Source organism: Bacillus rossius, chromosome 1, assembly GCF_032445375.1.
Source record: "Bacillus rossius redtenbacheri isolate Brsri chromosome 1, Brsri_v3, whole genome shotgun sequence".
Lineage (NCBI taxonomy): Eukaryota > Metazoa > Arthropoda > Insecta > Phasmatodea > Bacillidae > Bacillus > Bacillus rossius.
This window is the reverse complement of record NC_086330.1, coordinates 261,493,720-261,619,222: the sequence shown is the minus strand read 5'-3', so window position 1 is coordinate 261,619,222 and position 125,503 is coordinate 261,493,720. Positions and strand designations below refer to the sequence as shown.

The 125,503-nt window shown below is 38.2% G+C and overlaps 1 protein-coding gene and 2 long non-coding RNA genes across 3 annotated transcripts; all 3 read right to left on the bottom strand.

Annotated features, from left to right (window-relative positions):
• Positions 1–19,166: 19,166 nt before the first annotated feature.
• LOC134530047 (uncharacterized) lies at positions 19,167–23,257 on the bottom strand. Its single transcript, XR_010074765.1, has 4 exons — positions 22,969–23,257; positions 22,581–22,806; positions 21,189–21,282; positions 19,167–19,728 (listed from the first exon to the last, which is right to left on the bottom strand). It is a non-coding gene; the product is annotated as an uncharacterized LOC134530047 (long non-coding RNA).
• A 16,192-nt stretch (positions 23,258–39,449) lies between these two features.
• On the bottom strand, positions 39,450–99,107 carry LOC134530041 (CLIP domain-containing serine protease B4-like). The gene is made up of 7 exons (XM_063364578.1): positions 99,038–99,107; positions 83,037–83,162; positions 64,659–64,865; positions 50,331–50,439; positions 48,046–48,221; positions 42,804–42,902; positions 39,450–39,838 (listed from the first exon to the last, which is right to left on the bottom strand). Exons 2-7 carry the CDS (start codon positions 83,143–83,145, stop codon positions 39,543–39,545), a joined length of 996 nt encoding a protein of 331 aa, XP_063220648.1. The 5' UTR covers positions 83,146–83,162; positions 99,038–99,107; the 3' UTR covers positions 39,450–39,542.
• Positions 99,108–119,268: 20,161 nt separating this feature from the next.
• Positions 119,269–122,903, bottom strand: LOC134530038 (uncharacterized). The gene is made up of 4 exons (XR_010074763.1): positions 122,621–122,903; positions 122,233–122,458; positions 120,841–120,934; positions 119,269–119,392 (listed from the first exon to the last, which is right to left on the bottom strand). It is a non-coding gene; the product is annotated as an uncharacterized LOC134530038 (long non-coding RNA).
• Between the last annotated feature and the right edge of the window lie 2,600 nt (positions 122,904–125,503).

Genomic DNA, 125,503 nt, shown 5'->3' with positions numbered 1-125,503 from the left:
CTTGTAAACGACGAGTGATCAAGTACTTGAAAAAATAACAGAAGACATACCGGTATACAAATTTATTTAACACTAAGGTTAGATTTTAACATTGAAAACAAATATTTAAAAAGATGATGACAATAATTACTTATTGCACTTTTCCTTAAAAAGCATGGGGCACGAGCACGCGGGTAATCTGAGAACGCATGATATATATATATACTTATATATATATATATATATATATATATATATACTCTTAAAAACCTTTTTAAAAATATAATTGTTTAATAAAAAAAGGAAATACACGGGCTATTATTTCAAATTACTGTGTCGCTGTTAGTCGCAAAACAGAAACCACTAGTATATAAAATTGCATTTAAATATTACGGTTCTGAAATAATTATTGAATAAATAAATTATACCACTAAACGCGAAAGGCCGTAACAAATCCAAGCTCGCCCATGAAATGTATCAACATTTAAAAATAACCTCCAGAAAAGGTACCTAACCTTAAAGAAACCTTGAAAGAAATTGAAAAATATGACTAACACAAATATTGAGAGAATGTGAATGCTCTTGCGAAGATTACAGTTGTCACCTCGCGACGACAGTAGGTAACAACAGGCCTGACTGGAAGGACCGCCGCTGCCGGCGAGTGGTCGCTGCCTCTGCAGCAGGCGGTACCCGCGTGGCACGAGGCAACAGCTTCACGCCTCGGCCACTAGTAACAACCTGCAGCTCAGCGACCAGTTCCAACTTTCATCATACTCATTACAGCAGCAAACTATAATTAATACATGACATGTGGACACGTGGACAATCAAGTACATTCGTTGAACCGTGCCAGCCTACCCCGTCTCACCCCTGCCACGCCTTGCCTCGTAGCTGCCCCAAAGACAAACAAGAGTAAAACAACTATATTTCCATTCGTAATTCATACCAAGTATATCGCTGAGCAAGTATCAGTTGCCAACTCGTGCACCAACTCGTTCCTTCAAAGAAAAACAAATCTAAACTGTGTTCCACACCAACCATAACTATGACATCGGAGTGCAGGCGGGCGCCAGCAACTTGGGTAGCGGCAGCATCAGGGGTAAAGACAGAGCACAGACACTGACGTCACAAGTTCGTTGGGCAATAGCCGCCGGCGTGGTTAAGTAAAAACAATAACGTTACCTGTGACAATTATCTACCGGTAACAATACATATCGTATACAGTAACCACAATAATGTACAAAAATAAACTATGTACTTACATACACACAGAAATACAAGTAAAATGTTACCTGACATCTGAAGTCAAACTCAAGAACAGTACAGGTGTTGCCGTGGAAGAAAAAATTAAGAAAAAATTCACAGCACAGACGGACACAATGGACGGACAACAAGACAGTTGAAACAAATTACAGTAATTATAGACGAACAACAACCTTGTACAACATAGCGATTGATTTGTAGCGATTTTAGTAGGGGAGGCTTTGTTTTGTCTTCAATCAGTTTGATAAGATTACTGCGTTATGTTATATCTACATATAAAATAAATCTACTACCCCTTCCCACATAACTAGTGAAGATATCTCCATTCATTCGACTGAGTTCACCCCTCACTTGGTGTTGTTGAGTAGTCAGACAACTTGCCTACCATCAAATTGGGTGGATTCCAGGCAAGGTTAAACATAGGTTATTTTCTAGAGGAAAACATGGCGGATGTTTCTGTGTCCTTTAGGTTTTCCCTAGTCACTACTTTTTCCCCATCTAGTCATTCCAATAATGCTCTATAAGCATCTCTTAATGTTTAGTCGTCAATAATGGCCTCAACGTGGATGAGACGTTAAGCTCAATCCTTGTGATTTCCAAGAGCTCACGCCTTCATTCCTATTTTATAATATACTATCCGAACCCGCCCGCTTCGCTGGACGTGAAATAAGGTAACTGCATTGAAGGCAAATAATTAAGTAATGACTGCTATACGCAAGACCCCATTAAAATTCGTATAGTAGTTGTGTAGAACACCGCGTTAAAACAGACAGACAGACAGAAAAAGAACTACTGTTTTACTATAGTAAGATAGATTATTCTTACATGTTCGCATCCATGCAGTATATGAAAAATCAGCATGAATAGCCCTATACCTATAACTAAACTTAGCTGCTGCCCACGCTTTTTCCGCATGGAATTTTGTATTATCTTGCACCATTTAGAAATTTAAACATTATAAGATAACAATTGATACAGTTGTAGTAGTTTTCTTATGTTCACAAATGATAATTTTTCTCACCTCTATTTCAGTCTTTGCAATAAAAATATGTTACTACCTAAATTTTGGGTAAATAAGTAGTATAGGATTGCCGGTCCTGAAACAGGGTCCAGGGTGAAGATTGAAGATCGTCGGTCAGCCATATTGGATTGTGACGTCACGGCGGCCATCTTGGAAGAGCGTAACGGGACACCGCGTAACGGGAAAAGTAGGACATTGACCTTTGACCCTCAAAATTCGCCAAAATTGGGCAAAAATTGCCCAAAATTCCTCAAAATTCGCCAAAATTTCCATTTCTGTGAAAAAAAATTCCGCCAAAAAATCTCAAAAAATTCCTCAATTCAAAAATTAGGATTTCGAAAATCCTCAAAAGTCGTTTTGCCCTAGAAAGAACCCTTATTCCTAAAAGAGGCTTAAGCATCCATGTCTAAAGCCTCCGATAAGCCTCTGACGTCATCTAGGATTATGACCGCCATCTTGGATGATGACGTCTACGTTGCAATTTCCGTTACGGTCGCCATCTTTAAAATCTTTATTTATTATCCGATTTTAACGAAATTTTTTTTAAAATTCTAAAAAAATTCAAATAATAAAATTTAATAAAGTTTTAATAAAAAATTGTACTTTTACGACACGGAGCTCGGAGTCCTCAGTTCGAACCCGACACAGGCAAAAAAATTAAAAAATGGCGACTGATCCTTCCCCCGCGGTGGCTGCTGGCATACTGACTCCCACCACTTTTTTTCAAAGCATATATATCGCCAGTGAGCATGACGTCATGTCCGCCATCTTGAAAATCCGTAATTTTAATGCTAGAGATTCGGTAAAAAATGTAAAAATCATTAAAAAATTAATCAACCTAATTAAATAATAAAAAAATCCTTAAAACCACCGTTGCAATTTTCGTGACGGCTGCCATCTTGAAACACCTGCTGGAGGTCACCATCTTGTTTTCGTCCGCTAGAGTGTGCTGATACCATGTTAGTATAATTATCTGGCCACCACCCCTTTGACCTTGAACTTTGACCTTGACATTGAAATTTGACCTTGACCTTGAAATTTGACTTTGTCCTTGAAATTTGACTTTGTCCTTGTCGACCATCATGGATCCGACATTTTATGTTCAGTACATGCTAATAGGAGCTAACACCTGCTGGAGTACGCCATCTTGTGTGTGTACTTGTATTATAGAGTACATTTCCATCTGGATAATTTTATTATAACCCGCTACAGTGCAGTAATAATTTATTACGGAGGTGCCCCCGCCATCTTGAAATTCGGCCGCCATCTTGAAATCATGTAATAATGTAGCTAGAAAAGCGGGAAAAAATCCAAAATTCATTAAATAAATCACTCATTAACTTACATATCGATTCGATCCGCTCCAGTCCTTGGTTCGATCCTCGATCGATGCAATAATGTTTAGTTTTATGAAAAAAATAATAATTCCAATAAACCATGTTCAACATTCTTAAAGAGACTTTAAATCCTCTACTACCATCATCCTATCAGACATCAAGACCACCATATTGGAAATTCGTAATTGTAATGCTAGAGATTCGGGAAAAAGTTCAAAATTCATTAAATAAATTTGTAATCTATATACTGATTGATTAGATCGACTAAGGTCCTTGGTTCGATCCCTGGCCGATAAAAAACAACTTTAATTTTAAAAAAGTATCAGAAATGTGTAAGTTCGAGAAATAAAACACCACAAAGTCTTTTACAAACATAATATTTATTACACAATTTCTATCCTACTACAGAATCACTTGCGAAAGCCAGCAATCTTATAAACATTTAGCCCTGCATAGACGTGCAACGACTACTTCTTAGCTCCAACAGCTCCAAACGCTTCAAATGGCTCCAAATGCTCCAAACGGCCTCCAAATGGCTCCAACAGCTCCAACAGCCTCCAAATGCGTAACACAGCTCCAAATGGCTCCAAATGCTCCAAACGGCCTCCAAATTCTTGATAGCTCCAAATGTCTCCAGCAGCTCCAAATGCTCCAAATGCTCCAAACGACCTCCAAATGGCTCCAACAGCTCCAACAGCTTTCAAATGCGTAACACAGCTCCAAATGGCTCCAAATGCTCCAAACAGCCTCCAAATGCTTGACAGCTCCAAATGTCTCCAGCAGCTCCAAATGCTCCAAATGCTTGACAGCTCCAAATGCTTCAACAGGCTAGAAATGCTCCAAATGACTCCAAAAGCCTCCAAATGCTTCAAAAGGCTCCAAATGCTCCAACAGCCTCCAAATGCGTAACACAGCTCCAAATGCCTCCAAATGCTCCAAATGGCTCCAACAGCTCTAAATGCTTCAATTGACCATTAGCTTCAAGTGTTCCAACAGCTCCATCAGCTCCATCAGCTCCAACACGTAATGTACGCAATGTACGCGCAATACATGCAATTTACGTGCAATAAATGTAATGATCACACACAGTACACACAGGAAACGGAACGTACACACAGTACACACAGGAAACGGAACGTACACACAGTACACACACAGGAAACGGAACGTACACACAGTACACACAGGAAACGGAACGTACACACAGAAAACGGAACGTACACACAGTACACACAGGAAACGGAATGTACACACAGAAAACGGAACGTACACACAGTACACACAGGAAACGGAACGAACACGTAATATTCACACAATTGACACACAGTACACGCAAAGTACACGCAATTTACGCAAAGTACACCCAATGTACGCAATATATATGCAATGTACACACAATGACTACGCTTCGTTCGCGCAGGACAAGCATTTAATGAAAACGAAGCACGTTTGGACGGAAATTCTATAAAACGAAAGCTCATTTAACGAAAAGGAGGCGCATTCTCTCGTTCATTCAACTTGGTAGGATGCGATCGTCAATGATAAGTTAGGATATAATCTCTCCAACAGTCTATGAATCCAACAGTTTATATTTCCATTAGTCATCGACGCCAACAGTCATTGGCTCCAACAGTCATTGACTCCAACAATCATTGCCTCCAACAGTCATTGGCTCCAACGGCCTTTTGGTTCATCAGCTCCAATGATATTTGGTTAGAATGCTACTACTCTAAGAGACTATGAGACTGCAATTCTACGAGTGTACAAGACTCCTCCAACTACCTTCAAGTGTACAAAGCTCCAACTACTTCAGCAGCATTATGTTATCAGATTACATGACTGCTTGTTTACATAGCTATAAGTCTACATAGCTCCAATTGCGGCATCTGTCTTCGTCTGAATTTTCTCTTTGACTCCAACTCCGCCCGCCAGCATCTCTTCGATCTGCTCCTCGATTATGTTATGATAGTACAAGGCTACTTGACTACGAAGCTACAAGTCTACATGGCTCCAATTGCGGCATCTGTCTTCGGCTGAATTTTCTCTTTGGCTCCAACTGCTACAGCAGCATTATGTTATAATAGTACAAGGCTACTTGACTACGAAGCTACACATCTACAAGGCTCCAATTATCGCATCTGTCTTCGTCAGCATTTTCTCTTTTGCTCCCACTGCTCCAACAGCATTATGTTATATGATTCCATGGATACTTTGTTACGTAGCTACAGGTCTACGAGGTTCCAATGCATCATGTTTACGAAGCTTCCAGAACACAAGGTTACGAGACTGCGAGGCTACAGGACTACAAAGCTTCCAGGACACGAGGCTACATGGCTACGAGACTACATGACTCTAAGTGATTACAATAGCACCGCTCAGTGGTGAGAGTTAGGTTATCTAATGCAAAGCAAAATGATGCAAGTAGTTCTGGCTGTCATCAACAGATGTAGCCACGTGTTGCTTGCAGGTAAATATTAATTAGTTATTTTATGTGGGATGCGGGATGCTCACTAACGGTCGCAAAAGAAGGAGGGCTTCGCTAGACACCAAGGAGAAGGAAGTTCGTCTTACATGTTAATGCTTCGCTGATGTCTCATGGCATATTATTTGACTGAGTAATGGTTGTTTATTTCTTTAATTCCACCTGGTAAAATTATTGCAAGTGTCAATTTATTAGCAGAAATTCACTAATTAAATGTAACTCTGAATAAAATGACATGACTCATTAGGTAAATATCCTTCATGCAGAGATCGATTTCACACAAATAATCAGCAGCACTCGGAGAAAATCATTAGATGTCTAGCCAGGAATAACCAGAAGCACTTGGAGAAAACCATCAAATTATTAACAGGAATAATCAGGAGCACACGGAGAAAACGTAATGACAAGAATAATTGGGAGCACACGGAGAAAACCATACACATATTGAAAAGAATATTCATGAGCAAACATAATAACAAGAATAATCGGGAGCACACGGAGAAAACCACCACACGTTTTCTTTGATATCATAAAATTACAGGGAAAAAATATTTAATAAATAACAAATAAATAATAAAAATTTAAAAAAAAATACAAAAATACATAAACAGATTCTGCTAGCTTGTGATCTTCTCATTGTTGAGCAAAGATATAGTTCTAGTACAACGAAAAGTGCAACGGTGGTTTTAAGGATTTTTTTATTATTTAATTAGGTTGATTAATTTTTTTAATAATTTTTACATTTTTTCACGAATCTCTAGCATTAAAATTACGGATTTTCAAGATGGCGGACATGACGTCATGCTCACTGGCGATATATATGCTTTGAAAAAAAGTGGTGGGAGTCAGTATGCCAGCAGCCACTGCAGGGGAAGGATCGGTCGCCATTTTTTAATTTTTTTGCCTTTGTCGGGTTCGAACCGAGGACTCCGAGCTCCGTGTCGTAAAAGTACAATTTTTTATAAAAACTTTATTGAATTTTATTATTTGAATTTTTTTATAATTTAAAAAAAAATTCGTTAAAATCGGATAATAAATAAAGATTTTAAAGATGGCGACCGTAACGGAAATTTCAACGGTGACGTCATCATCCAAGATGGCGGTCATAATCCTAGATGACGTCAGAGGCTTATCGGAGGCTTTAGACATGGATGCTTAAGCCTCTTTTAGGAATAAGGGTTCTTTCTAGGGCAAAACGACTTTTGAGGATTTTCGAAATCCTAATTTTTGAATTGAGGAATTTTTTGAGATTTTTTGGTGGAATTCTTTTTCACAGAAATGGAAATTTTGGCGAATTTTGAGGAATTTTGGGCAATTTTTGCCCAATTTTGGCGAATTTTGAGGGTCAAAGGTCAATGTCCTACTTTTCCCGTTACGCGGTGTCCCGTTACGCTCTTCCAAGATGGCCGCCGTGACGTCACAATCCAATATGGCTGACCGACAATCTTCAATCGTCACCCTGGACCCTGTTTCAGGACCGGCTATCCTATACTACTTAAATATGTTTCTTCTTTCAAATGTAATGTCGGGAAGACACTTCATAAAATTTCTTTGTGTACCACATTGACTGTTTTCCCGTTTGGAGCTAGAATGTAAAGATTGTCTGCATTACTGACCCGCGAGAAAGCCACATACATCTGGCCGTGGGAAAAACAATCAGACTTTAAGTCGACACCAGCTGTCTTAAGGCTCTGACCCTGAGACTTATTTATTGTCATCGCGAAACAAACTGCTATTGGAAACTGTGCGCTTGAACCCGAACGGGAAGTTATTCGGGATGATCGGTATGCGTGGTATGAAAACAGTTTCACCTGAGCCACATCCAGTTAGAATCTCAGCTTCGATTATATTTCGTTGTAGAGCAGTTACTTTAAGTCGGGTTTCATTGCACAATTTTGGGGGAGTAAGGTTCCTATGAAGCATTATTGGAACACCGACTTTGAGAACAATTTTGTGAACAGGAAGACCACTTGCAGTGAGAGAACTCAAAAACTCAACTGGATAATTAGTGGCGTCGTTTGATTAAGGACGCTGCTAAACGATGTATAAACCACTTCAGCCCCATTCAATTAGTTAAAAAAAATTTCATTGATTGCAGCAGCTTGGTCATTTCTTGGAGTGAGTATGGCACGTTCACATAACCACGTATGTTCCTGATGTTGTATGTTTGACAGATCCCCGAATACCAAACGTATGAGTTCGTCTTCCGAAGATAAGACTCTGCCAAGTATTTCTGGAAGCGTCACCTGACCGTGTTGCTCAGGGAGGGCACCTTCTCCAACTTTTAATAGAACACCAGAAAATTATTGCGCATGAGAATTACCACCCAGCTGTTCTCTCATGTTAATTGTTAATTGCAGTTTTTTTTTTATTTGAGGCCAGAGGTAAGAATTCTTCAGTGAAGCTTTGATTTCATCGGCTTTAGTCCCTCGACTTACAACTGGAAGAGTTTGCCGAAAATCTCCTGATAAGAGTAGTGTGACATTCCCCATTGGCCTTTCATCGCGCCTAATGTCCCGTAGTGTCCTGTCCACAGCTTCAACTGCTTTTTTATTCGCCATCGTGCATTCATCCCAAACGATACTGAGCAATCTTGTAACACTTTCACCATATCACAATTTATTGTTATCGAACATGTTGGTGATTCATTAGTGTCTTTATGAGAGCAAATTTTCATGAAATAAATCATGCAACGATAAAAGCTGTTTATTTTATTTAATTAAGCGGACGGGTTCGCCCCAAGGAGAAAATTTAAGCGGCGAGACCTCGTGGACATTGAGAAATGACACACACTCACTATTTATGTGTCTATGAAACATGATTTTTTTCTGTAATTTAAATTTTAATATACAAAAAGGGTATTGAAAATTGAAACAAATATGGCGACACTACAAACTGTCAGGAACTTTATTTTTTTCTTACTCTCTACTTAGTTCCTTACAACTGCAAAACTTAATGGCTTCTTATATTTATTATATTGTATGTCATAAAATTAAGATTTCTCTTCTTTCCTTGAGCCGATTTTGATGAAATAAAGCTTATATTTCTTTCTCTGGTACGCTCAAGTTAACTTGAAAACCCCATTAAAATTCGTATAGTAGTTTTGTAGAACACCGCGTACAAACAGACAGACAGAAAAAAACTACTGTTTTATTATAGTATAGATAGATAGTTTTGCAAAATTCTTCATTGGAGTTTACTTAAATTTGCACTTATCTGTGTGCAAAAAACTCTCAAACAAATACTAAAAAAAATTTTTTTATTCGAATCTACAATATTTAAAAATTATATTATAAAAATGCTTATTAAAAAAATTGGTTGTCTGTAAAGTCGGTTTACGGACGATAGTTTAACGTGACAACGTCATAACAAAACATTGATGAAATGATTGCATTCTTTTATGAATAAAATTGAATCATTTTTACTTTAATAATAAAATAATAAATACTTGAAATTATAATAGTAATCAGATTTTTAAAATGCAAGAAAAATTAACCATTTTGCCGAAATTGTTGTTGTAATGAGCAATGAGAACCACATTAACTTTTCGTTAAAACATAATTATGAACAAGTTTTCATATAAATAAGCTATAATCAATATCTAACATAAACTATTATTACTGCACTCGCCAACAGATGCTACTTTTTTTAATAATAAAATAATAAATATCTACTTGAAATTATACTAGTAAACAGATTTATAAAATGCAAGAATAATTAACCTTTATTGCCGAAATTGTTGTTGCAATAAACAATGAAAACCACATTAACTTTTCACTTCACTTTATAAACAGTCGACGAAACAGTTCACATGTAGATGTAAGTTGTGTGCTGCCGCTGTCTTTCTTCTCCTCGGACGCATAGGTCAATAGAGTGGAAGAGAGATAGATGCGGCGCAAGCCTACAATGAGCGTAATGGGACACAGCGTAACGGAACAATGAGCGTAACGGGAAACAGCGTAACGGAACAATGTGCGTAACGGGACACTTTTTCGTGCGTGCAGCCGGCGTTCATCGATTTATTAGACGTTGTCACGTCAAAAATTATCTTGTTTAAGAAATATTGAAAAGTTATTACATTAATTAAGTTAATAATTTTTATATGAAAAACTTAATACTACACTGTTTGCCACAACGCAAACTAAATTGAGTAAGCGTTATTAATATCAAATTATTAAACCTCATACTTTAAACACTGTGCTGCATCACACTGCCAATTTGCAGATACCTAAATGCTAAGTTCACCAGTGGCATGCCAGGAGAATGGACTAGTCCTTCCCAACGTTAATACATATTATTTTGCTAATATTTACAATTATTATTTTTAAAATAATTTTATTCCACAATTTCCCTCTTAAAAATTATGAATATTTTTATTCTGTATTAAATTGCTGTGATTTTAAAATTATGTTCAACATTGATTAACGTTTACTTTAATTACTGTTTTGCTCTCTAGAGATAATGTGCTAATATCTAAAGAAGACTTCAGCATGGATATGCATTTATTTTGCACAAAATACCCTAATAATATAATTCTGAATCCGGGATATTAATAGTAACTGCAAGTTTTTTTCAGTAATAAATATTATTATATCATATATTGTTGATCTAAAAACCTCTTTACAAAATCAAAATAAAAAAATATTAATATTGGCCATAAGAGATAAAAAACGATGATACTATCTTAATGCTATTCTTATGTGACTACTTTTTTGTGGTGGATTCTTGTATTGGATTATTAGTCGTCAGGATTCGGTCAATTTGGGGATTTCCGCCGCTCGTTCATTTAAATTAGGAGGTCGATGGTCATTTTAGATGACACCAAATCCGTCATTTTAGATTCCAATTTTTTTAAAATCTATAATTATTTAGCAATAATTTCGGAAAAAAATTCCAAAAACCATTAAAAATTATTTTATTAAAATAATTATAGATTCCATTAATTCTGTCTTTAGTTCGATCCTTGTCGATGCAAAAATTGTAATTTCATGTAAAAAATAATTATTCCATAATATATGGTGAAAAAATCATAAAATAGGTATAAATGCTTCATATACCATTAACCAATTGACTTGATGGATTCTTCTCCTTGGTTCAATCCTTACTTGATAAAAAAACACTTATGTAAAAAAAATTGTGAAAAATCCTAAAAGTGGCTTAAATTGACCATCCACCGGCCGCTAATATGCTATCGATGCTATCTTGGCCGCCATCTTGTATTCATTAATCGATACAAGGAGTGATAGCATCATAAAATATGCACAGCAATTGATACAGTGCATTGTCGCCATAGCAGTTTAATTTTTATCCACTACAGTGCAGTAGAATTTATTACCTGGAGTCCGCCATATTGTCAGCCATCGTGGCCACTATCTTGAAAATATGTAGTTCTTGTGCTTGGAATTCGGGAAAATAACTGAAAAGACATTTAAATATTGTAAAGGGCTCGCTTTACTTCGTGATTAGCAGATAGAAAAATCCAGATATGCTCAAGACTTTAGTCATTTGCTTGTGTTTTTTGTACTTTTAGTAGGGTAGAATTTATGTCATTAAATTTATTTTGTAGAAGAACTTGTGGTGTCTTTTTATCTAACATGTCACTTTTGATGTATTATTAATTAATATACTTTTTTTGCACTGAGCAATGTTCTAACCAAGAACAGGATTCAATCGATACAATCAGTGATTAATGAGCGATTATTTTTATGATTTTTGGAATTCTTCCCTTAATTTATAAAATAATTATTACAAAATTTTAATAGGCGGTAAATATGTCATCAGCATACTAGAGACTAGTAGTGTACGAGGAACTTCACATGCTTTTAGGACATTCCACCATATTTATTAAAATTATTATTTTTTACATAAAATTAAAATATTTTCATCGGCCATGTATCGAAGCGAGGACAGGAACTTATCAAATCAATCAGGATATTAATTGCAGATTTTTTAATGAATTTTGGAATTCTTCCCAAATTTCTAGCAAAATATCTACCAATTTCCAATATGGGGCCCTAATGTAAAGATGGTGGGTTCTACAGTAATAATAAATTATTACTGCACTCTAGCAAGTAAAAATTAAACTAACATCATTACAGTGCACTCTAGCAGACTAAAACAAGATGGCGGACGTGACTGCGAGGACTGTTGCTAAGCGACCCACGCCTCCGAAACCGCCTCCTGCGACTCCGAGACCACCGGTTTCTAGATCCTTGTAGTTCTCGAGCCTGTATATAAAAAGGCTTTATGCTATATGGTGGTCTTCAGTCATGTCTGCCGAGCCAAACTCTTTATATCATGTCATACGAAAAATACGTGCCAAATATATTTTGGCTAAGCCAGCGCGAATGGAGAGGGATGCGATTAATCACAAAATGTTCAAGTCTGTTAATTCGCGTTTGGATTAGCTTGGACAATCCTCGTCGTTCTTGCAGTCTCTCCCACAACATCATGAGTCTTCAGAAGTGAAACCGGTTCTGGTAATGGGTGATAGTGATGATTCTGGCACTACTGTACATTGTGGTGTAATGAGCGATTCTTTGGGTGAAGTACAGACTTACTTACGGAGCTATAACCTTCGCTCGGGTGACAGGACCTATGATCTCCATAAACGGAACAACCGTTGGTTCTTAGGGGATACGGAAGTGTTTTTTCGCGATAGTAATTTAATTCGCATCAACCATGAATTGATACAGCCTGCTCCTGGCTTATTCGAATTATTGTTCCGCCGAGAGCCGCACACCTACTCAGAGTTCGCCTTAAAACAATACGTACATTTACTAGATATTACAAATGCTTACTATAAAAGAAATGATCCTAGGATGAAACATTATAAAAGCGAAACGCATGCAATGTTTGATATCATTAAGGGATTATTTCCGAATATTGGCTCACCTCAGCGAGGAAGTGGTTTGTTGCAGAAAACATTGGATTTGAAACGCACAAAGCAATTTGTTTATTGGGATAATCCGAACCAGATTGTAGCTCGCCTCAGATTACTAATAACCTCGCAAGCTGCTGGACATAACGGACATAGCAACGAGGTTATATCTATTCTTGAAGAGTTGAAGGAAGCGGGATATATTGCGAAATGAGTGTCGCACAACATGGGATTGCTAATGAACTGCATCGCGGAGTTCGTAGTATTTTTCCTCGTAGACCTGTGTTGACCTATGGGCTTCGTGAGTTATTACAGGTTGATTTAGTGGAGATGATACCGTACAGTAAGATAAATAGTGGTTTCAAGTACATCCTTACTGGTATAGATGTTTATAGCAAACGTGGTTATGCGGTTCCAGTTAAATGAAGGACAGGAATGTTAGTCACTGCAGCCATGGAACGTATTTTAAAAGAGTCGGGAAGTTATAAGAATATTAAAAGCGACGTTGTAGTGGGGTTTTACTATAGACCTTTTCAAGCCTTAATGCCTAAGTATGTAATTAATCATTACTCCAGTTGTAGCGAAGTCAAGGTGTCTGTTGTAGAACGTTTTAATAGAACATTAAAGGATATGCTTTACCTTGAGTTCTCGGCACAAGGAAGCTATATGTGGCTTACACTTTTATCGAAAATACTTTGTGTCTACAATAATAGATTCCAACGCACAATAGGCATTGCTCCAAACGATGTGAGGGATAACTCTTTGCTACAAACAGTTTACAGATATATTAAGAAAGTGAATCCTAGGGTGCTAAAGACTCGCGTGGGTTCCTACGTACGTATTTCAAAACACAAGACGATGTTTGAGAAAGGTTTTAAACCGAGGTGGTCACGTGAGGTTTTCAGAGTAGTCAGAGTTATGCATAGTTTTCCTTGTGTGTTTCATTTGAGTGATTTGAATGGTAATGAAATTAAAGGCGGCTTTTATGGTCCTGAGATTCAAATAACTGCATACCCTGACACTTATTTAGTGAATAAAATTCACAGAAAGTGAGGCGGATGTTTCTTAGGGCCGCTTGCAAAGTCCCGCCTCAAAACTCCGAGAATTCTCTGAGTGCGAGTGGAGTGTGAGTGGAGTTCGAGATAGAATTGAATGATATTACTCGAGATTTCTCCGTGCGTTGCAGAGTCGTCAAATGGAGGTTCCTCGCAGCCGAGTGGAATTGTTACCACACGCCCACGGGGAAAAATATTTCTCTCGATGTTCACCGCCTTGTAAATGTAATTTTTGTCTTTTTTATGTTGGTGATTTAATCCGAAACATCGATAGAGTTTTCCCGCTTTCTTTGAATTTTGAAAAATGGACCCGATGGGTATGAGAAAGTTTAGTACTGAAGAAAAGGATATATTGTACAAGCTAGTACATAATCATAAATGCCTTGAAAACAAGCGAAGCGATGTCACATCAGTGACAGCAAAAAAGAAAGCCTGGGAGCAAGTTTCGATGGAATTCAATGCGCAAGAATTCGTGCAAAAGGAAAGGTTTAGGTTCAATAAAGATGCATGATAAAATATCGCCAGGTTTGTACGCAATTTTAATCAATAGTTTTATCGGTGGTTAGAACTAAAGTACCTATCTGAAATAATTTTCGTTTAATGGCCTAACTTCACACTACAGAAAGGTATGTTTGTAAATTAATACTGCTTTTTTTCAAACAACATGTGTATGCTACTTGCTACTGGCGTTAAAACGTACACTCCTACATGTATGCCAGTTGAAATTATAAAAATCGTTAGATAATTCATCATTTTACCAATCATTATGTATGACCCCAAGCTGTGACCAATTATTTTGCTAGTACACAACTGAATTGAATTAAACATGTGTCGGGGTAATTATTCCATATCACATATCCAAGTTTACTCCTTGATCTTGATGGCATGATCATGTGTTACACGATGCTTGTGTGTGTTGAGAAGCTAATAAAAACCTGGGTGCCACACACAAACAATCTCGGGGTCTTGTGGGAATAATTTTCTTGATGTGCATTTTACTATTATCATTATAATGCTACAAGTTTGTTTTGTCCAGGTTCCTTCAGTGTACTAAATTAAAACAAGCATCATGTACCACAGATACAATATATACGGTACAAGATCATTCCATCTGGATGAAAGAATAAACTTTGATATTACACTGAACGTTTACTCAATAAACTTTTATTTATTTTTTATTATTTCAGCTTTAACTTTTAACAATTAAGTATTAAGAAAGTTGGACACACTAAAATATCTAGTGCATATTTAACTTTAGTCACTATTTTAGGAATTTATGCTTGTTATTTTTTTATAGCGCACTTCGTTGCACTAAAAATATGCAGGGAAAATATGAAGATGAGGAGGAAGGAGCTGGCTGCAGAATCCCGGTACAGAATGGGAACAGGGGGTGGACATTTCATCCTCAGCAATCCTGCACTTGATGCAGCAGTGCCTCACTTAACGGAAAATCTTGGTTTTCTCTGGGACAGTGATGCTGTTGCGGTGGAAGAGGCAGCTGCTGCAAAGATCACTGTCCCAGAGGAGACTGCTGTGGAAGATGTGCCTCATGATCCAGCTCCTGCTACTTCAACTGCACCAGTCCCTCAGACTTCTGCCCAAGGCAACTATTTGAATATTGTATTGTGTCTGTTCTCATACTTCATTCAAAAGTAGCAAAATGTCCAGTGTACTGACTGAAAACATTTGAGAAATTAGAAAATGGTGGTTTGAGTACTAATGATGCTTGATTGTTCTGCAGAACACAATTTTCATTCCAAAAGTAAATGGTTAGGATAAATACATTAAAATGCCACATATATTATTTATTTTATTTATTTAATATTTGTTGCGTGCCTACCTACAGCTTATGGCCTTGGGTGGTAGGCACGATACAAACACAGATACATACAGACAGAACAAAACAATACAAAATACAAGACAACAAAACAAAAACAATACACACAACATGCAACATTTAACAATTAGTAAATAATTTCTTTACAAATATAATTCAGGAAAAAAGAAAACTAACATGAAACAATATAATAATTAACCACAAAAAAAATCAAGTTATGTATAGTTGTATTTTTTTTTTAATTTTATTGTGCTATCTAATACAGGAAAGAAACTTGCATATTTATTGTAATTTTTAGTGATTCTGAATAATAGATCATTTGTTTTACTTAATGTACAAATTAAAGATTGCTTACGACTATTGAAAGTAGGTATTATAATTCCAGTATTGTGAAGAAAATAATTACAATTAATTGTATTTTTGTAACAATTGTGTACAAATAATGCATCATATCATCATCATGTTCCCCGAAGAACTAACACATTGCTAAGGGTAGATGGCAAAATAGTTTGTGTTGGTTGATTGTGCAAAAGCCACTTATTGTAAGTGATAACAAACAGAATATTGTACAAGTAATGGGGAAAAAGAGGCATAGTACATAATGTAGTAGTTATCAACATCAGGAATGACTGACACCATCAATCTGAAGTCTGGTTACAAAATTACACTTTATAATGCATGTTTCAATCATATTTGATTATTACTACACCCAATTCAGACTGAACATTTATATGCATTAGTTGAATTCTATCTCATTCGTGCACTTAGAAATTATAGGCTGATGTTGTATAATTTTAAATAATTAACATTTATGTGATAGAATCTTCAAACCCAAACCATAAAGGTGAATACTAATTGGCATATCTCAATAAACTTCTTAATTTAGAGGCAAATTTGTTAAACATTAATCTCACAGCAGATGATTATATTTTGTTTCTCATCCTCACAAAACATATTTGCATTTTTTGTATATTTCAGAAGACCCAGCTTCAGACAGTTCTTGTGAGGATGTTGCTCCTACTCTTCAGCCTCGATGCTCTACTACAGCTGCTAATTCACACAAAACCTTTATTTTGTATTTGGGTGTATAATTTTCAAGAGTCAATTGCATGCAAAATAACGTAGGTATATTATTATGAAGTAATATATTACATACAAAGCAGACAATTGCATTGTTGCTTTAAGAATTTCATGTTTGTATTAACTATGGCAATTAAAACCCAACAACTTATTCGTAGCAGATGTAGTATTTTTCATATATTATTTTTCATCACACACTCATGAGTCATCAACTTACCTACCCAGTGGCAATAATGATGTTTCACTTTACGTAAAGTTGGTGAATGGAGCATTGTTAAATACATGCAACAATGTTAACACCATTAAGAGAAAATTGAGACGAATAAGTCAATCTTCACTTGGGAAACATAATTAACTTTTCCATCCATTTGTACATTTATGTATTTTGTTTTCGTTAAATGTATCTACTGATATTTTAGTGTTATCAAATTTCAAAGTGAAATCTCGTTCCTAGTTATTTCAGTGATTAATCCCAATTGTACAATATTCTCTGATACCACACATCAAATATGAGCATAGTGTATATCTAAAATTTGTAGCCCTGGTGTTTACTTAAACCACCACTTACATTTACTTCATAGGTTCAAAGTTAGACGGCAAAATGTGCCATTTTGAATTTAAAGGTCAACAAAATGAACAATGAATTGGACAGTTATGTTATACATAAAAGTTTTTCACTTGGACCACAGCACTTATGAAAATCAAAGGACTTTGAAGTGGCCCTTAATAAGAGACAAAAGTATTTACTATTTATGTACACACACACACACACATATATATATATATATATATATATATATATATATATATATATTTAAAAAAATAAAACAGGGTGTGCTGAATCACAAAACGTATGAGCCAGAATGAGTTACAATAACATTACAGGTTTACTCAAAGGGGTACAAAGCACATGACGAGGTTTCTTCCAAAGTCATGTCAAGAAACACACATTAATACCACATCCCGTAATTCAAAATCCAAAAACACCAACTCACAGAAATTGAACATTTTCAGATGCATCCTGAAAGTAATAAACATAAAGTAGCGGTATGTGAAATATGTATGTAATGTACATGAAATGTTTTAGCTGATGGAAATTACATACGGCATGCAATATAAATTAATGTGTGTGGCAGAGCATTTAAATAAAAGTAACAATTTAAATAAATAATAACATGCAAAGGTGACCATAAAGTATTTTTTATTTTGTAACCATATTATAAATACATGAAATACATACATAGTAGCAGTCAATATCAGATCTTAAACAGATATGGCTAAAGGTCTCCAGAGAAACATCAGACAGAAATGTACAAGAATTATGAAGGGCTTTTAACACTGTGTACTATGTTTTGATTTGTGTTAATAGTATTGAAATACTAAGATCGTGAATAAAATTAACAACTTAAAAATTGTTGCCACAAGAAATAACATACACTACACAATCAATTATATATATACATTAAAATGTTATAGTTCAATAGGTTCCATAACAATATTTCTTGATATTATCTTGTTATGTATTAATGCATGATTATTAAACAATTAAAACAACTGTAACAAGGAAAATTTTAAAATGTAAAATCTTTGCTTTTGGCAATGCATTTATAAGTTCATAACTTTACCCTTCTTGTCAAAAATAAAAAACATTGTAGAAGAATATTGTTATTTTTTTTAAACAAACAAGGGTAGTTCAGTGGTAAACCACATGAGTGCTTAATACAAGCCTAGGCAAAGTTTGCTCACAATTTCCCTGAAATGTGTTTGTCTAAATAACATGCAAAATCATTAAATAATAAATTATCTTCAATATGATGTAATTCCTGAATGTATGAATGTTCCTGGTCATGCCCACCGAGGATGCAAGCCCACTGACTGCTCTGCACACACAGCTGGCACACGAGGGGCTGGAACTCGCAGCACCGAGCACTTGAGTGGAGCCACGACTGGCGGCAGCAACAGGAACTGCAAAACAATCAACTAATTTTCAATGTTTTATTTGGAAACATTCTTACCCAACACATTGAGAGTATTTCAATCATGAAACCAGTTTTTACCCACTGATTCCCAATGTTTTTGCATAATACATAGTTGAATTCACAGTTTCCTACCTATTTTCACCACACCTGTATATCTACATGTTTTTAAACAAATATATTTGATATTACTTTTCTTTCTTAAGATATAAACCATTTTGACTAAACAAAAGTAAAATGAAATAAGATCCTGCAATACAATCCTATATCATAGGTAAGTGAACAAAATGAAACTTGAGACAACATAAATATGTTTGCACAATAATACTTTTAACAAAACATTACCTATTTCATCAAGTTAAAATACAAAAGAATCAAAAAGCAAAAATATAAACAAATGTACTTCTTTACTCAGACATTTGTAAAAGGCTGCATTATTAGAAAGTTCATGTAAAATTTCTTAATTTAATTGAAATTTGTTTACAAGTTGGAAACAAAATGCCAGGGCCTGTAGGTATGTGAAGGATTAAAGGAAATGCAATGGAATGGCTTAGCAACAAATGAAGATATATCATTGAATTATTCATAAGTAGCCATAACAATGAGTGCAAAAATCATAAAATATTCATTCCAGCCAAACAAACCTAATATTAAACGGTACGATCATGGTCACTGAATTAAAAAACCCACGTAAAACAATGTGTGTAAAAATCATTTCAATACAGCTAATTGAAATGCCGGATGATGAACTCGTTCCTGATGGCCATGGCGCGCCCAGGTCGAAGAGGAACTGGTGGGATTGGCACATCATTGTTGGCCTGTAACAAACCAATCAATATATTACAATGCAGGCAATAATTGTTTATAGGTACATTATCATTACTATAGTGTATTTGGTCTCTACCTTAGCTTTGTTTCCATTATAAAACATACTTCTTTTACACGCACGCACTCTCTCACACACATATACACACGCAAGTTGTGTACAAACAACAGAAGACACCATCAGAAAAATACAGCAAAAAGCTTTTCATCTGGCATGCTATGGTTTGCCTTCTGTAATGTAGCACCAGTCGAGCCCCTCATTTGCAGATTTCTTCAGGTGGATTTCGCCAGTAGACCTTGGCTGCCAAGATGTCTAGTAGGCTTCAATGTTTATTGCCATTGCCTGTTTAAATATTTGTGCAGTGTTCCTATTTTATAGCTGTTTATATATCACATTATAGGTACAAAAGCATTTGTATTTTCAAAGAGGAAGTAATATGTAATAAACATCATTGCAATTCACAAACTGAACAAGTATTTGTTTTATGCACTTCATTTGCAAATAATACACTAAGTTACAGGGAAGAAATCCCAGGTGTCGCCAATACTAATTAATAATATATAACAAAACACTTCTCACTTGCAGCTCAGCTTCTTCCACATAATCATTGTGCCTGATACCAATGTTGTGACAAATGGCACAGGCAACAATGATAGCTGCTGTTGTCTGCAGCTTGTTTCGTAAAACAAGCTGCAAGCAGGGAAAGCGCTGCTTCCAAACACTGAACATCCTTTCCACCAGATTCCTCGTCCGAACATGAGCCATGAGTACCTGTGTGATTACCTTAATTTGTATCATTACTACACATAATATGTACATTATACACATGTAAAACATGCTGGTTCACACTGTAATCAATAGAGAGAACCTTAATATCACAGTTGAAACCAGCAATGGCGAATGTCACAAAAGTTTTAAATTAATCTTCCCTAGTGCAAATAACTTTCAAAGAATGTATTAATACAATATATATATATATATATATATATATATATATATATATATATATATATATATATTTATATGTGTGTGTGTGTGTAAACATATATTTGTATGTATAGATTAACTATCTAATATAATTTCCAAAATGTAACATTAAATTAACAATAATTGAAAATATGTTCATAACAATAACGATCTGGCTGTAGAAGAAAATGTTTCTCCCTTGCTTGGTGGTTTTAAAATAATAGATGTTTGCACTACAAAACTTTGCTGGAGTCTATTTGCACCATATTTTACTTTGCCAAAACAATTACGTTGAAGTTTAGAAATGAGTAAAGCTAAGGTGTTGGAGCAACAAATTTTGTTGCGAGCTTTAAGAGTTAGTATATGGAGATTAGTCCAGTTATGACTCAATTGAAAACAATATATTATATGTATTTCACATTATTTAATTTAATCACACTTGCAGCTATAAAAATGCTGTTAGTGTTGTTATGAAATATGTCATACCTCTGCTCTGCATCTGTACGTGAACAGGTATGGCAACTGTGGGTAACCACTGTCTCCCAGCAGCAGTCCCTGCACACGCCCATCTTCGAATAAGCTAGAGAACATTTCAAGAATATCATAAACACAAATTGTTTCAAACTAACCATGTTTTTCTAGTTACTAGTAGTACATACAATTGTGACAGCTATTTATATATGTGTATAAAGTCTAAACATATACCAGAAAGTGCCACTCCCACTACTGGAATAATTTGGGTAAGGCACATTATGCTTCCCTGAGCAAAGATTGGAGCGAATGTCACACCTGTCCACCAACAATTTGATGTTATTCTGAAGAACAGTCTGTTTTCAGTAAAAAAAACTTACAATTCCACTTTTTTTTTTTAAATATTTCCTCACATTTACATTTTCTTAAAATCATACTTTTAGAACATACTATTACACCTTATGTACCTACACAAATATTAGTGTAAATGGTGAGATCAGTTGGTTACATTGGCCATGTCAACAAATCATGAATACAAGTGAACAGTTGGTTAGCTATGTTAACAATGCTATACATTAGAAAGAATGGATAGTATGAGGTTTAAGTTCTGTATCACATATCCAAGTTTTTACTTTGATCCTGATGGCAGGATCCTGTATACATTGATCCTTAGATAATTGAAGTTTGCTGTTTTTAATTACTATGTCACTAGGTAATGGACAAAAAAAAACACTTGTCATGTAACAATTAATTATGATCTAATATATATATATGTGTGTGTGTGTATCAACACACACAAAAAAGGCATTTCCACAAGACCAGAGACATAATTTGTTTGTATAGCAAAATTCTAGATTTAATGTCAAGGATCTTTTGACATAGTAATTTAAAACAGCATTATGTACCAAATGATGAATTCAAAGCCAAGGAATGAACTTGGTAAGGTGATATGGAATAATTACCATGTAGGTGACTTAACCAATAACACTATTTCCAGGTTATTTACATGAACCTAACCTTGCAAAACAGACCTTTTTCTTAATATCATACACACATCCTTACAACTTGTAAAAGCTATAAAATACTCAAAGCTACGTAAGGTATCAATTTAATTTGATAATAAAATATGTCAGGAAATTGACACAATAATTTGAGGATTTTAATTTTACATAATAAAGGGTGGCTTTTAGAATTACCAGATTCAAGAAAATGCTCTTGACAAATTGAAATACTTTACAATCAAGCTACCTACATGAAAGAACTATGTGCTAACATGAATATTGTATTAAATATTGAAATAAATACAAACTAGACAAATTATTTCAATTTATCTCACAGTTCACATTTCATATTAAGGTCTGTCACGAAACATGTTTCAACATGCCTTAACAATGTTTACCTACCTACCTGTATACTTCCCCCCGAGCACCACCGGGGCTTTTGATTTTTATGTGGGTGCAGTCACTCCTGTAACACCGGGAAAGTGTTAAAATCGTAGCTTGTTCAATCGAAATTCATCGCCAGTGGGAAACCGTATCAGATGTAGAGTATGTTGCGCTAAACCGACAGAGATACGTCTGATAATTCGGGAAACTGTGGACTCGCTAACGCCTGTTAACTCGCCTGCCACCATCTGTAAATAGTATTTCACATTGCACCGATATGTGCCTATGCAAACCACAAATTAAACACCACATACTGAAGTGCACAATCGGCTAACCTAGGCAAAGAGTGAGAGATGGTATTATTGTAAACGAAAGGTATTGGTTAGTAACTATGATTTCTGACTGCTTACCTGGAAAGTGCCTGTTGCGTAAAATCGCAAGGCAATTAGCAGCTGCAGGACAGGCGGTAGCGGTAATCCTCGACGACTCCGTGGTTCTTCAAACACTAGCAAAGGCAGAATGTGATGCCGAACAAGATCCTTGGTAAAACGATATCGTCGTCTGAACAGCACGTCACTAAACCACTCCAGTGGATTTTTAAAATCCCTCAAATACCGACGTGGGTCCCTGGCAACGTTTCTTTCTTCATTTTCTAGAAATACTTCATCAATTAAATCAAGAAATTCCACAACAATTGGTTCTAATAATGCAGCCATCTTGAATTTTTTTCCATATTTCACTCCGAGGGCCCTCGGAGTGTGGTTGCGCGTATACTCCAACTATCCTTCGTTTTTACTCGGTTTCATTCGGATATTACTTCGTTTTTACTCCGTTCTCGACTGTGCAATGAAAATTCCTCCACTCAAACTCCACTCGCACTCGGAGAATTCTCGGAACGACTCTGCAAGCCGCCCTTAGTGTCGTGGAAGGGGTTTCCTGTTGTAACACCCCTCGTGCCTCAAAATTGAATTGTTTTGAATTAATTAAAAAGAGCCTTGGAAACTTGCTGGATACAAAAAATAAGTTAAATAAATAAATTTACCAGAGGCGGCACGAGGTGGGGAACAAACAAAATTTAGGAACTTCCTGTAACAAGCAAGGAGGAAGTTGGTGTGGATCGTTAAAATCAATAAATAAGAACTACACGATTAACTTGATCTATAGTTTCCCTGTTTTATTTGCCCTGATGAATTATTTTGTTTCCATTACTTTACATACAAAAGGTTTTAACAAGTTTCAAAGATTAACAAAAAGAAAAACGAAAATGGGCCGGCCCGCGATTATTTAAAACAATTTACATTCTTAGTTTGAAATATAAACATTTGCATTATGAGTTTCACACCCAAAATTGGATGGATCCGATGATTACATTGATAATTAGTTCTATTCGTTCTACATTTTCTTGAGGAAGACACTGGTCGCTGGTGGGTTGGTCATCCGCTTAAGATAGTTCGTAGCTAGGTAAGGGGGAAATGTTGAATTTACATTACCACCCGGGGTCTTCAAACGATCACGTCGGGTAGTAGAAACGTTTCTTCTAATGTGACCCACGGAACAGGAGGGGGGGGGGGGCCACGAGATGGGAGCAATCAGTCTCTCCCTGTCATCGACCCTGTCAAAACAGGGGAGTTGCCCAGCACGCTGCAGTCGTGGAGTCAGCCAGGGTCTGGATCTCGCGAATTGCGCGGCAGGACGCGGATGATTTCTTCATGATAACATTTAAAGAGAAAAAATTTCGAAGGCAAATAATTAAACTATGCAGACAGACTAATCTACTAGGATTGACTTGAGGGATAGCATCCCTTATACCAAGCGACTACATAGTCGTTAGCGGTCGGATGAAGTCTTGCAGAGTCTGCCGATTCGCCGATACTCGCTGGAGATCTGTCTGCAGACGCGACGCGAGTAGATCTGTGTCGCGGCAAACCGTGTCTCGTAATTAAAAGTGCCCGCCGGCTCTTACAGGTGGAGGGAGGTCTGGGCCGCCGAAAGATTCCGAACTTGCCCGAAAGCGGGCGGAAAAAAAAAACTCTGGCAGGAGATTTGAAGTTGGCATCACTGGGCGACAGTAGAGAACTCTGTCGGAGGGGTCTGAGTTAAAAACAATCGACTCGCGCCTGGCGTCCATATAACTCAAGGGAAAGCAGGTGCTGCTCTCTGGCACCCTAGAGGGTAGGCTAGCGGAGAAGTTCGCGACTTGGTCGCTAGGTAGCGCTTGTGATCAGTTTTAGCGCACTCGTTTTTGCGAGTAGACCTTGAGGAGGGTCACTGTTGCCCAGGGGGTTACGACCGGTCATTGGTCTTACTTGGAACTGAGAAGGGGGGGGGGAGGGTAAAATGCAACGCTGCTGGGAATCTACGCCCCGTCGTGGCTGCAGAGGGGCGAACATAACACTAATACGTGATGAAAGAGGCCAATCTCAACTCGTCTCTGAGAACTGGTCGCTTGCAAGCTACAGGCTTGTCTATGCAGTTAGGGTCACGAAGAGAAATGATATTACAGGCTTGAGGCGTGACTGAAGCGGGGGAAATGGTAAGCTGTCTGCCAGTCAGGGATTAGGCCAGCAAAATATCCGATACGCCGATGGGAAAGGGGCTTCAGAGCACTGAGACAAAGTTTAACTCAGAGGAGTACACCAGACTAACAAAGTAAAATCACACTATAGTAGAGCAAATAAAATTTCCACACAAAAAAAAATTAAAATCATAATAAAAATTTAAAATATATCGTGTCGAAATTACTAATTAATGGCACATACTTCCCCCCTGAAAGACGGAGTCAGGGTGGCCCACTTGAGCCACCAAAAACCTGGGTTCCAAAAACTTACCCTGTACCAGGATCTACTGTAGTAAACTACTTACAATGGCTAACAATTCTTACGTGTTTAAATAAAGTCTAAAACTTACAGATAACTTATTGAATTAGGGGCGCCCCTTTAAACTAGACAACTTAGTGTAACACTTCTTAACCTAAATTTCTTATAAACTAGTACCATGGATTTTTATTTTACTTATGATTATGACCTAGGTTTTTTTTTTTTTATATCAACACGTTGGTTGAGTATGGCATGCCGTAGTAGGAACGCTGTTCCTTGTATAAAGAAACACAGTGAAGAGTGCCCTCATTTTAGGTTGGGGTGTACTTTCTTCAACTGAGAAATGTGTGAGCGCGCGCGATATTCGCCAGAGCTGGGGTCCGCTAACGCGACCGTGACTGGCGTGAGGTATCGCTGGATCTGCCAGGGGCCATTCCAATGATATGAAAGCTTGGCTGACCTCTTGTCGATCGCCTTGCTGAGTGTGTGTGCTCTGCACAACACTAAATCTCCTACTCTGTAGGGATTGGGATAGCGTTTTTTGTTATATTTTTGCCTGCTTGCCTCGTGGGCCAAGTTCAGGTTTTTACGAGCTCTACTCCAGACTTCCTTAATGTTCCTGGGGTCGTATGGCAGTAACTCTTTTAACGTCCATTGATTAGAGAGTGGGGTGTTAGGCTGGTATGTAAACATGAGTTCAAACGGTGTTGTTTTGTGACTTTCATGTCTGGCGGAATTGAAAGCCATTTGCAACCACACGAGATTGGAATCCCACCTATCCTGCGAGTTCGCATGGAATGCTATTAAGGCAGACCGGAGGTTTCGGTTGAAATGCTCCGCATGCGAAGGCTGGGGGTAGTAGGGAGTCGTGGTCACATGCTGAATCCCGTGTGAAAAACACATTATTTTGAACTGAGTCGATTTAAAGTTTGTGGCATTATCGGAAACAATAATGGAAGGTACCCCGGATATTTTGAAAATATAATTTTGGAGGGCTCGAATGGTGATTTCGGCCGTGGCTCTTCTAACAGGGATTAGCCACACAAATTTTGAGAATGCATCTACGCATACTAGAAGCATTGAATTTCCGTCTTTTGACCTTGGGAAGGGTCCCACAAAATCAATTAAAAGTTTTTGCATGGGCCTTTCGGCCACATCGGAACTCAAAAATCCGAATTGTGTTTTCTGGGCAGGTTTGCTCAAATTGCACAACTTGCATAATTTGACCCTCTGGGTTATGTCTTTATGCATTCCGTCCCAGATGAAATGCTTGCGGATGTTTTCAATAGTTTTGAAAATGCCTAAATGTGCGCCTAAAGGTGATGAGTGATAATATTGAAAAATCATGTCCCTGAGATTTTGAGGTAAGGCTATTTTAAAATTCTTACATTGCTGAGTTCTTCGATAAAGAATTCCCTTAGATAGTTTGTGGTATTTTGGGGGTGAACCTGAGTTTATTTGCGCAATTATGTCAGACAGTTGCGGGTCGTAAATCCGAAAAGGCTAGCGGAGAATCTGTGAGCAATGCGTGGCAGGCCATAGGATTGTTTTCCTGAATCTCGGAGTTGGAAGGATTCTCGAACATTCGAGAAAGAGTATCTGCCACGATGTTCTGTGAACCACGAATATGTTGGATGCTGAATTTGAGAGAAGCAATTTTTACAATCCACCGACCTAATTTACCTAGTTGCTTCGGATGGGCTAGAAGCCAAGCAAGGGCCTGGTTGTCGGTTTCTAGTAGGAATTCTTTGTGTTCCAAATAGGGCCGGAACTTATCTATGCCGAAAACTACGGCAAGGCACTCAAGTTCGTATACCGAGGAGGCTTTCCTCTCCTGGTGTGTTAGGGTGCGGGAGGCGAAAGCTATAGGTTGCCTGCAGCCATCGAATTCTTGTGACAACACGGCCCCAATGGCCACACTGGATGCATCGGTTTGCAAAATAAAAGGTTTACTGAAATCAGCCATTCTAAGTACTGGAGGGCTAGCTATTGCATGTTTTAGAAAATCAAAAGCTTTGTCCTGTTCTGGACCCCAATTGAAAACGGAATTTTTTTTACGTAGAGCATTCAGTGGTGCTGCATGCTCAGCAAAATTAGGTATGAATTTGGCGTAAAAGTTTGCCATGCAATAAACCTCGAAATGCCCTTAGCATCTTTAGGGGGTTGGAAATCCTTTATCGCTTGTGTGCGATTAGGGTCAATGGTCACTCCTCGACTTGAAATCAGGTGTCCGAGGAAAGAAATTTCCTGCACTGCAAATTTCACCTTCTTTGTATTAACAGTGAGGCCGGATTTACGTAGTCGCTTAAGGACTTCTTGCAAATGAGCCATATGCTCTTCAAAAGATTCTGAATAAACAACGACATCATCAAGATAATTAAAAACAAATTTGAATTTCAGGTCGCCGAAAATTTGGTCTAGAAGGCGTGTTAACACTTGGGCGCCTGTGGCTAGGCCAAAGGGTACTACCTTGTATTGATACAGATTCCACGGAACGCAGAAACTTGTGACGTGTTTTGACTCTGGTGTTAGTGGTATTTGATGATAGGCCGAATTTAGGTCAAACACACTGAAAAATTTGGCTTTACTAAACCAGTGACATGCCGAATTTAGGTCTGGTAATGGCGTCATCTCTACTTCAATTTGCCGATTCACGCGGCGGAAATCGACCACCATGCGGTGACCTTGGCCTTAGTCCTTGGGTACTAAAAATGCCGGGGAGGCGAAACTGGAAGTGGAAGGTTCGATAACATCTTTGTCCAATAAATTTTGTATGTGATCCCGCATTATCTGCATTTTAGGTCCTAATAATTGGTAAGGGTGACACCTAACTAGGGTTTTGTCCAAAAGCTTAATTTCATATTGGGTGAGATGGGTGCGCCCTAATTTTTCACTCAAAACGTCGGGAAAGTTACTGCATAACTTCTCTATTTCTCGTTTCTGTTCAAAGTTAAGATGGGTTAGTGAAATGTTATTATCACCTTTAGCCTCTGTGTGAATGGCATTTACTTTGCTCTGACATTTTGCGTCAGGTGACACAAAAGAAACAAAAACTTGGTTGTTAAATTTAAAGTGAATTCTTCGTGCTTTCAAATCAATTATCATGCCTGTTTTTGCAATAAAATCGGAACCAAAAATTAAATCTGTGGCCAAATCATCTGCTACTAAGAATGGGAAAGACCAAGAAAACAAATCGATTTTTACTTTAACAAAAACAATATGATTTACCTTCAAAGGCTTTTCAGCAGCTGTAAAACACTTTATTTTTATTGGCTCTACCTTTTGAGTCAAACGGTCTTGTTGTAATTTCCTGAATAGCTGGCCTGACACGAATGATCGCACGGATCCAGTATCTATTAGGCCTGGAACTTCTTGTTTTCCAATTATTGTGTTGACGTAGGGCAAAACTGTGGGTATATTAGCTAGAATATTATGACATGTTCTTTTGTCCGTGGTTCGCGGATAATTACATTGTCTGCACATAGGCCTAAACGTGTTACAGTTTTCCGTTGGCTTGTCTTGACGAGCTTTGTCTTTCTTAGCTCGCCTTTGTTTTTGTTTTCTTAGTTTATTTTTTTTTTCTGTGTGGGGAAGCTGTGTTTTGTTGTAGTTTTTGGTCGAATTTGGCATTAGGGCCGGTATGAAGGGAAAAATTTCTAACTGTTGTTTGGGCGGCTGGCTCAGAAAGAATTTTTTCTGGCCAGCGATTTACACGTTTTTTGAATCACGCGAATTTTGATAGTTTGGGCGATAGTTTTTTGCGCGACACTGTTCAATGTAGTGCCCGGGTTTTTTGCAGTACCTGCAGACAGGTATCCGTTCATCTTTATTTTGAGGCTTAGCGACTTGTTCATTGCTGTTTTTGTGTTGCGAATTTTTGTTATAATACTGCTGCTTATTTTCTGTTATTCTGGTATTGTTGTGGGCGTAGACATTAGCTTCTCGATTTCGCTGGTGGTCTGCGTATTCTACATTTGTGTTGGAGATGCACAAGCGATCAAGCTCGGCAAAATTTTGTGGTCGGGCCTGAAAAACTGCCCGCGATCTTTCTTGAAGGTTAATTCCATCAAGTATGTTAGAAACTATCTCACTCTCAGACAGTCGCAACCGAAGAATTTGAGCGGCTAGTTTGATGTCTGCTATGTAATTAGGTAAGGCTTCATTTCTTTGTTGTAGCCTGTTGTACCATTCCAACCTGATGTTGGTCATCAAACGGGCTGGAATAAAATAATTTAGAATATCTTCGTGAAATTGGTCAAAAGAATAATTTTGCTCAATGGCGAGCGTCACTCGCTCGCTCAAGGGTGGTTGTGTAAAGGGGAAAATAACTTCTAGGAGTTCCCTGTCTGGAAGGTTTGCCTTTTATTTGATTTTGAACAAATTCTTTAGGAAGTCGATTAGGCTCCTGGGCTCCAACCCTGTGGTTTCCTTCAAATTAGCCAGCAGTCTTTCAACGGGATTTGGTATCTTAGCGTAAAAACTACCTCCAGTTGTCTGATTGAAGGTAGGAACCACAGGTACTGGGTTCGGTGCTAGATTAGAGGCGTGAGGTGTGACTGGTGGGGGTTGAGTTTGGTTTTGAAGTTGGTATACCTGCGGGCCCAATGGCAGGTATGTGGTGGCGGGGCTGGGGTAAGGAAGTTGTGATTCTATCCTGCCACCAGGGTGCACAGGGGCTGGTTGTGGTAGCGTAGCTGCCAGGGTGGAAGGAAAGGCTATCAGTGGCGAAACTGACCTTCCACTGGCCGAGGAGGTGGGAAGGGCTTCCGGAGAGGTATGGAGGGATGAGAAGGCTGACCGGAATTCATGATAGGGGTTGAAAATGGCGGGTGAGGTGGAGGGTAGGTATATGGGTTGGGGCATGTAAACAGGATGAGCTGAGAGCGAATGCATAGGATAGGCGAAGGTGACAATGGTGCTCGGGTGAGTACCAGTCGCCATGACAGTCGCAGATGGAAAATGAGATGGTGTGAATGTCGAAGTCAATGCCCGGCGACGTGATGTCACTGGGGGTGAGGGTGGTGGGGAGGGTAAAGGAGGTGGGGTAGGGACTGGGCTGTCTCCAGGGTGCATTTGTTTTGGGGGTTCCTGTACTTGACTGTCAGTTACTCCTCCTGCCACTGCCTCTACGGGTTCAAGTATTCTTTGGTCGATTAGGCTAGTTTGCTCCGCAATTGGAAATTTAGACCAGGAATCTGTTGCCTACATTTTTCGATCTCCTTTTGGTAGATCCCATTTAATTTTTTGGTGGCTACTATTGTGAGGTTGGTAAATCTCGTGCCAATATGACTCAAGCGAATTAGCGCACGTAAGATGTTGTTTCTATTTGTCTCGTCTCGTACAGAATTAGTCTAACTGTGGAGTTCCTGAAATTTACTACAAACACAGTTAAATTCCTCCAAAGAGTCCAAGTCAGCGAGATTAGTGACTTGTGGTTGAATTTCTTCGGCACACGCAGCTCGGAATCTTCTCCGGAGCATGCCCATGTTACCGAGGATTGACAAACCTCGAAATCGGAGTTCGTACTCCAGCTCGTCACGGAGGAGATTCTCCGGCGTGAGCATTGTGTCCCTTTCGTAGGTGGAGCTTGGTCCAGTCTTACGAGGACAGCAAAACATATACAAAAATTTACGTTGATTGGTCAATCAACAAAGGCTTAAAACTATGGTTGAAACAGTACCTTAAATTCTACACAAGACACTCTTAATTTAACTTAGCTTAATAATATCGTAGTTGCTCCGACGGGTCGGAAGTATGTGCCCAGAATACAAAAAGTTAACTATTGCTGCCGGCAGACGAATAAGTTGGTACGTCTGTTGGCGTCTCTCTCAGAGGTAAGCGACCTCCGGGACTTGCGGGAACAAGGGGTGTGTGTGTGTGTGTGTGTGTGTCCGCGCGAGCCTCAGACACGAACGAGATATGATAACACCGCCGGTCGCCCGGTGTGCAGGGGAGGGGGGGATGTCTACGGCCTTGTCAACAGTACGTTCGGGAACGCGCGGTGGGGGAGGGACAGCTGGCTGGCTGAAGGACGTCTCGCGCACTACGCGCTAGCCTAAGTCCACACGGGAATTTAACTCAAGATAAATTTTAAAATTATAACTCAACATAACTACGGGGTGTACCAGCGATCAGTTTACAATATTATTACAATATTGCTATTATCAAAAATTAATTTTAAAAAATTTTTTTGTACTTTTCTTTTTAGTTTAGATATGCTTATATTATTCAGGTATGCCTATAGACCAAGGAAACCACGCTCTGCTACCAAGTTGTAACACCCCTCGTGCCTCAAAATTGAATTGTTTTGAATTAATTAAAAAGAGCCTTGGAAACTTGCTGGATACAAAAAATAAGTTAAATAAATAAATTTACCAGAGGCGGCACGAGGTGGGGAACAAACAAAATTTAGGAACTTCTTGTAACAAGCAAGGAGGAAGTTGGTGTGGATCGTTAAAATCAATAAATAAGAACTACACGATTAACTTGATCTATAGTTTCCCTGTTTTATTTGCCCTGATGAATTATTTTGTTTCCATTACTTTACATACAAAAGGTTTTAACAAGTTTCAAAGATTAACAAAAAGAAAAACGAAAATGGGCCGGCCCGCGATTATTTAAAACAATTTACATTCTTAGTTTGAAATATAAACATTTGCATTATGAGTTTCACACCCAAAATTGGATGGATCCGATGATTACATTGATAATTAGTTCTATTCGTTCTACATTTTCTTGAGGAAGACACTGGTCGCTGGTGGGTTGGTCATCCGCTTAAGATAGTTCGTAGCTAGGTAAGGGGGAAATGTTGAATTTACATTACCACCCGGGGTCTTCAAACGATCACGTCGGGTAGTAGAAACGTTTCTTCTAATGTGACCCACGGACCAGGAGGGGGGGGGGCCACGAGATGGGAGCAATCAGTCTCTCCCTGTCATCGACCCTGTCAAAACAGGGGAGTTGCCCAGCACGCTGCAGTCGTGGAGTCAGCCAGGGTCTGGAGCTCGCGAATTGCGCGGCAGGACGCGGATGATTTCTTCATGTTAACATTTAAAGAGAAAAAATTTCGAAGGCAAATAATTAAACTATGCAGACAGACTAATCTACTAGGATTGACTTGAGGGATAGCATCCCTTATACCAAGCGACTACATAGTCGTTAGCGGTCGGATGAAGTCTTGCAGAGTCTGCCGATTCGCCGATACTCGCTGGAGATCTGTCTGCAGACGCGACGCGAGTAGATCTGTGTCGCGGCAAACCGTGTCTCGTAATTAAAAGTGCCCGCCGGCTCTTACAGGTGGAGGGAGGTCTGGGCCGCCGAAAGATTCCGAACTTGCCCGAAAGCGGGCGGAAAAAAAAACTCAAAACTCTGGCAGGAGATTTGAAGTTGGCATCACTGGGCGACAGTAGAGAACTCTGTCAGAGGGGTCTGAGTTGAAAACAATCGACTCGCGCCTGGCGTCCATATAACTCAAGGGAAAGCAGGTGCTGCTCTCTGGCGCCCTAGAGGGTAGGCTAGCGGAGAAGTTCGCGACTTGGTCGCTAGGTAGCGCTTGTGATCAGTTTTAGCGCACTCGTTTTTGCGAGTAGACCTTGAGGAGGGTCACTGTTGCCCAGGGGGTTACGACCGGTCATTGGTCTTACTTGGAACTGTGAAGGGGGGGGGGGGGAGGGTAAAATGCAACGCTGCTGGGAATCTACGCCCCGTCGTGGCTGCAGAGGGGCGAACATAACACTAATACGTGATGAAAGAGGCCAATCTCAACTCGTCTCTGAGAACTGGTCGCTTGCAAGCTACAGGCTTGTCTATGCAGTTAGGGTCACGAAGAGAAATGATATTACAGGCTTGAGGCGTGACTGAAGCGGGGGAAATGGTAAGCTGTCTGCCAGTCAGGGATTAGGCCAGCAAAATATCCGATACGCCTATGGGAAAGGGACTTCAGAGCACCGAGACAAAGTTTAACTCAGAGGAGTACACCAGACTAACAAAGTAAAATCACACTATAGTAGAGCAAATAAAATTTCCACACAAAAAAAATTTAAAATCATAATAAAAATTTAAAATATATCGTGTCGAAATTACTAATTAACGGCACACTGTGTCGGTAAAGACGTGGATTAATTCCGGTGATATTCAACACTAATTCCAACACTCGTGTGGCGTCTCTTCTGCCTTGCTGACGACCGTGTGGTAGCCGGTGACAATAACAGATCTCTCCTCCTATCCCTCGGGCGACGCCCGGCCTTGCACTAGCGTCGGATAACACTTCCCTGCCACCCACTGACCCGGTCTCGCAGCAGGCTGACGTCAACAAGCCTGCAGCCGCGGCGCGCGAGCAGGCTTCCAGCTCAAAGACTTTCCTACACAGTGTTTGTATAATGCTTATTTAAAATGATGTTTACTGTATATATGCTTATTTAACTTGACGTAGTGGAAGAAAATTTATTAGTTTTTTAACATAACAATTACTATTTTTAATTATATTATTACTTAGCTAATTAAAGACATGGTTATGCTATTTTTTGTATTGGTATTATATAAATTATGATGCGGGGAATTATTATTGCGCACTGTGTGCGTGGAGTCTCAGCAAAAGACACCTGGATGGTGCTCTCCTCTGAGGGGCGCTCTGGTGGTGGTTGTTGGCATTAAAGATGGCGGCGGGAGTATGTAGTGCTCCCTGGGAGCTGTATTTAGACATAGCAGTATGTAGGTGTCTTTTTTTTTTTGAGAATTTAAGCTGATATTCCTTATATTTTTTTTGACTCCTCAACAGGTCTTGTGGTCTGGTTAGTAAGGTATCTGCTTTCTAATCTCGACGTTGTCACGTCCCCGGATCAAATCCCAGCCGCCCAGCTTTACTGCTTTCTTCGGAGCGACGGTGGAGCGCTCTGGCAGTGAAAGGTAGAACTAAGATGGTGGACGAAAACAAGATGGCAACCCCAAGAAAACGATATTGGGTTTCAATATTACGTAATCAATGTTAACACACTGTCTCAGACGGACAAGATGGCGGCCTCCAGCAGACGACGACTTCTGGGGGCTGCCATCATTGCATAATCAATGTTTACAGTGTCCAAAAATCCCTTCGTTTCTCCTACTAACCAGAGCACACTATCACAAACTAGTACATACTGTATAACTTAGTTAATAAGAGGGAAACATCCCTCAGCTGATTGACTACATCTCACGATGCAGTCTGTTGTCCGGCTCGCAAGAGACGCAGTAGCGCGCTCAAGTGTATGCGGCGGTCTAACACACTACCAAGACACAGGTTGCCCGGCAAAATCGCGCGTGGGGCCGATGAGTAGCTTAGTTGAAGTCCCTTTTGGAGGCCTCAAAAGGAGGGAGGCGAGATAAAATAAAGAGAACAGAGCTACATGGAAGTTGGGTGGAGCAAAAGATTCCTGAGTGGTCAGTGGTCCTTCGTGGTAGGGGAACGAGCTGTACCAGCCAATAGATTCGTGAGAGCCATTCGATAGCGTGCCGAGCGGCGGTGTTAGTATATGGAGTCTAGAGCAAGGAGTTAGTGAGGGTTCGCTCTCTGGCGGGAAGCACAGGAGATAATAAGTACTTAGTATTAAAGGTGACCGAGGGATTACGCATGCGGGTGGGGCACTGGGCGCAAGCATGTGTTTGAGGTGCCCCCTTGGATAGGGGAGAAAGTTGAAGAGAAGGTGGTCTCAGAGAGACCGCGAGAAACAGTGTGGGTGCGGGGTGCGCGGAAACATGCGAGCGCTGTTCAAGCGCAGTTAGACACGCTACATTATTGGTGCTCTGCAGCACAGAAACAGGAGCTGCGCACCTCTCCAAAGTTGCGGAAACCCGCCGATTAGGTGTGCTGAGGTTTGCTGTAGCCTCGAGAGGGTGTCAATTCTGATAAACTTTAGTCGCGGTAAATAACACGCTAGTTCGTGCAAGGAAGCGGGGGAAACAGAAATCGATCAGCTAAAGTTGCATTTGACCGGTAGCGCGTCCGATTGAAGCGCTGGGACACAGTCTGAAACCGACTTAGTAATGTATAAGTCGAGCGAGCCCTGGAATAGTCCAGTAACCTTGACGCATGCAAAAGGGAGGAGGGTTCTTGCGTCAGATCCGGTAGTTATGATATTTTGCTGAGTTGTTTATAAAGTGGGCCAATTAAATAATCCGAATTTTCGACCTTGAAAACAGAATGCAAATTGTCAATAATCTACAAAAAAAGGCAAAAAAAAATCTTTTTACCTTTCTGTTTTAGACGATTTTAGCACTGAATGAATAGTTTCTGATTATAAATATGCAAAAAGTTTTAAGAGACTACTAAATTTGCTACAATTTGAGCCCAGTAGAGTTTATGTAAACACAATAGTTTCCAAAGTACAGCTTTTCAATATTTATCAATTTTTGAACTCGGTATTTTTTTTTAGCAATATTTGGTTTTCCTGTGATAATTTCGAATTTGTAGGCTTATTTTCTTCAGGAAACACCCCCCACTCCCTTTTTCACTTCCCCTATTTAAGTGGATTCTGAAGAGGATTGAGGAGACCTACAGATGATAAATCTCTACATTTGTCATATCTCTCATTACTAGCAATGATCTTTGTGTTACATTAACAAAACCTTGTCTGAAAGTTTCACGATAATAAACCTCTTCTCTTCGAAACACTTTAATTTATTCTAAAAATAATATATATATATCAGGTAATATTGTTTTGTTCCTTTGACACATTATTTAGAGAACTATTACAAATATTATAATTATGATTATTATTTTAATTCCAATTTTAAAAAAAAATGTAATCAAAACTATCGTACAATTTGTTTAAATTCGATCAAGGCCAGATTTACAAAAACCTATCTGCCCAAAATCGTCGCAGAAGAATATTGTCTGATTTATTTTACATAGTATAATAACAAATTAACAGTATTAAAACAATATTTATAAAAATCTTCTTATAGCTTCTAAACATAAGAAGTTCATATAAAAAATTAAAATTTTCAAAAAAAAGTAAACCAAAGAAGATTTAAAGCATTGATTATAAAATATTTTTTTCAATATTAATTATTGGAAATAATTAATTAAAGTAAATGAAATAATGATCAATAAGTTTAATTTCTGGAATTCAAAGTACATTTTTCTCTCTCTGAAGGGCCCGTATGAACATTCGTCGGTTTCTCCACTGGAAACGCTGCAGCAGGGTGGTCGATGTCTTCTGTGAGAACTAGCCATAGGACATCCTCCAGCATCTCGATATCTGGCAGATCGTCGCTGACTCGGGAGTGGGAATACAGCTCAAGTGCGATGTCTGGCACATTGTCGCATGAGCCCCGCTGCAGTGGCCGCAGACTACAGAGCACTGCAACCCTGTCTTCCTGCAGCTGAACGCTTTCCCACAACTCTTCTCACCTTTAAATTACAATTCGCAAAATCTGGTGTACAATTTGGATTTTTTTATAATAAATGTGTATTTTTTCACTAATGTTGTCATTTGTTATTCAATTCAGTCCATGGGTATAGTGCTATTAAAATTCAACCAGGAATCAACCTGTGTATGTCTGAAACTTCGGAGCCAGTCAGTACTGCTTTTACCTTCCACAGCAGCTGTTATTCTTTGCAGAAGGTGTATTAAATACTACTAAGTTCACATTTCACCCTATGCTTTCAATTGTTTGATGATAACTGCGGAGAGATATACCCAAAAGCCCCAAGTTAGAGCTGACTGGAATCTTCGAGTTATCTGTACTAATATTATAAAGCTGAAGAGTTTGTTTGTTTGTTTGAACGCGCTAATCTTAGGAATCACTGGTCCGATTTGAAAAATTATTTCAGTGTTGGATAGTACATTAACGAGGAAGGCTATAGACTATATTATATTATCAATAACATTAGGGATCCATACTAACAGTCAAATTTAGAATCAAATACGTTGGAGGGGGTTAGATACAACATGCAGTACACATATGAAGTGTGTGTTGACAATACCGCAGGCGCTAGAAGTTTATTTCCTATTGCCTATTAACATTGTTGCCACGCTCTAGATGCCTTATCATTCTTAATTTCCCCATACAAGTAAAAAACACCCGTGTGATATTAACAACGAAGCAATCAGTACCCTCATAAGAGTGCAATTAGTAATTAAATACTTTTTATCACGTTAAATCGCAAACATAAACTATTGTTTTTTTTCCCTCTCACTGTGTTTAATTTGTTTTTTTGTTGCCTTTTTTTTCAAGTATATATATTTTACAGACTTGAAACTTCACAGTAATGTTCCTTATGTTACGCAGGATGACATTTTCCGAAAATTAGATCCCATGGGTGGTTAAAATCAGGCAACAGTGGGTACTTTGTCTGCATGAGAACAGGATTTTGTATTGTTCATGCCTTCTGCGTCTTCATGGCAACAGGCATCGCGCGGCAGTGGCGTACCCACAAGGAGGGGCATGTATAATGAGCGGCGCAAGAGTGATCTGCCTGTAGACTGCCGTAGCGAAGTACGGGTACATCAGTTGTACGTTGCGTGCACGAGTCGGGAAACCATCGGTGCTATTCATTTTGTCTCCGGTACATTATACAACATTGTAATAAATTTTCACTGAATTTTTTTATTTACTATTTGTGTAAATAAGAGATGTGGCTTAATTTTTTTCCATTAGTATAGCCGTGTGAAGCCGGGTCGGGCAGCTAGTTTTTATATATATTTGAAACAAAATTTAATTTAATTTCCTTTCGCTTAATTTATTAACATCTCTCCGTAGACAATTTTTAATATACAATTTTATTAATTTTTAAAGTTCAAAAATAATTTAAATACAAGTATTACATCTTTTATATCATAAGAAGCCATTTTGAAGGAAAAAAAGAAAATTATGTGTTCCAAGAGAAATATATTTTTATGTGAGTTCCAAATACTCTCTTAGGGCGGTACACCCAGACATTCGGGTAAGGGACAGAGCATGAGCACTTTTTTGGTGAAATACAACCGTAACCTAACACGCAGACCATATTCCAGAACGTGACCAAACACAATCATTGGTAGGTAACGAAAAAGCAAACCGTTTAAATAAACTGCGCTTTGCCCGAGGCTAGAAACTGATTTCAGTGCATTCTAAGGGACATTTGGCAACCATCGATAATTTTTCTATGCAAAATATTATACAGATAGCAACATTATTGCGCGAATAAAATGGTGTGATTTCAATGGTTTAAGTTAAAGTTAAGATTATTTGTTTTTATGACCATTAAAGTGTACAAAATGTATTCCAGGATGTATCACTGTCATAAAGTTTCATTCGCAACACCAATACGTTTGGTATGTCCCATTATTATTATTAGAAAAAAACTATATACCAGATGCGGTTCAGCCATCTGGGAGAAATCAACGAAAAAGTGAGCTCTACCGCATGCGCGTAAATAGATCAACATGATGGAAACGAGTAGGGATTTAAAATTTTTGCCTAAAAATATGGCACTGGCCATGTCTTATCGTGCACTAGAAATATAGTTAGGAAAGCATATTCAACGCCAAAACCCTTATTTTTTTGTCTTGGAATACCAGCCTTACCTAATCTCTTTACAATTCATTGAGATATACAGAAATAAATATATAGCTGTATAGTTTTTGGAAATATCGGTTTCGTTTAATTTTCCCAGTCAAGAAGTTGTGGCTCTTATTTTACAAGTTTCAATGTAAAATTGGCTTGAAAGTCATTCTACGAGCCATAAAAACCATTATAACAAAGTATTACCATCCATGGGATCGTGGTATTTGTTTGTTTTACTTTGTTTAAATGACACCTTATTATTTCTTACCTCCTGTGCTGCACATACGAATAAAAAAATTTAATAAACCACGAAAGAGTATTTTAAAAATTTTCAGAATTAAAATTTATTAGACTTGTGGAAAACAAAAATGTAAATTCATTTCAATAAACATTAACACACCTCTTGAAAGCATTTTAATCAAATACTTCTCGAAAGTATGGTTAGTTTGCGAACATTCAAGTGCTAAAAATTGCAAGGTTTATAAAAACAATTATAAGTGACTATAATAATGTAAATACATTATATTGAATACATAATTTAGAGATTGTGAAGAATGTGTTATTCTTTATTATTGAAAGTTTGCATTCGTTAAAGGAGAGGACCCCAACAAATGGCATGGCCATGCTGCAAGCTGGAGGAGGTGTCACGGATGCATGTGCTCCATGATCCACTGCATGAAGGCCGAGGCGCGCGTGTAGACGCCGGGCTTGCCGGAGGAGCCGCAGCGACTGGAGCTCAGTGACTGCACGCCCACGAGGAAGTAGCGGCTGCCGTCGAGCAGCATGAGCGGTCCCCCGGAGTCGCCCACGCAGACGGTGCCGCCCGCGCACATCTGCGTGTCGTCGAGTCGGACGAGCCGCCGGTACGTGGGCTCGCACTGCCCGCTCTCCACCACCTGCAGCCGTGACTTCTGCATGCGCACGCTCCGCTCCGGTTTGTCTGCCAACATGTGCACCCAAGCTGCATTCACATGCACGTGGCCGTCAAGACCATGTGTAGGGGTGGCGTGGGGACTAAATCCGTGCTATACATCCTTGTTTCTATCCATATCTATAGTCCAACTTAACTTATTTCTAAAGTGATTGTAAAATTCTGTTATGTACTAATATAGTTGAAGTAGAGTAACCACCAATTTTGAAGTCTTAACGTAAATTCGTCAATTACAAGTCAGTTTAAAAATCAGCACAACTAAGTTTTTCCTCTTTGCCCAGCCCTACTTTATGTGTTTAAACTGATAAGACGAAAATTACATGTCTTTTGCTAACGAAATTCATTATAAATCTTATAATTTATGAGATACGTGTATATCACCTTTACAGTTATGGTGTTGGTAATGTTTAGTATTTTTTTAAGTTTAGATTTAAAATTTTGCACTTTAAGTAATAGGGAGATGCCCTAGAAAATAATTTCCCCCCAGGCCCTCAGTCTCTCTGGACGGTCCTGCCTAGCAAAGGTTACACTCAGGGACTAAACAGAAAAAGCGTGGATTGCAGTCAGGTAGGAAACATTCGCTACCAACTAATTGCTTACAAACGAATGAAACATTTTAATCGGTCTTAAAAGGTTTCCATTAGTGGAATACTTTGGAAATTGACTACAGTTAATTCGTGCTACAATACTGATTTAAACACACATTATTTTATCCTAGTACCTATACTCGCATTTTGTCAATACATGCCACCAGCTTCAATAAATCATTGACATATAGTTAAGGGTTTTTTATTTTTAAATTTTCCACACTATCAATCCATCAAGGTGTTTTCTACAGGTTGATTTATATCGAGACATGAAGCGGAGAAGCCAATGTTCTAACCATTCTTGAAAATACCTTCTATATTAACAGCCATTGATAGGCTATAATTCATTTAATATTCATAATATTTTTAACAATCAAATACTTCATATGTATGTGTTTTTAATCTAGGTGGCTGCAGTAAAAGGTATTCAATCTGGCACTATTAATTTTCGCTGTTATGAAGTCCGGCAGCTATCGAACCAGTCGCGTTCAGGTTTTCGCTTGTGGATCCCGGCTGTTAATGTCGCCCCTGGCCGCATTCCTGCTTCACCGGTGTTTTGACGTGAAAACGTGTATTCGCTCGTACAGTGACAGTCGGATTTCTGGTGTGACAAAATACCGTCAGATTTGAAACGCAATAGATAGATCATGTCTGTACCGTACGTGTTTGTGGGGAAAATTGTTTTTTTTTGCCTGTGGCGTCATCGCACCAGTGTAGGCGCATGCGCGTGTCTGTCACGAATCATCTCTGTGTAAAGTTATAAACTGGTGCAGCGCGTAAACGCGTGTAGCTGAAGACATTGGTGCGGGGTCACTGTGAGGAGCTTTTTTTTTTACTCATAGGACTTGTAAATATATTTGAAATTACAGAAAACGTTAGTCAGAGGAAAGCTCGTGTCAAAACGAATCCAAAAAGTACAGTGCCGAGCGAATGTGAGAGCTACGGAAGTGTCGAAAAGGAAATTTAAAAAAAACTGCGTTTGTGATTACTTAGCTGAGCTATGGGGCATACAGTGGCCAGCGTTAGTCCAAACAGAATACAGTGATTAAATACGAAACATTTATGATTTCAGCCTAACATTTCCACGATAAATCTACGGTGCGAACCTGACCTGCGGCTTTTTTTTTTTTTTTTTTTTTAATTCTTTCAACGTTTATCGCCGCAGTCGTCAGTTTTCATTCCAGAACATTGTTTCTTGTTTTATAGTGGCTAACATTTTACGTTCCATTGTCACATTTCAGTGATAACTTATTGAAGAAGACCAACACTTTTGTTTAAAATAATATTGTAGGGCATAATAATATTTGAATGTTAGATTTTTTGTTAATTAGCGAAATTGCTAAACTGGAATACACAAGTCCGCGAACGTGCCAGATTAAAATAATGCTACTGTTTCAAAACAACTGATGAGCAAGTTACATAATATTTTCACATCCGTGCATGTGATTTCTCAGACTTTTATTTTAATCGACTATAAAAAAAATCACAGCTGTAGCTTTCTTACGTTTCTCACCAGAATCGGTGTTCAACCTTTCACGGTAAGGTTTATTTTTTCCTGCAAGCCTACATGGCTTTATTCAACGCTACTCTTAATGTTGTAAGGACTTAAAAAATCTAACACATAACAATTTTGAATATGGTGTAATTTAGCAAAAAATACAGAGATATTAAGTCAAATAATTATTTATTCTGTTTGTACATTATCTATGATTTTTATAAAAAAAACAAAGCTAATTGCTTTTTTTGGATAATTTACATATACCTATTATTAACTATTTTGTGAAGGTTCTTAATTGAGATATCTATTCTGGCTGTACTGAATTTTAGTAATGGTTACTTGTAAACATATTTTAAAAAAACAGTATCCCTTTCATTGTTAGACTGCCCATAATTAGCAGAAACACGAACATTTACAGCTATATGTGCTGTTTTTATCATGATTTTTAAAAATATTTGGAATTCATCAAATTAAAAAAAAACGAATATATATTTTTGCACACATCTATAAACCTTAGTGTATAGTTGTCACGGAATCCCACTTCTAACTGTCGGGCGTGGATTGCTGTTCCACTTATTTAAAAATATATGAACAGAAACACCCAAAAATGTACTCACACTTGAATTGTTATTTTTGTTTTTTAAAGAATTTATTTTAAATAAAATCTATATAATTCCCATTAAGTAAAACAAACGAAAGTATTATCCAATATTTTTTCCAGAAATGTTATATTCATTTATCGCTATTATATGGGTGAGCACATCTGAGGGGATGTCATTTAGATGTAAACTGTCTCTAAGACTGGAATATATTTTTTTTCCTACTAAATGAAAAGAAGGTTATTAATTGTTCTAAAAAAAACAGCATATCTTAGATAACAGTTTCTTACCAAGGCCGTACACTCCCCATCCCGCTACGTCAGGATGGTCTCCGATAAAGCTCTTGTTCATCAGCGGTCCAGCGATTACGCATATCGGTTTAATCCATTCTGCATGACGCACAAACATGTAACAAATTATTAATTATATTATATAAGATCTAAAAAATCTAGCTAGAACAACATAAAAAGTATCCTGAAACTACATAGTATCCATCATAAACAGTGTAATGTACAGATAAAACTCTCAATGTAATAAAATTTTATATCATTACCTCGAAATATTAAATTATATTAAGTCCTTTTTTTATAAATTATTCTTTTACACAGGTCAAAAATTATGACAAGGAAATCAAATTTATGTTGAGACCAAATAAAAAGTGATTTACATATTCTTGTATCATTTTTGTATTAATTAAATTGATACTCATATACATTAAAAATATCTAAAACGAAAAAAAATACACAACCCTACTAATTTTTTGAGAAGTAATGATGAATGTTATTCTGTAGCCTATATAAATATTAAATTTATTAAACTTTATATAGTTTTGCATATTAACTAGAAAAGTCTGAAATAAATAAAATATTTATATGTAATCAATATATTTCTTACAACACACCCAACTGCTATAACCTTAACATTACCGCAATAAAAATAGCACAGATTTTGAAATATATTTTGATTATAGACAGAATTCAAAAATATATATACACCTATATGTTTACTTTAAACATATAAAAATAAGAATTGAAAAAGGGAATCGAATGCTCACTCCCTAATGTTGCAATTTTCGTTGGATTCTAGAAACATTGCATGATTTTTTATGCCCGCCATCTTGGACGAGTATAACGTCATCTTTACACTTTACTTAACGGCCACCATATCGTATTCTATAACTGTGCACTTTTCGTTACGGCTGCCATCTTGAAAAACTGTACATTTTTATGCTAGAAAACCGGGCTAAATTAAAAAGAAACTAATTAATCAAAATGTAATAAAATTGCTTTTTAAAAATGTACTTACATCATGGAGTCCTCGGTTCGACCCCGGAAAGGACAAAAATAATAAAAATATTCATAGATCCTTCCTCCGCGAAAGCCGCCGACAGATTGATCTCCCACCACTAATGCCAAGGTATATATTATCATCTTGTATGACGTCATATACATTATCATGTTTATGTCTGCTGGAGGCCACCATCTTGTTTTCGTCTATTGGGGGTTATACCATCATATTAGTTTAAGTTTTACCCGATAGTGTGTAGTAATCATATATTATTACTGTGGCACCCGCCATCTTGACATTTCGTAGCAATCTTGGAAATGAGTAATTATTTAGCTAGAAATTCGGAAAAATTTTCCAAAATTCATTAAATAATTTTGCAATCATTATACTGATTGATTAGATCAGTTCCTATCCTCGGTTCGATCCGTAGGCAATGCAAAAAAAAATTTTTGTAAAAATAACAATTTAATAAATCATGTTCAAAGTCCTAAAATAAGGTTAGATTCCTAGCCAAACAACATCATATAAGTCTTTATGTCCGCCATTTTGAAAAATCGTAATAATTAACCAATAAATTCGTGAAAAAGTTCAAAATTCATCAAAAAAATCACTCATTAATTAACTGATAAATTAGATCGATTAAGGTCCTTGGTTAGAACCCTGGGCGAAGAAAAATATAACTTTAATTAAAAATACCACAAAAGTGACTGGTAAGAGAAATAAAACATCACAAGGTCTTTTACAAACATAATATTTATTACATAATTTCTATTCTACTACATGAACACTTGCGAAGTTAGCAATCTGATAAACAATTAGTCCTGCATCGGCGTGAAATGACTAATTCTTAGCTCTAATCAGTTTATACTAGACAGAGACCAGCCAGATCCTTTACCAACATAGTATTCCTCTTTTTGATAGAGTTTCTGGACACTGTGTTTAACAGTTTGCTAAACATTGTCAGAACTGTTAATTACTGCAGCCGATGTCTTGAATGCGCACGTCTTCACTTTGTCATCGAACGGATATGGTTTTCCATATACATAGTCCAGCCACAAGTTATATTTTAAAGGTCCGTTTGTTGCTACGTCATCAGTAAGCTGTTCGATTATGTTCTGTCTGATATCGTCAAGAAAAGTACAAATGTCCTTCAATTCACTGAACGTATTTAGATATTAGTAGTCTTTCAATGTTCCACGAAATGCAGACTGTGCCAAGTAGAACCCAATATCATTCACATGTAATGCACCGAACACAGTCTTGGATTTAGTGTCATGTCCAGACGTCATAGAAATCGGTTGCTGCACATCTGTTATTTTGCTTGTACGCTCACGAGTCTCCAATTTAAACTGAAGACCCAAAATTTCTGCACTTAGTTCGACAGTAGGCACACGGACTTCACCTTTACATTTGTTCGCATGTTGTTGCAAACTGTCAATACGAGTAAACCAAACATGAAACTCATGGCAGTGAAACATCGTACGAGAATGATTCTTTACACATTTACTCCGTTCATTTCATCGTGCTACATGGGAAAAAGCGAAAGACATCGCAGTAGTTGCAAGGATACCGCGGTGATGAAGACGAGCCTTTCAGACCCGATCCAGATACTGATGTTGCTACAGTTGTACCAATTCCCGGCATACTCTTATGAACATAAATGCATCGTTGTTGCAGCGAAACCCGTACCTTCCGCCGTACAGCACGGCATTTGCATGTCTTCATGTGCGTTTTCATATTATCTTTTCTGGAAATTTGCTTATGACATTTCTCAAATCCAAACATATTGCGATGAGGATTCTTAGCACATTATCTCTTCTTGTGTCGTCAAGCATTGCTGTTGTTTGAGAAAACCCTTACGTAGTAACGGCATCTATGCTCGTTAGTTGGTGAATTAACAGCCATTGAAGTCTCCATCGAGGGTGAAACATCGTTCATCGTGGTTTCCAGTGCAGCCAGCACAAAAGTCAATAAGATCTCTTCTGATGACGGTACCACGACTTTTGAAGTCTCCTCTAGTTTTGACGTCGTAGTTGCCAACGGGATCTGCTCCTTCATTGTCGTCGCTGACGCCAGGGTTCCCTTAGTCGATGGTACAGCCTCCATCGAGTTCGGCGTTAAACGGTAAAGATGCCATTGAGTTCGCGAGAAGAGGTAATTACGCGACTTATGCACCAGATGAGACAAACTATGTGATCCTTACACCGTCGACAGTAACAAACTGAAAATCCCAACGTCTGAGGACTCGCTTATATACATGCAACCGTCGGAATAGTATGCTAGTCAAATCAAGAACCATTTACTATAAGGTGTGTTTCAAAACATATTTTTAAAAAATTAACACACTAAAGTAACGTAACACATTTGGAAACCTATTCGACAAATATTATGACCACGTAATACACGCGGTAAACACACAATACACGCAATACACGTAATGTTCACGCAATGTTCATGCAGTGTGCACGTAATGTTCTCGCGATGTACACGCAATACACGCAATTGACACGCAATACACGCAACTGTCACGCAATAAACGCAATGTTCAAGCAATACACGCAAATGACAAGCAATACACTCAAAAGACACGCAAGACACGCAATTGACTTGTAATGTACACGCAATACATGCAATTTACACGCAATACACGCAATGTTCACGCAGGTCAAGCATTTAAAGAAAAGAAAGCACAATTGGTCGGAAATTCTACAAAATAGAAGCGCGTTTAACGAAAAAGAAGTGCATTTTCACTTTCTGCATTCAACTCAGTTTAATGCGCTTGTCATTGTTAAGTTAAGATATAATGCCTCCAACTGTTATTTGACTCCAACAGTGTTTTGGCTCCAACAATCAATGACGTAAAAGTATTTGACTCCAATTAGTCATAGGTCTTGCCGCTATTTAACTACAAGACTAGAAGGCTACGAAGATACGAAACTACATGACTACGTGACTACAAAGGTACTTGATTACGAAGATACAAGTTTACAAGGCTCCAATTGCTGCATATGTCTTCGGCTAAATTATCTCTTCGGCTCCAACAGCTCCAGCATCATTATGTTAAAAGATAACAAGGCTACGTGGTTACGTAGCTACAAGTCTACGAGGCTCCAAGGCATCATTACTACGCGACTACGAGTCTACAATTTTATGGGACTGCGCGACTACGAGTCTACAAGGTTATGAGATTACGCAACTACGAGTCTACAAGGTAACGAGACTGCGAGGCTACAGGACTACGAGGCTTCCAGAACACATGGTTACATGATTGCGAGACTACAGGACTACGAAGCTTCCAGGATACAAGTCTACATGGCTACGAGACTACTTGGCTCCAAATGTCTTGGACAGAAATAAAATTGTGACAGCACTCTCTATCATACGTCATGTTTGTTAACTATCACTCCTGGTAGCAAGTACTTAAAACAAGATGGCGTTTCTGTCTCTAACAGATAATGATATTATTCCTTCAAATAAAGAAAAAATTACAAGTCCGAATATGTAGGTTATTTTCTATATACCTGATTAAATTCTCAGTCTGGTAAATATCTCGATGGCCGTGCGGTTAAAGTCATATGTTTTCCAACCTAGAAGTCTGAGCTGCGACGGTTCGAATCACAGCGCTTCCAATGTATTTTGTATATAAATTAAATTTAATATTTCTATAAGGAACATAAAAGCTTTGGTAGATCAAGGTCACAAAGTTTGAATTGGTCGTGGTCAAGGTCACAGAGTTTAAGGTCGTCGTGCTCAAAGTCAATAATCCACATCACCGACTTAAATTTCTTTGAGGTCAAGGTGAAAGGTCAAGGTCACTAAGGAGAATGTGTTCAAGTCAATTTGGATCCTAGATCCTGCACTTGATGTTAAACTCCCAAATTGCATCTACTTTTATCTGATCCATAAGTAAGTATGAATAGGTATTTGGTTATGTGATAGAGACTACGGTCATAATGTCTGTTTCTCATGGATGTATGTTTACTGGTGTTTCAAGTCTATTATTTCATTTATTTAGTTTTCGTTACTCAAATACCATATTAACTTTAAAAAGGCAATACGTTTGTTACTTCATTATAGTTTAAAAGAAAAGTACTAACTTTATAAAGTGTAACATTTCAAGCGATTTTTAATGGATTTGAACTTTCTGAGATACAGTAAGATCCCACGGACTATTTGCACCTGTGTAACTAAAAGACATATAAAGACGCAAAGCAAGTGAGAAAACAAACTGTGGAAGGCACTGACTTGTGAACTCGACCTCGCGGTCAGTGCGGATGAGCGCTATGTCGTTCTTGTAGCGGCCGTACGCGGGGTGCGCCACGACCTCGGCGACCCGGTAGTCCATCACCGGGTCGCTGCAGAAGCCTCCCTGGCAGTCGGGGTCCGTGCTGGAGTCGTGCTCGCCCAGCCGCACCACGCCTCTGCGGCAGCCACACGGACCATCACTGCAGTCGGCTCATCCGGCCCACAGGCACACTGCCGGTCACCCTCGAGCGAACTGGGATCTGCCCTCTGCACACTACACGTGCTGTCATCGTGTCATCGTGCACTAAGTGGCCAATGTTAAAATGTATTTCAGTTCTTTTAAATATATGTTTAAATATGTGGTCTTGTTCTTATAAAATATCGCACTACTAAAAATAATTATTTTATAAAAAACAATTTCATTTTACATCGTCAGTGACATATTTCAAGTCAAAATAGAAATCGATTTATTCAAAATACAATTAATTTTGATTATTACCTTATCATCGAAAATTGTGGGAATTCAATTTGAAGGGTGGGGCGGGGAATGTCAAACCAAGCAAACGCAGGTGTATAAGAGTTATTTGAAGTACACCGTCAACCAGCAATAGAGTGTAAAAACACGTTGTATTGTTTTTTATAGTACATTTACATGCTTGTCAATTAGCGAACTGTTGACTGTTATTGAGCACAGTGACAAACAGCAATAGCACGTCAGACTTTACATTCGCAGAGGAGGCCGACATGTAAACTGTGCAGTAGTAGCAGAGCGAGTTTACAAAAGGCACTTTCACAACATACGTGTACTGAATAGGAAAGAACTTTGCACGCCCTAACCAGCAACTGTCTGGAACTGGGAGTCTCATATGAAGCCATATGAAGCGTATGACTAACTCTAAACGTCTGCGCCGGCTCTTCTGCTTCCCGTGGAGCTATTGAACGCCACCGCGCTGCAATCGCGTCCTCTCAGCCAATGGAGAGTTCCCCTGAAGCCCGCCAGATTCAAATTCGTCCGCTAATATTTAGTGCCTTTAACACTGCAGATTTTCGTTTCCGGTCACATGTTCCTTAACCTAAATTATGTTATTTGGCATTCCCTGCCACCCATGTCCTCACCCGTAACTATCGACAAACATTGCGTTTGGACAGTAAGTTAAATGTTTGCTTATGCTTCGAAATAAAACATGGACCTCTAAAAGTGGGCAAGAGTGTGCAACGAGCGTACAGTGAGAGAGTGTCGTCTTGTACAAGACCGTACTCTCTCTGTTCTTAATCCATTATTTATATGTCATCATCGATCACTTAAAAGCGTTAACTGTCCCAAATATAAACCGTACATAATCAAGCAGAACAATATTTTAATGAATAATATTTATAATTTTACATGTTGAAAATTGGCAGTAGTAAAGAGCAACAACTTTAAAATGATTGATTTCAAAAATTTGAAATAAATCGTAATTATGAGGCATTCTAGAGATGAAATATGTAGCGGAGATTTGTAATTAACAATCATGTCGAAGAAACTACAAATTGGTTTATTAGGACCACTTCTAGCATCAGTATTTGTATATCAATTAAAATATATTAAAAATATGACTGTATTAACTATAGCAACAGATTATGCAATCGAACTGTTTCTAATAATTATAACACCTTATTTTTTTAAACCACTTGCAGTAATAGTTCATCTTATCAAAAATTAGTTCAGACAAAAGTTTCATATAACATTTATATGATTTACAAACAATCTGAACGGATTCAATGATGTTTCTACTTAGGGACTTCTAGATTTTTGTTCTAATTGTCTCGTTTCCCCCCCCCCCCCCCTCTTCCCAGGAACCGGTGGTCGTATCAATAATTTATTTAGATAAAAAGGTTTCGGTATTACTCCGACGAGTAAGAACACTTTAAACCGATGTTATATATTTCATATTATGGAAGCTATAGAACTTTTTCTGTTTTTAAAAAAAAAGTTCCCCATTGCTACTCCTTGGGTAGGATTATGCCAATAAACGATATGAACCGAAATATTACATTATTATAATTTATTTTACGGGTCGTAAGTGATATGTGCAAAATTACAGCAGTTATTGAGTCCATAAAAACATTATACATATTTATATACACACACATATATATGTAAACTGTTAGAGCTACAATAGGTAGTCATATACCTAATAGTGTATAGCCCTTATATTTTAACACTAGGCTACTCTACAGACATTTTTGCATTTCTTCCGACATTAAGTAAACACGCTGGGTTGCTAACATCCAGCTCTAATTGCATTTTCAGCTTGTTGGGGAGGTTGATGACGCAATGTGCTGCCGTGACAAGATAGTACTTGCTCACAAGAACTGCTCCACATCCGAACTTGGGAATGTTCTCCTCGTCACCTGAAACAAGTTTCCCTTCGCATTAACCTTAAGATCGGATAGAACCACTCACCTCCAACTAAAGTGATCTGAGTTCAGTTCCTGGCAAAGGTCGCAACCGGATTATTCACAAGTCTCAAACATGTTGGATGTCGCAGTGAGCTGATGTGTTTTCTAGACTGTAAAATATATTTGTACTTTTACAAGGAAATTCCTTTGAAACCCATTTTCAAGCAGTATCACTTGAAAATCTGGAAGGCAGAGATTTTTAAAATTGCAAATGGTACAAAGCTCTGCAATGAATTTTTACGAGTGATATCATTGGCAAAAGAGTTTTCAAGGACTATCTTTTTAAAAGTACAACATTTTTTCTTCAGTGTATAGATATTAGCCCCAACACACTAGTTCCATCAATTTTACATCGTCATCTCATCAGCACATCAGCGCGACGTGTAGGCAACCTCTGTGATGGTTCGCTCTAGGCAAAGGATTGCAAGAGCAGCCAGCAGGAAGTGTACTTGTCGGGCGGCTTCACTAGATGGAAAATATCTTTCGTCCATTTTAAGCCATACAGTTACTATTAACACATCGTTACTGAGTCCATTTTAAGGTTTGTAAACGTGAGACGACCTGCATATCAAGTATATTTTCTTACACGTACTTTTAATTAGTTAAGTCATTAAGGGCATTATTTGCTTTTTGTATCTACTCTTCGTCATAATTGGTTTGTTTTACGAAATTAATTGCAGTAAAGCTATTGTGGAAATTTTTCTGGTATCGAGAGAGCAGCGTTTGGCATGTTTAAGCGTCTACTAAGTAGAAGCGGTGACAAACTAAACTAGCAGCTATATCTCAACCTGCCACGACTGATGAAGCTGTTAATTTTTTCAGTGAAACAATTGCGGTAGAATGCACGAACGCCATGCTGATTGATAAACCAATGCCGTCTTAACGTCTCCTGCATTTCTGGGAGTTTATTTGCATGTCCAGACGATTAATGCAGTTAAAAAGAGAAGTGGGCGCTGCCCTTATGTTTGGGTCAGGTTATTAGAAGTAGCTTGCGACGCGAGCAAGTGCGAGCAGGCTATGTGCTCGAGGTTTCCGCGCAGGCCTGTTGAGAACGCCAGGTTGGTGCGAACAAAAGACTTAAATAGTAATGTTTTGGGGGCTCCTGAAACAGGGTTCAGTGTGTGGTGTCTGTGGTGTCGACCGCCATCTTGGATTGTGACGTCACGGTGGCCATCTGGGATGGTTGTGACCTTGACCTTTAACCGTGACCTTGACCTTCGACCCTCAAAACTTGCCAAAAGTTGCCAAAATTCGGCAAAAATTTCTCAAAGTTCCTCAAAATTCGCCAAAATTACCATTTATATTGAAAAAAGTTCCTCCAAAAAATCTGAAAAAATTCCGCAATTCAAAAATTAGGATTTCGAAAATCCTCAAAAGTCGTTTTGCCCTAGGAAGAACACAAATTCCTAAAAACGGCCTAAGCAACCATGTCTAAAGCCTCCGGTAAGCCATTTATAGGAATAAGGATACCATGACCACCATCTTTAATTATGATGTCACTGTTGCAATTTCCGTTACGGCCGCCATCTTTAAAATCTTTATTTATTTTCCGATTTTAATGAGAAAAAAAATGTTTTAAATTTATAAAAAAATCAATTAATAAAATTATTGATAAAAATATTAAAAGAAATTACTTTTATGACACGGAGCTTGTAGTCCTCGGTTCTAAACCGACGAGTGCAAAAAAATAAAAATGGCGACCGAACCTTCACCCGTGGTGGGTACAGGCAGACTGGCCCCCACCACTTTTTAATAGCATATATATCGTCAGGTAACATGACATCACGTCAGCCATCTTGAAAATCCGTAATTTTTATGTTAAAAATCGGGAAAAAATTTAAAAATCATTAAAAAATTAATTAACCCAATTAAATATAAAAAATCCTTAAAACCACCGTTGCACTTTTCGTGACGGCCACCATCAAATAATCATGTGCTGGAGACCACCAACTTGTTTCCGTCAGTTAGAGTGTGCTGATACCATGTTAGTATAATTTTCTGGTCACCATACTTTTGTCCTCAACTGCTGGCACTGAACTTTAACCTTGACCTTGAAATTTGACCTTGACCTTGAAATTTGACATTAACCTTGATCTACGACTTTGACCTTGACGACTATCATGGATCCGACATTTGGCTTTCGGTACATGCTACCAGGAGCAACCACATGCTAGTGGTCATTGTACCATCTTGTATTCGTCTGCTGGAGGACACCATATTGTGTGTGTGTACATGTCTTACCATCATGCTAGATTTATTCTAATCCGCTAGAGTGCAGTAATCATTTAATAACAAGGTGCCCCCACCATCTTGAAATTTGGACGCCATTTTGAAATCATGTAATTATTTAGCTAGAAATGCGGGAAAAATTTCAAAATTAATTTAAAAAATGGCAATCATCTACAGATTAATTCGAACCGCTCCTGTCCTTGGTTCGATACTCGATCGATGTAATAACGTTTAATTTTATGTTAAAAAAATAATAATTTCAATAAACCATCTTCAAAATTCTTAAAGAGACTTTAAATCATATACTACCATTATCCTATAAGCCATGAATACCAGCATCTTGGAAAATTCGTAATAATTAACCTAAAATTCAGGAAAAAGTTCAAAATTCATTCAATAAGTTTGCAAACAATATACTGATTAATAAGGTCGACTAAGGTCCTTGGCACGATCCTGGACGAAGCTAAAATAAATTTAATTTAAATACCAGAAATGTGTAAGGTTCGAGAAATAAAACACCACAAGTTCTTTTACAAACATAATATTTACTACAAAATTTCTATCCTACTACAGGATCACTTGCGAAAGCCAGCAATCTTATAAACATTTAGCCCTGCATAGACGTGCAACGACTACTTCTTATAAACATTTAGCCCTACATAGACGTGCCACGAATACTTCTTAGCTCCAACAGCTCCAAATGCTCCAACAGCTCCAACAGCTCCAAATGCTCCAAATGCACCCCATGCTCCAAACGCTCCAAATGCTCCAAATGCTCCAAATGGTCTAATTCTCCAAATTCTCCAACAGCTCCAAATGCTCCAAAGGCTCCAACTGCTCCAACAGCTCCAAATGCTCCAACTGCCTTTTCTTTCAGCAGCTCCAATGATACTGGGCTACAATGCTATGAGTCTAAAAAACTACGACGCTACAAGGCTACGAGTCTAAAAGGATCTAGCTGGTTACGAGTTATACATGGCAGCGAGACTGCATGACTAAAAGACCGCATGGCTAAGAAACTACATGTCTATGAAGCTACAAGGATACAAGTCTACTCGGCTCCAAAAGCTCCAACAGCTCCAACAAGCAATGTACGCAATGTACGCGCAATACATGTAATTTACGCGCAATAAATGTAATGATTACACAGTACACACAGGAAACGAAATGAATAAATAGTACACACAAAGGAAAAAACGGAATATACACACAGTACACACAGGAAACAGAACGTACACACAGTACACACAGGAAACGGAACGTACACACAGTACTAACAGGAAACGGAAAGTACACACAGTACACACAGGAAACGGAACGTACACACAGTACACACAGGAAACAGAATGTACACTCAGTACACACATGAAACGGAACGTACACACAGTACACACAGGAAACTGAACGTTTAAACAGTACACACAGGAAACTGAACGTTTAAACAGTACACACAGGAAACGGAACGTACAAACAGAAAACGGAACGTACACACAGTACACACAGAAAAAGGAACGAACACTCAGGAAATGGAACGAACACACAGGAAACGGAATGATCACACATACAGTAGCAGAAACACAGGCTTAGTTGGAAAGCAGAATACAAGAAATAAAAACATTAAAATTTTACTTTCAATATTTAATTTATTTCTCAACATTACACAAATACAAGTAAAAGAAGCCATTATTGTATGTAGCCAGCTTTCCTCAGTTCTTTGAGTATGAAGGATATTTCTTTAATCCACGAATATTTTCCTGCACAAAGCGAGCCATGTAGAAGTCTTAGCCGGTCAATCAATATGTTTGGATCTTTCCATGATGTGTAATCAATCTCTTCTACCATCATCTTACTTGCTTGTTTATTATACATACTTTTAATATCACAATCGTCCCAGTGATCATAAGAAGAATTATCAGATTTATTTATTATAACACGTCGTTTCCAACGTTTCGGGCTCAGGACACCGCCACATTCTTCGATCTTGTCAGCTTTAGGTGCTTCATCACAGTCTGTGCCTTTGCCAATAGCCTCAGAGTCACTGTAACAATCACTGTAAAAGACATCCTCGTCACCCAGATTACCGTATGAATTCGATATCGATGATGTCGAAGTGTGTTCATCGTCTTCATGCTTCCTTTTTAGGAGTCAATCATTTTTACAAAGAATGGAGGATCTACTGAATATAGGCTTGAATGTATTCTCACTTTTCACGGTGTTATACTTCCATTAGTTTCAGTATTCTTGAAGCCATCAGCATTCTTCAATTTATGTTCTTCGTCACGATCGGGTGAGCTAATACCATCACGCTCAGAACAAGGAAAATTATTGTCGTAATGCAAATCACTCTTCTTTAGTCTAGTGGATCCATCGATGTCCTCTATGCCGTAAATAGGCTTGGTTTTACATGTTCTATCAAGTCTTCTTAAGCTGTCAATTCGTGTTAACAACCTGCTACACCGATTACAGCTTAACATTTTGCGTAGTGGGTTTTTAGCACAATCATTCCTCTCATGACGTCTAGCATTCCTTCTCATGACAAAATCCTTGCCACAGTATCTACATCGGATTCCTTCCGATTCAGCTGCAGATAACAAAAAATGATCCATGGTAGCTTCTGTGACTAATGTTATATACAAACTGACAGTTTTCCAATTGGAACCATTTTTTAAATATAATTTTTAAAATATTTCATCAGCGCGAGTTAAGTTATCTAACGCAAAGCAAATTGATGCAAGAAGTTCTGCTTGTCAACAACAGATGTAGACACATTTTTGCTTGCAGGTAAATATCATTTATTTTATGTGGTATGCGGGATGCTCACTAATGATCGCAAAAGAAGGAAGGCTTCGCTAGACATCAAGGAGAAGGAAGTTTGTCCTTCGTGATATTGTTCCTCTTCCGTCTTATTAGATATTTTTGGACTGAGTAATGTTTTTTTTATCCACCTTATAAAAAAATGTTGTCAGTTCTGATTTAGTACCAGAAATTAACAATTTATTTGCATCACAGGATAAAATGACTCATTAAGTAAAAAGTCCTTCATGCGGAGATCAATTTCTCATCTGTAACCAGAAGTACTCGGAGAAAACCATCAGATGTCTACTCAGGAATAATGAGAAGCACTAAAAGAGAACAACCAAAATATTGTCAATAATAATCAGGAGCACACGGAGAAAAAACCATAATATTGACAAGAAAAATCAGTAGCACACGGAGAAAACCACCATAATATTGACAAGAATAATCAGTAGCACACGGTGAAAACTACAATAACATCGACAAGAATAATCGGAAGCATACGGAGAAAATCGCCTCAAGTTTTCTTTAATGACATGAAATTACAGAAGAAAAAAAATAAAAAAATAAAAAAATAAAAAAAAAAATGCAAAGGATTCTGCTAGCTTGTGAACTTCTCATTGTTGTGCAAAGTTAGAGTTCTAGTACAAGCCAGAATTCTTTGTATTTTTTTATTTTTATTTATTTATTTATTTTTCTGTAATTTCATGTCATTAAAGAAAACTTCAGGCGGTTTTCTCAGTGTGCTTCCGAATACTCTTGTCAATGTTATGGTGGTTTTCTCCGTGTGCTACTGATTATTCTTGTCAATATTATGGTGGTTTTCTCCGTGTGCTACTAATTTTTCTTGTCAATATTATGGTTTTTTCTCCGTGTGCTCCTGATTATTATTGACAATATTTTGGTTGTTCTCTTTTAGTGCTTCTCATTATTCCTGAGTAGACATCTGATGATTTTCTCCGAGTGCTTCTGGTTACAGATGAGAAATTGATCTCCGCATGAAGGACTTTTTACTTAATGAGTCATTTTATCCTGTGATGCAAATAAATTGTTAATTTCTGGTACTTAATCAGAACTGACAACATTTTTTTATAAGGTGGATTAAAAAAAACATTACTCAGTCCAAAAATATCTGATAAGACGGAAGAGAAACAATATCATGAAGGACGAACTTCCTTCTCCTTGATGTCTAGCGAAGCATTCCTTCTTTTGCGATTATTAGTGAGCATCCCGCATAACACATAAAATAAATTATATTTACCTGCAAGCAAAAATGTGTCGACATCTGTTGTTGACAAGCAGAACTACTTGTATCAATTTGCTTTGCATCAGATAACTTAACTCTCGCTGATGAAATATTTAAAAAATTCTATTTAAAAATGTTTCCAATAGGACAACTGTCAGTTTGTATCTAACATTAGTCACAGAAGCTACCATGGATCATGGTTTGTTATCTGCAGCTGAATCGGAAGGAATCCGATGTAGATACTGTGGCAAGGATTTTGTCACGAGAAGGAATGCTAGACGTCATGAGAGGAATGATTGTGCTAAATCCCACTACGCAAAATGTTAAGCTGTAATCGGTGTAGCAGGTTGTTAACACAAATTGACAGCTTAAACAGACATGATAGAACATGTAAAGCCAAGCCTACTCACGGCATAGAGGACATCGATGGATCCACTAGACTAAAGAAGAGTGATCTGCATTACGATAATAATTTTCCTTGTCCCGAGCGTGATGGTATTAGCTCACCCGATCGTGACGAAGAAAATAAATTGAAGGATGATGATGGCTTCGGGAAGACTGAAACTAATGGAAGTATCAACACCGTGAAAAGTGAGAATAAATTCAAGCCTATATTCAGTAGATCCTCCATTCTTTGTAAAAATGATGGACTCCTAAAAATGAAGCAAGAAGACGATAAAGACACTTCGACATCATCGATATCGAATTCATACGGTAATCTGGGTGAAGAGTGTGTCTTCTACAGTGATTGTTACAGTGACTCTGAGGCTGTTGACAAAGGCATAGACTGTGATGAAGCACCTAAAGCTGACAAGATCGAAGAATGTGGCGGTGTCCTGAGCCCGAAATGAAGGAAACGACGTGTTATAATAAATAAATCTGATAATTCTTCTTATGATCACTGGGACGATTGTGATATTAAAAGTATGTATAATAAACAAGCAAGTAAGATGGTGCTAGAAGAGATTGATTACACATCATGGAAAGATCCAAACATATTGGTTGACCGGCTAAGACTTTTACATGGCTCAATTTGTGCAGGAAACTATTCGTGCATCAAAGAAATATCCTTCATACTCAAAGAACTGAGGAAAGCTGGCTACATACAATTATGGCTTTTTTTACTTGTATTTGTGTAATGTTGAGTAATAAATATGTGATCATTCCGTTTCCTGTGTGTACTGTGTGTACGTTCCGTTTCCTGTGTGTACTGTTTAAACGTTCATTTTCCTGTGTGTACTGTGTGTACGTTCCGTTTCCTGTGTGTACTGTGTGTACGTTCCGTTTCCTGTGTGTACTATGTGTACGTTCCGTTTCCTGTGTGTACTGTGTGTACATTCCATTTTTTCCTGTGTTTGTTCTATTTCTTCATTTCGTTTCCTGTGTGTACTATGTAATCATTACATTTATTGCGCGTAAATTATATGTATTGCGCGTACATTGCGTACATTGCTTGTTGGAGTTGTTGGAGCTTTTGTAGCCGAGTAGACTTGTATCCTTGTAGCTTCATAGACATGTAGTTTCTTAGCCATGCGGTCTTTTAGTCATGCAGTCTCGCAACCATGTATAACTCGTAACCAGCTAGATCCTTTTAGACTCGTAGCCTTGTAGCCTCGTAGTCTCTTAGACTTATAGCATTGTAGCCCAATATCATCGGAGCTGTTGAAAGAAAAGGCAGTTGGAGCATTTGGAGCTGTTGGAGCATTTGGTACCTTTGGAGCATTTGGAGCTGTTGGAGAATTTGGAGAATTAGAGCATTTGGAGCATTTGGAGCATTTGGAGCATTTGGAGCATTTGTAGCATTTGGAGCTGTTGGAGCTGTTGGAGCATTTGGAGCTAAGAAGTAGTCCTTGCACGTCTATGTAGGGCTAAATGTTTATAAGAAGTAGTAGTTGCACGTCTATGCAGGGCTAAATGTTTATAAAATTGCTGGCTTTCCCAAGTGATCCTGTAGTAGGATAGAAATTTTGTAGTAAATATTATGTTTGTAAAAGAATTGTGGTGTTTTATTTCTCGAACCCTACACTTTTCTGGTATTTAAATTAAATTTCTTTTAGCTTCGTCCAGGATCGTGCCAAGGACATTAGTCGACCTAATTAATCAGTATATTGTTTGCAAATTTATTTAATGAATTTTGAACTTTCCTGAATTTCTAGGTTAATTATTACGAATTTTCCAAGATGCTGGTATTGATGGCTTATAGGATAATGGTAGTATATGATTTAAAGTCTCTTTAAGAATTTTGAAGATGGTTTATTGAAATTATTATTTTTTTAACATAAAATTAAACGTTATTACATTGATCGAGTATCGAACCAAGAACAGGAGCGGATCGAATTAATCTGTAAATGATTGCCATTTTTTAATTAATTTTGTAATTTTTCCGTATTTCTAGCTAAATAATTACATGATTTCAAGATGAAGTCCAAATTTCAAGATGGCGGGGGCACCTCGGTAATAAATAATTACTGCAATCTATCAGGTTAGAATAAAACTAGCATGATGGTAAGACATGTACACACACAAGATGGTGTCCTCCAGCAGACGAAAACAAGATGGTGGTAATGACCACTAGCATGTGGTAGCTCCTGGTAGCATGTACTGAATGCAAAATGTCAGATCCATGATAGTCGTCAAGGTCAAAGCCGTAGATCAAGGTCAATGTCTAATATCAAGGTCAAGGTCAAAGTTCAAGGTCAAGGTCAAAGTTCAATGCCAGCAGTTGAGTACATAGGTATGATGACCAGAAAATAATACTTACATGGTATCAGCACACTCTAGCTGACGGAAACAAGATGGTGGTCTCCAGTGGATGATTTCAAGATGGTGGCCGTCACGAAAAGTGCAACGGTGGTTTTAAGGATTTTAATTATTTAATTCGGTTGATTAATTTTTTAATGGTTTTTAATTTTTTTCCCGATTTTCTAACATAAAAATTACGGATTTTCAAGATGGCGGACGTGATGTCATGTTACCTGACGGTATATATGCTATTAACAAAGTGGTGGGGGCCAGTCTGCGTGTACCTACCACGGGGGAAGGATCGGTCGCCATTTTGATTTTTTTGCAATCGTCGGTTTCGAACCGAGGACTCCAAGCTCCGTGTCATAAAAGTAATTTCTTTTAATATTTTTATCAAAAATTTTGTTAATTGATTTTTTTATAAATATTAAATTTTTTTTTATTAAAATCGGATAATAAATAAAGATTTTAAAGATGGCGGCAGCAACGAAATTGCAAAGGTGACATCATAATTCAAAATGGTGGTCATGGTATCCTTATTCCTATAAATGGCATACCGGAGGCTTTAGACATGGATGCTTAAGCCGTTTTTAGGAATTTGAGTTCTTTCTTGGGCAAAACGACTTTTTAGGATTTTCGAAATCCTAATTTTTGAATTGTGTTAATTTTTTGAGATTTTTTGGCGGATTTTTTTTCCATATAAATGGAAATTTTGGCGAATTTTGAGGAATTTTGGGCAATTTTTGCCCAATTTTGGCAACTTTTGGCAATTTTTAGGGCTGAAGGTCAAGGTTAAAGGTCAAGGTCACAACCATCCCAGATGGCCGCCGTGACGTCACGATCCAAGATGGCGGTGACACCACAGTCACCACACCCTGAACCCTGTTTCAGGAGCCCCCAAAACATACTACTTTTTATGTTTATTAAATGAGATTTTGTATAATAATTTACCGTCACGAGACATAAGACAGTTTGACATCTCGTGTAGTTTCGGCCAAATTTTCTCCAACTTTTGTTAAAATTTTATAAAACAACATTGTCTCTCTTGTTGTATTTAGCATGAGATTTACGTTGTGTATCAGTATTTACGTTAATGTTTACGTCATGGTTGAAATAGCCATGAGCTTGTTGCATGGATTAGCGAATATATGCACGGTAATGAATTGTAAATCAAATCACCATAATATTTTATTTATTGTAATCAGTATTATTGTATTTTGGTTTTAATGTTTTATCTTATTTGGGTAATTCGGAGGTGCGCCCCGGTAGCAAGTATAGATTATCATTGTGTGTTCACCCAGGCCATGTTTATCATTTTAGATATTCTAATATCATTGATTTTACGTTTTTGTATAGTAAAGAGAACAGTGAACAACATTTTAAGCTTTTTGTTTTATTTGTTCTCAAGTCAGAGTAAGAAGATTAGATACTTTATTCAAGGTAAATCGAGCCTGCCTCAGACTAAATTTTGTGTCCTCCACCCGCATAGAAGCCTCAAGTCTGCGCCACTCTGCTAGTAAGAGTCGCAGTCGGGTTGTCCCGTTTCATCTTAAATACTGTTTAAGCACTTTTAAGATAGGTAACGTTTTTGCTCATCACAATTATAGCCTATGGTGGAGTAGAAATAGTAAGAAAGTAAGATCTGTCAGAACATTTGACTGATTATGGAGCGTTGAATAAGGTCAGTAATGTGGGCCTTGAAGTGAGTGACTTTTTTGTAGAGGTCAGGTCAGTATAGATACGCTACTTAAAAAATAAAGTGGCATTGAAGGTTTTGGTATAAAATTTCCATCTTAGCAGCACATGTGCGAAACAGCTCTTACGTTGTTGCCTGGTCGCAGACAGTTCGGCTCAGGCAAATTATTTTTTGCAATGAGGGCTAATTAATTACGGTTTTATTTTCGTTTTGCTCAGGACCATGACGTGAGATCTGTCTAGGAAGTATAGCGCAAGTATAGGTTTGGACCAAATGAAAAGAGGAACTGTGAATAATTTTATGCTCTTGCAAAAAGAGAGGGGATTTAATCAGAGCGCACATTTATGATTTTCATGAGAAGGGGGTGGAAAGTTTGTGTTTTGTGCACTATTTATTAAATCATACGTATGTGTTAAAAGTAGACATGAGCGAGAATGAGTACATTAATATTTTGATAGAAAATTTGAAGCTTGAAGTCATTTTCGAATGTAGGAATATATATGACATTAGTGAATGGGCTGCATGCGTGGACAATATTTGTTTTATTGCTCTGTCATGTAATGAAAGGAGTGTAAGAGGTCAAGAATTGGGGCATCCAAAAGAGTCAAGGATACAGGGGATCTTAAACAGTTGCAGTCATCTAGTAGTTAGAGGCAAAATCGTGCGGAAATGATTAGGGGTTAAATAAAGCAATGTAATCATAATTTCAGTGAGAACGGAGATACATGGGGGAACAAATTTGATGGTTTGGACAAAGTTCTTGCGTAGCAAGAAATTAATGCAAAAGGTAGCGTGTGGTTCAAGAAAAACATCAGTGGAGATGTTTCTAAGGGAAAAATATAAAGGTGGAAAGTAGGTTGTTATTTCTGTAGAAAATAACCCCTGGGTGGCCAGTTATCTCAAAAAGTGAGGTAATAACAGGGGTGGGATATTTCAGTGTGGTTTTCTGGGAAAAGTGTTCACTGAGCGGGCAGATGTCTTTTTAAAAATGAGTTAAATATCTGGCGCTTTAGAAATAAACAGCTCTTAGCAGAGATGAAAAGTGCCACAATTATAAGTGAATGGGTTAAGTTGTATGATCAGCATATATCTGCTACTGAGTACTAAATAAAGCTTTAAAGTGCATTTAGCCACTGGTAAAGCGCATAGAAAAATGCCTAATGTAATGTTTTTTTTTTTTAATCGCTCATTACTCTTGGAGAAGATGTTTTTATGTCATGCCAAATTTGATGGAAAAAATGATACTGAGCTGGGACTTTTTAAGAGACACACAGGCCATTGTACTTTGCACAAACCAACACATTAGTTTTGCTTTTGATAATGATAAATGAGTGGAGTTATGTAAACTTAAAATGAAGGCCAGAGTGGTTAGCGGGGTTGGAATGTTTGAACGAGCATCTCTCAATAAACAAAAAGGAGAAAATTCAACAGCTATCACGGGATTTTCTAGACGTTATCCTGGAATGGGTGGGAAAATGTGGATAATGCCATATAAAATTGAGTTGCTGGATGACCGTTGTGTTTTTAAAAAATGTTCACCATCTAAAATGCAGATTTTCTAGCAGATTATTAAAGACCTAAAAATTGAAGACATTATCGAAGCCGCCGATTCAGCATATGCCTTTCCCACGTTTCTGGTTCATAGGAAAACCCATGAAAATTTCGGATCTTTCTGGGTTATAGAATTTTTAATGACCTCATTAAACTAGGCAGTATTCTTTTGCCGAAGATTGAAACTGTTCTGCAACACATGGGACATGCCCAGTATTTCACCGTACTTAATCTCAACGCTGCCTTTTATGAGTGTGTGTTAGACCCCTCCAGTAGAAAATGCACTGGTTTTGTTACTCGCTAGGTGCATTACCAGTGGAAACCTTTGGGATAAACTTTAGGTCACAGTGTCTATCCCGCATCTTATGTCACATTTAAAAGGATTTTCAGTTCAATTTTGTTATTAGTTTACTTGACGACATGTGTATTTATTCGCAACATTTGAAGAATATCTTGAGTATGTGGGAAAGGTGTTTGAGGCACTCAAGGGGGCACTGTAAACTCGGAGTAGGTTCTTAGGTCCGTACAAAAACAAAATTCCTAAAAACGTTTAATAGGAAAGGGAAAAATGGTGATATATCAAATTAAAATAAAGGCAATCCAGAATTTCCACAGCACCGTCACGTGAGATTATGAGATTTATAGGTATTATGGGGTACTTTAGTCGCTTCATAGAAAAATACTCTAATTTGTGTGCACCCCTGAATCAGCATAGGAAGAAATAAAACTACTTTTCAATTGGGGGGGGAGGACGCCCAATAGGTAGCATTTCAGAAATAGAAACAGACTATTGCCAATTCTCCTGTGCTGGCTCTGGTGGATTTTCAAAGGCATTTTGTAGTGCAAGTAGATGCATTCGGTGGCGCCCTTTATGCTGTGCTCTTTTCCTTAAAATAAGCTTCAAACAATAGCTTTGCATCCGAGGTACAGCGCCCTTGATTTTAAATCATGGAAATTTATGGTTAACAGTAGGGAATTCTTTTTGAAGTTATACTTCAATAAGAAAATTGAAGGTTAAATTGTAGTAAATTATGGAAATGCAATGAAATGCGCGTGCATCTTTGACGGGAGTTTTACATGATGAAGTCAAAATAATGATTTAAATTAATATTCCCCATTTCAAGAACAATTCAAAGAACGTAACAAAGTCAGGTTATGTTAGTTTACTTTCTGGCGGCAAAACTTTTCCATTCGGCAACTGTTGACATTGCCAACCTACGCAAATAAAAAACCCGTTGGTACGTCTCTTGTGTACGAGTAAATATTTTGAATATGATGGGACAGATTGAGAACTCAAAATCATGTAGTTTGCAGTTACAGTACTATCTATGCATAGTAGAAATGGAAAAAATATAAAAATAATTATTTTAACTTTATCAACTGAAATGCAATTAATCCATTGTGAACTTCTGATTATACTAAAAATTGCCAGAAACACACTGGGTATAAAATTGCGTGCCATTCTAACTTTAATATCAACAACATATGAATCAAGGTTATTGACATTTTATTCATCTCCATTATAAATTATCCTAAAGCTAATGCTTTTAGAAATTTACACTTATGTACCTGAATGCAGAAATAAAATTTATAAAACAAAGTGTAAATTTCTCGTAGAAATTGCTTGGGAATTAATTTGCAAATTTTTTAATTTCAACTTTTAGTTTGTGGTTCTAAGAGATAACTTTATTATTCATATTTTCATTTTAATAATGTTTGCGTATCATGCCAACGAACATTGTTTACGGAAAATAAGGAAGAATTGACCAAGGTCTAAAAGAAATAACCATCCCAGCATTTTCCAGGAATATGAAAACCTGATGCATGGAACGGCGTTATAAGTCGGGCCCTCGTACCTGTGAGTGTAAAACATAACAGTTGTGCCGCCTCGCTAGTAGTGGTTGTACTCACTTATGTAGCCTATCCTGGCAACCCATCTGAAGTCCCCCAAGGCCACCTCATCCCCATAGGCGGTCCTGTCCGTCGCCACGGCGCCGCACTGCTCGTGCTCGAACAGCTGCCAGTTGGGGTGGGCGTGCGGCTCGAACGGCGGCGGGGGCATGTCGCCATCTGCGCTACGCCGCGTGTGGTTCCTGCTCCCGCCGATCGTAGGAGTATCTTCATGGCATCGTAACAAACATATGAGCCATTTTCATGTATTATTTACCACTAGCTGCAATACCCGGCGTTGCCCGGGCTGAACACAGGATGAAGGGGACCTTTTTTCGAAATCAGATGCAGTTAGTAATTGTCTTCTTAATTTGAATGTCAAGTGTGAAAATTAATTTAATATCACTTTCAGATCCCGACAGACGTTCTGCCAGTTTATAGATATTTACCTGGTCTGTATGTAATTTAGACTTTATAAAGCAATATAGAAAAAAGCTGAAAAATAAGGGATTACTAATATTGAAAAGATTCTATTATCTAGCTAATGCTCGGCCTGCATTGCAATGCCTCATTCAGTTTTTTTTTAAATATGATTGATGTAGTTCCACATGTAAAAATCATGTATCCATCACTCTCTCTATATATATCTCTATCTACATCTATATACATCTATGTATCTCTCTATCTCTATTTATATCTTTATATATACATATATACTTCCCACTATCTCTATATCTTCTATATATAAGTCTCTATATAGCTCGCTTCTATACATTGTGCCGTTAATTAGTAATTTCGACACGATATATTTTAAATTTTTATTATGATTTTAAATTTTTTTTGTGTGGAAATTTTATTTGCTGTACTATAGTGTGATTTTACTTTGTTAGTCTGGTGTACTCCTCTGAGTTAAACTTTGTCTCAGTGCTCTGAAGCCCCTTTCCCATCGGCGTATCGGATATTTTGCTGGCCTAATCCCTGACTGGCAGACAGCTTACCATTTCCCCCGCCTTCAGTCACGCCTCAAGCCTGTAATATCATTTCTCTTCGAGACCCAAACTCCATAGACAAGCCTGTAGCTTGCAGGCGACCAGTTCTCAGAGACGAGCTGAGATTGGCCTTTTTCATCACGTATTAGTGTTAAGTTCGCTCCTCTGCAGGCACGACGGGACGTAGATTCCCAGCAGCGTTGCATTGTACCCTCACCCCCGCCCCCCTTCTCAGTTCCAAGTAAGACCAATGACGGGTCGTAACCCCCTGGGCAACCGTGACCAACCTCAAGGTCTCCTCGCAAAAAACGAGTGCGCCAAAACTGGTCGCAAGCGCTACCTAGCGACCAAGTCGCGAACTTCTCCGCTAGCCTACCCTCTAGGGCGCCAGAGAGCAGCACCTGCTTTCCCTTGTGTTATATGGACGCCGTGGGCGAGTCGATTGTTTTCAACTCAGACCCCTCCGACAGAGTTCTCTACTGTCGCCCAGTGATGCCAACGTCAAAACCCCTGCCTGAGTTTTTTTTCCGCCCGCATTCGGGCAAGTTCGGAATCTTTCGGCGGCCCAGACCCCCCTCCACCTGTAAGAGCCGGCGCCCACTTTTAATTACGAGACGCGGTTTGCCGCGACACAGATCAGCGCGCGTCACGTTTGCAGACAGATCTCCGGCGAGCTCAGAAGACTCTGGAAGACTTCATCCGACCGCTAGCGACTATGTAATCGTCCTAAATAAGGGATGCTATCCCTCAACTAAATTCAAGTAGATTAGTCTGTCTGCATAGTGTTAGTAATTTTTTTGTTTTGAAATTTTCCCTTTTAATTTTTTTAACTATGAAGAAATCATCCGCGCCCAGCCGCGCAAATCGCGAGCTACGGACCATGGCTGACTCCGCGATGGCAGCTTGAAGGCTACTCCCCTGTTTTGGTGAGTGATAATTCGCGACCTCCCCTACCTCCCCTTAGATTTTTCCGGGCATTTCTTGCCCCATGTACTGTCTGTATTCAAGTCCTAATCAGTCTTGATTTGGCTTGTTACAGTCAGGGGTTCGACCTCCCAGCGATGCACATATTCAGCTAGATTCGAGATCCAGCAACTACTGGTGGACGAATTGTCCACCAGTATGTTTTTCGGCAGTCCGAGATCCATCCATTAGAAGAAGCAGCTTTCTTCCATTCTACAGTTCGGCATTTTTAACTCCACACCTGGAAGACTCGGGTGATATGGTTTCTATTTCTATTCCCCCCTTTTTTTAAAGACAAACCAGCGATAAGTGACTATCCACTTAATCCACTGATATGGTAAACTAATCAGCGACAAATTTAATGTAGTAGAACATTGCAAGTTGTAATAATGTATCAATACAATGTACTTTTTTTTAAATAATCGCGGGCCGGCCCCTTTTCGTTTTTTTTTTTTTTTTTAAATCTTTGAAACTTGTTAAAACCTTTTGTATGTAAAGTAATGGAAACAAGATAATTCATCAGGGCAAATAAAACAGGAAAACTATAGATCAAGTTAATCGTGTAGTTCTTATTTATTGATTTTAACGATCCACCAACTTCCTCCTTGCTTGTTACAGGAAGTTCCTAAATTTTGTTTGTTCCCCACCTCGTGCCGCCTCTGGTAAATGAATTTATTTAACTTATGTTTTTATCCCGCAAGTTTCCAAGGCTCTTTTTAATTAATTCAAAGAATTCAATTTTGAGGCACGAGGGGTGTATCAACTTGGTAGCGGAGCGTGGTTTCCGGTTTTATATGCATACCTGAATAATATAAGCAAAAAAAAAATGTTAAATTAATTTTTTTTGATGATAGCAATTTTGTAATAATATTGTAAACTCATCGCTGGTACACCCTGTAGTTATATTGAGTTAAAATTTTAAAATTTATCTTGAGTTAAATTTCCGTATGGACTTAGGCTAGCGCGTAGCGCGCGAGACGTCCTTCAGCCAGCCAGCTGTCCTCTCTCCACCGCGCGTCCCCGGACGTGCTTTTGACAAGGCTGTAGATATCCCCTCCTCCCCTGCACCCCGGGCGACCGGCGGTGTTAATATAACTCGTTCGTGTCTGAGGCTCGCGCGGACACACACACACACACACACCTTGTTCCCGCAAGTCCCGGAGGTCGCTTACCTCTGAGAGAGACGCCAACAGACGTACCAACTCATTCGTCTGCCGGCAGCAATAGTTAGTCTTTTTTATTAGCTAATCGTGTGTTAAGAAGTTAAATATTTAAAAAAAAAAAAAAACTTTTGTATTCTGGGCACATACTTCCGACCCGTCGGAGCAACTACGATATTATTAAGCTAAGTTAAATTAAGAGAGTCGTGTGTAGAATTTAAGGTACTGTTTCAACCATAGTTTTAAGTCTTTGTTGGTAATTTTCTTTTGACCAATTAACGTAAATTTTTGTATATGTTTTGCTGTCCTCGTAAGACTGGACCAAGGTCCACCTACGAAAGGGACACAATGCTCACGCCGGAGTATCTCCTCCGTGACGAGCTGGAGTACGAACTCCGATTTCGAGGTTTGTCAAGCCTCGGTAACATGGCCATGCTCCGGAGAAGATTCCGAGCTGTGTGTGCCGAAGAAATTCAACCACAAGTCACTAATCTCGCTGACTTGGACTCTTTGGAGGAATTTAACTGTGTTTGTAGTAAATTTCAGGAACTCCACAGTTACACTAATTCTGTACGAGACGAGACAAATATAAACAACATCTTACATGCGCTAACTCGCTTGAGTCATATTGGCACGAGATTTACCAACCTCACAATAGTAGCCACCAAAAAATTAAATGGGATCTACCAAAAGGAGATCGAGAAATGTAGGCAACAGATTCCTGGTCTAAATTTCCAATTGCGGAGCAAACTAGCCGCAATCGACCAAAGAATACTTGAACCCGTAGAGGCAGTGGCAGGAGGAGTAACTGACAGTCAAGTACAGGAACCCCCAAAACAAATGCACACTGGAGGCAGCCCAGTCCCTACCCCACCTCTTTTACCCTCCCCACCGCCCTAACCCCCCGTACATCACGTCGCCGGGCATTGACTTCGACATTCACACCATCTCATTTTCCATCTGCGACTGTCATGGCGACTGGTACTCACCCGAGCACCAATGTCACCTTCGCCTATCCTATGCATTCGCTCTCAGCTCATCCTGTTTACATGCCCCAACCCATATACCTACCCTCCACCTCACCCGCCATTTTCAACCCCTATCATGAATTCCGGTCAGCCTTCTCATCCCTCCATACCTCTCCGGAAGCCCTTCCCACCTCCTCGGCCAGTGGAAGGTCAGTTTCGCCACTGATAGCCTTTCCTTCCACCCTGGCAGCTACGCTACCACAACCAGCCCCTGTGCACCCTGGTGGCAGGATAGAATCACAACTTCCTTACCCCAGCCCCGCCACCACATACCTGCCATTGGGCCCGCAGGTATACCAACTTCAAAACCAAACTCAACCTCGACCAGTCACACCTCAAGCCTCTAATCTAGCACCGAACCCAGTACCTGTGGTTCCTACCTTCAATCAGACAACTGGAGGTAGTTTTTACGCTAAGATACCAAATCCCGTTGAAAGACTGCTGGCTAATTTGAAGGAAACCACAGGGTTGGAGCCCAGGAGCCTAATCGACTTCCTAAAGAATTTGTTCAAAATCAAACAAAAGGCAAACCTTCCAGACAGGGAACTCCTAGAAGTTATTTTCCCCTTTACACAACCACCCTTGAGCGAGCGAGTGACGCTCGCCATTGAGCAAAATTATTCTTTTGACCAATTTCATGAGGAAGTTCTAAATTATTTTATTCCAGCCCGTTTGATGACCAACATCAGACTGGAGTGGTACAATAGGCTACAGCAAAGGAATGAGGCCCTACCTAACTTCGTAGCAGACATCAAACTAGCTGCGCAAATTCTTCGGTTGCGAGTACCTGAGAGTGAGATAGTCTCAAACATCCTTGATGGAATTAATACGCAGGAACGATCGAGGGCAGTTTTCCAGTCTCGACCGCAAAACTTTGCCGAGCTAGACCGCCTGTGTATCTCGAACACGAACGTGGAATACGCTGACCACCAGCGAAATCGAGAATCAAATTCCTACACCCACAACAAAGCACGGGCGGAAACAGAAAACAAACAACAATTTCCCAATAAACATTTTTCGCAACAAAAGCACAAATCAGAACACGTCGCTAGGCCCCAGTACAAAGATGAGAGCATACCGGTTTGTAGGTACTGCAAAAAGTCTGGGCACTACATTGAGCAGTGTCGTGCAAGAAACTATCGGCCAAATTCTAACTATTCTCAGAATCCAAAAAACATGTAAGCCGCTGGCCAGAAAGAATTTTTTCTGAGCCAGCCACCCAAACAACCATTAGGAATTTTTCCCTTCACCAAGGCCCTAATAAAAATTACAAACAAAAACTTCAACAAAACACCGCTTCCCCACACAGAGGAAAAAACAAAAGAAGAAAACAGAAACAAAGGCGAGCTAAGAAAAACAAAGCCCGCCAAGACAAGCAAACGAAAAACTGTAACACGTCTAGGCCTATGTGCAGACAATGTAATTGTCCGCGAACCACGGACAAAAGAACATGTCATAATATTCTAGCTAATATACCCACAGTTTTGCCCTACGCCAACACAATAATTGGAAAACAAGTAGTTCCAGGCCTAATAGATACTGGATCCGTGCGATCATTCGTGTCAGGCCAGCTATTCAGGAAATTACAACAAGACCGTTTGACTCAAAAGGTAGAGCCAATAAAAATAAAGTGTTTTACAGCTGCTGAACAGCCTTTGAAGGTAAATCGTATTGTTTTTGTTAAAGTAAAAATCGATTTGTTTTCTTGGTCTTTCCCATTCTTAGTAGCAGATGATTTGGCCACAGATTTAATTTTTGGTTCCGATTTTATTGCAAAAACAGGCATGATAATTGATTTGAAAGCACGAAGAGTTCACTTTAAATTTAACAACCAAGTTTTTGTTTCTTTTGTGTCACCTGACGCAAAATGTCAGAGCAAAGTAAATGCCATTCACACAGAGGCTAAAGGTGATAATAACATTTCACTAACCCATCTTAACTTTGAACAGAAACAAGAAATAGAGAAGTTATGCAGTAACTTTCCCGACGTTTTGAGTGAAAAGTTAGGGCGCACCCATCTCACCCAATATGAAATTAAGCTTTTGGACAAAACCCCAGTTAGGTGTCACCCTTACCAATTATTAGGACCTAAAATGCAGATAATGCGGGATCACATACAAAATTTATTGGACAAAGATGTTATCGAACCTTCCACTTCCAGTTTCGCCTCCCCGGCATTTTCAGTACCCAAGGACCAAGGCCAAGGTCACCGCATGGTGGTCGATTTCCGCCGCGTAAATCGGCAAATTGAAGTAGAGATGACGCCATTACCAGACCTAAATTCGGCATGTCACTGGTTTAGTAAAGCCAAATTTTTCAATGTGTTTGACCTAAATTCGGCCTATCATCAAATACCACTAACACCAGAGTCAAAACACGTCACAAGTTTCTGCGTTCCGTGGAATCTGTATCAATACAAGGTAGTACCCTTTGGCCTAGCCACAGGCGCCCAAGTGTTAACACGCCTTCTAGACCAAATTTTCGGCGACCTGAAATTCAAATTTGTTTTTAATTATCTTGATGATGTCGTTGTTTATTCAGAATCCTTTGAAGAGCATATGGCTCATTTGCAAGAAGTCCTTAAGCGACTACGTAAATCCGGCCTCACTGTTAATACAAAGAAGGTGAAATTTGCAGTGCAGGAAATTTCTTTCCTCGGACACCTGATTTCAAGTCGAGGAGTAACCATTGACCCTAATCGCACACAAGCGATAAAGGATTTCCAACCCCCTAAAGATGCTAAGGGCATTTCCAGGTTTATTGGCATGGCAAATTTTTACGCCAAATTCATACCTAATTTTGCTGAGCATGCAGCACCACTGAATGCTCTACGTAAGAAAAATTCCGTTTTCAATTGGGGTCCAGAACAGGACAAAGCTTTTGATTTTCTAAAACATGCAATAGCTAGCCCTCCAGTACTTAGAATGGCTGATTTCAGTAAACCTTTTATTTTGCAAACCGATGCATCCAGTGTGGCCATTGGGGCCGTGTTGTCACAAGAATTCGATGGCTGCAGGCAACCTATAGCTTTCGCCTCCCGCACCCTAACACACCAGGAGAGGAAAGCCTCCTCGGTATACGAACTAGAGTGCCTTGCCGTAGTTTTCGGCATAGATAAGTTCCGGCCCTATTTGGAACACAAAGAATTCCTACTAGAAACCGACAACCAGGCCCTTTCTTGGCTTCTAGCCCATCCGAAGCAACTAGGTAAATTAGGTCGGTGGATTGTAAAAATTGCTTCTCTCAAATTCAGCATCCAACATATTCGTGGTTCACAGAACATCGTGGCAGATACTCTTTCTCGAATGTTCGAGAATCCTTCCAACTCCGAGATTCAGGAAAACAATCCTATGGCCTGCCACGCATTGCTCACAGATTTTCCGCTAGCCTTTTCGGATTTACGATCCCACCAAAATTCGGACCCGCAACTGTCTGACATAATTGCGCAAATAAACTCAGGTTCACCCCCAAAATACCACAAACTATCTAAGGGAATTCTTTATCGAAGAACTCAGCAATGTAAGAATTTTAAAATAGCCTTACCTCAAAATCTCAGGGACATGATTTTTCAATATTATCACTCATCACCTTTAGGCGCACATTTAGGCATTTTCAAAACTATTGAAAACATCCGCAAGCATTTCATCTGGGACGGAATGCATAAAGACATAACCCAGAGGGTCAAATTATGCAAGTTGTGCAATTTGAGCAAACCTGCCCAGAAAACACAATTCGGATTTTTGAGTTCCGATGTGGCCGAAAGGCCCATGCAAAAACTTTTCATTGATTTTGTGGGACCCTTCCCAAGGTCAAAAGACGGAAATTCGATGCTTCTAGTATGCGTAGATGCATTCTCAAAATTTGTGTGGCTAATCCCTGTTAGAAGAGCCACGGCCGAAATCACCATTCGAGCCCTCCAAAATTATATTTTCAAAATATCCGGGGTACCTTCCATTATTGTTTCCGATAATGCCACAAACTTTAAATCGACTCAGTTCAAAAACATGTGTTTTTCACACGGGATTCAGCATGTGACCACGACTCCCTACTACCCCCAGCCTTCACATGCGGAGCGTTTCAATCGAAACCTCCGGCCTGCCTTAATAGCATTCCATGCGAACTCGCAGGATAGGTGGGATTCCAATCTCGTGTGGTTGCAAATGGCTTTCAATTCCGCCAGACATGAAAGTCACAAAACAACACCGTTTGAACTCATGTTTACATACCAGCCCAACACCCCACTCTCTAATCAATGGACGTTAAAAGAGTTACTGCCAGACGACCCCAGGAACATTAAGGAAGTCTGGAGTAGAGCTCGTAAAAACCTGAACTTGGCCCACGAGGCAAGCAGGCAAAAATATAACAAAAAACGCTATCCCAATCCCTACAGAGTAGGAGATTTAGTGTTATGCAGAGCACACACACTCAGCAAGGCGATCGACAAGAGGTCAGCCAAGCTTTCATAACGTTGGAATGGCCCCTGGCAGATCCAGCGATACCTCACGCCAGTCACGGTCGCGTTAGCCGACCCCAGCTCCGGCGAATATCGCGCGCGCGCACACATTTCTCAGTTGAAGACAGTACACCCCAACCTAAAATGAGGGCACTCTTCACTGTGTTTCTTTATACAAGGAACAGCGTCCTACTACGGCATGCCATACTCAACCAACGTGTTGATATAAAAAAAAAACCTAGGTCATAATCATAAGTAAAATAAAAAAATCCATGGTACTAGTTTATAAGAAATTTAAGTTAAGAAGTGTTACACTAAGTTGTCTAGTTTAAAGGGGCGCCCCTAATTCAATAAGTTATCTGTAAGTTTTAGACTTTATTTAAACACGTAAGAATTGTTAGCCATTGTAAGTAGTTTACTACAGTAGATCCTGGTACAGGGTAAGTTTCTGGAACCCAGGTTTTTGGTGGCTCAAGTGGGCCACCCTGACTCCGTCTTTCAGGGGGGAAGTATGTGCCGTTAATTAGTAATTTCGACACGATATATTTTAAATTTTTATTATGATTTTAAATTTTTTTTGTGTGGAAATTTTATTTGCTCTACTATAGTGTGATTTTACTTTGTTAGTCTGGTGTACTCCTCTGAGTTAAACTTTGTCTCAGTGCTCTGAAGCCCCTTTCCCATCGGCGTATCGGATATTTTGCTGGCCTAATCCCTGACTGGCAGACAGCTTACCATTTCCCCCGCCTTCAGTCACGTCTCAAGCCTGTAATATCATTTCTCTTCGAGACCCAAACTGCATAGACAAGCCTGTAGCTTGCAGGCGACCAGTTCTCAGAGACGAGCTGAGATTGGCCTTTTTCATCACGTATTAGTGTTAAGTTCGCTCCTCTGCAGGCACGACGGGACGTAGATTCCCAGCAGCGTTGCATTTTACCCTCACCCCCCCCCCCCTTCTCAGTTCCAAGTAAGACCAATGACCGGTCGTAACCCCCTGGGCAACCGTGACCGTCCTCAAGGTCTCCTCGCAAAAAACGAGTGCGCCAAAACTGGTCGCAAGCGCTACCTAGCGACCAAGTCGCGAACTTCTCCGCTAGCCTACCCTCTAGGGCGCCAGAGAGCAGCACCTGCTTTCCCTTGTGTTATATGGACGCCGTGGGCGAGTCGATTGTTTTCAACTCAGACCCCTCCGACAGAGTTCTCTACTGTCGCCCAGTGATGCCAACGTCAAAACCCCTGCCTGAGTTTTTTTTCCGCCCGCATTCGGGCAAGTTCGGAATCTTTCGGCGGCCCAGACCCCCCTCCACCTGTAAGAGCCGGCGCCCACTTTTAATTACGAGACGCGGTTTGCCGCGACACAGATCAGCACGCGTCACGTTTGCAGACAGATCTCCGGCGAGCTCAGAAGACTCTGGAAGACTTCATCCGACCGCTAGCTACTATGTAATCGTCCTAAATAAGGGATGCTATCCCTCAACTAAATTCAAGTAGATTAGTCTGTCTGCATAGTGTTAGTAATTTTTTTGTTTTGAAATTTTCCCTTTTAATTTTTTTAACTATGAAGAAATCATCCGCGCCCAGCCGCGCAAATCGCGAGCTACGGACCATGGCTGACTCCGCGATGGCAGCTTGAAAGCTACTCCCCTGTTTTGGTGAGTGATAATTCGCGACCTCCCCTACCTCCCCTTAGATTTTTCCGGGCATTTCTTGCCCCATGTACTGTCTGTATTCAAGTCCTAATCAGTCTTGATTTGGCTTGTTACAGTCAGGGGTTCGACCTCCCAGCGATGCACATATTCAGCTAGATTCGAGATCCAGCAACTACTGGTGGACGAATTGTCCACCAGTATGTTTTTCGGCAGTCCGAGATCCATCCATTAGAAGAAGCAGCTTTCTTCCATTCTACAGTTCGGCATTTTTAACTCCACACCTGGAAGACTCGGGTGATATGGTTTCTATTTCTATTCCCTCCCTTTTTTAAAGACAAACCAGCGATAAGTGACTATCCACTTAATCCACTGATATGGTAAACTAATCAGCGACAAATTTAATGTAGTAGAACATTGCAAGTTGTAATAATGTATCAATACAATGTACTTTGTTTTAAATAATCGCGGGCCGGCCCCTTTTCGTTTTTCTTTTTTTTTTTTTTTAAATCTTTGAAACTTGTTAAAACCTTTTGTATGTAAAGTAATGGAAGCAAGATAATTCATCAGGGCAAATAAAACAGGAAAACTATAGATCAAGTTAATCGTGTAGTTTTTATTTATTGATTTTAACGATCCACCAACTTCCTCCTTGCTTGTTACAGGAAGTTCCTAAATTTTGTTTGTTACCCACCTCATGCCGCCTCTGGTAAATCAATTTATTTAACTTTTTTTTTATCCCGCAAGTTTCCAAGGCTCTTTTTAATTAATTTAAAGATTTCAATTTTGAGGCACGAGGGGTGTATCAACATATATAGGTATATCTCTTTATCTAACCCATTTTATTTTCTATCCTCGCTATATCTCAACATATCTCTCCGTATCTGTCTCACTCTATATATATATATATGTGTGTGTGTGTGTGTGTGTGTGTTTGTGTGTGTGCGTGTATCACTCTATCTCTGTCTCTCTTTTATCCTATTAATATTATAAACACGAAAGTTTGTAAGTATTAATGTATGGATGTCTGTTACTCTTTCACGTAAAAACTACTGAATGGATTTGAATGAAATTTGGCCTACAGCTAGTTTATAACCTGGATTAACACATAGACCCCATATATATATGAAATTCCATCCCTAAGGGAGTGAAAAAGTGATAATTTCACTTTAAAACAGAAAAAATCATAGAAATACAAATAGTGAGTGAGTATCATTTCTCGATGTCTGACACACGATCATACACATATTAAGGTTTGGCAAATTAATATTTTTCTCCTTGGTGAGACCAGTCCGCTTAGTGGAGCTCGCAGCGGCTAGCAAAATAAAGGCGCTAATAACAGTTTTGTTCTTAACTTCGTCAAAAGATAGAGTTGCCTTGAATTTTAAATGCACTATCGTTTGATGCGTTTGTCATGTCTTTAATTTTCGTTTGTTTGTGCCGTATGCGTTCCTATACCATTCATCCGATTGCGATGAAATTTTGGTGATTTGTTATGCGCATGCCCATGAAGGTTACTGAGATGGTGTAACTATTTTTCAATAGTTGGAGCACGAATCGTGTCAAAAAATGTGTTTATTTCATTTTATATAGCAGCACTTCGTCTGTTTTTGTTGTATAAGTAAGCACGCATGACACAATTTATTTAAATATAAAAGAGAGACAGAGATAGAGTGATATATGTAGAGAGTGAGGTAGAGACGGAGAGATAAGTTGAGATAGAGCGAGGTATAGAGATAGAAATGGGTTAGATAAAGAGATATACCTATATATGTATAGAGCTATATAGAGACTTATATATAGAAGATATAGAGATAGTGGGAAGTATATATGTAAATATAAAGAGATAAATAGAGATAGAGAGATACATAGATGTATATAGATGTAGATAGAGATAAATATATATAGAGAGAGATGGATACATGATTTGTACATGTGGAACTACTTCAAACATATTACAAAACAAAACTGAATGATGTATTGCAATGCTGGCCGAGCATTAGCTAGATAATGGAATCTTTTCAATATTAGTAATCTCTTATTTTTCAGCTTTTTTGTATATTGCTTTATAAAGTCTAAATTACATACAGACCAGGTAAATAACTATAAACTGGCAGAACAACGTCTGTTGGGATCTGAAAGTGATATAAATTAATGTTCACACTTGACATTCAAATAAAGAAGAAAATTACTAACTACATCTGATTTCGAAAAATTTCCTCTTCACCCTGTGTTCAGCCTGGGCAACGCCGGGTATTGCAGCTAGTATTTAAATAAATTGTGCCATGCGTGCGCACTTATACAACAAAAACAGACGAAGTGCCGCTATATAAAATTAAATAAACACATTTTTTGACACGATTCGTGCTCCAACTATTGAAAAATAGTTTTACCTTCTCAGTAACTTTCATGGGCATGCGCATAACAAATCACCAAAATTTCATCGCAATCGGATGAATGGTATAGGAACGCATACGGCACAAACAAACGAAAATTAAGACGTGACAAACGCATCAAACGATGGTGCTTTAAAATTCAAGGCAACTCTATCTATTGAAGAAGTTAAGAACAAAACTGTTATTAGCGCCTTTATTTTGCTTGCCGCTGCGAGCCCCACTAAGGGAACTGGTCTCACCAAGGAGAAAAATATTAATTTGCCAGACCTTACTATGTGTATGATCGTGTGTCAGACATAGAGAAATGACACTCACTCACTATTTGTATGTATATGACCTACTATGTATGATTTTATTTCTGTTATAAAATGAAATTATCACTTTTTCACTCCTTAGGGATGGAATTTAATATTAATATGGGTGTCTATGTGTTAATCCAGGTTATAAGCTAGCTGTAGGCCAAATTTCATTCAAATCCATTCAGTAGTTTTTACGTGAAAGAGTAACAAACATCCATATATCCATACTTACAAACTTTCGTGTTTACAATATTAGTAGGATTCATCATATACAACTTATTTTAATTTGATTATTATACCTTATTGATACTAAGCAAAGAATATTTTCTGAAATTTTGTTAGTTATTTTATGGTCATTAAAATGTGATAGAATTAAAAACTGTATAAAATACACAACTTTCATTAGCAGGATTAAGCTATAGATGTAATAAAAAAATAGTGAAATGTGTACAATTTTACATATTCATAGCCTCTGTGAATATACTTAATATTGTAGTAAACATCTGGCATTTGTGTAAAATTACACATATATCGCAAATGTAAATTTAACACAACACAGTAAAAATATACCAATTTCAATGGCAAAATCACCAAATAGTAGTAATTGTATTACTACACTTTGAAACCTAGAAAAATACTAGTAACCAAGATGCCTCCTTAAGGAAATTGTCTATTATGCTATTTTTTATACGAAATCTAGTATCTAGTAGCGATGATCCTTGAGAATGTTCCCTGAATGATATAATAGCGTAAACAGGTCATTCTTGTATTGGTTTCTCACTCTGTTAATTTGTTTTATGATATGCGAGTGCCGAAGTTTTTGTGGACTTTTAGGTGTATAGCAGATTGTTTTTGAATGTTTTATCATTTTGCCTCATCCATTTTATTCGTGTGTTATTTAACGTAAAATATTTAAGGAAGTATGCGTGTTTATACTGTTGATGATTTTCCTTCATTAATTTGTGCAGGTGTCATTGTGGAGTGGTGTAAATTTTATGAGGCAATGATTTTTTGCGTAGCGTGTTTTCGGAAGGCTAACTTCTGTGCAAGTGATGAACCTAGCTATACACAAAATGTTTTTGAATTGTCGTGGAAATTAGGTTTACTTGCATCGTGAAGTCATATTTTAATTTTTTCCAGATATTAATATTATATAATTTTGTTTATGGTCTTACATATTTTTTTTCTTTTCAATATATACTCCTATGTGTGATTAAATTGATAGTACATATATTCATATAGTTGGAAAATTACTAGGCATGCAATAAATGCAATGGTTCGTTACTCTGGCTTATTATAAACATGCACTGAGTCTGCTAAACGAAGTGCGTAGAAATACCTAAATAAAACTGTATTGCGAGTTGCCTAGCTGTGGAAGTTCCAGGCGATTTGCATCGTGAGAGTGCATTTAAAATTTGTTCTGAGTTAAGGACTCTTACGTAATTTTATTTATGGTTATGCCTAATTGTGTTTTTTTTTTTAATACTCGTGTTTAAATTGATATACTCTCGAGAAGGTGTTAGAAAAATAACTTTTGTTCCTTGTACAGAAATTTATTTAATTTTAAATATTTGTAAATTAATATTACATGTACATATGTACATACTGCTTTAAGCTTCTCATTTAGCACCTGCGTCAGTGAAGGGATATTTTTTTAAATGTTAAGAAAATATTTTATGTAATTGAAAGGAAATCTGCATACCTGAGTGTGGCATAACTAAAAAAGATCAAAAAAGACAAAAAACATATCCAGCTAAAAATAGTATACATTTTTAAAAAATTATTTACCTTAAGGTTGTGATTTGTGATTCTAGGAGATAGAGAAAGAGAAAGGGAACGATTGTCTGTATATATGTTTTTGTGTGCGGCAGAGAGAATTGGTAGTGAGAGTGAGTGAGTTTTGTGTGAAGGAGAGTGAATAAGGGACGGAGAAGGGAGAGGTATACGAGGAAGAGAAAATGCAAGAGGGGAGAGAACATGAAAGAGGTGGAAGAGTATGTAAGTGTGTGTGAGGAAAATAGGTTTGGTGGAGTGAGGATAGGGGGTACGATATTTAAAGGTTAGGAAATGGGGGAAAAGAAGAAGTAAGAGTGTGTGTAAGAAAGAGAAAGACAGGAGAGGTCGAGAGAAGATTAAAAGGAAAAGGGACAAAGAGAGGAGAGGAGTGTGTGAGAGGGTGAGTGAGGGAGCAGGAGGGACATGTACATGTAAAATTTAGAAGTTCTTTACTCATACATCATGTGTATGAATTGTAACACTTTGGTGTGTACGACTGTGGTGCACTCTATTAAATAAGTCTGACGTCAAAGAGGGATGCCACTAGCTCTCCCAGCTGACACTTTCAAAATTTCATGTGGCACACTCCGGCTGCCATTTCTTGCATCAAAGATCATAGTACTACTGGTAGAAACTTTGAACATCACATGATAGACTTCCCCTCCAACTATATCCCCTTCACCCCTTATTATTATGGATACCCTTATCATTATCTTCATTCATTTTAGTTTCACCTCCCCTTCCTCACTCTTTGTCCTCTTTCAAGTTTTCAATGACCACCCTCACATTCCCCCACTTCTCCTGTGCCGTTTATTGGTGTACAGATTTTAAATTTTAAGTTTATTTTTAATTTTTTAAATTTTTAAATTTTTATTCTTATTTAATTTTTGTCAGACTTCTGTATTATCAAACCTTTTTCATCATAGTTCTCTTTCCCTGGTTTTCGGCGCACTCTAGTGGTCGTGTCCTTAAGTCTCTCCCTCTCTCTTTTTTGGCCGCCAGAGCGCACTCTTGTCCCCCCCCCCCTTTAGCTCATGCTGGTTGTAAGTAACCTAGCGCTATATTTGCGAGTAGAATTAAACTTAGTTCGACTGCCCCTCCATAGAGCGCGCGGCGCACGACGGCTATAGAGGTTTTTACCATGCAACAGACCTTTGTTTTACCTTGCCTCGGACGTCTTCGGCTCCGTTCGGCTCTGAGCCATATCATCTCCCCTTCGGCCTTCCGGGTCCCAGCATCCTTTTTTAGACGATCTAGCCGCCATGTTGGAATTAATTCGCGGGCTGTTGGGCTGACTACATCGGCGTCTCTGTCGAGTTGCTCCTCGACTAATAAATCGCGTGTAGACCTGCCTTCTACTGCGCTATAGGATGTAATCGTCTCGGGCGAAGGAATTTTTCCCTAAACTTTTCTTTATCTTCTGTTAGTTAGTCAGCCAACCTGAATAGCTACATAATAGTTATTTTTTTTAATTCTTTTCTTTGTACTTCCGCGACACCGCGTCGCATGTCCTAACTGGCGATCGCGCAATATGATTGTAATCATCTGTCATCACCCTGCTTCGGTGAGTCTTTTGCTTTCAATATTTCCCTCCAATTCGCTCCTTTTTAGCGGGCTTTTGCCCGATTGATGGTCTGTCTGCGACCTGGTCTAATCTCTGTCGATATTGGACCTTGTTGCAGGCAGGGTGCAAGAGTTACCCACCGATTGAAGAAACACCCCCGTCGTCCGAGAGTCACCCCTCCACAAATGGTCTTGATTGAAAGTCAACAAAATTTATCCGAATTTTACCTTGTCGTGAGCTCTGAACGACAAAATTTCATAAATTTTGGTTTGCCAGTGGACATAGGAGAAGTTATTGTTAACGATGTAACGTTATATCTTCAGAAATTGTGACTCAAGAAGAATCAACCCTTATCGGACATGGTGATAGTGTAATTTTTTTCCATAAGATTCAAAACCAAGGCAATATATTCTAACTATTTTTGTAAACATTTTACTATGGCAAGAACCTTGTTAAATTTTCGCTAGATTCGCGGTTCGGACTCGCTAGCACTATAAATTCTGTTCATATTTTCTTCATTAATGATTGCTAAGATGTTAAAATGCTAATTTGATCATCGATTGTTAATCTGTCTTGATATTTTCTGTTAAAATCTATTTAAAGAAAGGTTATGCACTATATAAAAGAATATTAATATAAATAAACCAGGAAGCCTTTAGATCAAATAACTTATTTTGTTGTTTTTTTATTTAATTGAGTACCTATATATCTACCGCTCCACTAACTTCCAAATGGATTGTGTGTAGGGAGTTTCTAAATTGTTTTGTTCCCCGCCTCGTGCGACCTCTGGTGATGTTCGAATTTTATGTCAATTTTGTAGCTTGTTGCTCAGCTGTTTCCTAGGACTTTTAAGAGGTGTGATAATACCAAAAAAATCAAGGGCACGAGGGGCGTTACACACCCAATTAATTAATTATTAATTTCAGTCATTATAATTTGATCATCTTCATTCCTCCCCCTCCAGTACTTTTTTTAATAACTTATTTACTTCCCTGCTCTTCAATTGAGCTCGTGGCCGAATGGACAATGTACTCGCTTCCTAGCATCGAGGTCACTCCTGTGATCATGGTAGTCACCGTGCTCAGATACTGGTGCTACCTCGTAGCGATACTATGAACTACCTTTGATGTCATTCAAGATGGCCGAAAATGTTCACCTACCTCCCAACGTCTCATCCATCTGTGATGTTATATAATATGGTGGCATACCGGATGGCTGGCAACACAGTACTAACAACTAACTCTCAATTTGTGATCTATGTTTGAAATGGATGAAGAAATTTAAAAAAAAAAGTTATTTTTGAGAAAGGGGTAGAGGAGGAAAAGGAGTTTGGTTAGAAAGAGGTGAGAGGGGAATGGGTGGAGTCAACATTAGAGATACACCAATCAGTCTTAACATAATGAAACATAACAAAAAATAAAATAATAATGATAAAGAGGGATGACTCCTGGCTGCAAAAGGGAGGGAGTGGCGTGTCATCTGGCGAAATGGGGAGGGGAGAAATGAAACAATAGAAAAAATGTTGTGTATGGGTGAAGGGGAGGAGGGGGAGGTGATAGTGATTTATTAACCTAATTTCCGTATCATTTGCTAACTTAGAGCGAACATGATCTCCCGACTGACACAGGCTGCACATATATATACATATACATTCATATATATATATATACACATATATATACATATATATATACATATATATACATATATATACATATATATATACATATATATACATATATACATATATATACATATATATATACATATATATACATATATATATTCTGCACATAGGATCACCATTGGCTTTATGATCTGCCAATTTAAATGTCGCAATAGTGGATTTAATCAATCACATAAGTGACTGATTACAAATGTAACTTCCAAAAAGATCCATATTTATGTTAATAATATAAAAATTAAAAATAACTTTGAGGGTTATAAAATCATTAAATATTACTTTTAATAAATTTCCCATGTAACCTATCGAATCTTCGATACTTTTTATGTCCCTTCTTTGAAATGTGTTACACATTCAATCTTAAACTTTTAAACAAAGTACGTATACGTTTATACGAGCATGGTTGATGTTAAGAGGGACAGGCAGCATAAGAATAATTACCTGAACACGTTTTCACTTTCATTTTTCCTTCATCATGAAAAAAATTAGTTACTGCCCACCCATTAAAGAAAAGAACTGCACCAAGAGTCAACGCTGTTAAAATAGGCATCGTGAAAATCGCTGTTCCTGAAACACAATCATACATGGTTCACTGTGGGTGTGGCAAAACACTTTAGGACAGGATTATACACTATACAAGAACGCAATAATGCAAAAAACAACATGTAATCAAAGCAAGAAAATCGTATTTTTTATTAATCATGCAGGTCGCTAGACATAACCAACCGTATACCTTTAAATTGTAAATAATAGAAATCAAATTTCTGCCTTGGATTTATTTTACAATTTAAAATTTATCAAAACAACAAATTATCACAATAATTTAATTAAAGTCAAGGTGTCATAGCAATTGCTTTAATGGAAAAATGATACACTTTTCGCTATTCATAGCTTGTTGTAGTATCATCGGGTTCTATATTCAAATATTATTCTGTGGGGTTTTAAATAATTATCATCTCACTTTATAATAATGTTATCATACCATAATAACTCAATACTCTATGATAAATTCGAAGCAATATTAAAATAAATATAACACTAATAGTATTACAAACTATATTTATCCTAAAAAAACACCTCTATACTGCAAGTACACACACGCAAGTAAATTATTAATTTCATTTACCACTTCTTGATTTCTTTTATCTCCCACAAATGTAAAACCCTTCTTGCATGCCTTGTCATGCCTTTCCAGAACATACTTTTTATACTATGTAAGAGACTATAAATCGATTGGATGGTATTAATTAATTTTGGTACTTACCAGCCAGTGCAATACTGGAAATATTTCACACATACTATACAGAAATGATACGTATGCATTACGTGTACTAAAATGACACTTCAAGTTTACTGGCATATAAATTCTTAGAGGTATTTTAGAAACATATTCAGTACATTTATACAATGTGTATCCGAACAACTAGGTATTTTTTTTATAAATATGCCCAAGTAAAATAATTTCAGTTACTGGCCATTAAATCGCGTGTCTCAGAAGCCGAAGGCCCCACTGTGATGAGATACTTAACATACTTTACACTTACGAAAGACCTGTTGCAAGCATATCTGACAAGAGTCTTCGACCAACTGTGTCTTCAGTACGGGCATAAGGATACGTGTGGCGGGATATGATAGAATACATTTGTCAGGATAGGTAGGATACGATAGAACATAAATGGCACGATATGATAGGATATGATCAGCAGGATTCGATAGAATACGATGGGCAGCATACGATAATATACCACTGGCATGATTCGATCAGCTGGATACGATATAATATGATTGGATGGATACGATAGGATATGCTTGGCTGGATACGATAGGATATGATTGTAAAGACATGATGGGATACAATCAACAGAAAACTATAGTGTACAAATTTCAAGGAATAACGAGTAGCACTCTGAAAAATCCACAAGAGTTCTGAAAAAATTATAACATATAAATTTAAATTTAAAAATTATGAAGAATTAGTAGTATATGAATGGGGTTCCGAGATCTGGCTTCTGGCTGAGGTGCCGAGGTGCCGGTCCGCCATCTTGGATTGTGACGTCACGGCGGCCATCTTGGATGAGTGTAACGGGACATAGCGTAATGGGACAAGTTTGACCTTGACCTCGACGGCCATATTGGAGCCGCCATCTTGGATCCGCCATATTGGATGACGTAATTGTGTGTTCTCGAACATTCCGGAGATGTGTTTTCCGCCATATTGGATGATGACGTCACCGTTGCAATTTTCGTTACGGCCGCCATCTTTAACGTTTTTATTTATTATCTGATTTAAATGGAAAAAAAATTTAAAATTATAAAAAAATTCACTTAATAAAAATTTAATAAAAATATTTAAAAATCAAACATAAACTACACGGAGCTCGGAGTCCTCGGTTCGAACCCGGTGAGGGCAAAAAAATAAAAATGGCGACCAATCCTTCCCCCGTGGTGAATGCTGGCAGACTGACTCCCACCACTTTTTTTCAAAGCATATATATATCGTCACCTAGTAGAACGTCATGACTGCCATCTTGTCTTTGATGCTGGAAGCAATCATCATCATCATTGTATCGTCGGCTAGAGTGCGCTGACGTCATGTTAGTTTAGTTCTTATCCGATAGAGTGCAGTAATCATTTATTACTGTGACACCCGCCATCTTGAAATTTGGCCGCCATCTTGAAAATCCGTAATTATTTAGCTAGAAATTCGGGAAAAGTTCCAAAATTCATTAAATAAATCACTCATTAATTTACATATTGATTCGATCGATTCACGTCCTCGGTTCGATACCCGATCGATGCAATAATGTTTAATTTTATGAAAAAATAATAAATTCAATAAACCATGTTAAACTTTCGTAAAGAGACTTTAAATCCTCTACTACCATCATCCTATTAGACGTCAAGACTTCCATATTGGAAATTCGTAATTTTAATGCTAGAGATTCGGGAAAAAGTTCAAAATTCATTAAATAAATTTGTAATCTATATACTGACTGATTAGATCGACTAAGGTCCTTGGTTCGACCCCTGGATGATACAAAACAACATTAATATTTTAAAAAAGTACCACTAAAGTGTAAGGTTTGAGAAAATAAAAAACACCGCAAGTTCTTTTAAAAAAAACTTTTATTACATACATACTACACTACTACAAGTACAAAAAAAAATACACTGACAAATTAATAAAGCCTTTTTGGATTTCTCGATTGAAACAGTCTTCTTATTGTACGGACTAAGCATTTTACATGACTTTAAATGTCTATCCGATCCAGTCATCACCGCAGCCAGAGACGGACTGAAGTCCATATCACTTATATAGTCTCATTAGCCGGTACAACACATGAGCCGAAACAATAACCTTGTTCATTAAACGTGAACTAAACTTTCTCGGAGCATTTTTTATAATGATGATGTAAGCTGTCGAGACGTGAAATTAGTTTATTACATTTTATACACTGAAACAGTATTCTTTGAGCATTATTCTGACAGCTGCTCCTTTCATGTCTGCGCGCATTTGAAGTTCTAGTAAATGATGCGTCACAATATTTGCATTGACGCAATGTACACTCTTCATGAATTGAAGTCTGGAATGCAGATGGTGAAACTTCAGCTGATGATGGAACAGCACGTATCGTTGTCTCCTTTGCAGTTGGTATCGGGATCTCCACCGCTGTCGTGGTCTCCTCTGCAGTCGGTATCGGGATCTCCGACTCCATCATCGTTGCTGTCATCGAGGTCCCCGCTGCTGTCGGTAAACAGTCTATTCCGGTCGACATAACTAAATCTCACGAAACTTAATGGAGAGAGCACGTCCGTACTGCACCGCGGCCAGAGGTGAACTGCGGGTCCAGTCGTCTGAACCTCGCTTATATACCTGTGGTCTTCTGGTATACTACATGAGTCAAAATATTGTCTGTATTTAAAAAATTTTATTAGGTACCTAAAAATTGTAGAAATAAAAACACACGAGTTCAAGTTTTACACATTTATTTACAAAAAATTCACAAATACATATTAGGTTAAGGAATCAAGCATTTTCACAAGCAAAGTCTTTAATGCCGCACGAACTGACACGTCGACTCCGGTTCCAACTGGTTCGCAGGCCACAGGATCAGGAACACAGGTTTCCAGCTGGTCATCTTCTGCGACGTTGACAACTCCGACAAGACATGGTCGGTGACGTCTGTGACCACGTCTACGCCTGGGCTTTGGCTCAGTGCTAATTGGGACAGATTCACTGTCTGAACTGCGACGACGAGACACACACCGTTTGGGCGTCTGCGTAGAAGCATCACAGGTCGCAACAGGTTGCAACACGCTCATGTTTGGTGTTGCACATGCAGACGAGGCGACTACCTCAGCGATGCTAGCAGGAAGGATTGTGTGTGGTCTCATGTGATAGACGGCACAGTTTCCAGGTTCGCAACAATCTACCAGCTGCTGAGTCGGTTCGTAGGACACAGGAAAGTGCGCAAACCGCCAATGCTGAGCGCCTCCATCACAGGTTTCTGTATATGTACGTAGATACCCGGAATCCCAGTAGCTGTACTCGACACTGCTGAAGCTAGGTCTTGCGCTCACGTACACGTTAGCAGGATGAAACGTAAACATCTTCTTGCAGGTCGAACGTCAACTGAAGACACGTACGTAGGTACGACATTTATATATGCAGGCTCCTACTAACACTGTGTGTGCCATTTCTGCATTAACTGCGAGTTTGTACAGGCAGAGACACGTTCAAACTTGTCACATGGCTGCATGTCGTATATTGCACTAAGCTTGCGCAGGGAAGGACAGCCGTAGTCGGTCTGTATATCTACGATGTCAGCTGCTCCGTCGTCACACAACTTGCTCAGCCATTTCTTCTGTTCAGGTCCGGCAACGTAGATTATTTCGTTTTGAACTAGTAAATCTCCAATAGTGTTTTTCACTTGGTGGTACGGAATTTTTCCTTCGTCCCACTCCAGGCCATGGTAGTATTTACATAGCCATTCGTTCGACCGTTTACTTTTTTCGTCTAGTAGTTTCCACGGATACGGAGGTCGGAAGCTGCGGGTTCGAGTCCGGCCGTCGTGAGTGACGGCAATTTCCTTGAGCACGAATCCATTTTGACTCTGGAAACCTTGCAGGTTGCAGTACATCTTGTCGCTAGCAATGCTCGGTCGTAACTAAATTATCATCGAAAACGAAACAGTATTTATGTCAGAATTTTCACAAGTTTGTCTCGACAATTGTACGAAGCAAGCCGATCGTGAAGTATCAGACAAAAAGCATAGGTGTTTGGTGGAATATTTCCGCTAGTCGTTATCTCGATCCTACAGTCGATGATGTTTGAATTTATTCGATCATCCTGTTTGGAAACGTCAAACACCATTAACGGTGCCTTGTTCTTGAAACTGTCGGGACTCAGTATCGGTGACTGTCTCCGCCCATAGTAAGCTTGCTGAAACTTGGCATACATTTGATATGCTAGAAGGAATCTTCCACTTTCAAAATCCATGTTCATGTCAACGTACGGATAACTTTCGCTGTTTAAAAATATTTTTACATTGCGTATTTGACAGTTATCGAATACGGAGCGACTTACTCCTGCATTGAGCTGTCTTCCGGTCTGAAGCCCGACGATGATGTATCTTGGTTTTTCCGTAGCGAAGCTGGACTTTACTATCCAATTGATACGCTGACTATGAGGCAAGCCAGGATAAGTTTCCAGGCTCCAGGATCGGAATGGCACATCGAAGTTCTTGCCATTTTCTATGTTCTTCAACATCTTGACTCGTTCAACGGTGCTCACTTGGATGTGGGGCAGCATCCACTCGATAGACTGTAGTGTTAGCGAGACATCTTGAGGGTTTTCTGCAGCGGCGACAATTGCATTAATGTGCGTGTTGGCTAGAAGCAGTACGAGCTCTTGTTTCGAATTAATGATTATATGCTTGTAGTCCTCAGCGAATCCGAGAAGCATGGACAGAGGAACACAAACTTCGAACTTCCCTTCGGCATAAACCGGAAGCTTATATTCATCCTCGAGAGCCCAACCGGCCATCTTTGCAGCAGACAGTTCATTTGGCGTGAGCGAAAGGTAACTTTTCATAGCAGATGTTATGCCTACATCTCTCGTCTGGTCTACCTCGACGCCATTGAGTACATATGTAATGCGCTCGATTAGGTGAAGAATACCATTGCAGGATATTGATGTCGTTGTCGGGTGCGTACCATCCGCTTTTGTCAGCGTGCCTCTTATACGTAGAAATGACTGCGAAGGTAAAGTACAAATATCTTGGTGCTGTACAGCAATGCGTACTTCCGATGGTAGTGCGTACGGTCCGAGCAGGAAAGGCTGGTACTCGTGCAATTCCATTTTCGTAATGCTGTCATCAAAAATGACCGGATCTTCCACGTTGAGGATTTCGTCTTCCATATTTATTCGGCACTTGCCCAATACTGAGAAGATACTTTATGTTGTCAGGTGTTAATGCACCGATGTCTGGTAGAGAACTGTTCTTATTCACGGCAATACGATTTCTTTTATAACTGTTCGGTGTTACAAACTTTATGCCCATCGCTTCAAGTGCAGACGTAATGTAATTTCTTCGTCTTGAAAATTCACCAATCGTCCTCGCTGGTCAACGATTCGGACGACGACTTCGTGTGCGCACTTCACGACGACTGGAACGTAAATGATACTTTGCGGTAGTTCTACCAGTTTATATCCTGGCGGGACCATCGGCGAAAACTCGTGCAGCATGTTGCTTAGTCTTCCGTTGAGATACGTTCCACTTGCCAAATTACAGTTTATTCGTATGACATTCACAGGCAAAATGTTTACCGCGCGTGTAGATTCGTACGTTCTTCCCGTATCATAAACCTTTGATTCGAATCCGAGCATCGTACCTATGGTGCCAGGTTTCGTAAAGTCGACATTTTCACTGCATGTTAGAATGCTTTTTTGAGTGTTTGGATTTCCACGCAGTTGAAAGTCTACATCCTGTGGTAACATATCCCTGATGTAATTTGCAATGTCGTCAATTTCGTAAGATCCAACAGGTAACCGTATTTCATGAGCGGTCCCGTCGCTTTTCAGGAAGCAGATCTTGCAATTTTCTTCGTCGATATTAGGTATGGCATTATACGTTTGAAAATCTACGAGTCCGATACACCATTCCCCGTCTAAATCCAGAGGCGGGAAATGAACCGCCCGCAGCTCAGATGCGTGACCTGTCAAGGTAAGTGTTATCGACATGACTAATAAATTATCATCACTGCACAACCTTTAAGTAGCAATTTTTATTTGTCAGCTAATTTTTGTTTGTTAAAAAGCGAAGACACAAGTGTCCGCAGTTTGTTTGATTAGGCTTATGTTCCGTTTCGTAATAGTAAAACAATGTAGTGGACCGACCCAGGTACTGTCGCAGGGAAGTTCGAAGTTTGTGTTCCTCTGTCCATGCTTCTCGGATTCGCTGAGGACTACAAGCATATAATCATTAATTCGAAACAAGAGCTCGTACTGCTTCTAGCCAACACGCACATTAATGCAATTGTCGCCGCTGCAGAAAACCCTCAAGATGTCTCGCTAACACTACAGTCTATCGAGTGGATGCTGCCCCACATCCAAGTGAGCACCGTTGAACGAGTCAAGATGTTGAAGAACATAGAAAATGGCAAGAACTTCGATGTGCCATTCCGATCCTGGAGCCTGGAAACTTATCCTGGCTTGCCTCATAGTCAGCGTATCAATTGGATAGTAAAGTCCAGCTTCGCTACGGAAAAACCAAGATACATCATCGTCGGGCTTCAGACCGGAAGACAGCTCAATGCAGGAGTAAGTCGCTCCGTATTCGATAACTGTCAAATACGCAATGTAAAAATATTTTTAAACAGCGAAAGTTATCCGTACGTTGACATGAACATGGATTTTGAAAGTGGAAGATTCCTTCTAGCATATCAAATGTATGCCAAGTTTCAGCAAGCTTACTATGGGCGGAGACAGTCACCGATACTGAGTCCCGACAGTTTCAAGAACAAGGCACCGTTAATGGTGTTTGACGTTTCCAAACAGGATGATCGAATAAATTCAAACATCATCGACTGTAGGATCGAGATAACGACTAGCGGAAATATTCCACCAAACACCTATGCTTTTTGTCTGATACTTCACGATCGGCTTGCTTCGTACAATTGTCGAGACAAACTTGTGAAAATTCTGACATAAATACTGTTTCGTTTTCGATGATAATTTAGTTACGACCGAGCATTGCTAGCGACAAGATGTACTGCAACCTGCAAGGTTTCCAGAGTCAAAATGGATTCGTGCTCAAGGAAATTGCCGTCACTCACGACGGCCGGACTCGAACCCGCAGCTTCCGACCTCCGTATCCGTGGAAACTACTAGACGAAAAAAGTCAACGGTCGAACGAATGGCTATGTAAATACTACCATGGCCTGGAGTGGTACGAAGGAAAAATTCCGTACCACCAAGTGAAAAACACTATTGGAGATTTACTAGTTCAAAACGAAATAATCTACGTTGCCGGACCTGAACAGAAGAAATGGCTGAGCAAGTTGTGTGACGACGGAGCAGCTGACATCGTAGATATACAGACCGACTACGGCTGTCCTTCCCTGCGCAAGCTTAGTGCAATATACGACATGCAGCCATGTGACAAGTTTGAACGTGTCTCTGCCTGTACAAACTCGCAGTTAATGCAGAAATGGCACACACAGTGTTAGTAGGAGCCTGCATATATAAATGTCGTACCTACGTACGTGTCTTCAGTTGACGTTCGACCTGCAAGAAGATGTTTACGTTTCATCCTGCTAACGTGTACGTGAGCGCAAGACCTAGCTTCAGCAGTGTCGAGTACAGCTACTGGGATTCCGGGTATCTACGTACATATACAGAAACCTGTGATGGAGGCGCTCAGCATTGGCGGTTTGCGCACTTTCCTGTGTCCTACGAACCGACTCAGCAGCTGGTAGATTGTTGCGAACCTGGAAACTGTGCCGTCTATCACATGAGACCACACACAATCCTTCCTGCTAGCATCGCTGAGGTAGTCGCCTCGTCTGCATGTGCAACACCAAACATGAGCGTGTTGCAACCTGTTGCGACCTGTGATGCTTCTACGCAGACGCCCAAACGGTGTGTGTCTCGTCGTCGCAGTTCAGACAGTGAATCTGTCCCAATTAGCACTGAGCCAAAGCCCAGGCGTAGACGTGGTCACAGACGTCACCGACCATGTCTTGTCGGAGTTGTCAACGTCGCAGAAGATGACCAGCTGGAAACCTGTGTTCCTGATCCTGTGGCCTGCGAACCAGTTGGAACCGGAGTCGACGTGTCAGTTCGTGCGGCATTAAAGACTTTGCTTGTGAAAATGCTTGATTCCTTAACCTAATATGTATTTGTGAATTTTTTGTAAATAAATGTGTAAAACTTGAACTCGTGTGTTTTTATTTCTACAATTTTTAGGTACCTAATAAAATTTTTTAAATACAGACAATATTTTGACTCATGTAGTATACCAGAAGACCACAGGTATATAAGCGAGGTTCAGACGACTGGACCCGCAGTTCACCTCTGGCCGCGGTGCAGTACGGACGTGCTCTCTCCATTAAGTTTCGTGAGATTTAGTTATGTCGACCGGAATAGACTGTTTACCGACAGCAGCGGGGACCTCGATGACAGCAACGATGATGGAGTCGGAGATCCCGATACCGACTGCAGAGGAGACCACGACAGCGGTGGAGATCCCGATACCAACTGCAAAGGAGACAACGATACGTGCTGTTCCATCATCAGCTGAAGTTTCACCATCTGCATTCCAGACTTCAATTCATGAAGAGTGTACATTGCGTCAATGCAAATATTGTGACGCATCATTTACTAGAACTTCAAATGCGCGCAGACATGAAAGGAGCAGCTGTCAGAATAATGCTCAAAGAATACTGTTTCAGTGTATAAAATGTAATAAACTAATTTCACGTCTCGACAGCTTACATCATCATTATAAAAAATGCTCCGAGAAAGTTTAGTTCACGTTTAATGAACAAGGTTATTGTTTCGGCTCATGTGTTGTACCGGCTAATGAGACTATATAAGTGATATGGACTTCAGTCCGTCTCTGGCTGCGGTGATGACTGGATCGGATAGACATTTAAAGTCATGTAAAAGGCTTAGTCCGTACAATAAGAAGACTGTTTCAATCGAGAAATCCAAAAAGGCTTTATTAATTTGTCAGTGTATTTTTTTTGTACTTGTAGTAGTGTAGTATGTATGTAATAAAAGTTTTTTTTAAAAGAACTTGCGGTGTTTTTTATTTTCTCAAACCTTACACTTTAGTGGTACTTTTTTAAAATATTAATGTTGTTTTGTATCATCCAGGGGTCGAACCAAGGACCTTAGTCGATCTAATCAGTCAGTATATAGATTACAAATTTATTTAATGAATTTTGAACTTTTTCCCGAATCTCTAGCATTAAAATTACGAATTTCCAATATGGAAGTCTTGACGTCTAATAGGATGATGGTAGTAGAGGATTTAAAGTCTCTTTACGAAAGTTTAACATGGTTTATTGAATTTATTATTTTTTCATAAAATTAAACATTATTGCATCGATCGGGTATCGAACCGAGGACGTGAATCGATCGAATCAATATGTAAATTAATGAGTGATTTATTTAATGAATTTTGGAACTTTTCCCGAATTTCTAGCTAAATAATTACGGATTTTCAAGATGGCGGCCAAATTTCAAGATGGCGGGTGTCACAGTAATAAATGATTACTGCACTCTATCGGATAAGAACTAAACTAACATGACGTCAGCGCACTCTAGCCGACGATACAATGATGATGATGATTGCTTCCAGCATCAAAGACAAGATGGCAGTCATGACGTTCTACTAGGTGACGATATATATATGCTTTGAAAAAAAGTGGTGGGAGTCAGTCTGCCAGCATTCACCACGGGGGAAGGATTGGTCGCCATTTTTATTTTTTTGCCCTCACCGGGTTCGAACCGAGGACTCCGAGCTCCGTGTAGTTTATGTTTGATTTTTAAATATTTTTATTAAATTTTTATTAAGTGAATTTTTTTATAATTTTAAATTTTTTTCCATTTAAATCAGATAATAAATAAAAACGTTAAAGATGGCGGCTGTAACGAAAATTGCAACGGTGACGTCATCATCCAATATGGCGGAAAACACATCTCCGGAATGTTCGAGAACACACAATTACGTCATCCAATATGGCGGATCCAAGATGGCGGCTCCAATATGGCCGTCGAGGTCAAGGTCAAACTTGTCCCATTACGCTATGTCCCGTTACACTCATCCAAGATGGCCGCCGTGACGTCACAATCCAAGATGGCGGACCGGCACCTCGGCACCTCAGCCAGAAGCCAGATCTCGGAACCCCATTCATATACTACTAGAATTATAAATAATAAAATTAATTGGGGATAAAAAAATAATTATGCATCTGGTGAACTTCTCTTTCGAGAAGCAATAACAGCATTCTAGCAGAAGTTGTCAGAAATATTTTGTAATTTTTTTAATTTAAATTTTTTTACTATTCAAATTTTATTTATTTTAAATTTATGTATGGTTTTCTCTGAGTGCTTCTGGTTACAGATGAGAAATTGATCTCCGCATGAAGGACTTTTTACCTAATGAGGTATGTCATTTTATCCTGTGATGCAATTAAATTGTTAATTTCTGGTACTAAATCAGAACTGACAATATTTTTATAAGGTGGATTTAAAAAAATTACTCAGTCCAAAAATATCTGATAAGACGGATGAGAAACACTATCATGAAGGACTAACTTCCTTCTCCTTGATGTCTAGCGAAGCCTTCCTTCTTTTGCGATCGTTAGTGAGCAACCCGCATCCCACATAAAATAAATAATATTTACCTGCAAGCAAAATGTGTCGACATCTGTTGTTGACAAGCAGAACTACTTGCATCAATTTGTTTTGCATTAGATAACTTAACTCTTTGCTGATGAAATATTTATAAAAAAAAATCTATTTAAGTAATGGATCCAATTGGAAAACTGTCAGTTTGTATCTAACATTAGTCACAAAAGCTACCATGGATCATGGATTGTTATCTGCAGCTGAATCGGAAGGAAGCCGTTGTAAATATTGTGGCAAGGATTTTGTCATGAGAAGGAATGCTAGACATCATGAGAAGAATGATTGTGCTAAAAACCCACTACGCAAAATGTTCAGCTGTAATCGGTGTAGCAGGTTGTTAACACGAATTGACAGCTTAAAAAAAATGGTAGAACATGTAAATCCAAGCCCACTTACGGCAAAGAAGACATCGATGGAACTACTAGACTAAATAAGAGTGATCTGCATTACGACAATAATTTTCCTTGTCCTGAGCGTGATGGTATTAGCTCACCCGATCGTGACGAAGAATATAAATTGAAGGATGCTGATGGCTTCGGGAAGACTGAAACTAATGGAAGTATCAACACCATAAAAAGTGAGAATACATTCAAGCCTATATTCAGTAGATCCTCCATACTTTGTAAAAATGATGGACTCCTAAAAAGTAAGCATGAAGTCGATGAAGACACTTCGACATCAACGATATCGAGTTCTTACGGTAATCTGGGTGAAGACGATGCCTTCTACGGTGATTGCTACAGTGACTCTGAAGCTGGTGACGTGATCGAAGACTGTGCTGAAGCACCTAAAGCAGGCAAGATCGAAGACTGTGATGGTGTACTGAGACCGAAACGATGGAAAAGACGTGTTATAATAAATAAATCTGATCAAGCTTGTGATGATCACTGGCTCGATGATGAAAGTTACCCTGAGGTTGGTGTTAAAACGGAAGACACCAGAGATCATAATATTTATTATAAACGTGCAAGGAAGATGGTGGCAGAAGAGATTTATTACACATCATGGAAAGATCCAAACATATTGGTTGACCGGCTAAGACTGTCGGTGGCATCTGTTCGTAGAGGAAACTACTCGCATATCGTGGAAGTATCGTCCATACTTAAAGAACTGCGGAAAGCTGGCTACATACAATAATCATTTGTTTAACTTTCATGTGTGTACTATTGAATAATAAATGAATTATTTATATTTAAAAAAAAGTATACTTTATTTCTTGTATTCTGATTTCCAACTAAGCACGTGTTTCCGCTACTGTATGCGTGATCATTCCATTTTCTGTGTGTACGTTCCATTTCCTGTGTTTACATTCAGTTTTTTCCTGTGTGTACATTCCGTTTTCCTGTGTGAACATTCCGTTTTCCTGTGTGTAAATTCCGTGTATTATGTTCATGGTCTATATGTCTGACATTTTTCATGACCCGGTCTTGCGGTCCAAAGACGCTTGGTGTATGGATGATTTTGTACATGAACATTTTAAAGGTTAATCTAAGTATCAAATAACTAGACTTTCATGTAATGCATAGCGGCACTGTATTTATTTAGATGGTCAGGTATATTGACTTGAGTTGTTTTTCGTAGAGTGAATGATTAATAAATTCCTCAAAAGGTAATGGAAAACAAAATTTTAAAAAATGTTTAAAATTGAGTTACAACTGTCACTGGTCAAGAATCGAACCGTGGACAGGAATCCATCGATTCAATTTGTATGTTAATAATTGATTTTTTCGAAAACTTTTGTAATTTTTCCCGCATTTCTAGCTAAATAATTGCATGATAACCAGATGATGCCCAATCTTTCATTATGTCGGGCACCTCAGTAATAATAAATGATTACTGCACTGTAGGAGGTTAGAATAAAACTAGCATGATGGTAAGACGAGTACATACATTATGGTGCCCTCCAGCAGACGAAAACAAGATATTGGCAATGACCACTATCAGGCTGTAGCTCCTGGTAGCATGTACTGAACATAAAATGTCGGATCCATGATGGTCGTCAAGGTCAAAGTCAAAGATCAAGTTCAAGGTCAAATTTCAAGTTCAAGGAAAACTACAAGGTCAAGGTCAAATTTTAAGGCCAAATTCAAATGTCAAATATCAAAGTCAAGGTCAAGGTCAATTTTCAAGGTCAAGGCCCAATTTCAAGTTCAAGGTCAATGACAAAGTTCAATGCCAACAGACGAGGTTAATGGTATGGTGAACAGAAAATTATACTAACATGTCGCCAGCACACTCTAGCAGACGAAAACAAGATGACGGTCTCCAGCGTACGAAGACAAGATGGCGGACATGATGTCATACCATCTGACGATATATACTTTGGTATTGGTGGTAGGTCAGTCTGTAGGTGGCTTCTGTGGAGGAAGGATATGATGGGTTTTTTTTTTTTTTTTGCTCTTAGCGGTTTCGAACCAAGGATGGAAATCGATCTAATCAATCATAATTCTAATAAGTTAATTTTTTGTTGAATTTTGTAATTTTTTTCATTAAAATCGGATAATAAATAAAGATTTCCAAGATGGCCACTAAATTTCAAGACGGTGGACATGACGTCATACTAGGTGATGATATAAATGCTATGAAACAAGTGGCGGGGGTCAGTCTGTAGGTGGCTTCTGTGGAGGAAGGATCTGTTGTATTTTTTAATTTTTTTTATTCACCGGGTTCGAACCAAGGTTCCGAGCTACGTGACGTAAATATTTGGTTTTTTTTTAATTTTTTTATAAAATTTTATTAATTGAATTTTTTAATTTTTTAATATTTTTTCATTAAAATCGGATAATATATAAAAAAAGTTAAAGATGGCAGGCGTAACGAAATTGCAACGGCGACATCATAATTCAAAATGGCGGAAAACAAAATTCCGGAATGTACGAGAAAACAAAATGACGTCATCCAAAATGGCGGATCCAAAATGGCCGCCGGGGTCAAGGTCAAAGGTCAAGGTCACGGTCCTTCAATATGGCCGCCGTGATCTACTTGTCCCGTTACACTGTGTCCTGTTACGCTCATCCAAGATGGCTGCCGTGACGTCACAATCCAAGATGTGGCTCGGTTCCCGGCTCCACCGCCAGATGCCAGTTTCAGGACATACTATTACACACTACTCACGATATTTTTGGGGTCTATGAACAATGAAATGAAAAACTGTATAAACATTTTCCGGAAGTCACACCATAGTAACGAGTAGTCTTCTTTGAAATCTTCTTAAATTGGCTAAACTATTAGCTATAGAAAAATTCTTGTATAGGGAAATTATTCTATACAAATTTACTACAGATCGGTTTTTAAGTGTCATAAGTGTTTACTTACTTCAGACATGATATTAACTTGTGGGTGCTGTGTTACATGTGCGCAAGAATATAACTAATTAAAGATATGTATTTATTTATTAGCTGAACGAGTCAGTAGCAACGAGGTTGTCAGTTGGGAACACAACACAGGTAAGTTGAAGCTCGAAAGTGCTACCGCCTAAAAATATATCATCCCAGCATTAGCGTGAAGGTATTTAGGAAAACTATGGAAACCAGAAATCTGGATACCTGGAGGAGGTTGTGAACCCAGGTATTCTCGAATGAGAGTCAAATGTTTATTTATAGCAACATCTCTCTAGTTTGTTGGTACATTTATTTGCGTGCGTAGTGTAAAATGTACTCCAATTAAAAACCAAACGTCGGTCCCTCTAAACCAAACTTCAGTATCTCCACATTTGGATGCATACGTCACAAACCACAACTGTAAAGAAATTAACAAAAGCTCTACTTCTAAAATATCCTTCCCATCCTCCCTCTTCATCATAGCCTAGTTTCCAAGCACCTACCTCTGTGACGCATTCCCCTGCCCTTCTAGTGATGTCCTACCTGTCTGCTCCACCCTTTCACTAGTCTGTGTCGTCGGTTCACCCCTCCCCCTCCGACCATTACCGGCGGCGGGCCAATACGATTCCACACATTCACTCATGCCTCGTCTGATTTTTCGCAAAGAATATCTTGACTAAAATATCATTCTACAAGATGAAAGCTGAAGATGAAAGCTGAAGATGAAAACTGTTTTTGCCATTGAATATATTTGTCACTGACTTGCGAGAACTGCACAAACACGCTCTAAACATGGTATTTTTAGTCACTTTCGCTACTCTGATTATTTAAACATTGTAAGGAGGCAACAAATAAAATTAATGCCCAGCAAAATTACGTGTTATTTATTAAAATTAAATGATTTTTTTGTTTTGTTTTTCTGGTAAGAATATTCTTTGAGAAGTTAGTAAATTCTTTTAATGCAGCATTTAAATACAATATTTTAATAGGAATTTATAAGTTACACAGTTCCTAACTAAAATTAAGTATCTTTAAATGTAACTATAAAATAGTAACAAAAACATTCTTCAAAAATATCATCACAATTTACAATTGTATACATACGCTTTTAAATTTTCCTTGAAAATATCAACTACTTATTAAGAAAATAAATACACTAATTTCTTCCATATTTTTTTACTATGGTTCGCTCAACAACGTACCTAAGTACTGGAGGTGTAAGTCCAACAATCGAGGACAGAACCAGCGTGTATTCTTCAAAGTGCCTGCCTCACCGACTGTTACACAAACAAGCAGGCCACGTATATGTCATTGCCAACTGCAATAAAATCATTTATCTTGCCTTCAGTGGGGCAGAACTTTGTATCGTAACTGCGTTTGCGCTGTTTTCCCCTCATCATTTCACAAGACATTAACACCCCATTGTGAGGCAAACTGCGCGACTCAGTGAGCTGATAGCAGAAGAACAAAAACTAGCGCCAAGCAAATAATTAATGATCCATTCAGAATTAAACTTTGCTGATTATTGAAATATATTATCTCAGTTTTATTACGGCAATGTTCGAGACAGGCCAGCACACTAATCCACAATCACCATCTTAACTATAGACAATGTTATGAATGAAAGGTGTTAAGAAAGGCGCCGCAAATGCACAACTTGAGAGTTTGAATTTATAACGTTTTTGGACATGCACTGCTGGTTTATATTGTACGGTACTGATACAAACGCCTTGTAAACGACGAGTGATCAAGTACTTGAAAAAATAACAGAAGACATACCGGTATACAAATTTATTTAACACTAAGGTTAGATTTTAACATTGAAAACAAATATTTAAAAAGATGATGACAATAATTACTTATTGCACTTTTCCTTAAAAGGCATGGGGCACGAGCACGCGGGTAATCTGAGAACGCATGATATATATATACTTATATATATATATATATATATATATATATATATACACTCTTAAAAACCTTTTTAAAAATATAATTGTTTAATAAAAAAAGGAAATACACGGGCTATTATTTCAAATTACTGTGTCGCTGTTAGTCGCAAAACAGAAACCACTAGTATATAAAATTGCATTTAAATATTACGGTTCTGAAATAATTATTGAATAAATAAATTATACCACTAAACGCGAAAGGCCGTAACAAATCCAAGCTCGCCCATGAAATGTATCAACATTTAAAAATAACCTCCAGAAAAGGTACCTAACCTTAAAGGAAACCTTGAAAGAAATTGAAAAATATGACTAACACAAATATTGAGAGAATGTGAATGCTCTTGCGAAGATTACAGTTGTCACCTCGCGACGACAGTAGGTAACAACAGGCCTGACTGGAAGGACCGCCGCTGCCGGCGAGTGGTCGCTGCCTCTGCAGCAGGCGGTACCCGCGTGGCACGAGGCAACAGCTTCACGCCTCGGCCACTAGTAACAACCTGCAGCTCAGCGACCAGTTCCAACTTTCATCATACTCATTACAGCAGCAAACTATAATTAATACATGACATGTGGACACGTGGACAATCAAGTACATTCGTTGAACCGTGCCAGCCTACCCCGTCTCACCCCTGCCACGCCTTGCCTCGTAGCTGCCCCAAAGACAAACAAGAGTAAAACAACTATATTTCCATTCGTAATTCATACCAAGTATATCGCTGAGCAAGTATCAGTTGCCAACTCGTGCACCAACTCGTTCCTTCAAAGAAAAACAAATCTAAACTTTGTTCCACACCAACCATAACTATGACATCGGAGTGCAGGCGGGCGCCAGCAACTTGGGTAGCGGCAGCATCAGGGGTAAAGACAGAGCACAGACACTGACGTCACAAGTTCGTTGGGCAATAGCCGCCGGCGTGGTTAAGTAAAAACAATAACGTTACCTGTGACAATTATCTACCGGTAACAATACATATCGTATACAGTAACCACAATAATGTACAAAAATAAACTATGTACTTACATACACACAGAAATACAAGTAAAATGTTACCTGACATCTGAAGTCAAACTCAAGAACAGTACAGGTGTTGCCGTGGAAGAAAAAATTAAGAAAAAATTCACAGCACAGACGGACACAATGGACGGACAACAAGACAGTTGAAACAAATTACAGTAATTATAGACGAACAACAACCTTGTACAACATAGCGATTGATTTGTAGCGATTTTAGTAGGGGAGGCTTTGTTTTGTCTTCAATCAGTTTGATAAGATTACTGCGTTATGTTATATCTACATATAAAATAAATCTACTACCCCTTCCCACATAACTAGTGAAGATATCTCCATTCATTCGACTGAGTTCACCCCTCACTTGGTGTTGTTGAGTAGTCAGACCACTTGCCTACCATCAAATTGGGTGGATTCCAGGCAAGGTTAAACATAGGTTATTTTCTAGAGGAAAACATGGCGGATGTTTCTGTGTCCTTTAGGTTTTCCCTAGTCACTACTTTTTCCCCATCTAGTCATTCCAATAATGCTCTATAAGCATCTCTTAATGTTTAGTCGTCAATAATGGCCTCAACGTGGATGAGACGTTAAGCTCAATCCTTGTGATTTCCAAGAGCTCACGCCTTCATTCCTATTTTATAATATACTATCCGAACCCGCCCGCTTCGCTGGACGTGAAATAAGGTAACTGCATTGAAGGCAAATAATTAAGTAATGACTGCTATACGCAAGACCCCATTAAAATTCGTATAGTAGTTGTGTAGAACACCGCGTTAAAACAGACAGACAGACAGAAAAAGAACTACTGTTTTACTATAGTAAGATAGATTATTCTTACATGTTCGCATCCATGCAGTATATGAAAAATCAGCATGAATAGCCCTATACCTATAACTAAACTTAGCTGCTGCCCACGCTTTTTCCGCATGGAATTTTGTATTATCTTGCACCATTTAGAAATTTAAACATTATAAGATAACAATTGATACAGTTGTAGTAGTTTTCTTATGTTCACAAATGATAATTTTTCTCACCTCTATTTCAGTCTTTGCAATAAAAATATGTTACTACCTAAATTTTGGGTAAATAAGTAGTATAGGATTGCCGGTCCTGAAACAGGGTCCAGGGTGAAGATTGAAGATCGTCGGTCAGCCATATTGGATTGTGACGTCACGGCGGCCATCTTGGAAGAGCGTAACGGGACACCGCGTAACGGGAAAAGTAGGACATTGACCTTTGACCCTCAAAATTCGCCAAAATTGGGCAAAAATTGCCCAAAATTCCTCAAAATTCGCCAAAATTTCCAATTCTGTGAAAAAAAATTCCGCCAAAAAATCTCAAAAAATTCCTCAATTCAAAAATTAGGATTTCGAAAATCCTCAAAAGTCGTTTTGCCCTAGAAAGAACCCTAATTCCTAAAAGAGGCTTAAGCATCCATGTCTAAAGCCTCCGATAAGCCTCTGACATCATCTAGGATTATGACCGCCATCTTGGATGATGACGTCTACGTTGCAATTTCCGTTACGGTCGCCATCTTTAAAATCTTTATTTATTATCCGATTTTAACGAAATTTTTTTTAAATTATAAAAAAATTCAAATAATAAAATTTAATAAAGTTTTAATAAAAAATTGTACTTTTACGACACGGAGCTCGGAGTCCTCGGTTCGAACCCGACACAGGCAAAAAAATTAAAAAATGGCGACTGATCCTTCCCCCGCGGTGGCTGCTGGCATACTGACTCCCACCACTTTTTTTCAAAGCATATATATCGCCAGTGAGCATGACGTCATGTCCGCCATCTTGAAAATCCGTAATTTTAATGCTAGAGATTCGGTAAAAAATGTAAAAATCATTAAAAAATTAATCAACCTAATTAAATAATAAAAAAATCCTTAAAACCACCGTTGCAATTTTCGTGACGGCTGCCATCTTGAAACACCTGCTGCAGGTCACCATCTTGTTTTCGTCCGCTAGAGTGTGCTGATACCATGTTAGTATAATTATCTGGCCACCACACCTTTGACCTTGAACTTTGACCTTGACCTTTACATTTGACCTTGACCTTGAACTTTGACCTTGACCTTGAAATTTGACCTTGACCTTGAACTTTGATATTGACATTGAAATTTGACCTTGACCTTGAAATTTGACCTTGACATTGAAATTTGACCTTGACCTTGAAATTTGACTTTGTCCTTGAAATTTGACTTTGTCCTTGTCGACCATCATGGATCCGACATTTTATGTTCAGTACATGCTAATAGGAGCTAACACCTGCTGGAGTACGCCATCTTGTGTGTGTACTTGTATTATAGAGTACATTTCCATCTGGATAATTTTATTCTAACCCGCTACAGTGCAGTAATAATTTATTACGGAGGTGCCCCCGCCATCTTGAAATTCGGCCGCCATCTTGAAATCATGTAATAATGTAGCTAGAAAAGCGGGAAAAAATCCAAAATTCATTAAATAAATCACTCATTAACTTACATATCGATTCGATCCGCTCCAGTCCTTGGTTCGATCCTCGATCGATGCAATAATGTTTAGTTTTATGAAAAAAATAATAATTCCAATAAACCATGTTCAACATTCTTAAAGAGACTTTAAATCCTCTACTACCATCATCCTATCAGACATCAAGACCACCATATTGGAAATTCGTAATTGTAATGCTAGAGATTCGGGAAAAAGTTCAAAATTCATTAAATAAATTTGTAATCTATATACTGATTGATTAGATCGACTAAGGTCCTTGGTTCGATCCCTAGCCGATAAAAAACAACTTTAATTTTAAAAAAGTATCAGAAATGTGTAAGTTCGAGAAATAAAACACCACAAAGTCTGTTACAAACATAATATTTATTACACAATTTCTATCCTACTACAGAATCACTTGTGAAAGCCAGCAATCTTATAAACATTTAGCCCTGCATAGACGTGCAACGACTACTTCTTAGCTCCAACAGCTCCAAATGCTTCAAATGGCTCCAAATGCTCCAAACGGCCTCCAAATGGCTCCAACAGCTCCAACAGCCTCCAAATGCGTAACACAGCTCCAAATGGCTCCAAATGCTCCAAACGGCCTCCAAATTCTTGATAGCTCCAAATGTCTCCAGCAGCTCCAAATGCTCCAAATGCTCCAAACGACCTCCAAATGGCTCCAACAGCTCCAACAGCCTCCAAATGCGTAACACAGCTCCAAATGGCTCCAAATGCTCCAAACAGCCTCCAAATGCTTGACAGCTCCAAATGTCTCCAGCAGCTCCAAATGCTCCAAATGCTTGACAGCTCCAAATGCTTCAACAGGCTAGAAATGCTCCAAATGACTCCAAAAGCCTCCAAATGCTTCAAAAGGCTTCAAATGCTCCAACAGCCTCCAAATGCGTAACACAGCTCCAAATGCCTCCAAATGCTCCAAATGGCTCCAACAGCTCTAAATGCTTCAATTGACCATTAGCTTCAAGTGTTCCAACAGCTCCATCAGCTCCATCAGCTCCAACACGTAATGTACGCAATGTACGCGCAATACATGCAATTTACGTGCAATAAATGTAATGATCACACACAGTACACACAGGAAACGGAACGTACACACAGTACACACAGGAAACGGAACGTACACACAGTACACACACAGGAAACGGAACGTACACACAGTACACACAGGAAACGGAACGTACACACAGAAAACGGAACGTACACACAGTACACACAGGAAACGGAATGTACACACAGAAAACGGAACGTACACACAGTACACACAGGAAACGGAACGAACACGTAATATTCACACAATTGACGCACAGTACACGCAAAGTACACGCAATTTACGCAAAGTACACCCAATGTACGCAATATATATGCAATGTACACACAATGACTACGCTTCGTTCGCGCAGGACAAGCATTTAATGAAAACGAAGCACGTTTGGACGGAAATTCTATAAAACGAAAGCTCATTTAACGAAAAGGAGGCGCATTCTCTCGTTCATTCAACTTGGTAGGATGCGATCGTCAATGATAAGTTAGGATATAATCTCTCCAACAGTCTATGAATCCAACAGTTTATATTTCCATTAGTCATCGACTCCAACAGTAATTGGCTCCAACAGTCATTGACTCCAACAGTCATTGCCTCCAACAGTCATTGGCTCCAACGGCCTTTTGGTTCATCAGCTCCAATGATATTTGGTTAGAATGCTACTACTCTAAGAGACTATGAGACTGCAATTCTACGAGTGTACAAGACTCCTCCAACTACCTTCAAGTGTACAAAGCTCCAACTACTTCAGCAGCATTATGTTATAAGATTACATGACTGCTTGTTTACATAGCTATAAGTCTACATAGCTCCAATTGCGGCATCTGTCTTCGTCTGAATTTTCTCTTTGACTCCAACTCCGCCCGCCAGCATCTCTTCGATCTGCTCCTCGATTATGTTATGATAGTACAAGGCTACTTGACTACGAAGCTACAAGTCTACATGGCTCCAATTGCGGCATCTGTCTTCGGCTGAATTTTCTCTTTGGCTCCAACTGCTACAGCAGCATTATGTTATAATAGTACAAGGCTACTTGACTACGAAGCTACACATCTACAAGGCTCCAATTATCGCATCTGTCTTCGTCAGCATTTTCTCTTTTGCTCCCACTGCTCCAACAGCATTATGTTATATGATTCCATGGATACTTTGTTACGTAGCTACAGGTCTACGAGGTTCCAATGCATCATGTTTACGAAGCTTCCAGAACACAAGGTTACGAGACTGCGAGGCTACAGGACTACAAAGCTTCCAGGACACGAGGCTACATGGCTACGAGACTACATGACTCTAAGTGATTACAATAGCACCACTCAGTGGTGAGAGTTAGGTTATCTAATGCAAAGCAAAATGATGCAAGTAGTTCTGGCTGTCATCAACAGATGTAGCCACGTGTTGCTTGCAGGTAAATATTAATTAGTTATTTTATGTGGGATGCGGGATGCTCACTAACGGTCGCAAAAGAAGGAGGGCTTCGCTAGACACCAAGGAGAAGGAAGTTCGTCTTACATGTTAATGCTTCGCTGATGTCTCATGGCATATTATTTGACTGAGTAATGGTTGTTTATTTCTTTAATTCCACCTGGTAAAATTATTGCAAGTGTCAATTTATTAGCAGAAATTCACTAATTAAATGTAACTCTGAATAAAATGACATGACTCATTAGGTAAATATCCTTCATGCAGAGATCGATTTCACACAAATAATCAGCAGCACTCGGAGAAAATCATTAGATGTCTAGCCAGGAATAACCAGAAGCACTTGGAGAAAACCATCAAATTATTAACAGGAATAATCAGGAGCACACGGAGAAAACGTAATGACAAGAATAATTGGGAGCACACGGAGAAAACCATACACATATTGAAAAGAATATTCATGAGCAAACATAATAACAAGAATAATCGGGAGCACACGGAGAAAACCACCACACGTTTTCTTTGATATCATAAAATTACAGGGAAAAAATATTTAATAAATAACAAATAAATAATAAAAATTTAAAAAAAAAATACAAAAATACATAAACAGATTCTGCTAGCTTGTGATATTCTCATTGTTGAGCAAAGATATAGTTCTAGTACAACGAAAAGTGCAACGGTGGTTTTAAGGATTTTTTTATTATTTAATTAGGTTGATTAATTTTTTTAATAATTTTTACATTTTTTCACGAATCTCTAGCATTAAAATTACGGATTTTCAAGATGGCGGACATGACGTCATGCTCACTGGCGATATATATGCTTTGAAAAAAGTGGTGGGAGTCAGTATGCCAGCAGCCACTGCAGGGGAAGGATCGGTCGCCATTTTTTAATTTTTTTGCCTTTGTCGGGTTCGAACCGAGGACTCCGAGCTCCGTGTCGTAAAAGTACAATTTTTTATAAAAACTTTATTAAATTTTATTATTTGAATTTTTTTATAATTTAAAAAAAATTCGTTAAAATCGGATAATAAATAAAGATTTTAAAGATGGCGACCGTAACGGAAATTTCAACGGTGACGTCATCATCCAAGATGGCGGTCATAATCCTAGATGACGTCAGAGGCTTATCGGAGGCTTTAGACATGGATGCTTAAGCCTCTTTTAGGAATAAGGGTTCTTTCTAGGGCAAAACGACTTTTGAGGATTTTCGAAATCCTAATTTTTGAATTGAGGAATTTTTTGAGATTTTTTGGTGGAATTTTTTTTCACAGAAATGGAAATTTTGGCGAATTTTGAGGAATTTTGGGCAATTTTTGCCCAATTTTGGCGAATTTTGAGGGTCAAAGGTCAATGTCCTACTTTTCCCGTTACGCGGTGTCCCGTTACGCTCTTCCAAGATGGCCGCCGTGACGTCACAATCCAATATGGCTGACCGACAATCTTCAATCCTCACCCTGGACCCTGTTTCAGGACCGGCTATCCTATACTACTTAAATATGTTTCTTCTTTCAAATGTAATGTCGGGAAGACACTTCATAAAATTTCTTTGTATACCACATTGACTGTTTTCCCGTTTGGAGCTAGAATGTAAAGATTGTCTGCATTACTGACCCGCGAGAAAGCCACATACATCTGGCCGTGGGAAAAACAATCAGACTTTAAGTCGACACCAGCTGTCTTAAGGCTCTGACCCTGAGACTTATTTATTGTCATCGCGAAACAAACTGCTATTGGAAACTGTGTGCGCTTGAACCCGAACGGGAAGTTATTCGGGATGATCGGTATGCGTGGTATGAAAACAGTTTCACCTGAGCCACATCCAGTTAGAATCTCAGCTTCGATTATATTTCGTTGTAGAGCAGTTACTTTAAGTCGGGTTTCATTGCACAATTTTGGGGGAGTAAGGTTCCTATGAAGCATTATTGGAACACCGACTTTGAGAACAATTTTGTGAACAGGAAGACCACTTGCAGTGAGAGAACTCAAAAACTCAACTGGATAATTAGTGGCGTCGTCCTGATCAAGGACGCTGTTAAACGATGTATAAACCACTTCAGCCCCATTCAATTAGTTTAAAAAATTTTCATTGATTGCAGCAGCTTGGTCATTTCTTGGAGTGAGTATGGCACGTTCACATAACCACGTATGTTCCTGATGTTGTATGTTTGACAGATCCCCGAATACCAAACGTATGAGTTCGTCTTCCGAAGATAAGACTCTGCCAAGTATTTCTGGAAGCGTTACCTGACCGTGTTGCTCAGGGAGGGCACCTTCTCCAACTTTTAATAGAACACCAGAAAATTATTGCGCATGAGAATTACCACCCAGCTGTTCTCTCATGTTAATTGTTAATTGCAGTTTTTTTTTATTTAAGGCCAGAGGTAAGAATTCTTCAGTGAAGCTTTGATTTCATCGGCTTTAGTCCCTCGACTTACAACTGGAAGAGTTTGCCAAAAATCTCCTGATAAGAGTAGTGTGACATTCCCCATTGTCCTTTCATCGCGCCTAATGTCCCGTAGTGTCCTGTCCACAGCTTCAACTGCTTTTTTATTCGCCATCGTGCATTCATCCCAAACGATACTGAGCAATCTTGTAACACTTTCACCATATCACAATTTATTGTTATCGAACATGTTGGTGATTCATTAGTGTCTTTATGAGAGCAAATTTTCATGAAATAAATCATGCAACGATAAAAGCTGTTTATTTTATTTAATTAAGCGGACGGGTTCGCCCCAAGGAGAAAATTTAAGCGGCGAGACCTCGTGGACATTGAGAAATGACACACACTCACTATTTATGTGTCTATGAAACATGATTTTTTTCTGTAATTTAAATTTTAATATACAAAAAGGGTATTGAAAATTGAAACAAATATGGCGACACTACAAACTGTCAGGAACTTTATTTTTTTCTTACTCTCTACTTAGTTCCTTACAACTGCAAAACTTAATGGCTTCTTATATTTATTATATTGTATGTCATAAAATTAAGATTTCTCTTCTTTCCTTGAGCCGATTTTGATGAAATAAAGCTTATATTTCTTTCTCTGGTACGTTCAAGTTAACTTGAAAACCCCATTAAAATTCGTATAGTAGTTTTGTAGAACACCGCGTACAAACAGACAGACAGAAAAAAACTAATGTTTTATTATAGTATAGATAGATAGTTTTGCAAAATTCTTCATTGGAGTTTACTTAAATCCGCACTTATCTGTGTGCAAAAAACTCTCAAACAAAAACTAAAAAATATTTTTTTATTCGAATCTACAATATTTAAAAATTATATTATAAAAATGCTTATTAAAAAAATTGGTTGTCTGTAAAGTCGGTTTACGGACGATAGTTTAACGTGACAACGTCATAACAAAACATTGATGAAATGATTGCATTCTTTTATGAATAAAATTGAATCATTTTTACTTTAATAATAAAATAATAAATACTTGAAATTATAATAGTAATCAGATTTTTAAAATGCAAGAAAAATTAACCATTTTGCCGAAATTGTTGTTGTAATGAGCAATGAGAACCACATTAACTTTTCGTTAAAACATAATTATGAACAAGTTTTCATATAAATAAGCTATAATCAATATCTAACATAAACTATTATTACTGCACTCACCGACAGATGCTACTTTTTTTAATAATAAAATAATAAATATCTACTTGAAATTATACTAGTAAACAGATTTATAAAATGCAAGAATAATTAACCTTTATTGCCGAAATTGTTGTTGCAATAAACAATGAAAACCACATTAACTTTTCACTTCACTTTATAAACAGTCGACGAAACAGTTCACATGTAGATGTAAGTTGTGTGCTGCCGCTGTCTTTCTTCTCCTCGGACGCATAGGTCAATAGAGTGGAAGAGAGATAGATGCGGCGCAAGCCTACAATGAGCGTAATGGGACACAGCGTAACGGAACAATGAGCGTAACGGGAAACAGCGTAACGGAACAATGTGCGTAACGGGACACTTTTTCGTGCGTGCAGCCGGCGTTCATCGATTTATTAGACGTTGTCACGTCAAAAATTATCTTGTTTAAGAAATATTGAAAAGTTATTACATTAATTAAGTAAATAATTTTTATATGAAAAACTTAATACTACACTGTTTGCCACAACGCAAACTAAATTGAGTAAGCGTTATTAATATCAAATTATTAAACCTCATACTTTAAACACTGTGCTGCATCACACTGCCAATTTGCAGATACCTAAATGCTAAGTTCACCAGTGGCATGCCAGGAGAATGGACTAGTCCTTCCCAACGTTAATACATATTATTTTGCTAATATTTACAATTATTATTTTTAAAATAATTTTATTCCACAATTTCCCTCTTAAAAATGATGAATATTTTTATTCTGTATTAAATTGCTGTGATTTTAAAATTATGTTCAACATTGATTAACGTTTACTTTAATTACTGTTTTGCTCTCTAGAGATAATGTGCTAATATCTAAAGAAGACTTCAGCATGGATATGCATTTATTTTGCACAAAATACCCTAATAATATAATTCTGAATCCGGGATATTAATAGTAACTGCAAGTTTTTTTCAGTAATAAATATTATTATATCATATATTGTTGATCTAAAAACCTCTTTACAAAATCAAAATAAAAAATATTAATATTGGCCATAAGAGATAAAAAACGATGATACTATCTTAATGCTATTCTTATGTGACTACTTTTTTGTGGTGGATTCTTGTATTGGATTATTAATCGTCAGGATTCGGTCAATTTGGGGATTTCCGCCGCTCGTTCATTTAAATTAGGAGGTCGATGGTCATTTTAGATGACACCAAATCCGTCATTTTAGATTCCAATTTTTTTAAAATCTATAATTATTTAGCAATAATTTCGGAAAAAAATTCCAAAAACCATTAAAAATTATTTTATTAAAATAATTATAGATTCCATTAATTCTGTCTTTAGTTCGATCCTTGTCGATGCAAAAATTGTAATTTCATGTAAAAAATAATTATTTCATAATATATGGTGAAAAAATCATAAAATAGGTATAAATGCTTCATATACCATTAACCAATTGACTTGATGGATTCTTCTCCTTGGTTCAATCCTTACTTGATAAAAAAACACTTATGTAAAAAAAATTGTGAAAAATCCTAAAAGTGGCTTAAATTGACCATCCACCGGCCGCTAATATGCTATCGATGCTATCTTGGCCGCCATCTTGTATTCATTAATCGATACAAGGAGTGATAGCATCATAAAATATGCACAGCAATTGATACAGTGCATTGTCGCCATAGCAGTTTAATTTTTATCCACTACAGTGCAGTAGAATTTATTACCTGGAGTCCGCCATATTGTCAGCCATCGTGGCCACTATCTTGAAAATATGTAGTTCTTGTGCTTGGAATTCGGGAAAATAAACTGAAAAGACATTTAAAGATTGTAAAGGGCTCGCTTTACTTCGTGATTAGCAGATAGAAAAATCCAGATATGCTCAAGACTTTAGTCATTTGCTTGTGTTTTTTGTACTTTTAGTAGGGTAGAATTTATGTCATTAAATTTATTTTGTAGAAGAACTTGTGGTGTCTTTTTATCTAACATGTCACTTTTGATGTATTATTAATTAATATACTTTTTTTGCACTGAGCAATGTTCTAACCAAGAACAGGATTCAATCGATACAATCAGTGATTAATGAGCGATTATTTTTATGATTTTTGGAATTCTTCCCTTAATTTATAAAATAATTATTACAAAATTTTAATAGGCGGTAAATATGTCATCAGCATACTAGAGACTAGTAGTGTACGAGGAACTTCACATGCTTTTAGGACATTCCACCATATTTATTAAAATTATTATTTTTTACATAAAATTAAAATATTTTCATCGGCCATGTATCGAAGCGAGGACAGGAACTTATCAAATCAATCAGGATATTAATTGCAGATTTTTTAATGAATTTTGGAATTTTTCCCAAATTTCTAGCAAAATATCTACCAATTTCCAATATGGCGCCCTAATGTAAAGATGGTGGGTTCTACAGTAATAATAAATTATTACTGCACTCTAGCAGGTAAAAATTAAACTAACATCATTAGAGTGCACTCTAGCAGACGAAAACAAGATGGCGGACGTGACTGCGAGGACTGTTGCTAAGCGACCCACGCCTCCGAAACCGCCTCCTGCGACTCCGAGACCACCGGTTTCTAGATCCTTGTAGTTCTCGAGCCTGTATATAAAAAGGCTTTATGCTATATGGTGGTCTTCAGTCATGTCTGCCGAGCCAAACGCTTTATATCATGTCATACGAAAAATACGTGCCAAATATATTTTGGCTAAGCCAGCGCGAATGGAGAGGGATGCGATTAATCACAAAATGTTCAAGTCTGTTAATTCGCGTTTGGATTAGCTTGGACAATCCTCGTCGTTCTTGCAGTCTCTCCCACAACATCATGAGTCTTCAGAAGTGAAACCGGTTCTGGTAATGGGTGATAGTGATGATTCTGGCACTACTGTACATTGTGGTGTAATGAGCGATTCTTTGGGTGAAGTACAGACTTACTTACGGAGCTATAACCTTCGCTCGGGTGACAGGACCTATGATCTCCATAAACGGAACAACCGTTGGTTCTTAGGGGATACGGAAGTGTTTTTTCACGATAGTAATTTAATTCGCATCAACCATGAATTGATACAGCCTGCTCCTGGCTTATTCGAATTATTGTTCCGCCGAGAGCCGCACACCTACTCAGAGTTCGCCTTAAAACAATACGTACATTTACTAGATATTACAAATGCTTACTATAAAAGAAATGATCCTAGGATGAAACATTATAAAAGCGAAACGCATGCAATGTTTGATATCATTAAGGGATTATTTCCGAATATTGGCTCACCTCAGCGAGGAAGTGGTTTGTTGCAGAAAACATTGGATTTGAAACGCACAAAGCAATTTGTTTATTGGGATAATCCGAACCAGATTGTAGCTCGCCTCAGATTACTAATAACCTCGCAAGCTGCTGGACATAACGGACATAGCAACGAGGTTATATCTATTCTTGAAGAGTTGAAGGAAGCGGGATATATTGCGAAATGAGTGTCGCACAACATGGGATTGCTAATGAACTGCATCGCGGAGTTCGTAGTATTTTTCCTCGTAGACCTGTGTTGACCTATGGGCTTCGTGAGTTATTACAGGTTGATTTAGTGGAGATGATACCGTACAGTAAGATAAATAGTGGTTTCAAGTACATCCTTACTGGTATAGATGTTTATAGCAAACGTGGTTATGCGGTTCCAGTTAAATGAAGGACAGGAATGTTAGTCACTGCAGCCATGGAACGTATTTTAAAAGAGTCGGGAAGTTATAAGAATATTAAAAGCGACGTTGTAGTGGGGTTTTACTATAGACCTTTTCAAGCCTTAATGCCTAAGTATGTAATTAATCATTACTCCAGTTGTAGCGAAGTCAAGGTGTCTGTTGTAGAACGTTTTAATAGAACATTAAAGGATATGCTTTACCTTGAGTTCTCGGCACAAGGAAGCTATATGTGGCTTACACTTTTATCGAAAATACTTTGTGTCTACAATAATAGATTCCAACGCACAATAGGCATTGCTCCAAACGATGTGAGGGATAACTCTTTGCTACAAACAGTTTACAGATATATTAAGAAAGTGAATCCTAGGGTGCTAAAGACTCGCGTGGGTTCCTACGTACGTATTTCAAAACACAAGACGATGTTTGAGAAAGGTTTTAAACCGAGGTGGTCACGTGAGGTTTTCAGAGTAGTCAGAGTTATGCATAGTTTTCCTTGTGTGTTTCATTTGAGTGATTTGAATGGTAATGAAATTAAAGGCGGCTTTTATGGTCCTGAGATTCAAATAACTGCATACCCTGACACTTATTTAGTGAATAAAATTCACAGAAAGTGAGGCGGATGTTTCTTAGGGCCGCTTGCAGAGTCCCGCCTCAAAACTCCGAGAATTCTCCGAGTGCGAGTGGAGTGTGAGTGGAGTTCGAGATAGAATTGAATGATATTACTCGAGATTTCTCCGTGCGTTGCAGAGTCGTCAAATGGAGGTTCCTCGCAGCCGAGTGGAATTGTTACCACACGCCCACGGGGAAAAATATTTCTCTCGATGTTCACCGCCTTGTAAATGTAATTTTTGTCTTTTTTATGTTGGTGATTTAATCCGAAACATCGATAGAGTTTTCCCGCTTTCTTTGAATTTTGAAAAATGGACCCGATGGGTATGAGAAAGTTTAGTACTGAAGAAAAGGATATATTGTACAAGCTAGTACATAATCATAAATGCCTTGAAAACAAGCGAAGCGATGTCACATCAGTGACAGCAAAAAAGAAAGCCTGGGAGCAAGTTTCGATGGAATTCAATGCGCAAGAATTCGTGCAAAAGGTAAAGTTTAGGTTCAATAAAGATGCATGATAAAATATCGCCAGGTTTGTACGCAATTTTAATCAATAGTTTTATCGGTGGTTAGAACTAAAGTACCTATCTGAAATAATTTTCGTTTAATGGCCTAACTTCACACTACAGAAAGGTATGTTTGTAAATTAATACTGCTTTTTTTCAAACAACATGTGTATGCTACTTGCTACTGGCGTTAAAACGTACACTCCTACATGTATGCCAGTTGAAATTATAAAAATCGTTAGATAATTCATCATTTTACCAATCATTATGTGACCCCAAGCTGTGACCAATTATTTTGCTAGTACACAACTGAATTGAATTAAACATGTGTCGGGGTAATTATTCCATATCACATATCCAAGTTTACTCCTTGATCTTGATGGCATGATCATGTGTTACACGATGCTTGTGTGTGTTGAGAAGCTAATAAAAACCTGGGTGCCACACACAAACAATCTCGGGGTCTTGTGGGAATAATTTTCTTGATGTGCATTTTACTATTATCATTATAATGCTACAAGTTTGTTTTGTCCAGGTTCCTTCAGTGTACTAAATTAAAACAAGCATCATGTACCACAGATACAATATATACGGTACAAGATCATTCCATCTGGATGAAAGAATAAACTTTGATATTACACTGAACGTTTACTCAATAAACTTTTATTTATTTGTTATTATTTCAGCTTTAACTTTTAACAATTAAGTATTAAGAAAGTTGGACACACTAAAATATCTAGTGCATATTTAACTTTAGTCACTATTTTAGGAATTTATGCTTGTTATTTTTTTTTATAGCGCACTTCGTTGCACTAAAAATATGCAGGGAAAATATGAAGATGAGGAGGAAGGAGCTGGCTGCAGAATCCCGGTACAGAATGGGAACAGGGGGTGGACATTTCATCCTCAGCAAGCCTGCACTTGATGCAGCAGTGCCTCACTTAACGGAAAATCTTGGTTTTCTCTGGGACAGTGATGCTGTTGCGGTGGAAGAGGCAGCTGCTGCAAAGATCACTGTCCCAGAGGAGACTGCTGTGGAAGATGTGCCTCATGATCCAGCTCCTGCTACTTCAACTGCACCAGTCCCTCAGACTTCTGCCCAAGGCAACTATTTGAATATTGTATTGTGTCTGTTCTCATACTTCATTCAAAAGTAGCAAAATGTCCAGTGTACTGACTGAAAACATTTGAGAAATTAGAAAATGGTGGTTTGAGTACTAATGATGCTTGATTGTTCTGCAGAACACAATTTTCATTCCAAAAGTAAATGGTTAGGATAAATACATTAAAATGCCACATATATTATTTATTTCATTTATTTAATATTTGTTGCGTGCCTACCTACAGCTTATGGCCTTGGGTGGTAGGCACGATACAAACACAGATACATACAGACAGAACAAAACAATACAAAATACAAGACAACAAAACAAAAACAATACACACAACATGCAACATTTAACAATTAGTAAATAATTTCTTTACAAATATAATTCAGGAAAAAAGAAAACTAACATGAAACAATATAATAATTAACCACAAAAAAAAATCAAGTTATGTATAGTTGTATTTTTTTTTAAATTTTATTGTGCTATCTAATACAGGAAAGAAACTTGCATATTTATTGTAATTTTTAGTGATTCTGAATAATAGATCATTTGTTTTACTTAATGTACAAATTAAAGATTGCTTACGACTATTGAAAGTAGGTATTATAATTCCAGTATTGTGAAGAAAATAATTACAATTAATTGTATTTTTGTAACAATTGTGTACAAATAATGCATCATATCATCATCATGTTCCCCGAAGAACTAACACATTGCTAAGGGTAGATGGCAAAATAGTTTGTGTTGGTTGATTGTGCAAAAGCCACTTATTGTAAGTGATAACAAACAGAATATTGTACAAGTAATGGGGAAAAAGAGGCATAGTACATAACGTAGTAGTTATCAACATCAGGAATGACTGACACCATCAATCTGAAGTCTGGTTACAAAATTACACTTTATAATGCATGTTTCAATCATATTTGATTATTACTACACCCAATTCAGACTGAACATTTATATGCATTAGTTGAATTCTATCTCATTCGTGCACTTAGAAATTATAGGCTGATGTTGTATAATTTTAAATAATTAACATTTATGTGATAGAATCTTCAAACCCAAACCATAAAGGTGAATACTAATTGGCATATCTCAATAAACTTCTTAATTTAGAGGCAAATTTGTTAAACATTAATCTCACAGCAGATGATTATATTTTGTTTCTCATCCTCACAAAACATATTTGCATTTTTTGTATATTTCAGAAGACCCAGCTTCAGACAGTTCTTGTGAGGATGTTGCTCCTACTCTTCAGCCTCGATGCTCTACTACAGCTGCTAATTCACACAAAACCTTTATTTTGTATTTGGGTGTATAATTTTCAAGAGTCAATTGCATGCCAAATAACGTAGGTATATTATTATGAAGTAATATATTACATACAAAGCAGACAATTGCATTGTTGCTTTAAGAATTTCATGTTTGTATTAACTATGGCAATTAAAACCCAACAACTTATTCGTAGCAGATGTAGTATTTTTCATATATTATTTTTCATCACACACTCATGAGTCATCAACTTACCTACCCAGTGGCAATAATGATGTTTCACTTTACGTAAAGTTGGTGAATGGAGCATTGTTAAATACATGCAACAATGTTAACACCATTAAGAGAAAATTGAGACGAATAAGTCAATCTTCACTTGGGAAACATAATTAACTTTTCCATCCATTTGTACATTTATGTATTTTGTTTTCGTTAAATGTATCTACTGATATTTTAGTGTTATCAAATTTCAAAGTGAAATCTCGTTCCTAGTTATTTCAGTGATTAATCCCAATTGTACAATATTCTCTGATACCACACATCAAATATGAGCATAGTGTATATCTAAAATTTGTAGCCCTGGTGTTTACTTAAACCACCACTTACATTTACTTCATAGGTTCAAAGTTAGACGGCAAAATGTGCCATTTTGAATTTAAAGGTCAACAAAATGAACAATGAATTGGACAGTTATGATATACATAAAAGTTTTTCACTTGGACCACAGCACTTATGAAAATCAAAGGACTTTGAAGTGGCCCTTAATAAGAGACAAAAGTATTTACTATTTATGTACACACACACACACACACACACACACATATATATATATATTTAAAAAAATAAAACAGGGTGTGCTGAATCACAAAACGTATGAGCCAGAATGAGTTACAATAACATTACAGGTTTACTCAAAGGGGTACAAAGCACATGACGAGGTTTCTTCCAAAGTCATGTCAAGAAACACACATTAATACCACATCCCGTAATTCAAAATCCAAAAACACCAACTCACAGAAATTGAACATTTTCAGATGCATCCTGAAAGTAATAAACATAAAGTAGCGGTATGTGAAATATGTATATAATGTACATGAAATGTTTTAGCTGATGGAAATTACATACGGCATGCAATATAAATTAATGTGTGTGGCAGAGCATTTAAATAAAAGTAACAATTTAAATAAATAATAACATGCAAAGGTGACCATAAAGTATTTTGTATTTTGTAACCATATTATAAATACATGAAATACATACATAGTAGCAGTCAATATCAGATCTTAAACAGATATGGCTAAAGGTCTCCAGAGAAACATCAGACAGAAATGTACAAGAATTATGAAGGGCTTTTAACACTGTGTACTATGTTTTGATTTGTGTTAATAGTATTGAAATACTAAGATCGTGAATAAAATTAACAACTTAAAAATTGTTGCCACAAGAAATAACATACACTACACAATCAATTATATATATACATTAAAATGTTATAGTTCAATAGGTTCCATAACAATATTTCTTGATATTATCTTGTTATGTATTAATGCATGATTATTAAACAATTAAAACAACTGTAACAAGGAAAATTTTAAAATGTAAAATCTTTGCTTTTGGCAATGCATTTATAAGTTCATAACTTTACCCTTCTTGTCAAAAATAAAAAACATTGTAGAAGAATATTGTTATTTTTTTTAAACAAACAAGGGTAGTTCAGTGGTAAACCACATGAGTGCTTAATACAAGCCTAGGCAAAGTTTGCTCACAATTTCCCTGAAATGTGTTTGTCTAAATAACATGCAAAATCATTAAATAATAAATTATCTTCAATATGATGTAATTCCTGAATGTATGAATGTTCCTGGTCATGCCCACCGAGGATGCAAGCCCACTGACTGCTCTGCACACACAGCTGGCACACGAGGGGCTGGAACTCGCAGCACCGAGCACTTGAGTGGAGCCACGACTGGCGGCAGCAACAGGAACTGCAAAACAATCAAATAATTTTCAATGTTTTATTTGGAAACATTCTTACCCAACACATTGAGAGTATTTCAATCATGAAACCAGTTTTTACCCACTGATTCCCAATGTTTTTGCATAATACATAGTTGAATTCACAGTTTCCTACCTATTTTCACCACACCTGTATATCTACATGTTTTTAAACAAATATATTTGATATTACTTTTCTTTCTTAAGATATAAACCATTTTGACTAAACAAAAGTAAAATGAAATAAGATCCTGCAATACAATCCTATATCATAGGTAAGTGAACAAAATGAAACTTGAGACAACATAAATATGTTTGCACAATAATACTTTTAACAAAACATTACCTATTTCATCAAGTTAAAATACAAAAGAATCAAAAAGCAAAAATATAAACAAATGTACTTCTTTACTCAGACATTTGTAAAAGGCTGCATTATTAGAAAGTTCATGTAAAATTTCTTAATTTAATTGAAATTTGTTTACAAGTTGGAAACAAAATGCCAGGGCCTGTAGGTATGTGAAGGATTAAAGGAAATGCAATGGAATGGCTTAGCAACAAATGAAGATATATCATTGAATTATTCATAAGTAGCCATAACAATGAGTGCAAAAATCATAAAATATTCATTCCAGCCAAACAAACCTAATATTAAACGGTACGATCATGGTCACTGAATTAAAAAACACACGTAAAACAATGTGTGTAAAAATCATTTCAATACAGCTAATTGAAATGCCGGATGATGAACTCGTTCCTGATGGCCATGGCGCGCCCAGGTCGAAGAGGAACTGGTGGGATTGGCACATCATTGTTGGCCTGTAACAAACCAATCAATATATTACAATGCAGGCAATAATTGTTTATAGGTACATTATCATTACTATAGTGTAAATGGTCTCTACCTTAGCTTTATTTCCATTATAAAACATACTTCTTTTACACGCACGCACTCTCTCACACACATATACACACGCAAGTTGTGTACAAACAACAGAAGACACCATCAGAAAAATACAGCAAAAAGCTTTTCATCTGGCATGCTATGGTTTGCCTTCTGTAATGTAGCACCAGTCGAGCCCCTCATTTGCAGATTTCTTCAGGTGGATTTCGCCAGTAGACCTTGGCTGCCAAGATGTCTAGTTGGCTTCAATGTTTATTGCCATTGCCTGTTTAAATATTTGTGCAGTGTTCCTATTTTATAGCTGTTTATATATCACATTATAGGTACAAAAGCATTTGTATTTTCAAAGAGGAAGTAATATGTAATAAACATCATTGCAATTCACAAACTGAACAAGTATTTGTTTTATGCACTTCATTTGCAAATAATACACTAAGTTACAGGGAAGAAATCCCAGGTGTCGCCAATACTAATTAATAATATATAACAAAACACTTCTCACTTGCAGCTCAGCTTCTTCCACATAATCATTGTGCCTGATACCAATGTTGTGACAAATGGCACAGGCAACAATGATAGCTGCTGTTGTCTGCAGCTTGTTTCGTAAAACAAGCTGCAAGCAGGGAAAGCGCTGCTTCCAAACACTGAACATCCTTTCCACCAGATTCCTCGTCCGAACATGAGCCATGAGTACCTGTGTGATTACCTTAATGTGTATCATTACTACACATAATATGTACATTATACACATGTAAAACATGCTGGTTCACACTGTAATCAATAGAGACAACCTTAATATCACAGTTGAAACCAGCAATGGCGAATGTCACAAAAGTTTTAAATTAATCTTCCCTAGTGCAAATAACTTTCAAAGAATGTATTAATACCATATATATATATATATTTATATATATTTATATGTGTGTGTGTGCGTGTGTGTGTGTGTGTGTAAACATATATTTGTATGTATAGATTAACTATCTAATATAATTTCCAAAATGTAACATTAAATTAACAATAATTGAAAATATGTTCATAACAATAACGATCTGGCTGTAGAAGAAAATGTTTCTCCCTTGCTTGGTGGTTTTACAATAATAGATGTTTGCACTACAAAACTTTGCTGGAGTCTATTTGCACCATATTTTACTTTGCCAAAACAATTACGTTGAAGTTTAGAAATGAGTAAAGCTAAGGTGTTGGAGCAACAAATTTTGTTGCGAGCTTTAAGAGTTAGTATATGGAGATTAGTCCAGTTATGACACAATTGAAAACAATATATTATATGTATTTCACATTATTTAATTTAATCACACTTGCAGCTATAAAAATGCTGTTAGTGTTGTTATGAAATATGTCATACCTCTGCTCTGCATCTGTACGTGAACAGGTATGGCAACTGTGGGTAACCACTGTCTCCCAGCAGCAGTCCCTGCACACGCCCATCTTCGAATAAGCTAGAGAACATTTCAAGAATATCATAAACACAAATTGTTTCAAACTAACCATGTTTTTCTAGTTACTAGTAGTACATACAATTGTGACAGCTATTTATATATGTGTATAAAGTCTAAACATATACCAGAAAGTGCCACTCCCACTACTGGAATAATTTGAGTAAGGCACATTATGCTTCCCTGAGCAAAGATTGGAGCGAATGTCACACCTGTCCACCAACAATTTGATGTTATTCTGAAGAACAGTCTGTTTTCAGTAAAAAAAACTTACAATTCCACTTTTTTTTTTTAAATATTTCCTCACATTTACATTTTCTTAAAATCATACTTTTAGAACATACTATTACACCTTATGTACCTACACAAATATTAGTGTAAATGGTGAGATCAGTTGGTTACATTGGCCATGTCAACAAATCATGAATACAAGTGAACAGTTGGTTAGCTATGTTAACAATGCTATACATTAGAAAGAATGGATAGTATGAGGTTTAAGTTCTGTATCACATATCCAAGTTTTTACTTTGATCCTGATGGCAGGATCCTGTATACATTGATCCTTAGATAATTGAAGTTTGCTGTTTTTAATTACTATGTCACTAGGTAATGGACAAAAAAAAACACTTGTCATGTAACAATTAATTATGATCTAATATATATATGTGTGTGTGTGTGTATCAACACACACAAAAAAGGCATTTCCACAAGACCAGAGACATAATTTGTTTGTATAGCAAAATTCTAGATTTAATGTCAAGGATCTTTTGACATAGTAATTTAAAACAGCATTATGTACCAAATGATGAATTCAAAGCCAAGGAATGAACTTGGTAAGGTGATATGGAATAATTACCATGTAGGTGACTTAACCAATAACACTATTTCCAGGTTATTTACATGAACCTAACCTTGCAAAACAGACCTTTTTCTTAATATCATACACACATCCTTACAACTTGTAAAAGCTATAAAATACTCAAAGCTACGTAAGGTATCAATTTAATTTGATAATAAAATATGTCAGGAAATTGACACAATAATTTGAGGATTTTAATTTTACATAATAAAGGGTGGCTTTTAGAATTACCAGATTCAAGAAAATGCTCTTGACAAATTGAAATACTTTACAATCAAGCTACCTACATGAAAGAACTATGTGCTAACATGAATATTGTATTAAATATTGAAATAAATACAAACTAGACAAATTATTTCAATTTATCTCACAGTTCACATTTCATATTAAGGTCTGTCACGAAACATGTTTCAACATGCCTTAACAATGTTTACCTACCTACCTGTATACTTCCCCCCGAGCACCACCGGGGCTTTTGATTTTTATGTGGGTGCAGTCACTCCTGTAACACCGGGAAAGTGTTAAAATCGTAGCTTGTTCAATCGAAATTCATCGCCAGTGGGAAACCGTATCAGATGTAGAGTATGTTGCGCTAAACCGACAGAGATACGTCTGATAATTCGGGAAACTGTGGACTCGCTAACGCCTGTTAACTCGCCTGCCACCATCTGTAAATAGTATTTCACATTGCACCGATATGTGCCTATGCAAACCACAAATTAAACACCACATACTGAAGTGCACAATCGGCTAACCTAGGCAAAGAGTGAGAGATGGTATTATTGTAAACAAAAGGTATTGGTTAGTAACTATGATTTCTGACTGCTTACCTGGAAAGTGCCTGTTGCGTAAAATCGCAAGGCAATTAGCAGCTGCAGGACAGGCGGTAGCGGTAATCCTCGACGACTCCGTGGTTCTTCAAACACTAGCAAAGGCAGAATGTGATGCCGAACAAGATCCTTGGTAAAACGATATCGTCGTCTGAACAGCACGTCACTAAACCACTCCAGTGGATTTTTAAAATCCCTCAAATACCGACGTGGGTCCCTGGCAACGTTTCTTTCTTCATTTTCTAGAAATACTTCATCAATTAAATCAAGAAATTCCACAACAATTGGTTCTTATAATGCAGCCATCTTGAATTTTTTTCCATATTTCACTCCGAGGGCCCTCGGAGTGTGGTTGCGCGTATACTCCAACTATCCTTCGTTTTTACTCGGTTTCATTCGGATATTACTTCGTTTTTACTCCGTTCTCGACTGTGCAATGAAAATTCCTCCACTCAAACTCCACTCGCACTCGGAGAATTCTCGGAACGACTCTGCAAGCCGCCCTTAGTGTCGTGGAAGGGGTTTCCTGTTGTAACACCCCTCGTGCCTCAAAATTGAATTGTTTTGAATTAATTAAAAAGAGCCTTGGAAACTTGCTGGATACAAAAAATAAGTTAAATAAATAAATTTACCAGAGGCGGCACGAGGTGGGGAACAAACAAAATTTAGGAACTTCCTGTAACAAGCAAGGAGGAAGTTGGTGTGGATCGTTAAAATCAATAAATAAGAACTACACGATTAACTTGATCTATAGTTTCCCTGTTTTATTTGCCCTGATGAATTATTTTGTTTCCATTACTTTACATACAAAAGATTTTAACAAGTTTCAAAGATTAACAAAAAGAAAAACGAAAATGGGCCGGCCCGCGATTATTTAAAACAATTTACATTCTTAGTTTGAAATATAAACATTTGCATTATGAGTTTCACACCCAAAATTGGATGGATCCGATGATTACATTGATAATTAGTTCTATTCGTTCTACATTTTCTTGAGGAAGACACTGGTCGCTGGTGGGTTGGTCATCCGCTTAAGATAGTTCGTAGCTAGGTAAGGGGGAAATGTTGAATTTACATTACCACCCGGGGTCTTCAAACGATCACGTCGGGTAGTAGAAACGTTTCTTCTAATGTGACCCACGGAACAGGAGGGGGGGGGGGCCACGAGATGGGAGCAATCAGTCTCTCCCTGTCATCGACCCTGTCAAAACAGGGGAGTTGCCCAGCATGCTGCAGTCGTGGAGTCAGCCAGGGTCTGGAGCTCGCGAATTGCGCGGCAGGACGCGGATGATTTCTTCATGATAACATTTAAAGAGAAAAAATTTCGAAGGCAAATAATTAAACTATGCAGACAGACTAATCTACTAGGATTGACTTGAGGGATAGCATCCCTTATACCAAGCGACTACATAGTCGTTAGCGGTCGGATAAAGTCTTGCAGAGTCTGCCGATTCGCCGATACTCGCTGGAGATCTGTCTGCAGACGCGACGCGAGTAGATCTGTGTCGCGGCAAACCGTGTCTCGTAATTAAAAGTGCCCGCCGGCTCTTACAGGTGGAGGGAGGTCTGGGCCGCCGAAAGATTCCGAACTTGCCCGAAAGGGGGCGGAAAAAAAAACTCTGGCAGGAGATTTGAAGTTGGCATCACTGGGCGACAGTAGAGAACTCTGTCGGAGGGGTCTGAGTTGAAAACAATCGACTCGCGCCTGGCGTCCATATAACTCAAGGGAAAGCAGGTGCTGCTCTCTGGCGCCCTAGAGGGTAGGCTAGCGGAGAAGTTCGCGACTTGGTCGCTAGGTAGTGCTTGTGATCAGTTTTAGCGCACTCATTTTTGCGAGTAGACCTTGAGGAGGGTCACTGTTGCCCAGGGGGTTACGACCGGTCATTGGTCTTACTTGGAACTGAGAAGGGGGGGGGGGGAGGGTAAAATGCAACGCTGCTGGGAATCTACGCCCCGTCGTGGCTGCAGAGGGGCGAACATAACACTAATACGTGATGAAAGAGGCCAATCTCAACTCGTCTCTGAGAACTGGTCGTTTGCAAGCTACAGGCTTGTCTATGCAGTTAGGGTCACGAAGAGAAATGATATTACAGGCTTGAGGCGTGACTGAAGCGGGGGAAATGGTAAGCTGTCTGCCAGTCAGGGATTAGGCCAGCAAAATATCCGATACGCCGATGGGAAAGGGGCTTCAGAGCACTGAGACAAAGTTTAACTCAGAGGAGTACACCAGACTAACAAAGTAAAATCACACTATAGTAGAGCAAATAAAATTTCCACACAAAAAAAATTAAAATCATAATAAAAATTTAAAATATATCGTGTCGAAATTACTAATTAATGGCACATACTTCCCCCCTGAAAGACGGAGTCAGGGTGGCCCACTTGAGCCACCAAAAACCTGGGTTCCAAAAACTTACCCTGTACCAGGATCTACTGTAGTAAACTACTTACAATGGCTAACAATTCTTACGTGTTTAAATAAAGTCTAAAACTTACAGATAACTTATTGAATTAGGGGCGCCCCTTTAAACTAGACAACTTAGTGTAACACTTCTTAACCTAAATTTCTTATAAACTAGTACCATGGATTTTTATTTTACTTATGATTATGACCTAGGTTTTTTTTTTTTATATCAACACGTTGGTTGAGTATGGCATGCCGTAGTAGGAACGCTGTTCCTTGTATAAAGAAACACAGTGAAGAGTGCCCTCATTTTAGGTTGGGGTGTACTTTCTTCAACTGAGAAATGTGTGAGCGCGCGCGATATTCGCCGGAGCTGGGGTCCACTAACGCGACCGTGACTGGCGTGAGGTATCGCTGGATCTGCCAGGGGCCATTCCAATGATATGAAAGCTTGGCTGACCTCTTGTCGATCGCCTTGC

Excerpts from the sequence above, each read along its gene's own strand:
- LOC134530041 (XM_063364578.1), bottom strand. The coding sequence starts at position 83,145 with ATGCCTATTTTAACAGCGTTGACTCTTGGTGCAGTTCTTTTCTTTAAT. Across the intron at positions 64,866-83,036 it reads GAAAGTGAAAACGTGTTCAG|ATACTCCTACGATCGGCGGG; the intron begins GTAATTATTCTT and ends GATGCCATGAAG. Across the intron at positions 39,839-42,803 it reads ATGGGGAGTGTACGGCCTTG|ACAAACCGGAGCGGAGCGTG; the intron begins GTAAGAAACTGT and ends ACATGTTGGCAG.